The sequence below is a fragment of the Falco biarmicus genome, chromosome 1, assembly GCF_023638135.1.
Source record: "Falco biarmicus isolate bFalBia1 chromosome 1, bFalBia1.pri, whole genome shotgun sequence".
In the NCBI taxonomy this organism is placed as follows: domain Eukaryota; kingdom Metazoa; phylum Chordata; class Aves; order Falconiformes; family Falconidae; genus Falco; species Falco biarmicus.
The window spans coordinates 33,238,431-33,372,391 of record NC_079288.1 but is presented as its reverse complement, the minus strand read 5'-3'; the positions used below and the strand labels follow the sequence as shown (position 1 = coordinate 33,372,391).

The following is a 133,961-nucleotide window of genomic DNA, read 5'->3' as shown; positions in this document are numbered from 1 at the left end:
ATCCTCCCCCAGCCCAGGAAGAGTCCTGGGGGGTGGACTGGTTTTGTGGTCAGACCCTTTCCAGCATAGCCAGGATTGGACCCTGGGGCTTAAGAGCTGTGGCCTCTGGGCAAAGAGTCCACCCGTGGCAGGTTTCTTGGGGTGCTGGGACACAAATGTGGGGAGACACGGGGGCTGGCAGTGGGGTGCAGGGCTCTGATCCCAGCTTTCTAACCCCCCTGCCAAGGGGCTGCCATCCCTGGCAGCATTTGGGCTCTCCATGCAGCCCCTGACATGGTGCAGGCAGGTGGCCGGGCTGGGACAAGCCCAGGGGCCAGCTGAGATGGGCTTTCTCCTGCACAGCTTCTGCCCTAGGTTCCTGAACAGTCTGCCTGCGATTTGCCTGCACCCTGCCTGCACCCTACCTGCATGCTTCCATCGCTTTGCCTGTCCACTGCCTGCATGCTGCCTAGTCTCCGTGTGCATTTTGCAAGCGCTCTCTGCCTGCTACCTGCGCTCTGCCTGTTCTCTGCCTGCGCTCTGCTCGCACTCTGCGCGCTGCCTGCGCTTGGTTCCCTGCCTGGGTCTGCGGTTCTGCAGCCTCCCCTGTGGGACTGAGGGCAGCAAAGCCCTGCCTGTCCTGCTGCTCCTGGCGTTTGCCCAGGGCCCGCTGCCTGCTGCTGGGTCCTTTGGGGCAGTGGAGCCCCTGCCAGGCTCCTTCAGCCTCAGCCAGAGCCTCTGCCAGCCCATGGGGCCCTGGAGGAGCTGGAGCCGCTGGTTGCAGGGGACCCTCCCTGCTGTGAGAAGTGGCCAGTGCCCACTGCTGAGCCACCCTGAGCTCTGCCCACGGTGGGGGACGATGGCCCAGAAGACCACCAGACCGAAAGGCCAACTGCAAGGCAGCCTCAGAGGTGATGGAGGCAGCTGCTGGGTACCAGGATGGGATGAGATCACCTGCAACCAGGAGTGCAGCCAGCCCAGCATGGCACTGGGGAGGGGATGGGGCTCAGGCACACTCCCTGGCATCCCTCAGCATCATGGAGCTGGAGCCAGCACAGTACCTGACACTGGCTGGAGAAGCACCATCTCAGAGCAAAAAGCTGAAGAAAAAAGGAATGGGACATCACATGACTTGTCGGCATTGCTTGCCAGACTCCTGGCCACCTTGCAGAGTTCCTTCACTCTCCATTCCCTTTGCTTCAGGTTTTACTTGGGAAGATGGACAATGGCTAAAACTACTCCCGGGACATCACACCATGCAGAAATAGGAGGTGGTGAATCTGCTCAATTTTGTCACCAGAGACAAAACAGACAAGATCAACAGAAAAATAGGCACACCGAGCCTGTGAGACCTGGGATGGCATCAGAGGCCCTCTCCCTCCACCACGGAGGCCACTGGAGGAAGAAGCTTCCAGGAGGCTCTATGGCTAATAAATACCTGTAGGTTAAGAGAAGAGAAGGATCCACCGAGAAGGATTCAACTCATCTTAGTTCTTGGCTGTTCTCAGACCCCCTTCACCTCCTCATGGTCAGGCTAACCCAGCTTAACCCCCTCCACCTCTTGTGGTGCAATGTGTGCCAGCTCCATCACCGTGTTGGTAGCCCTTCTCTGGGCCTCTCCAGTTTATTCACATCCCTCTTGAACTGGGAGGCCCACATCTGAACCCTACTGGGTGGAGAGGCAGCAGCTTCCTTCAGGTGGCTGCCCATTCTCTTCCTAGCATCCTCACCTGTGGGCTTTGCCATTTACTCTGGAGAAGAACAGTGACAAGCTGATGTTCAACCTGAGGTCCACTGTAGCGTCCAAGTTTTTTTCAGCAAGGTCCTTCCAGCTTGGATAGGTCAGATGCTTCTTCAACAAACATCCTGTGATGCCACAGACCATGAAGGGCATCACCCTCATGGTGGATGAGGCACTGTCACACCTCAGCATCGCAAAGGGCTGGTTTCTCCACATAATGTGACTGTGAACCTGTTTTCCAAGCATCCTGCCAGGGCCTGCAGGCTTTCCTCCTGCCGCTGTACTTTGGTTCTCTCTGACTGACAGCATCCTGCGACAGGCACCATCAGGGGACTTTGTTTAGGGGTCCACAAAGCAGCAGAGGCTGAAAACCATAAAACAATTTCCCCTGCAGCTGTGTGTGCCACCAGAAAGACCATACATAGCATAAATACACTTGCCTTTCTGAGCCACTTTCCACCGCTCTCTTGGTTGTGCAGGAAGCTTTGACCTCAAGGAAAAACCAGCCGAACCCAATCACAGGAGGAAATCATCATGTGGAGCAAACCCAGGTCTTCTGTGTCCCCGAGATGGAGCAGAAGCCACCTTCCCTGACAGACAGGTCAGGCTTTGGGTGACAACATGATGGCTTGACTAAGGATATGGAGGAGCAGTGGATGAGGCTGGCAGGAGATGCTGTGGTGGAGCAGGACCTGCCCAGCGGCCACCAGTCCTCCTCTCCACCAGCACCTCATCCAGGGGAAGCAGAGGAGCGCAGTGGCACTTGTGGTCCATCCTCTTCTCCACCAACACTGTAACACTGATCTTCTTCCCATTTCATCCCAATTTCCCAAACTGGAGAACAAGCCGTTGGGTTGGACAACGGCACATTTGTTTTGGCTGGGCCGGCGAGCAGTGATAAAAGCGAGCCTGTTGCCAACAATTCATTTCCTATTTCAGGCCCTACCAAAAATAAACTCGGAAGGGAAACTCCAATGAGAACAAAACATGCATGAGGCAACAGGCTCCCGAAATTACATAGGAAATTTCTCTCTCAGTGCTCGCTAGGGAGAGGGGATGGCAGCACCAGGGGTGTTTCATGCTGGAGGGGGGATTGCAAGGGGCTTGGGGAGCTCCATCAGCTCCACCAGCACAAGCCAGGATTATAGGGATATAAATATATATTCAGCTGACATTTCATGTAGCGGCTTCATGTGGGTACGTTACACGTGGGGAAATGGCTCTTTCCTTCTTTGCTCCCCAAAGTGGATTCAATGGTCTTTGGTTGCCTTCCCCAGGACCCTTGGCTCCAGGAATGGCCAGGCTGGGGGCACTGGAATGTCATCTGGCTGAGTGGGTGACATCCAGCATCCAGCTGGCACGGGGCTCCCTGCAGCTGTGCTGAGTAATCACCCCACAAACTGGGACCCCCAAAGAGAAGCAGCCACTGCCACACCACCAAAACCATCTCACATTCCTCACCGCAGCCACTGGCAGCACCATCAGCATCCCTGGAGGACTCTGGTGGCATCTGAGTCACAATAAATAGCAGCCTTTTTGCAAGCCACCATCTCCTGCTTGCACATGTACCCTCTGCCCACCAGCTCTGCTCCAGCGTGCCAGCCCCCCGGCAGGGAGGAGAAAGCTGTGCCAGCGGTCCCCATGAGCAGGGGTGGTGGCTCTGGGACCCTGTGCCACTAGCCCTGGGGTGGCACGAACACCTTGAACCGACACCTACAGCTTTCCCTGGGGGTGACGGAGCCTTTCTGTGGCTGTTCGCAGCCTTTTCCCCCATGGAGGGCTGCGGGGGCGGCAGCTTTGTCACTGCAGCCTTTCCCTGTGCCCGAGATGCCACACAAGACACAGGACATCAATATAAACATATACTCCAGGAGTATATGCATTTTAATATATATACACACATACGGAAATACATATATAGATTTATATGTATAAAATATACATACACATATATATGTATATATAAAAATATATATATACACACACACTCCTATACACTCTGGGGGTAAATTTTTTAAATGTATATATACTCATTTTCTTATACATGCACACACACTCTCCTATATACTCCTGGAGTACATAATATATACTTATAAATGTATTTTTATATATATATATATATAAAAGAATATATAAGTACATGAAGTATAGCTATATACACACACATATATTTTTATGTATTTATTTTTATATATGCATATATATGTGTATATCCACACGCACATCTATACTTAGATATTTATTGAAGCTCCAGGAGTTGAAGGTGAGGATGGACAGGCTGGGCTGAGGTTGCCCCCAGCCTGCAGCATCCGCGTGCCAGCCCCATCACCGCTGGCCCCATGGCAGTGCCACCCGGGCACCCCCCAACACGGTGCCCACAGAGTGGGTCTTTGTGACCCTGAATCCAACAGGCACGAGGCTGGGCATCTCCTGGAGGATGTGGGGTTCAGGGAGCCACAGGTGCGGGGGTGTCTCAGCATGGACCTGTTGGGGGAGCAAGGCAGCGGGGTGTCCAGCGAGGGGTTTACCTCCCTGCACCGTTCAGAGCCCAGCAGCAGCCCCAGGCTCTGCAGCTGGGACCTGGCACCTCTCTAAAGCCATTTTGTCCCCACTGACAGGCACCCAGGGCTGGACAAAAGGCCACGGTCACGCTTCTCTGCCCTGTCCTCTGCACGGACCAAGCTGAAGCTCCTGGGCTTTAAACTGGGGACATGCCCCCAGCTCATCGGGGTCTCCAGGAGACCCTCCGCAGCACCTCAATCCTCCAGCCTAAAGGCTAGGGTGCATGTGAATGTGCCATTTGGGGAGGAGATGGTGCTGTGCCCTGAGGAGCCCCAGGGCACCGTGGGGGGCTGCAGCTGGAGCCCCCCACTTGGCAGGCATCGGGCATGCGTGCAACACCTCCCTGGGCAGCCCGCCGAGCAAACCCACTTTGGCTCCATTTTAAGACTCTCCCTCACCCAGTGGAGTAGCAGGAGCATTTGCATGTGATCCAGGGCACCAATTAATCCCTGGTCATAACGAACTGCACAGACCAAAGGGACGAAGCTCGGCAGCTGCAGCGCTTTGGGGCTGCAAATGCATTTCTAGCACACCGAGCCATCTCTGAGCAGATCCAAGAGCCTGAGCTTTTATTCCAACCTCTGGAAGCTCTGTCCGGCATCATTTGGGAAAAATCCCTATTTTTGCATGGAAAGCCTGTGTGCGCTCACATCCAAGTGCTCTAAGCAGGAGAGGAAGAATAATTAGGCAGAAGATAGGCAGAGGCATCCGCACCGCCGCTACCTGATTTATCCCCGCGCCTGTGCTGGCCCGGCCACACGCTGTAACACGCCTGGCCTTGTTTAGTCTGTGTGGGAGCACAAATCACGGCGCAATGTCATCGCTCTGCCAGGGTCTGGATTTCATTAGGAGCCACATGATCGGCCTTGGCTGCTGCTGGGGGCTGGCCGTGCTCCCCCCGCAGCGCTGCACAGGATGCAGGGGCGACGGGTTGGGGCGCAGGGCTGAATAGGCGCCTTGTCTGCAGGTGAGGAGCAGCAGCCGCCTTGGTGGGACAGGGGTTTGGTCCCCCTGGGGTGTTTGAAGACCCTGACAATAGTTTTAGGGGAAGGGAGCGTGGCCTGAAGCTGTCCCCTGCTAGCATGGTGACTGTGGGGGTACGGCAAGAGGGAGCCCCTGCAGCAGCCCTTAGCCCAGAAGATGGGACCCACAAGTTTGGGTCGCTGCCCTTCCCCAAAAGTCAGGCTGCTGAAATAGAGGGGCACAGCTGGCAAGTGGGCAGCCCCAGGCCCAGGGATGGAAGGGGCTGGCTGCAGTCTGCCACAGCCCATCGCATTCTTTGCAGCCCACTGCACCTCTTGCATCCCTTATATCCCATGGCACCCTTTGCACCCCTTGCAGCCCACTGCACCCCTTAGATCTCACTGCATCCTTTGCAGCCCACTGCACCCCTTAGTTCTCACTGCACCCTTTGCACCCCTTGCAGCCCACTGCACCCCTTAGATCTCACTGCATCCTTTGCAGCCCACTGCACCCCTTAGATCTCACTGCATCCTTTGCAGCCCACTGCACCCCTTAGTTCTCACTGCACCCTTTGCACCCCTTGCAGCCCACTGCACCCCTTAGATCTCACTGCATCCTTTGCACCCCTTGCAGCCCACTGCAACCCTTGCATCCCTTGCAGCCTGCTGTATCCCTTGTGTCCCTTACACCCTCTGCACTGCTTCACCCCTTGGAGCCTGTGGCCCCCACACATAACTCACAGCCAAGCCCATACACTTCTCCTCTCTTGCCCTGTCTCCCTCCCAGGTATAAAGCGTCATGCAGTGGCCCCAGAGCATCCGTGCCAGCCAGCTGGGAGACCCTCCAGCAGCGTGCAGGGGATGCAGCTCCCATCTCTCGCCCAGAGCAAACCCAGGCTCACCAGGCAGGGCCACGCAGGCAGGACCAGGGTGTCCACAGGGTGGTCTAGACCTGTCACCCCACACCACACAGACCTTCTGACAACCCCTCTACTCTGCAGGGAGTGGAGACATGAGGAGCTCCTGGGCTGCAGAGCCACAACTAACATGAGTTCACCCTGGCTGACCATCCGCATCTCCTCCTGGGGAAGGATGTGCAGTCAGCATGTGTGTGCAGCATTTCCTCTAAGTCCCCATGGATGCTCAGCCCAGACAACTGAAGCCCGGCAATGTTTTCTGACACATTTCTGATGATGTATGCTCCTCCTAGCAGGGCAAACCCAGCTTTTCCAGCTTGGTAGCCCTTGCTCCACTGGCCGTGTCAGCAGCCGGTCAGGAAGGGAGCATGGAGGTTTCACCCGGCACCACCAAGAGCCAGCGACCACCTCGATCCAGATCTTATTTTAGCTGCAGCTCAGGGGTGAAATTCCCGTTCAGATATTCAGCTCCAGAGGCCAGAGCAGGGGAAACACTTTTACTCCGCAGTGTTTAAATTAGAATAAATCCAGTGAGCCCAAGGCTGTGAGGCTCCGGTGGTCCCAGCCATGCGTTTCCCTCGCCCAGGGGACAAGCTTGCATGACACTTAGGTCAGGCACAAGGTTAAAGTGGCTCAAAAAAGGAAGAGAGGAGGCTGGGGGCAAGCAGCAAAGCCACCATGGTGGGTGACCACGCACCCAGTGCAGGATGGAGTTGGGAGGCTGGTGTCGGGAGCCCCTTCCCCATGGGTGCAGGGAGCTGGTGCAGCTCTTGGAGGTTCCAAGGAGGAGCTGGAGGAGACTCTGGGAAACCATCCAAACCAAGCTGGGTGAGGAGAGTAGGATCGAGCCCCGAGGAGAGGAGCCACCTTGAGACCTGGCCCTGCAGGGGGTTTGCTAATCTGGAAGCGACCTGGCTCTATCCCTAGCTTGGGTACCAGCCAGGGACTAACCGAGTGCACCGGGGCTTGGGCTGAGCCACTGCCAAACCACCGGCTCTGGCACAGCCGACTCAATCCATAGCCATGCCACAGAGAGCAGAGCTGCTGGTGGGATGCTCGCCTGCTCCCAGTCCAAGCCCCAGACGATGCTGCCTTTTCCCCAGCCCCACAGTAAAAGCAATAAAGCCACGTTTGGTGCAAAAGCCGCAGTGCATCAGCCTCTTTCAGTGACAGCTGGCTGCCTGGTGAAACCACGCTCTCCAAAGGCTGAGCGGCTGTCAGGGGAGCTCCCAGCTCCAGAGCGGTGACTCAGAGCCATGGTGACGTGGCGGCTCTCCCGTAGGGATACCAGGGTTGGGCAGATGTCTCCTGTGGCTGGGTTTGCACTCGGGTTTCTCTGGAGAAAGATTCTTAATTGCCATGTGCTCCAGTTGAGAAAACAAGCTGTCCTGCTCCATGCACGTGGGTGCCCAGCTCCTGCTGCCGTCTCTGTTTGAGTCAGGGTGCAGCAAGACCATAAAAATGCTGTTTTCCAGCATTTCTGAACATGTAGAAGTGCCGTTTGGGGGAAGGTAATATCCAGGCATCCCTTCCCTAAATGGGCAGTGGACACCTCTGCAAGTCTCTCCATCCTGGAAGATATTCTCCCTGCAGGTGAGTGCAAGAAGCTTGAACCCCACGGGGACCCTTCACTCAGGGCTGAGATGAGTGGCTCCAGTGGGAAACAGAGTCCTTTGGCCCTCTGGATGTCCCTGCACATCCCATGCCAGGGCATGGGCTCCATCCTATGACATGTGCTTGTCCCTCTGCTTCTACTACCCACCTCTGCATCTGCACCAGCAGCATGAGGAAAGCCCTACGGTTGGTTTGGGGGCTTGAGAAGAAGCAGCAGGCCAGGATTACGACTCCCTCTGTGCTGAGGCAAGGAGCATCCCACTCTCCTGGTGCTCCTCATGGCCATGAGCACCCAGATGCAGCCTCATCCTGCCCAGTGGGACACATTGCTTTGTGCACATGAGCCAGCAGCAGCTGCAGCAGCGATGTGGCTGGAGCATGTGCAGGTCCCATTGGGCTCTTCCCCAGCCCCACTTGCCCAGGTAAGCTCCGTGGTGGGGACGGCAGGGCGAGGAAGGACAGAAGGAGCTTTCTCGCTCTGTTTGTCCCTCCATAGTTCAGTCCAAGCCAGGTTAAGGCTCTTCCTGGACATCACGAGCCAACTGCAGGGTTGTTTCTGACCCTCACCTGGTCAGGGACTCCCCTACCCCAACCTGAGCCCACAACTCAGGAGCCTCATGCACATTCCACACCATGATGTGCTCCCTTGCCTGGACCACCTGGGGCATATGGAGCACGGGACACCCCTGGGTCACCTGTGCTGTCCAGCCTCAGTCCCCATGCATGCCACCCACCCACCTCCCCCATGCTCCTAGACCCCACCTGGAGCTGCAGATTGTCCCCAGTGGGTGACCCAGCTGCAGTTCAGCTCACTGAGCTTCTTCTGCCATCTCAAAGCCCCTTGTCCCTCTGTCCCCATGGCACTCATGCTAGTCCCAGCAAAGCACCCTGGTCCCCCAGCTCCGGCTGCATCCACCACAGTGAGTTTGCCCTGCATCACTGCCAGCATCCTGGTCCAGCAATAAAGGCAGTGTGAGCACCACATGAAACAGGGCCAGCTACCTCGTGGTGTGCACACGGGCTTGGAGATCTGCACCAGGTCCCCCAAAAGCCCAGCCTTTGCAGACCCCAGCCCGCCAGCCTGCAGAAGGCAGCGCCTGGAGCCTGCCAGGCTAATGAGAAGCGCATGGGACCCACATCTGGTAGCAATTGAGCGGGGAGCAGCGCTGGGAAGGGAGGAAGCGCAGATTTCCTGCAGCACAAAGGAAGGGAGAGGAATGTCCGTGGCGGAGCGGAGGTCCCAGCGTCTGCCCTCCCTCTGCCGGCTTTGCCACAATGCCTTCAGTAGGGGTGCAAAGGCACCGGATTGTGCCTTGCTCCTTCGCTGGCACTGCTGGAGCTTGTCCCTGGAAACGTGCTGCCCTCTTCCCTGGGCTGAGTCCCTTGTCTGCCTGGCTGCCCCCCTTTCTGCTCACAGCTGTGCGCAGGCACCCCACGGCTGCTGTGCACAGCTCATGGCCGTGCTGGCCCTCCAAGCCTCACGCATGGTCTCTTCCCTCCAGTCTGGTGCTGCTCAGTGTCAAGGTCAAGACCCTGCTGCTCAAGGTCTGGGGTCAAGACAACCTTCCCCATGCCCAGGCACCACTGGGCTTCAGCTCCCCTGCAAAACAGCCTTGGGAAGAGAGCAGAAGCCCCAGCGAGGCAGTGAAGGCAGCAAGACCAAGGCAGGGTCTGCTCGATGCCACGACGATGGGGCTGTGACACTTGGAGGGGGCGAGGCAGGTTGCATTTAGGTTGTCACCGGTGCAGGCAGTCGCGTCGGAGGCAGGCAGCTTGCCTGGTCCTGTGCTGGTACCAGCTGAAGTCTTGGCCACCATACGCAAGTATCCACAGCTGCTGAAGGGATTTTGGTTTTCCTGCTGGGGAAATACCCTGGGACAGCAAAACCCTGGCTTCAGGTGACACCCAGAGCAGGATATTCAGCAAAAGGTGCTGTCAAATCTTCGTCACGGAGGATGGCAAGCATCGGGGATGCTTTTATCCTGGTCGTTTCGTATTGCCCCAGTTGGAGCTGAGCAGCACAGCTAATAGCTTTTAATTAAAAGACCCTTTTTTCCCCTTCCCCAGCAGCTGAGCAGGCTGCAGCCACCTGGGCTCTGAGCCACGGCTCTGCCTCCAGCCGCTCCGGCACGGCAGAAACCTCTTGGTGGTTCCCAAGGCTGGGGCTGGGGTGATTTGTCTGTTCAAAATACAGGGCAGCCATTTCATGGGGACATCGCAGCCAAGCTGGGGGAGGAGCAGGCAGGACAGACAGACGCTGCAGGGTTAACTCTACAAGGCAGTGGTCTAAGCAGCTGAGAGGTGCAGGGACCTGCAATCAGCCCACCCAAAGCCTCTCCAGCACTTGGGATCTGCAGATGCTTAGGTGGAAATCTGAGGTGACCAACCTGGGGAGGGGGGGAAAGGGACGGTTTATATCCAAGAATATTTTAGGGATATCCCATTTGCCTGGGGATGCCCCGTGTTCTTCTCCAACACGGCCATTTCTACTCCCCTCCAGCAGGCAGAACAGCTTTTGTCGGCTTTGAAGTCATATTAAAACCAATACTTTTAAGGCATTTTTAATACATTTCAGGGGATCTTTCATTTTGCTAATTCAAGCCAGGAACCTTTTCTATCCGTGTGACTGAAATGAATTTGCGACTCGAGTTGATCTCATTACCTGCACTTGAGTGCTCACCAGCAGCAAAGCCAGTGCCATCTTGAGCGGGTAAGCCATTGCCATCCCAAGTGGGTAAACCATTACCAACCTAAGCAGATAAACCGTTGCCATCCTGAGCGGATAAGCCATTGCCATGCCGGAGACACGTCTGAAGTCAAAATGCACTTAAACCCCGGGGTGTGTTAAGTAATCAGGAGGGACCCTGGCAGCCCAGGGGTCTCGCCCTTCTCAGGGCTCCCCAGAGAACCCCTGGACGTTGCCTGGCTTGGCTCCAGCAGGGTGTCCGTGGGGAATGGTCCCCAGCTCGTGGGCTGGAATGAGACCGTGAAGCCAAGGGCCTGGAGAGTGAAACCCCTCCGATGGCGGTGACACCGGGGGTCACTGTGTTTTTGGCCACAGCAGTCACCCTGTAGGGTCACTCAAACCCCATTGGACACGCTTTGGATAAAGTCAGTTAAAACATTTTCAGATGGGGTGGGGACGTGCTCCCGGCGCACCCAGTGCGATGGGCTGGAGGGAAACCAGGAGACCTCCCGCCGGTGCCTGGTGACCAGTGCCTGGTGTGCAGCGAGCAGTGCCCAGTGCCAGGTGCCCAGTGCCCGGTGCGCAGTGCCCTGTGAGCGGTGCCCGGTGCGCGGTGCCCAGTGCCTGGTGTGCAGTGCCCGGTGTGCGGTGCCCGGTGAGCAGTGTGCGGTGCCCAGTGCCGGGTGCCCAGTGCCCGGTGAGCAGTGCCTGGTGCCCGGTGCGCAGTGCCCGGTGCACGGTGCCCAGTGAGCAGTGCGCAGTGCCCAGTGCCGGGTGTGTGGTGCCCGGTGAGCAGTGCCCGGTGCCCCGTGCCCGGTGCGCGGTGCCCAGTGAGCAGTGTGCAGTGCCCAGTGCCCGGTGCGCGGTGCCCGGTGCGCGGTGCCCGGTGTGCGGTGCCCGCTGCACGGTGCGCGGTGCCCGGTGAGCAGTGCCCGGTGGCCGGTGCGCGGTGCGCGGTGCCCGGTGCGCGGTGCCCAGTGAGCAGTGCGCAGTGCCCAGTGCCCGGTGCGCGGTGCCCGGTGCGCGGTGCGCGGTGCCCGGTCGGCCCCGCCAGCCGCAGGGCGCCACCGCGACCCGGCACAAGGGCCCGGGGGAAGGCGGCGCTCGGGCCCGGGCGCGCTCCCGGCGCCGAGGGGCGGGGCCGCGCACATGCGCAGGGCGGGGTGTGGCGGGGGCGCGCACATGCGCAGGGCGCGGCGGGTGGCGGCGGGGACGCGCACGGCGGGGCCATGGAGCGGTTCGGCGGCGGCGGCGGCGGGCCCGGGGGGTACGAGGCGGCGGCGGCGGAGCAGTTGTCCCGGCAGCAGGAGCGGCACTACCGGCTGCTGTCGGAGCTGCAGGCGCTGGTGAAGGCGCTGCCCAGGTGAGCGCAGGGCTGCGGGGGGGCGGCACCGAGCCGGTACCGAGCCGGTACCGTGCTGACCCGGTGCCCGTAGCCCCTGCCAGCAGCGGCTGTCCTACACGACGCTGAGCGACCTGGCGCTGGCGCTGCTGGACGGGACCGTGTTCGAGATCGTGCAGGGCCTGCTGGAGATCCAGCACCTCACCGAGAAGAACCTCTACAGCCAGCGGCTGCAGCTGCACAGCGAGCACCGCGGTGCGGGCCGGCGGCGGGGGGCGGGGGGAGATGGGGAGCACCGCGGGGGGCAGGGGGTGAGGAGGCTGCAGGGAGCGGGGGAGGGGGGCATGGGGGGGGACAGGCCCAGGGCATGGCGGGGACGTGGGGGGGGGACAGGCCCAGGGCATGGGGGGGACGTGGGGGGGACAGGCCCAGGGCATGGGGGGTACGTGGGGGGGACAGGCCCAAGACTTGGAGGGACGTGGGGGGCACATTGAGGGGGGCAGGCCCTGGGCATGGAGAGGGGCAGGCCCAGGGTTTGGGGGAGACATGGAGGGGGGCAGGCCCAGGATATGGGGGGGGCAGGCCCAAGGGGGTGGCATGCTCTGGGCATGGGGGGGATTGGGGGGGGCAGGCCCAGGGCTTGGGGGGCTGGGGGGTGGGGCATGACGGGGCATACCCGAAACCGTGGGGATGGGCCCTGAGGGGCACAGCCCAGGGACGCTGGGGGGATGCCCAGCACACTGAGGGATGGTGATGGGGACACTGGGAGTAGCCTTGGGATGCTGGGGGGGAGCAGGTGGTGGTGGCACTGGGGTGGGGGGCAGTGAGGGCACTGCGGAGGCGAGGCAGGCCTGGGGCATCTGGGGGGCAGGGGGTGACACTGGGGGGCAGGTTGTGGGGGCACAAAGGGGGGTGGGACACTGGGCTGGCCACACATAGCGAGGAGGGAGGGGACATGGTGGCAGTGTGCCTTGACCCGCTGCCCATCCCTGTCTCCCTGTCGCAGGACTGAAGCAGGAGCTCTTCCACCGGCACAAAGAAGCCCAGCAGTGCTGCAGGCCCCACAACCTGCCGCTCCTGCGTGCAGCCCAGCAGCGGGAGATGGAGGTGAGGGGGGGGCAGGCCGGGTACAGCCCTCCCCTGGTGCAGGGGCTGTGTCCCTTCCCCAGGGGGCTCACAGCCCCTTTGCTGTAGGACCACTCCTGCATCGCAGCAACATCAAGGCATCTCCAGAGGGTTTAACTCGTTGCCACCCTGCAACCTTGGGAGCTGCCAGCCATCCAGTCTGGTCTTGCTAGCACCACCCTAGGCTCCCCACCCTGACCTGGGGGTCCCCTTCTTTTGCTATGCCCCCTCTCCCCCCAAGCATTGGGGCCCAGGCTCTTGCCATCTGGGATAGCTGCAGTCCACGTGTGATCCAAGAATTCTGGAGGTTCAGGAGCTCACTCCGAAAGACCGATGCTCTCCACAACGCTTTAACAATTCTTTGTTATTTGACGGGTTGAAGCCCGCGTACGGGTAGAGAGCAAGGTATGTGAAGTCTGCCATTACGTCACAGCAAGTAGAAAGCAGAGAATACTAAAAAAATGAATGTATTTTACTTGGTGGCACTGATAAGGAGGAACTACTTTGAGGTACAGTAAGCACAGAAATAGTTTCTGTGAGCGTCCTGAGGCATTTGGGAAAGGCACTTCAGCACAGGCAGTAGGTTCAGTCCCAAAGGACTTACCTTACGTTGGCGATAAGATAGAAGCAGTTTTATAAGGTAAAAGAAACTACAAGTAGCTAGTTATCTTAATTGATGGAGTTTAAATGTAGGGGTGAAGTTATTTTACTCCACATAGGACAAATATAACTGTTTAAATACAGCCTCTTTCCTGACCTTTGCCCGTGACAAGAACTCACTGCTGGATCTCTTGACTTGGTGTTGCCAGATCCCTCATTTCCTATCAAGGTGACTAAAGCCAGGCTGGACCTCTTCTAGCTGTCCCTGTTACTTCTGTCTCTAAATACCGTAGACTTACAGCAAGTAATAATCTATATGCCTGTTTTAAAGCATTTTCAATATAGTCTTCATTCATTAAGTAGACCATTCATTATGCATTGTTTCTCCATGTCTTACATGATGTGCAATATCTTCCTTCTGCCTTCACTCTGCTTTCCTCTTCCATTTTCCTCTGCCAGGTACTAGAGTTACTTCTTCCCCTTTTTTATCCTCTGATATTTCTGCTGTAGAGCATTTTGGGAGAAATAGATCGATCATCTCGGTAACAATTGGTATGTGTCTAATCGGAGCTGCCCTCTGTGTTTAAAGGTTTCGAAGACCAGCTCCCACAAGATAGCTTGAGATTGACCTTCCAGGAGAGGTAACACAAGATGTAGTTTCTAGATGTCTGGCTTCTTAGTGGAACCTATAGCATTTAGAAAGGCTTTGTCTATCATGCAGGGTTGCCAGCCACCAGAGCTGAAGCTGAAGCAAAAGCTTGTGTTTAAGCCTTAGTTTTTTCCAAGATTTTGGCACTTTTCTGTAGCCCAGTATCAGGTGCCAACCCTAAACAGTGTGTAGGCACTTAAATCTATTTTTCTTCAAACCCTTGGTAAGTCACTCCTCCAGCACAGTAAGTGGAGGAGATGGTGTGGTGCCTCCTTCCCCCAGGGTGGCTGGAAGGAAGGAAAGTCTTTAGGGAATGAGGGATTTGCATCCTTTTGTATCTTCCACAGAGAGCCTCTAGACTGAAGAAAGTGTAAGGACAGAGCTTTCTTAGGTTCATTAGCATCCCATACTGAAGGAGGCAATTAGCCCCTCTACCTCACCTTTTATTGAGGCTTAAGTTGTCTTGAATCTATTCACGTATATTCTAATAAGATCCTGTCCCAGGTGTTTTCTGTGGAGTAGCTGATGTATGGTAATCTGCTGGTAGATCAAAGTCCTGCATCCTCCTTAACAGCAAGTTCTGCAAAGCTTTCTCAAACCTATGGACATAATTAGAAATGTAAGATGCTAATTGACTGCCGTACATCCAAGAAAGGTTATATGAGGCAGCTCCTGCTCCATTTAAGTAATAACTGCTCTTCATTTAGGTGGGGCCTTTTGCAGACAGCCGCTGATATGTCCATGCTGTAGACAAACCTCCGTGCTTTTCCCAGACTGTTCAGGGCTGAGACCTCTGTCATTCGAATTTGGGATTTTCCCCAGGACTTGTAGCAGTGCACGGGCTTTCTGCTCCCCTGTCGGATGGCTTTGCCCAGCCACGGCTGTAGGAAATCCCACGCATTGTTGATTTCTCCCTTTCTGCGCAGCGAGGATAGCTTACCCTTGTGAATATTTCCAGCTAAACGCATGCCTGTTTACTGTGTTGCAAAGGGTAAAATGTCGAAACTCGTGCCATTTATTTCCTGCAAGAGAATGAGCCTTCCTTTGCATTTAGATGGGATTTGATGCTTCCTGACTTTCGCTGTGGCTAGCAAAAGAAGTCTGTCACTCAGTGCAGCCTGGTAAGGTTGTATTGCCTAGCCTCCACACACACGGGGCTTTTTATTTGAGCTGGGCTCTGTCCTTGTTCTTTGCAATCCTTCTGCTCTCCCCTCTCCAGCAGAGTTTCTGGTAGGTTGAGATTTCCTCCAGAACTGTCGAGCAGTGCCCCTTTCTGCAGCTAGCTGAGCATGTAAGTGCTCCTAGAGCGTGCCCACTGCTCCTGATGTCCAACGTGCCTTTGACGTAGCACACAGTTGCTGTGCTCCACTTCTTCAGAGGCAATGTAGACGTTTCTCTGCTGAGGTTTAGGCACATGTCGGCAAGGCAGGAGGAGCTGGGGGCTGTGTTCTGCTGGTTGGAGCTATTTTGCAAAGTCCCTACAATATTCTCAGTCTGCCAAAACCAGAGCCCCAGTGTGCTGTAGTCCCAAGCGGGACTTCAGCTTGCTGTTGTCAATACAAAATAAACCGTCTTTCCAGTTGCAAAGTTACTTTTTTGAGGAGTTCAGCTCCTTTAGTGAATACATGGGCTCTGGTTGTGGTTTTACAGCTCCAGGTCTGTGTGTTAGTGTCCAGGGAACAGGGAGGCATTCGAGCTGGCACCTTGATGAGCTTTGGTGGCCTATGTTACTCCTCCAATTCTTTCTTCAGCCTCGCCAGTCCTGTGAGGGGTATACAATTTTTAGACTGCTGACTTCTTTTGAGCCCCTGCTGCTGGAGTGCTCAGCTGTAGCCTGCTGCTCAGACGTTGGCTCATGAAGAAAAGTCATTCAGATACCGATCTGTTGCTTGTGGTCTTTCAGGGCCCCAAACATACATAAAGCAGGCTGGTCCCGATGCCCTGCATTTTCTGGAGTGATAGCTTTGCTGTAAGTCATGGCAAGTGGAGGAGGGAAGATCTGGGACTGTGCTTGCTGCCCTCTGCTGTCCTTGGGACTCTTGAGAGCAGGCATGCTTCAAGATTCAGTTGCTCTTTGGTTTCAGTAAAAGACCCGAGATGAGAAAAAGATAGGAGGGAAGCAGATATGCCACCTTTTCCCCCTTGTCTACTGTTATCTTTTTTTCAGGCCGTGGAGCAACGAATTCGAGAGGAACAGCGAATGATGGATGAGAAGATAGTCTTGGAACTGGACCAAAAAGTGATAGACCAACAGAGCACTCTGGAGAAGGCTGGGGTGTCTGGCTTCTACATCACCACCAACCCACAGGTTGGTGTTTAGGCAGGAGTGTAAGATCTGACAGTACTCTTGTATTAATATTTTCGTTATTCTGAAAAACCTTGCTCTTAATGAATCCTGAATGGCTGGGTCAGAAAGAATGATCTGTCCTTTGCCTCATCAGCTGGTGGGCAATGTGCCCTGGGCCGACCTAGTACCAGGTTCATAATGAAGAAGCAGAAACCCATTAGACGGGGCAGGATCCCCAGCTTTCTGCAATGTTTTTCCCAGTGTGGAGGGAAGAAACGCTGTGCCAACAGCCTGCAGTCCTGTGACTCTTGAATGGGCCTGAATAATACTAAAATAAATGGCTGCGTAGGTTTATCACTTTTGTACCTAGCTTAGCTGTACAAATTGCCTTGAAGAAGTCTTTATTAGGCATCTTGTTAATTCTTGCACGTGACTTGCTGGAGGTGATGATCACAGACTGTGATTAGAAAATTGTTCTTGGTTTCCCCAGTGCATCTGCTCTTAAAACTTGTGAGCAATCGCCTGGGTTTTTCTCTGTTGTCTCAACACCACCGCAGGAATGAAAAAATAAAACTTTGAAGGTCTCATTGTAAGGCCACAAAAGTTTGCAGGGAATGCAGAAACAGGCTGTTCTTAACTCTGTTTTTTCAGCTGATTAAATTTCACTTTGATAAAGACCTACTAGTGAGAAAAGATGGCTTAAACTTAGTTAAACAGGCATTTTCTAAAACCCACATGATTCCTGGTTGTGTAGCCTTGAACAAGCCTCTTATTTTTCCCGTGCTGCTATTCCTCATCTGTATAATGAAAGCAGCTCTTTCTCTCCCCTCCTGCCCCTGCCTCTTGTGTTATTTTTGTAAGTAATAACTCTTAACAGGGTTCCTATTTGGTGGGTTTTGTTTATGTTTGCCTTTACAATAGCTGGCAAAGCAGACACAGACCTTGGCTTGTACATGTGAATGCCACCATCGTGTAAGAAATCACTGCTGGAATCTGTTCTCCATGCATTTCCCATCAGCTGATGTGTTTCCTCCCAGTCTGTTGTATAAAATGCCCACTTAGGCAGTTGATACATTTTTACAAAAATAGATTTTTATTTCCATCACGTAATGTCTGCAAGCCTGAGTCACGGAACGGGGTTCACTGAATTAGCTACTCCACCACATAGTCTCTGCTAAATGGCTTGTGAGCTAAATGTAACTAAAGAACAAGCAGATGGTAAGGAAACCATAAGCTGATGTTGGTGACTACAGGAGACTGTGGTCTTCACTTAATTACAGTCATGAAAAAGGAGTTTTTGATGAGGAATGAAATACCTAGAGGGGGTTTGACGCTCCAGCACAGCAGTGTGTGGCACATGGCTTAGGCTCTACCCAGAGAGTACCCAAAGCAATCCCTCCTGCTTCCTGCCCTTCTGTGCTGGAGAATGATCAGGGCATTGAAGGTGCTGCTGAAGGATGAGGGGAGGGAGCTGTGCTGACCTGGAGAGCCTCGTCTGGGGTGTGTGGTTGTGTGTGTGTGCAAGGGCATACTGCTGCCCCTCTCTTGGAGGCCGCTCCAGAAGCGGAAACCTGCAGAACTGGCCAGCCCTCACTGCATTTATTGCTAAATCATGGTCGAGAAGCAAGAGCCGTTCTGAATCCTTAATGAAGTATAAAGCCCTGGGATTCCTAAGACAGCTGCAGTTTGCAGCAGATCTCTTAAGATATTATTACTGGGTATTTTATAGAAATGCTTAAACAGGATGAAGGCTTTGCTTTGTATTTGTGTGTTTTTTCTTTTGTTCCCCAAAGATTAGTAGCTCTTGAGTGGGTGGTACAAACCAGTCCTTTCTGCTTCCTGCAGCAGGGAATGGGATCGTCTTGTTCTTGCAGAAATGTCTGTCTTCTTTTGCAGGAGCTGACTTTACAGATGAATTTACTGGAGCTGATTCGGAAGTTACAACAGAAGGAATCCGAGTCGGAGAAGGCTTTTTCCTGAATGAGCAAATCTGCTGTTTACTTCCCAGAGTTTTCTTCAGACTTCTCTCTAAAGAATAGACTGTTAATGCATTTGCTTTGTGTTGTGTCAGGAAGAGGTTCCTGGCTGTAGAAGAAATAGCTGAGGCCCTTAGATAACCTTAGAGCCTAGGGCAGGCAGACCCCCAGAGCAGGGGGGTGGTTGGGGGGCATCATACTGCCTCTCTCCAGTCCTTAGAGCAAGATGAGTGCTGCACAGCTTGCTGGGACGAGAGAGGTGACGGAGGAGGGTGTTAATCTGCCACATACAGCCTGCAGTGTCGGTGAGGGCTGTTTACTAAGCTGGGGGAGGCTGGGCCAGGCACGGAGGCAGCAAACCCAGCCCAGCCGCACGTGGGTGACCCCTGTGTTGAGGTGTATCAGGCTGAATGGGTGAGCAATGTGAGCTCCAAATTGCAGTCTTCTCTTCTGATTCGAGGAGGAGGAGCAAGTGTTGCTGGTAGGGAATGGGAGAGGGGAGTAGCTGCCCTATCAGACAGGGAAGAAAAGTGGGCTCACCATCGGTATTGCTTCACCATAGCAGATGGTTGGCAGCTGGGGGAAAAAAAGTCCAAGGTTTATCTACGAGATACTTCTTTGTGTGTTGAGGCAGAAAGAGCCTCAAACAGGCAGACCCTTCCCAGAGAGCCCTCTAGGCAGGTATCGACATCGGCTTTATTAAATAAGGATTTCAGGCTTTTGGCCAGCATTGCTGAGCTGTGATGTTCGCAGCATTCCCACCCGGCTCGGATAGCAGAGAAGGCTTGAGAGCTTTTGCTTTGTTAATTTAAACCAGTTTCCAAATGGAGAGAAATAAAAGTATTTGCCCTGCCTTCTGGGGCTGCAAGTGTCGATGATTGTGATTACATTTGTCCCATACCCACTTGATGAACGTAAAGCCAGAAGGGAACCTGCAGCGTTTCTGAGACCTTTCAGGGCTGAGCTGATAACCCCAAGAGCCTGACGCATCCCTGGGATTTGGTGTGCTTGCTGAAGAATTGGTAAAAGAACGCTTCAAGTATGTGAGAAGCTGCCACCCAGAAGGACACACGCACACACACCCCTTGGACACAGCCCCTCCTGGATGGCTGGAGCAGCAGCAGAGCTGATGGTGTGGCTGGAGAAGCTCAGGCACAGCTAACACAGCAGGTCAGGGTTGCTGCTGGTGGGTTCGGCTCTGCTTTGCTGCCCGATGCCGCGAAGGGTGCAGCCCACCTTGGTCCAAAGCTCCCCACAAGCCAGGAGAGTGGTCCCTACCACCTCTGCTGCCATCTCTTCCCAGGGGACAGCTGGTGCTGGGGACCACAGCGGGCTGCTCTGACACTGCCATGACAATGGCAATTCTCAGGCTTCCCGTTCCCACCATCTGGTTGCGGACAGCTCTGCCAGGCATCTGATCCAAGATGAAATTTTCCATGCCTGTGGTCAGGTTGGGTTTCAGAAAGGCTTTTCCATGTGAGAGGGAGAGCAGCAGGGTGGTCAGACGTGGTTAATTGGTGGAAAGGGTTATCCTTGGGGAATAAAGCGCCTGGGATAGCTCGTGATCAGGGAGCATTCGGTCAGGATGATTTCAGTGGAGGAAAACTTGCTCAGCCCCGCCACAAAGCATTCCTGGGCAATACAATGCTGAGGGTTCACAGATACTTTCCCAAGCAAAGTGCCTTTGTGTCACTAGAGGGTGATGCCTTCCTACAGCGCTGGCCGTGCCTGTGCTGCTGCACTTGTCCTATTGCCAGTGATGGCCGGAATGGGGTTGCACCTGGGGAGAGTCACCCGAAGGAGCTGGCAGTGCTGGGAAGGATTACCGGATTCCGGCTGTCTCAGCTCCTTGGTTCAGCCACCTGCACGGCCCCCGAGCTCTTGAGGGGTGCCCTGGTGCAACATGTGGTTGGGCACCCCTTTGGTGGCAGCTCAGGTGGCTTCAGCCACCCATGGAGCTGGGCCTTGCGTTCCTGCCCAGGTCCCCTTTTGTGCCAGAAGCAACATGGAGAGGGGATGCACAGGATGGTCGAGTTCCCCATTCCAGTGCAAGGTGACCGATGGGAGAGCTATGGCTCTGCCAGCCCCGTGCTCACCCGTCACCTGGGCGGAGGAAGGTGAACGATGAGTGGTAGAAAGGGACAAGTCCTGTTTCCCGCTTCCTTTTTCTATACTTGGGGCTGAAGGGGAGGATAGCAGGGTCCCCTCCACCCAAGGAGGTTGATTTAGCGTGGATAAGGGTGAATTGATGTAGGTGGGAGCCCTTCGTGTCGCATGGTGGGCTCTGAGTTGATCATTACCACTCGGGAGTGACGTTTGGGCTGATGACTGATGGGTCCATGGAAACACCAGCTTTAGTGCTCAGTAGCCATCAGAAAATCAAATGAAATGTTAGGAAGGAAGCAGGGAAGAAAATGAAAACCATTTTGCTGCTGGGAAGTTGCTGATGCACCAGCACCCAAACACAGGTCCCTTCGTCCTGGGAAGGGTGCAGTAGAGCTGGAACAGGCTCTGCTAAGCTCTGGGGACATCGGGGGACCCCCTCCCAGCCAAGCTGCTCTCCTCTATCTGAAAACAAGGCGCTCAAGAGGGAACAGGGTAGAAATAAAGCTACAGGTGACATGGGGAGGGACTTTGCTCCCTTCAAGTGTGACAGCTGGGGTGTTGTGTGGAGCCTGTAAAAGGCAAGTTCAGGTGGGACAGGTGACTGCTTGGAAAGCTCCTCACTGGGGGGGCTGGAAAAAAGGTTTCTTGGTTCAAGAAGAGGTGAGGCACTTCTGGAAAAGAAATGCCTTTTGCTATAGAGATGGAGAGCGGCGATTCCCTGAGCTGCAGACGCTTGGAGCCAGGTGGAAGCACCACATCCACACTTTTGCTCGCGTTTTGTGCTCTCACCAGCTTTCCTCGCTCCTGGGCGGCAGGACCATGAGCTGGATGGGCCTGGCGAGGAGCCTCCTGCTGCTGCTGCCCCTCCGCCGCTTTCCCCCGCACCTCCGCTGCTACGTGGCGGATCTGGGCACGGAGGTCCCCGTCCCCAGGCGGCAGCTCCGGCGCACAGCGGGTAGGGGCCGATTCCCCTTGGAACAGCCCAGGAGGAGCGGAGCAGGGTCCCAGCCCTTGGCTCCAGCCAGAGCCGTATCCCGGATCTGGGATAACCCCTCCGCTGTCCCCTTGACGGTGGCTCCGGCTGCACACCCCGTGGGGGTGACGTCCCCCCCGCGGGTCTCGGTGCGCTGCCAAAACCGCGCCAGCCCCTCCGCGGGGGCCGGGGCTGCCCCCCCTGCTCCCCAGCCCCCACCCCGGGGGGGGTCGGAGCCGCCCGGCCCCCGCCCGCCGCGCCCCGGGGGGGGTCCCCGCAGCCGGTGCCCGCCCTTCCGCCGGGCCGGGGAGGCGGAGCCGGGGCGGGCGGCGGCGGCGGCGGCGCGGAGCAGGTGGGGGCCGGGGCCGCTGGCGGAGCCCCCGGCCGCGCCCGCGCAGGTGAGCGGGGCCTCCCGGGAGCGGTACCGGTACCGGGGCGTGGGGCAGGCGCTGCGGCTCGGGGGAGCGGGGCCGGGGCTGGGCGCGGGGCGGGGGCGCGGTGGGGCTGAGCAGGGGCGAAACTTTCCCCTCCCCACCCGGGGGTGAATGCAGAGGCTGAACCGGCCCCGGTTCAGCTGTGTGTCCCCATCCCCCCGCCCCGCGACCACCCCCTGCCAGCCCGGGAGGGATGCTCCCTGCCCCAGCGGGCGTCGAGCTCCGCGTCCTGCCCGGCTGCGGCTGTTCGGGCATATTGGGGTCGGGTACCCTGACACTGCCAGCCCCTCCCTTCTTGGGGACCCCAATGCTGGGGGAGGGGTTCAGCCAGCACAGTTGGGGACAACAGGCCTGTTGTCCCCACGGGCCAGCGTCATGCTGTCGGCTCGCGGTGGCCTTTCCGCAGGACCTTTTGGCCTCCCAGGCGGATGGACCCAGGGAGCAGGGCTGCACCGAGTGGCACCGGCCCCCCGAGCGGGACCGGTGGTTTGGGGGTGCAGGGAGACACCTATCTTGGCATGGGAAGGAGGGCGGCTGGAAGGGGAGAGCATCACCAGAACCACAGACCACCCCATGGAGCAGCTGTGAAGCGGCACCTGAAGGTCCCCAGAGCTGCGTTGTCCCGCTTTCCCATTGTCCCGCTTTCCCGTTGTCCTGCTTTCCGGGCAGCAGCTGCCAGCTGGGGCCGATCCTGACACTGGATGTGTTTCCTGGTCTGGCCGGGGACTCCCACGTCCTCACGGAGCTGCTCTGGGCTTCCTGATGCACGCCTCTGCACCATGCCTGGGCTTTCCCTGGGGATGCAGTGGGATGTTGGGAGCTGGGAGATGCTCTGTACCCCCTCAGTGGGCTCCAGGCACGCCAGGGCGATGGTCCGGTAGATGTTAAATAAGGTGGAGGGGAAGCAGCACAGAAACCTTCAGCAGGGCTGGAGATAAATTTGGGCTTTAATGCAGCTTTGCTTTAAAAAGAAAAGCCTGCGAGGTGCTGCCCTGCGGGTGCTGTGGTTTCCCTCCCAGCTGGCGTGAAGCACGGGTCCCTGCACAGAGTGGCTGGCTGTCCTCTGCCACCACCCTGGAGGGGGACACGCTCTGCGGCTAAGCCCTGTGGTGGCTGAGGAGCAAGGGAACACCCTGAATGTGCCCCGGTAGCTTTTCCACCCAGTCCCCACCACCCAATAGCTCTCTGCAGGGGGGGATGCTCACACCTTCCTGCTCCTCTGTCAGGTCTCCAGGCAGGGTCTCGCTGCTGCGGACCCCTCGCCCTGCCGGAGGGCAGGGCCCCCTGCCTCCACCATGGCCAGATGGCTGCCTCGCTCCACCGACCTGACTCGCTTCTGCCAGAAACTCAACCGAGTGAAGACCTTGGAGGACGACATGATGGAGACGTCCTTCAACAGATGCCTTTCCACCATTGACTTGACGCTGCTGGGCATTGGGGGCATGGTGGGCTCCGGGCTGTATGTCCTCACAGGTACTGTGGCCAAGGAGATCGCTGGCCCCGCCGTCATCATCTCCTTCATCATTGCTGGCTTTGCCTCGCTCCTGGCTGCTCTCTGCTATGCTGAGTTTGGAGCCCGGGTACCCAAGACAGGCTCTGCCTACATGTTCACCTACGTGTCTGTGGGTGAGATCTGGGCCTTCCTCATCGGCTGGAACGTGCTGCTGGAGTACATGATTGGGGGAGCCGCAGTGGCCAGGGCCTGGAGCGGTTACCTGGACTCCATCTTCAACCACAAGATCAAGAACTTCACGGAGACCCACGTGGGCACCTGGCAGGTGCCATTCCTGGCCCACTACCCTGACTTTCTGGCGGCTGCCATCTTGCTGGTAGCCACCGCTTTCATCTCCTTTGGGGCCAAAGTGTCCTCCTGGCTCAACCATGTCTTCTCAGCCATCAGTATGGGTGTCATCCTCTTTATTCTCATCATGGGCTTCGTCCTGGCCCAGCCCAAGAACTGGAGTGCCCAGGAGGGTGGTTTTGCCCCATACGGGCTGTCGGGCATCATGGCTGGCACAGCCACCTGCTTCTACGCATTCGTGGGCTTCGACGTCATCGCGGCCTCCAGCGAAGAGGCCAGGAACCCGCAGAAGGCTGTCCCCAGGGCCATTGCTTTCTCCTTGGGGCTGGCCACCGGGGCCTACATCCTGGTGTCGGTGGTGCTGACGCTGATGGTGCCCTGGCACACGCTGGACCCCGACTCTGCCCTGGCAGATGCATTTTACAGGAGGGGCTACGCCTGGGCAGGGTTCCTGGTGGCCGCTGGCTCCATCTGTGGTGAGTACAGGCAGCAGCGTCGGAAGCTGCCCACCTCGCTTGCAATGGGGGCTGGGCACCAGGGTGGTTTGGGTCTGACGGGGTCCTTCTTCTGCCCATCCCTCAGCAATGAACACGGTCCTGTTGAGCAACCTCTTCTCCCTGCCACGCATTGTCTACGCCATGGCTGAGGATGGGCTCTTCTTTCGGGTCTTCTCCCGTGTGCATCCCCGCACACAGGTGCCCGTCATCGGCATTGTGGTCTTCGGGCTGCTCATGGCCCTGCTGGCCCTCATCTTTGACTTGGAAGCCCTGGTGCAGTTCCTGTCCATTGGCACGCTGCTGGCGTACACCTTTGTGGCTGCTAGCATCATCGTCTTGCGCTTCCAGCAGCAGAAGGTGGATGTCCCTGCACCAGCAGCTGGTGACCGGCCCACCCCTGAGCCCCATGAGGGTCCATCCACCGGCGAGCTGAAGGAGTATGAGTCCTTCTCCGACAAGCTCCAGCTGGTGGACAGGGACAAGAGCAAAGAGCACCGGGAGCCAGGACAGCTGAAGGCAGCTTTCGAGCCCTACCTGGAGTTCCTCAGCGACTTCTACCCAGGCGAGGTGGTCACGGTGGCCGTGGTGACCCTGATGGTGTCTGCCATCTGCCTTTGCTCCGTCTTGGTGTTCGGCAACACCCACCTCCACCTGCCCACCTGGAGCTACTCCCTGCTGCTGGTCCTCTTCAGCCTGGGCTTCCTGCTCAGCCTCCTCCTCATCTGGGCGCATGAACAACAGCGCAGCACGCAGACCTTCCAGGTACACCCGGGGCCGCAGGTGGGATCAGTCCCTCTGCCAGGGTCGCTGGGGTGGGAGCAGCTCTGGTGGACCCACAGGAGGCCTGGTGAAAGCACCACAGCTGCTGGGGGAGGAGGGTGGTGGCAAGCTCTGGGCGCGGGGAGGTGGTGTTGCCCGTGGTGGCAGTCTGCATGGTCACTGGTCCCCAGGAGAGGACATCCCCAGCAGCTCTGTGTCCATCCCATGGGACTGCTCCTACCCACCCCAGGCTCCTTTCTTCTCATCCCCACAGCCCCCCTACTCCATGCATGTCCCAACTCCTGCCTTTGGCCTGCCCTTGAGCTACATGGTGGAGCTCTTCAGCCTCCAAACCACTTTTGTTGCCTTTTGTGCTCCTCACTCTCCGGTTCCCAGCCTTTCTGGGCCCCGGCCCAGTGTGACATGTGGATGGTAACACCACGTCCCTGCCGTGCCCATGCACCAGCTGCTCCAGCAAGGACCATGTTGGCTCTGGATTGCACTGGAAGCTTGTTTGGTCCTTGCGATGATGCCTCTGGGCTGTTCCCAGCGCCCATGCCCACCCTGCCAGCCTGGCTCCCAGCTCCTGGATCCTCATTGTTCCTTTTGGCTGCCTTTTTCTCCGGGGAAAAAAAAGTCATTTTCAGAAAGCCCAGGAGGATGGTCACTTTGTCCCCCACATTTACCAGTGCTGGCTTTTGTCTCTATGGTTTTAAGGATGGGGAACGTGATCCTGCAGGTCTCACGCCCCCCAGCTCCTTTCCTCCCACAGATCCCCCTGGTACCCCTCTCCCCGGCGCTGAGCATCGTCCTCAATATCTATCTGATGCTGAAGCTCAGCTACATGACGTGGCTCCGCTTTGCCATCTGGCTGCTCTTAGGTGAGTGCTCCTGCGGCAACGTGAGCCCCGGGAGGGCGGTGGATGCTTCAGGGGAGAAGGGAGCCGGGCTTGCCCCAGCACTGGCCAGCTGCGTCTGCAGCTTTTCTCCCCTGGCCATGGGTTTATAAAGCACATCGTGCCCCTTTCTGCCTCCGGTTCCCCTTTGAGACAGAAGCCAAGGTCTCCCAGACCCTTTCTGGTTCCCAGTGTGTTATGACTTGTTCCTGTGAAGGTTTGGATCCTCCTTCGAGCTCTGGACCAGAATGACAAGGCTCCCAAGGCAGCTCCCCGGGGCTTCAGAAGCCCTTCCCAGCGAGGGGCTTCCCCCTCCCAGGCTCTGGGGGTGCTCCCCTTGCTCTCAACACGCAGTGGGCTCCTTTTCCTCCTGCAAGCAGCTCAGCCAAGCGCCCCGGCGCCGTGTTTTGTGCTGCTTCGCCAGGATGCCGGCCACATCCCTGCCAGCTGCCGGCCTGTGCTCGAGCCACTGCCCTTGCTGTCCCCGCTGCAGGCCTGCTGGTGTACTTCGGTTACGGCATCTGGCACAGCAAGGAGAACCTGCGGGAGCCCAGGCCACAGCGTGTCAGCGCCCGTTATGTGGTGTTCCCCAGCGGCAGCCTGGAGGAGAGGGTGCAGGCAGTCCAGCCCAGCTCCCAGCCCACTGCCGGGCTGCCGGACACCGACGACTGTAAGAGATGACGCTTCAGGGGATGGGGACACCTGGCTATGGGAGCATCTGACCCCCTCCCCACAGCAAGGCCAGAGACCCCCCCACTTCCTCTTCCTGCTCCCTTTGACAGAGAAGCCACTGGGGCAGCCCTGGGCATGTGGCTCCATCTGGAGATGATGAGGATGCTCGCCCTTCCCCACCCGGTCCCTGCAGAGCATGGCTGGGGCCTGGCTCCCTCCCTCTCCGTTGCCAGCACTCAGGAACTGGGTCTCAGCCCAGCGCCTGCCCTGCTCCTGAGGAGCTGTGTCCTTGCCACCTTCCCCCAGGTGCACCCAGGCACCATGCAGCAAATCTATCCGCAGCTGGGGATGCAGAGGGACCCTGGGGACCTGCGCAGGCAGCCCAGTGCCGCCAGTCCTAGGTCTCATCCTGGCTGCAGCCCTGCAGAGCCCCCCTGCCTCCTGCTCAGCCCACCTGCAGAAGGAGGCAGGGGCCAAACATGCTTCCCCGCTGGCACCCCTGCTGTCCGCACCCCCAGGGCCACGCTCCGTAAAGGCTGGGGCTGAGGAGCTGCTGGGAACAGGAGATGGGAGAAGGGACACGGCTGGTGTGGGCTGTCACAGCAGAAGCCCCACTGCATCGTCCCAGCCGCTGGCATCGGCTGTTTGGGGGGGGCTGGGGGCTGTGCCTGGCTGCAAGGTCACAGCAGGGCCAGGCTTTTGCCCCAGCCCTGAGCTGGGTGTGGGCACTCAGGACCCCAGATTTCTTGCCTTGTCCCCAGAGGTCCCCTGCAGCATCCCTGGGCTGGGCTGCCTGGAGCCAGCTCCCGCCTTCCCCTGCGCCCCAGCAGCACAGTCTGCACTGCCGCCTGCCCCAGCATGGGGGGCTCAGCCCCTCAGGATACCCCTCCCAGGCTTGCTCGGGCTTGAGACGGGCTCTGCAGGTGCTTTTCAGTATTGCCCTCTCCCCGGCGAGCACCCCCACGCTCTGGGGTTCACCCTGGCTGCTGTGGTGTCATGGGGTTGCTCCCCAGCGGCACTGCTGCAGCCACCCTTTGCTGGTTTGCCCATGAGCAGCCTAAAGTGGAAGGGAGGTGGGGGTTTAGCGCGTTTTGGAAGAAAACATGGAGGAGACAATCTGTTGAGCACGAGGTTGCTGAACTGCCAGGCCTTGCAGCGTGGACACCCTGCTCCCTGCAGCCATGCTGGACGTGCAACGTCATCTGCATCCTGTGAGGAGCCGGGGACCGTGGGCAAGCTGGTCCCATTGCTTCTTGCTGGCCAGTCCCTGGGGGGGCCTAGAGGGGCCATGGGTGGTCTCGGTACAATACGCCGGCTCCCTGGGTGAACCCCTCCGTCTGCCAGCGCTGCTCCGCATCCCGCCTCTCCCCTGTGCTGCCGCTGCTGCCGACGGAGCAGCGTGTCCCCGCCGTGCTGTGGCCCTGCTTGGCACCTCTGTGTAGTGGCTTGTGAGCAATGGGCTGACACGGTCACCCTCATAAATACTGGTTCTGTGATGGCTCTGGTCGTTTGTGCTGAGTGTGTCCCCAACAGTCCACGTGGGGAGGGTCACGCTACCCACTGCCACCTTCCTCCCAAGCCCTGCAAGGGCAGCAGTGGGCCGGTGCGTGCAGACCCTGCCCACGGCATGCAGACCCTGCCCAGGGCTGCTCTCGGCCATCGTGGGGCCAGGACAGGTCACAGGGAGTCACTGTGACGTGCTCCCAGAGCTGGGCTGGCACGTGTGAGCTGCACACCACCTGGCAGGGTCCACAAGGCACTCCGAGAGCAGCTTTGCTCTTCTGACATGGGTGTTCTGTTCACGAGGAGGGGCTCCGGTGGGACCCACGGAAACTGGGACCTCCAAGGGGCTGGGACAGCTGTGCAAAGGTAGCCTGGAAGGTGAGCTTTAGAGATACACAAATATAACTATACCCGATGGGCCTGAACCCCTTTGCCAGCCCCAAGGACAATGCTGAGCAGCACCAGGGCAGGTTCGCTACAGCTGCCCAGGGTTACGAGCTGAACGGATGGGAGAACTTGTGAACCGGAGCAAATAATGGGAATTAAAGCGTGAGTCACTTGAGATAACCCACAGGCACCCCCATCCTCACCATTGTTTCCTTCCTGTGATAAAGTCATTCTTTATTAAAAAAATATTCAACAAGTATCTGGGGAGGCAGACAGACTGAACTCTCCTTATCAATTGTTGGCTTTTAATGCCTGCTAGAAATCCATTGTCAGCAGGATAAAAGTGAGGAGAAAGAACCGTAGTGATGTATCAGGAGCAAGGGAGCCTGGCGGGTGGCTGAGGAAGAGCAGTAGAAGTCCTAGTAGAGCAGGACAGGCTGAGGTTCAAAACATTTTTGTGTTCTCTTTTGGAGGAAAGTCAATAGAAATCACACTGCAAAATATTCTCAGCTGTTGCTGGGGCTGGGCTCACTCAGCGTGAGCTCCTGATCAGCCTTAATTTGACAAAGATCTAAGAGTTGTTGAACGAGCCTCATAGCAATTGATATTTAATCTATTTTAAAATGTTCATCTGTAAAAATGCAGAGGAATTACTGCTTAGGCTGTGCCATGAAAAGCAAACGTGGATACAGGGTAGCCCCCAGCACAGCCAGGGAGAGGCAGGGAATGATGGGGATGCAGCTGGCAGGGAATTAAAGGATTGAAACATAATTAACGGCAGCCTGGGAGGTGAGCATGCCCTCTTGAGCACACTTGCGTGTTTTTTTTTTTAAATAGGATTACAAAATTGGTCAGTTCGTCTGTGTCATACACCATCCCGTTGCAATAACATGCCCTGCACAGGCACAGAACATGTATTAATTGATTTTAAATTGCCTACCCATTAATGCACACACAAAAAAAGGGGGCTGTCAGCAGCCACTGCCACCAAGGGAGCCCTGCTACAATGATTTGTTCCTGAAAATTGTAGCAGCAGAAAGAAAAAAAAAAAAATCCAAACTAAAAAGTGTCAGCAGTGCCTCAAGATGGCAGCTCGTAATTGTAGGGAGAACATCAGTTCCCTCATCTGTATCCCCCCAAGTGTGATCCAGCCGGATTTAAAAGCAAACCATCCCCGTACGCAGCTCACCAAACCTTGTTTCATAGAGGATGGGGAGACAACCTCTTGCTGTTTCACTCCGGCTGATAGTACACAGATTTCCATAGGAGTATCTTTATCCAAATTACCTTTAAAAAAAAAATAAAAATAAAAATCATTTTTTCTGGGATTCATGGAAATGGTCTATCAGCCTATCTGGACTGTATGGAAATCAATCTAATCACAATGCATCAGTGAAGTATTTAGGTCAGTGGCGTAATGGCCGGCGCTGGGGGCTCCGGGAACCTGGAAGGGCTTTAGGGGCCACGGGGCAGGAGCAGCTCCAGCACATGTGCGCCTGGGCTGGGCTAAGAGGGTTAATGTGATCCCTGGATGATAATCCCCCACAAACAGCGTGTGAGTGGGCAGGCAGTGGCCAGGGACAGCCAGAGCCTCACCAGCCCCACTGCTGGACTGGGAGGTCAGGGTAGAGGAGCTACCAGGGCAGTGCTGGTTTGCCGTGCCCTGGGAGGAGAGTTCCCACAAAGCAGGCGTAAGGAGACAAGTTGAAACGCAAATTCAGAGGGGGAATAACATGGGATTTGTACTAGAGAGAAAAATCAACGCCAGGAATACTACCCACCATCGTTTAAATGGTAAAGACACCAAATTAGCCTGGCGTCCCTCCACGCCCAGCCCCGAGATGCGGCTTGGTGGAGGGGTAGCCAGCCCAGCTCCAGGGATAAGCCAAACGGCACTGAGCTGATGATGATCTTGGAGGCTTCAGGAAACAGGCTCGCTGCTTTCGCCCACGCAGCCTCAGCGATGCAAGCTGGGGGAGCTCCTGCAGGGATGGCTGGGCTCTTGCATGGTGAAGTGCAGCAAGGGATGGGAGTCATAGGTGCATCCCAACACTGCTTCAGAGACAGTTTAATCACAGAAGTTACACTGAAATAAGCAGGAACTGACCCATTTGCATACTTGAGCCCTGACCATGCTCAAGGGAGGAAAAAGGGAGCCCCAAGCACTAGAAGAGGGTGGTGGGCTTCTGCCAAGGAGAGAGCAGCCCAACGTCCTAATTAAATCTCTTCCCAGCCTCCTGTTTCTAAATTATCCCTCCTTATCCCTCCCACCCCTCCACCCCAGCTCTGAAAGCAGCAAAGACAAGCTGCAGGGCTCGTTTAAGGCTGGCTCTAAGTAATCCTCTCATTATCCCCTGCGATCCTCCCCTCCTCCTCCTGCAGCTACAGCCAGAGGATGAGGTAAGCACAGTTCTTCATCCTGAGACGCCAGCAGCGGTGTATCTGCTCCTCCCACTGCCTGGAAAACGGCAGGGCATTAAAAGATGGCACAAACCCTGGGCTGGGTGGTCCCTTCATCCCTCCGTGAAGTGCCAGTGGCCAGGCCAGCAGCTGGAGCGCTGAGCACAGGGGTACCCGAAGCACGGTAGGAATGCCTGCGGTCATGCTTCAGCAGCCTGCATCTCTGCAGTCCCTGCAGCAAGCTGCTTTGGGGCCACAGCTCTTGGTGAAAACATCTTCTAACCAGTTGTACAAGCACATGCAGGGACAAAGTGGTCCCATCCCAGCAGCAGAGGCTCCTTTCTGACAGCAGACAGGCCAGTCTCCAACCACACAGCCACAAAAGGAGGATAAATCTTCACCACGTGCACAGGAGACAAGGCAAGAAGCAATGTACTTAAACTGTCATGGGGGAGATTTAGGCAACAGACTAGAAACACTTGCTTCTGGCAATGATAACTTTGCCTGAGAGGTTACGAAATGTCCATCAGATGCTGTCAGGAATGGGCTGCAGTGAGCTGTTCCTCTTCTGGAGCAAGGACAGCTGAATTTTCATGATCCCACCTGCCTGGGCTTCCCTTGCTACACTGGAAGCCCTTTAGGACAGCACCAAACCCCATGGGCCCTGATCTTTGCTGGGACAAGAGCTAAGGCACCTTTCTGCACGGCAGCACACTCAATATTGTAAAGGAGATGAAAGCGTTCCTGAAAAACTCTGCTGTGCTGGAGGAGAAGCTAGGAGTCATGTACAGGCTCCTCTGCCCCAGCCCTGCCTTCAGATGATGCTTATTAGTAGTACTACAGCTAAAACTTTAGTGATCACCTACGTAACTTACACCAGAAGAGTTTCATGTGGGGTTAGGCAGTGAGCTTCCCTGGAGCATTAATGCACTTTTTCCAGAAATAATCGGCAGCTGGAGGAAGGCCCAGAGCACTGCAGGAAAACAAGCTGGCTGATCCTTCAAAAAGGTGAAGGGGTGCAAGGAAATCCAAGGCCTCAAAAGGACACTGATCAACATGAGAGCTGCTCAAGAACTGAGGAAAAAAATACCATTTGTGACAATTAATATGGATTTGTGTAACCTCTGTGCTCTGATGGGGACAGCAGCTTGGAAAGAGGCAGCAGTGCTGTTGTACTATAGAACCTTCCATAAGGCATCCAACTGGCTACCTGGAAGTTTGGTGAAGAAACCAAAAAGGAACAATATTGAAATAACACTCAGGAAAAAAAAAAAACACAACCCAAAAACAAAACAAAAAAACCCCAACAAACAAGCTCAGTACTGGAAATTACAAGGTGAACAGGGACTCAAATCTTCTGGTGAGTTATTCCAAGATTAGTTCCCAACTTGAAAAAGAACACAACAGAGTCTGGAGGAAAGAGGAATGGGGAAACCAGCTGGGGAGACTAGACTGCCAGGTAAATTACGAGTAACTGCTATTTCAGTACAACAGAAATACGGCTCTCAGTATAACTTTCCACGTTAATTCCTCATAACCTTTCACAGCAGCTGCCAAAGCACAACACATCCCTGCAACTTCACACACAAAACCTCCCGCAGGGCAGCTCCGGCTGCCTGTTCCTTCTTCTCCCTCCAGCCCTCCCAGAGAGCAAATCCTGCCTCCACAATCTTGCCTGTGCCATCCTGCCTGCACACAGAGCAGGCAAACGCTCAGTTTGCCACAGCCACCTCCTTCTCTCATCAAACCCACAGGACAACTGAACATTCAACATACATATCCCAGTTACATTACCCCATAAAACACTGCTGGTTCACCTGGTATTTTTAGGTTCCCAAATGGTACACCGATAGATTTATTGAACTTAAAAACACCCAGGTCCAACTGCAGTGCCTAATGAATCGATGTGTCAAGGCAGGGGTAAGTGGATCTTCTCTAGCTACACCAGCTGGGGAATAAGGATGGACTTCGTATGTATTAACTTTTTAATACAATTTTAATTTGCATCTCCTCTTTGGAGAGCACAGGAAGGGCTAGCAGCAAGGGACGTAACAGAAACAATAAATAGTAACTAAATATCTTAAAATATAAGTACTTATACTGATTTAAATCAAGCCTCATAACATCTTCTGTGTTCGATACATGCAGTTTTCATCTAGAGGTCAAGGGGGTGTCAGGATGGTTCTGCAATTTCTAGAAGCAATCCAGATTTACAGACCTTAACAACATGCAAGAGACCTCTCCAAATGGTGTAAACAGACAGGTGTGAATCCAAGGCACAGACATTATTTTTTAGATACGTAACTGTAAAATAATTTGCACATTTATAGGACAGGCTCCATTAGGTAAATCATAACTGCATAGAGTTATTTTCAAATAAAGAGGCTAAACCTCATCTTCTGCTGAGAACTAAGTGCAATTTCACTGGTAGGCACGTTTATTAGGTAAATTAAATACCAAAGTGAGCAAGGGGATAATAATGCTGTTGTTCCAGGGAAAAAAGCGTAAGGCAAAACACAGGGCACCAGCCAACTGCTGTGGTAGCCTGTACTCTTGGTACTCTACAAAGACTGACAGAAGCTGACTTGAATTTTGGCCCCTGCTTTTCACAAGCTGCCATCTCAGAGAGGTGTCACTACTGCCTTACAGGACAGAACTGCCTGGATGTCCCCAGACCTGCCAGCTGGTGTGTTGGTGAAACAGGCAATCAAACCCAGCGCACACTTGCCATGCCTGGGGACAGAGCAGGCTTGCCTAGCTGCGGCCGTGGGTACACCGAGACTGTTGCACACTCTTTACAAACGATGTCTGGCAACCTTCAGGGAATGAAAGACAATTATTTGTGTATAGCCACAGCTAGGTTAAGGCAGCACGGCAACACCACTGGGGTTTGCTGCCCTCTGACTGCAAAGCAGAGCTCCCTGCACTTCCAGCCCAAGCCAGACAGAGCTGTTTGTGTGAGCATCCTCAGCCCCTTCCCAAACCGCAAAGAAACAACTACTTCACAGAGAGCAGGAGAGGGAGAGTTAAGCCAGGCTTCTTAGAACACAGACATGATTTCCTTCCCAGTGCTCCTTAAGAAGCTCACAATTCCACCCCTCTCCCTGAATCACAGTGCCCAGGTGTCCCAGAGAGTGTAGCGAGGGATCCACCGGATTATACCAGAATCACAGAAAACATCTCAGGGAGGGGAAAAGTCACAGCCCACATGCTGTTGTCATTGCTGAGCAACCACTGAGTGCCTGTCCTATTTCCAGGCAACTTGTCGCATCCACCATGTGTAACAGTGACAAAAGCAAGAGCATGCATCCAGGAAATAATGCCAGTCATGACCCAGGGCAGGGGCTCTACTCTGGGGAATGTGGGCTCCATGTAAGGCTAAAGAACTGTCGTAGGAAGCAGATGAAAATGAGTCACCAGTGCATCTGACAGCAAATTCGGCAAAGGCAATCCTGGCTGTTTAACAGGAGAACAAATCTAAGACAGAAAGCGTTTGTTCACAGCACATCTCTGAATATGACTTTGCTTTCAACATAGTAAGTGCACTCTCAGGCTGCACAGACCCCACTGTGGCGGGCTATGGATCCAAGCACCAGCAGCACCTACAGCACGTGATGTTCCACCAGACAAATGTCCTACACACAAAGATGATGATTAAAAAGGAGCCCCTGGACTCTCATCCATGAGGATGCTCTTGCATGTGCTGGAAGAGACTCAGAGCTGGTCGTAGCAGAAATCTGAAAGTGAAAAGACAGAACTTCCAAGTGTCAGCAACGATGATGTAGCCAATATTTGCACAGATCCTGCCTTAGCATTGCCCTGACACATCCTTGTGTCACGGGCTTGGTGAGTGGCACTGGGGTGTTAGGCAGAAGTGCCGAAGAACCAGCCCCAAAAAGACTCACGTGAAGCCACTGCATTCTGGGAATTACCCACCACTTCAGGTTGTAATAAGCCTTTGAAAATAAGCCTTTGACTGATTTTTCTTCTGCAACTTCATGCTTCCACCGTATCTGAGAAGATGATTTTGGAAAAGTATTCTCACAGCATCACACAGCTTTGCAAGCTCTCTGTTCACAGAGGTATCCTAGAGGGGAAAATCACTACAGGTAAGCAAGTGTGCGGTAGGATCCAGCCTCCCTCAGAAAACAGATACTGAAATATATTCTGTGCTCTCTTAACCCAAACTGAGAATTCTGACACAAGGTTGTAAAAGCCAGGGCTGTTAGTCACTACCACCATGTTACGGGTAGGTATGAGACTCTACAGCAGCATTCTGCTCCCAGGGCAAGAGGTGTAAGTGCTAAAATGATGATGAAGTAGCACAGAAATCAAAGGAAGATAGGGGTTTTCACACAAGCTCCTCACTGCACTGCCAAAAGACAGTGAGCTAAACTGAATAAAGGTGGAAAACAAGCAAACAAAAAAGACCTGGAGAGAAAGTGAGGACAATGGCAGGATGGATACTAAGCTCAGAAGGATGGTCTACAGGAAGAGAAGTTAAAACAGCTGGAGAGGAGGAGGTACAAAAGGCAGGCACCAGCTGCCAGAGGAAGGCTCAACATTTCAGGGATCATCAGGTGGTGGGTGGACATCTGGATTGTTCACAGCTAAGGGCCAGGAAGGACAAGATCCAGCTGATCAAATGCAGGTGACTGCCGGGCAACTCCTTCCTCTGAGCTCACCATCACAGTCTCCGTATGTAGTCCATGGTGATACAGTCAATACAGTCAGCAGAGCTGAGGTGCAAGTCCCATCCTACAGCAGACCTCCGCACTTTGGTGTGTTAATTTTGCCTGAAATACCATTGATTAAACCTCCATCTATGAACAGATCTTGTATAATCACCTCAGATGTAGCGACCTACGTTGCGTATGAGTTAGGGACACAAATTTCTCCTCAATGAACAACTAACTGACTTCTTTTTTTAGAAATCAAAAGTAGTTGCTAACTAAATGATTCTAAGGGCATTAGTGGCTACTAGCCTGAGACAGAGCCTCTGTTCCAGAAGTGATGCTCTTTTCCTAAGGTGTATGAGAGACCTTGTGCTGAGACCTGCCTGGTGAGAGAGAGCTGCCTTCTCTGCAGAACGGCTGCTGCAGGCTTTGCCCACCAACTACAAAATGGGAGAAAATGTGCAGCAGGACCAAATCTGACTCACCTGATGCTGAGCTCTTCCAGCACATTGTTGGCTTTAAAAACCTCCCTCAAGGCAGCTGCTCTACTGTTGCCAAAGCCATTGTAGGACACATCCAGCGCTTTGAGGAACATGTTTGCCTGTGGTGTGACATAAACACACAAGTGAAAATTTCCCTGTCACTTGATTCAACCTTGGAGAAATATCCTGCCTGTGCACTACCATCCCTTCTACTGTCTGAAAAGCGACTGGGGGTCACTCCCCTAGTCCTTGAATGGGACATGTGATTTGCATTAGACAAGAGATGGAATTAAATTACTGTAGTGGCCCCTTTCAGCCTAAGAGGTTAGAAGAACTGTTTCTTATTTTAATGAGAGACTACTTCCTTTTAGTAGGGTAAAACCTGTATATAAACTACAGAACAATTTCTGTATTGATTTAGGAATCAGAAGTGAAATGAAACAATTCAAAATATTATTTATAGTAATTTTGACTCTAAAAAGGGAAGGAAATAGAAATGGAGAAATAAAAACACATGCAGTATGTCAATAGACAATGGATGAATTTACACTCTTAATTCCAAGGTCTATATAATCCCAGACCATAGATGGCTGTCAGACAGGCAAGGGCATAAGGCAAACAGCACATGATGGCGTTCACGCTTGTTTAAACAGATAAAAGTTTCATGTGACTTCTCACAATTTAAAAACAGGAGTGACAACATTTCCTACCCCCAAGCCCTTGGCCAAGGCAGCTGCCCCTTGGCTATGGAAATGGTTCCAGCTGATTTTAAGTTTCTTTAATCCAATGTTTTCTGCTATTGCTGTTCCAAGAATTTCACCTCAGAAAAAAGATGAAGCCAAACAATTTAAGCATTAAAAGGATTATGTTTAAGAGTTAAAACAGAGCTCAGGTTAGTTTAGATATTTCTCTGCAACTGTCTATATTACGTCTGGGAAGGCAATTAAATTTAAAACTATTTCCTTTTGTACCTTGTTTACCATAAACACAAAGCAGAAGCTGCTGGACAATAAAGCATATGAGTGCTCTGACCACAGGCTGCAAACATAGCAAAGAGGGAGAGAAGATCCATTCCCTGTATCACAAAGCCAGGGTATGCTGCTCATGTGTGCAGATGTGACTGCACAGGCTCATTCTCCAGCCTGACAAGAGTCTGAAAGCTGAGAACAAGCAAGCAGGTAGGTAGCCTCCCACAGTCCCTCACCCTTCCCCAGCTCTGGCCTCCAGCCAACTGAAGCCTGCTGGTCTGCTCTGATGGCAGAGAAGCCAGCTCCACTCTCTCTTTAACCCCTCTCAAAGCTCCACTGTCATAAAATCTGAATAGATTTCCCCAGCAAGTGTTCTGTGAGTTTCCACTGGGACAGTAAAGAAATGAGGTCGTCAGCCAGCACAGAAAAGGAAGCCATTGACATGCTTGAAGACCAGAAGACTTAGGAAAGCTGTTTGATTGTGAAGGCAGCAGAACCTGAGCAGGATAGGGGTGGAGAGAAAAGCAGCCACTGCAGCCTTCAAAAGTAAAAATGAGGAAAAAAGTAGGGCAGAACTGGGAAGGAACAAAGCCAATGGCTAGTGTGTTCCTGGTGGCCAGAAGAGAAGAGGATTATGGTTGTTTCCTCTCTTGTGAGCCAGAGAAGCCCACTGAAGACAGGGAGGATCTTCAAGAAGGAGGCTATAGCAAGTGAGATGTGTGATGATTAAGAGTCATAAAGCAGTGGATGGAGAGAAGATTGTGAATTTTTCATGAACGACAAAACACAGGGAATATGTAGATTTGACAGATGGCATGGGATGTGGCATGGGAGAGAAAAATTCAGGACCTCCCTTTTTGATTATGTACCCATCACAGACAGTGTTGGAAGTAGAGAGATTTGGTGCATGGTTGTAGAGTGAGACCTGGAGCACAAGAAGATTTGTGAGTCTTCATCCTGGAGATAGTAGCAGAACATGTGGCTGGGGTTGCCTAGAGAGCCACAGATGGAGAAGATGAAGCATGTGCCAGTAAGGTGCAAAAAGGAGATGAGCATAAAGGTTTAAAAGTCAGGGATTAGCAATGGTATTATGAGGAGTGTACTACAGAAGCGGACAGTCAGAAAGACGGAGGAGTTCAGCCCAGCACAAGTAAGCCTGGTGAAACCAGAACAGACTAAAGCCCAGAGCGCAATAACTGGGTTTCATTATATCGCACATCATCACAGGAGCACTGTGAATGCAAGGATGTAACAATTAAGTAACAGCATGCTTAAAAATCAGGAGCCAAAGAAAAAGACCAACACGTATTAGCAAGGTCAAGACCAACAATAAAAGAAATAGACAAAGTCACTAGCAAAGGAAGTCCCCAAACCACAACTTGTCAAGGGTGGCAGAGTATCAGGGACATACAACTGCCTGTTCCACTCCCACACCTCCCCTTGGCACTTGGAATGACCTCTCAGTGATGAGGAGCTAGACAGAAGGACTGTTGGCAAACTTCGTTCTGCTGGATGTTTTCTGCTGTTATTAAGCATTTTACACACCTGTGAAAGCTGAAATAATGATGGAAAAAATAAGCAAGGAAGACCATCAGAACTTGTGAACTAGGAAGAACGGGGAAAGAAACAGAAGAGGTAAAGCTTGCAATGATGTAAGAAGAGGGTAAGAATGAAGATGGGTGAATGATGATAGCTTGACACTGGTTTTGCCTACAAAGAGTCAAAAATACTTCTCAGGAAACTGAAAATATTAACCGACCCGGCCCCCCAAAGGTCTGAGGCAGGCAAGCAACTCATTAAGCCGCATTGCTAACTGCCCCAGCACTCCTCTCTGTGCCAGCTGCACAGACAGTACTTTACCTGCTTTGTCACCAAACATGTTGTAACTTAGATCCAGAATTTCCACTTTGCTGTTTGCTGTGATGGCATCTGCTAAATACTTGGCTGCATGATCAACATATTCATTTCCTGAGAGCTGGAGGGACACAATTGTAGTATTTTCTAGAAGCATAGCGGAAAAGGTCTAAGCTCCTTCAACACCTGATTCGTTGTCAGATAAATTGACAACTGGCGAAAGAAAAAACACTATCAGATTATCAAATCTTATCCTGTCAGATGGCAGGGAGGCGCCTGACCTCTATGCTGCAATGGCAGAAGCAGTGCCAGACTTGCAAAATAACAATGCTGAACCTGGTCTAACATAATATTTTAGCAGGAACAACATAACTTCATTTTTGAATTTACAGCCTGTCCCTAAGTTAGGCTCATTCAAGTTTTGCCACACAAATATGGGACATGAGACAAAAGTGCTCCTTGTACATGTGTGCTTCCCAGTCCAGGCACAACCTACACTCAGCAAAGTGAAAGCGGGTTTCCTGGTTCCTCATTGTGGCTTGAAGAAAAGAGCATAGGCTGGGAGCGACCGCAATGCTGAATGTAACAACACGAATGGATGTGAAGGCAGACAGAGACCCAAATATGAAAGCATGAACTTCACCGCCCACCTACATACAGAATGAATTTTCCTAGCACAGAAGAGAACCTTTAATACTGAATCCAACCACTAGAAAACAAAAATAAGGAAATCCCATGTTAACAAGCAGTTCAGAGCACAGAACCTGTCCCCTTCATCCATGATGAGTTCCTAACCAAACAGATTAGGGTTGCCTTAGTTATATGAGAGTTGTGTTTTCAGCTGTCTAAACTGGCCGTGTTCTTTGTGAATAAACTACAACCTTCAGTGTAGCGACCAGCATGACTTAGAGAAAGTTCTGCCTGTATTGTAGCAAAGGCCTGGAGATTCAGACACTGAAAGAGCAGGTTAATGCAAGTGCTGGAAAATGTAATGCAGAGACATGACAGGGGCTCCACACAGACCCATCCTGGGCCCTGCTCTGCGTTCTTCACACAGAAGCATCGCACAGGGACTCCTAGACTGTCTCTGCACATAACAACCTCAGGTATGACAGGGCTTGTTAGTGCCTCTGGGTATGTGCTGGCACAACCAGATGTATCCCACCAAACTCAGCTCTGCAGAGCCAGCACAGGACCCTGCCACGTGTAACCCACAACCCAGACAACCTGTCCACATATGACCAGGAGATGCTACTTTAATTATCAAAGGCAGGCATATCGACCCTAGAAAAGCAGGGACTAAAACCATCATCTCTAGACAGAACACTGCCCGACTGAGACTTAAATTCAGGAAGTGCGACTCTGCTTCTGCTCCCTTTATCTGCACTATCTGTAGTCTAACACCACAGAGGTATTAAGACACATGAAATGTCCCTAGGAAGAGCAGATGTGTGTGGCTAGAACAGAGGCTTGGAGATTCACTCTAGATGGGCTTCTCTTCCACTTGTCCCTATTGAGAAGCCCCTTTTCCTAGATGCCAGTTGTGCAAATTCAACTTACAAAGCCTTAACTGTTATTAACTGCATCCTCTCAATAGTCTTTTAAGTTTCAGGAGGATGTTTCTGATCCTCAATCAAAGCCAAAACTTGCTCTTTCTCCTGGCTTTCCAGAAGCTTCACAGGAGTAACAGGACTGAACTCACTCCAGTAAGTGGCATCCTAACTTCACAAAAGTAAATGCTATGAAAACAAGTGCAAAAAGGTGACAAAGCAGCAGTTTTAAACACTCACTGTTCAAACAGTACTCCAGTTCCGGTACCGTTTTCACACACAGTCACTGTGACAGCAGGACTGGTTAAATCCACAAAACCAGCACAATTTCCTCCTCTACACCAATGCATCCACCAGAGAACAGCAGATGGGAGAATACAAACCTGAAATGTAGCAGTTTTCTTTCAGCATCTCTGTAATTGCAGCTGCCCCTTTTCCCTACAGCCAGTTGTCACCCAGGTCTAATGTGACCATAGAGGTATTAACCATTAAGGAAAGAGCTAAAGCTCTGGCACCCTGCAACAACAAAAGAAAAAAACAACAAACAACCCAGGTCATTTACAGTTTCACTGTGTTTACAAACCTCCTGTGAATCTTTCTGTTCCAGCTCCCATTAGTTTGGCAGGGCGCAGGGGAATTTCACAAAGCCATCAGCAGAATCATGCAAAAAGATTCCTCTTCCAAAATCATTTAAAGCTAGACTGGAAAAGCAAACACTGAATATGATTTAAGATATTTCATTTATGTTATTAAATAATTAATTTCTCCTTCTGTAAAAATGATGAAAAACACTTCTGCTGTCAATATTCATGACACAGAGGAAAAGGTTCTGGCCCACCGTGTGATGTACCTTTCTGGACATCACTTCTACCTGGCAGTCTGAGTACAGCCATAGTAAGTTCCCCTTTAATTTACTTATGGCTGCTCTGAATCCTGACCTCGACATTTAAGAAGCCTGTATTGCACCAATATCCTGATGTCTGCCAGCAGGAATTCTTAATTTCAAAAATATTTACAGTTAAAACAGAAGTATAGCAATGACCTTGTGATTACTCAACAGATACTGCAAAATCGAATTACTTTCTCCAGCCTTGGATATCAGACACAGGAAAATGAACTGGAAGGTAATTCAGAGAACTATTCCAGATAAAACAAACTTAACACAAAGGCTGATCACCAAAAACTAGTATGAAAGGCTGCACCCTTTTCATGGTCCAAACTATGCATCTCCAAAATGCCATGCCCACTGAAGGCAGCTTTCATGGGTGGGACTACCCGACACGAACCAATGCAGGAATGTACAAAAGGTTTATAATTTCTTCCTAAAAACATTAATTTAAAAGATGTGCAAGTACCCCAGGGGAGACAACGCACTCTCTGGAAAAAATCTTGACCCAAGGGGGAAGAGAGGTAATGACACACCCGCACATCCCATCCTCACACCTCCCCTCCTGCATCCAGGGGAGGCGATCCCCATTTCCAGGCCCTGCAAAACCATCTGTGGGCAGATCGCTACTGCTCGCCCAACAGCAAACCTCGTGTGGGGTAGTGCTGGCTCCTAACTGGTACCTAATCTGCCAGCATGGTGGGCAGAAAAGGGTCCTTGACACGTTTTTGACATAAAACCTGGGCTGCTCAGATACTCGGAGGAGTTACGAAAACATTCTGCTTAGTGGGAAAGACAAAGCTGACGGTCCCTTGGATGGGGCATCTGCGCTGGTTTCTGGTTCTGGTGAGGGACCATAGCGGCGCATGAGGGCAGGGTGACGGAGGGGACATCCCCAGCTGCCTGACAGGCTCTGCAGCCCCTCCAAGACCCGAGCCCAGCGCAAGTGTCCCTCACACAAGGTGACAGTGCTGCCACCCCTCACCCGTGGGCCAAGGCCCCATGCTTGGCCTGCGGCCTGGTGCACGCCACAGGAGGCCAGGGTCACGCCACAGGCCCTGCACACAGCCCGGTACCGGCTCTGTCCCACGGGGCCACTGCCACCCTCCTCGCCTGTGGGGGAAGAGTGATGGAGTCAGTTTCACCCAGCAGCTCCCACGACACCCCGGTGCCTGCCGCGTTGTGGCTGCTCCTACAGCGCCTCGGCGGGGTCTCGGCCGGGCCTCGGCCCGTGCCAGGCCGCTGCCTGCCAGGACCTGCAGGGGACGAGCCCGGCGTCCCCGTGGGCCCCCCCCCCGGGGACACCAACCGCGGAAGCCGGGCCGGGCCGAGCCTCAGCCGGCGGGGCCGCCTCACGCCACCCCCGGCACGCTGCCGACCTGCGCCGTTGCCGCGGCCATGGCTGCGGGCCGGGGCGGGGCCGGGGCGGGGCCGGGGCGGGGCCGGGGCGGGGCCGCGGCGGGAAGCGCCCGCAGTGCCTCGCAGGCCGCCATGAGGAGCCAGGCGCCGTTGCGGGCGTGCGGGGCCCTCCTCGATTACAAGACGGTGAAATTCGCGCTGACGCGGAACCGGCGGGTCGGGCTGCTGCACCGCTTGCTCCAGCTCGGCGTGCTGGGCTACGTGCTCGGGTAGGGCGGTCCCCTCCCGCCGCGGTCAGCCGGTCGCGGGCCCGGCCCGGCTCCTGCCTGAGGTGCTGGGGCGGCCGAGGGTCTCCTCAGCGCGCCTCGCCCCCCCGCAGGTGGGTGCTGCTGGCACGGAAGGGCTACCAGGATACCGACCGTGCCCCCCGCGCCGCCGTGGTCACCAAGATGAAGGGGGCGGCTGTCGCCGAGGCGGTGGGCAAGGGCCGGCGGCTGTGGGACGCGGCGGACTACGCCCGGCCCCCCCAGGTACGGCCCGGCCCGGCCCGGCGCCTCCCCCCGCCCCCCCCGTCCCGGTACGGCCCATGTCCCGTCCCGTCCCCCCCCCAGGTACGGCCATGCCCCAACCCCCTAGGGTACGGCCCTGCCCTCCACACACCCGCACACCCCCCGCCCAGGTACGACCCAGTCCCGACCCCCACACAGGTACGACCCTGCCCTGACCCCCTCCCCACCAGGGTACAACCCTGACCCCCCACACCCCCAGTACGGCCCGACCCCACCCCCCCACACTCCCCCCTGGTACGTCCGTGCCCCCCTCCCATGTACAGCCCAGCTCCCCCATGTCCAGCTGAGGGGAGCGGGGCGGTTGGCAGAAGTTGTGCCAGCCCTTTGGGAAAGGCAAAGGCGAAATTAAGGTTGTAAATTGCAAAACCAAAAAAAAAAAAAAGAAAAAATATATTGTTTGCTCTGCTGCTGGGGGGTGTGGTGGTGTAAATGTCTTGTTGAAGGTCCCTGCTTGCTTCCTAGGGAGAGAACGTGCTTTTTCTGGTGACCAATTTCATTGCTACGGCACAGCAGTCCCAAGGCACCTGCCCCGAGGTAAGTGACCTGTGCTGGCCCCAGCCCAGCCCCGGGGGGGGGTCCAGCTATAAAACGGGTCAGTGCCGCAATGCAAGACCACACAGAAGGGGGGAGATGGATTTTCATTCCAAACAAAACTGGTTTTCCTCGTTCTCATTGCCCCATAGGTCTTACTTGCTCGTTTGCACTTCCTCTGTCATATCTGCATGAACCAAGACGTGTCCAAGTGATCTGACTAGAATCATTTGTGGTGACCAGAAGGACAAGGGACACTGGTGGGGCTTCACCTGCTCTCTGGGCTTCTTTGGGGGGTGGTGACACCATATGATCTTCACAGGCTTTCTGCAGCCTTTGGACAGGAGCTGCTCTGGGGAGGCAGAGCTGTGTTGCCCTGATGCTGTTCCATCTCCGCAGTGCGGCTGACATCAGCACTGCCTGTCACCAGGAACCTGAAGTCTCACATATATTCTTGATCTCTTGACCTGCTGCTCCATGCTTTTACCTGTGCTCTGCCATTTTTCCTGATGCTTTTGCACGCACTCTGTGGATGCCTGAGTCGTGTGTTCCTTTACAACTCTCAGTTGCAGGACTGGTATCCTTTCTGGTTTGGTGACCTAATTTTAGGAGGAATGGAGTGCAAGGTCTAGGTGTTTTCCCAGTCAGCTAGCACTTAGTGGTATATGTCCTGTGGAAGAAATTGTCCCTTTAAGGCTGGATTCAGGCCAGCTCTTCAACTGAACTCTCCCAAAGCTGGACCCTGCTTGGCAGACAGGAGCAAATGTCTTAAAAGCTTAAAAGCTAAGGCACTGCTGGCACCTTGTGTCTGAGCCAAGCACTGTTTGTTCTAATGGTCTCTTCAGCTTTTGCTGTGGTCGGCTGTGCTGTTCCTAGCCTGACCCTGCTTCCCAGCTTGCCCTGAGCTGCAGGCTGCCAGGATGAGCTGCTCTTCAAACGCAGCCCATGGGCTGGAGAGGAGGGGCAATCCTGGTTTTGGTTCAGGGGGAAAAAATAGTACTAGTGATCCTTCTTTAAAACATCGAGAGCTCTTCAAGTACTGATAGCTGCAGGAATGTCCCCAGGGAAGACGTGAAATGCCACAGAGCATTTCAGGGCGCTCTCACAGGCAGTTATGGGCATCTCTGGATCTTATTTTTGCAGTGGGTAGGCAAGGATACAGAGAGAGCAGAGCCTTTCATCCCATTACAGTGCTGTGGTGTGTCTGGGTGTCTGTCACAGCCTTCACTCTGTGCTGCTATATCCAGTAGTTTCTCAGTTTGCAGCTTTGGGGCTGCAGCTGACATTGAAGATTTAGCAGAGACAGCTTTTGACTTTGCAGGAAATTCTGCATATTCTTGATCACCAAAGTATCCTGTGGTGGTGGACCAGGGAAAAGGCTGGCTGGGGCCAGAGGCAGCACCCAAACGCAGGACAGTTTGTTTTAGCAGCTGACATCTGTGTTGAGCTCAGATCTGTGGCTGATCTGTGACTTACCTCTTGGGGAGACCTTTCAATGTTGATCTCAAATACTTTGAGTAGTTGGAAACTCTCTGCCTCTATTTGCAAGGCGCTCTGAAAGTTAAGGAAGATGATCCACAGAGACTTAGAGCCAGAAGGTATTAGACAGTCAGTACATCCACTCTGTCTGGATGGAAGCTCTGGGACTAAGGGATCATTTCACTTCAATCATGGTTCCTTCTCAGATGACCTAGATCCTTCTTTTTCCATGCCTTTTCTTCCTCCCCTAAACATCCCATCCCCTAAATGTCCTGTGCAATCCCAAAATGCTGCTCTTCTGCTTCCAGTAATGATTTCCATACCCCTAGGCATACCCAGCCCTAAGGCACTTCTCTGCTCATTGTGGTGGGTTTCACACCTGGAACAAGAGGCTGAGGCTATCCTGGGAGAGCCTGGACAGACTCTCCCGTTCTTCTGACTCCATAACTGGGGTTTCGTCACCTGCCTTTGGGCCTCTGTGCCCTTCTGGGCCTAGGGAAGTGGGTTTCTGACAGGCTGGTGACTCCTGTGGTGGCCTGGGAGTAGCTGCGTCAAGGTGTTTCTCACATTTCACCACCTGCCATCATCTCTCTGTGTTTGAATAGGAACTTTTTGCTGCTACTGGCAATCAGGTGGGTCGAGAGTGAAGGTGAAGCTTTCAGTGTCTCTTGTAAAACTTGTGTTATGCTGTATTTCGGGTTTCTTCAGCTCTTCCCTGCGAGAATTGGGGTGGCATTTTGCAAGGTGCTTGATGGGTTCTGCTATTAAGGCCATCTTGAACCCAGCTGTGCTTGTTCCCAGTCCCAACCGAAAGGTCCAAGCTAGGTCCTGAGGCTTCCTCCACCTCTGAGGCGAGTGCCCCAGAGTGTGGAGGCAGGCTGGAAGGATTGCTCCTCAGAGATGCCTCTCTCCTCACTGGCTGGAGACTGCCCAGGTTCTGGACATGGGAGATGTCTTCTGTAAGCATTTGGGACATCCTTGGAGAAACAGGAGCCGTAGCGTGGAAATGTGTGACCACGTGGCCTCAGGCAGCTGCGCAGCCCAGTAACAGTGCTTCTCTCTGCCTCTCTCAGAGCCCCTCGGTTCTTGATGCGGTGTGCACAGAAGACGCAGACTGTCCCGTGGGAAACCCGGTGGTTCATGGTAACGGTACTAAGTGCTTTGCTAAAAAAAAACCCCAATCATTTCATTACTCATGTTTGGTAGGAAACAGAACCACAGACCCACAAAGGTGCCTGACTGCCCGAGTTCAGTGCTTCTTGTAAGTGTGCACGGAAGAGCTCTCCGGCCTTTTATTCTTCCCAAAATCTTACAGTGACCTGTCACGGCTGGACAAGCAGGTGCTGTGGGCACAAGGTGTTGTGACAGCAAATACAGGGGTGCTTTGTTTCTGATGTTGGCTGCTGGAATTGAAACCAGTGTGCCATGTGATTGATATGTTTTCTTGTAATAAAACCTGGCTTTTATTTCATGCTGATTAATGTTAGCAGCCCCTGTGAGTTCAGCTGGGAAAGGGTGTTTCAGCTCCAGGAAGTCAGTTGCCAAAGCTTTGTGTGCTGCATCACCACAGCTCATTGTGTTCCCATCCCAGGAGCGGGTGGCATCAGCAGCTGCGGGGCAGGAGAGGCTGTGATAGACAGACAGGTGCTGACAGCAGCAGGTAGCTGCTTGTCTTTGTACACCAGCTTCTGTCATTCAGCCTGAAGGGAAGGTTTCGTAGGGAAGTTGTTGGGTGGAGAAAACACTGGAGATTATCCCAGGGTTGCCTTTGTTGTTCAAGTTTTGAGAAGGCCAGGACAAGCCTGTGGCCAGGGCACTGTCCCAGGAGAGGAGCTGCAGAGAAGACATTTTGAAAAGGAATCGTGAATGATATACGTTGTCTCAATTTTAGGGATAAAAACTGGGAAATGTGTGATGTTCAACACCACCCATTCCACCTGTGAGATCTATGGCTGGTGTCCTGTGGAGAACAACACTGTGCCCAGGTAAGGCACAGGGTGAAGGGACAGCAGGCGTTGAGAGCTTTGGTTCCTTCCCTCTGTGTAAGCAGGAGCCTGATCATACTTGCCCAAGGGGCAGCCAGGCTCAGGGAGATATGTGACATTGATGTACTGGTCAGTTAAACCCCGAGAACTTTACGCAGGAGCATTTCTTGCAACTGTCCATTGTAGCAGAACTGGCATTGTGGAAGAGACTGCAGAGCAAGGGGAATGGGGACATGCCTTGGCCACTGTGCAAAATTTGAGTTCGTTGGTGGTTGTTTTCCAGGAAACCTCTTCTGGCTGAGGCGGAGAATTTCACTCTTTTTATAAAAAATACTGTCCACTTCACCAAATTTAACTTCTCCAAGTAAGTATGCCACTCCTCTGGCCGGACTGTGCGTGCAGCCTTAGTCCAGCCTCTGTGCTGAGCGTGTCTGCCTAGGGGCTGAGCAGCCGAGGCATCCAGGAAGCTGTGTGCCATCCAGGATACGTGGTGGCTCGGGCAGTTATGGGTCAGGATGGTGTGGTCAGGAGAGTGCCAGTTGCTTCACTGACACCTGTGTTTACACATGTAAGAGCAATGGGATGGGGAGCCCTCAGCAAAGGGGACGGTTGTCTGTCTGCCTCTGTAGAGCACCACAGAGCCAGACAAGGCCAGTCATTCTCATTTTACCTCATATATTTTTGCGGTTTAGTACCTGCAAAGTGGTTTCACAGAGGTCCAGTAAAGGGCTGCACTGGCTGTGCTGCCTTGCTTTGGCAGGAGGCATGGCTTGGGGCGGCTGAACTGCCCCTGCTATCGCCCCTGGAGTGCTAGCTCAGGCTAGTGTTACATCTCACGGCGGTGGGAGCTAGGTGCTGGGCAAGAAAGGAGATGTGCAAAGGCAGAGGTGGAGGAGAGCTGCTGGGAGGGGAAGGACCATGGCAGGTCCTGTAAAGGATGGTACCTCCGTGTGTGATTCCTCTGGGCTGGCTTCCCTCCACCCTTTCTCCAACAGAGGCTTTAGGAGAGGCAATGACTATCTCCCCCCAGAGCAGGAGCATTAGTGGTCCCACTCGAGCAGGAGGGTCTCCTTTTCAGTTGTGCAGCACGGCTCCCTGACCTCCCACTTCCCACTCAACCCGTGACAGCTCCCCCTCTCTCCTGTCTCAGGTGCAATGCTTTGCAGACCAATGACCCCACCTATTTCAAGAGCTGCACGTATGATCCATTCTTCAACCGCTCCTGTCCTGTCTTCCGTGTCCGTGACATGGTGGAGGCAGCTGGAGAGACCTTTGGAGACCTTGCGCTGCTGGTACTTTGTGGTTTTTGTTTGGTTTTGTTTCTAAAGTATGGAGGATGACTTCAAATTCCCCAAGGATGTAGGCAAGGGGCAGGGGACAGGGCTGACCCCTGAAATGCTTAGGGAATGTGTGATCTGTGAATGTCTGAACAGTAAAGAACTCAGCAAATCTGTGTTCCCGTGCTGCTCCTGGAATAAAATGTGTTTTGCAGGGGGGGAGCATCGGAGTTCGCATTGAGTGGGACTGTGACCTGGATCACCCTGCTGCCCAGTGCCAGCCACAGTACTCCTTCAGCCTGCAGGACAGGAGGTACAATTTTAGGTGAGGATGCTGGGCAATTGGAATCTCATTTTTCCTGATTGATGCTCTTCAGAGCAGCAGAGACAGTGAGATGTGGAGACTCAGTGCAGGGTCTGTCAGTACTTAGGTGCCATGGTAGTTTCCCCCATCTTGTAGCTCTGCTTTGTTTGGAGCCTGAGAGCAGGGACATGTGGCTGTCCACACTCATGTTGACCCTGAACGGGATGCACTGGGAGCTGCATGCTTCCAGTGACCCCAGGCTTGGTGCTGAGCAGACAGTGATGTCCCCCTGCTGATGCCAAGCTAGTGAGTCGTGGCAGTACCTGCGTCGTCCGTGTCGCAGCCTGCTGGAGGTCACAAGCGGTGTACAGGCACACAGTGGCCCCAGCAATCGCACAGCGCTGGCAGCCCTCTTCCCTCACTGCCTGCGCAGAGCTGCCATAGCTTTCTGAGCCACATCCAATGTCTCCTGCAGAACTGCCTCCTACTACTGGGATTCCCAGCGGCGGCTCTACCGGAATCTGCTGAAGCTCTACGGGATCCGCTTTGACATCTCTGTGCATGGCCAGGTACCGTCTCCTCTGCAGACCCTGCATGCGCAGTCCTGGCAGTCTCGTCACCGGGGCTGACTGCACACCACTTGCTGCTGCCCTCTCCTGCAGCTGGCGGGCTGCATGGCTTCCTGCTGGCATCGCTTCTCCCCACCCTGGTGAGCTCTTCACCTCTTTCCAGAGTTTTGCAAGCAGAGCAGGAAAAAATGGTCCCTCCCGTGTGAAGAGAAACTTCTTGGTAATGCCCTGAGCAGGGAGGCTTCTGTTGCTGAGGATCTGACATGGGTGTTGTGAAGTGCTGGGCCCTGCAGGCAAGGTGAGCTTGTCTGGGCAGAGGGCCTGTGGGCATCTGTGAGGGTCCTGTGGTGGGAGCACCCTGGCAAAGATTAACCTGAACTTTTCTGAATCTGGACAATTAAGTCCTTATTATTTAATTGTACCCTCGGAGAGAAAAGGCATGGGCATGATTGTGGCTGATGCTAGTCTGCGCAGCATCACCAACAGACTCAGAACTCGGCTGCAAGGTGGAGGCTGCGCTGAGAAGACTGAGAGATGTCCCACAGATGGTGTGTCGTGCTTAGCAGTGGCCTTTTCACCTGAAGAGGGCAAAGCATGCAGTGCAGGATGGGGTGCACCGCTTCTGGGTAGTGAGACCAGGTCTGGGAGGTGTGGAGCAGGAGAGAATAGCCAGGAGAGAGGCAGGAACCCCAAAATCTCTTTCCTCAGAGATACCGGACGCGTTCACGCAGAGAGGGGCACATCACATCAGGGCTGTGTTTGCTGTTCACCGGGATGTAGTTCCATGGGTGGCAGCTGGTGGGGCTCTGCAGCAAGAGGGAGGCTCACGCTGTGCCGGCAGGAGTAGGTGGGCCACGGTAACCTCTGCTGCCACCGAGTCACAAGCTGCCTCAGTCCCTTCTTTGACAGCCAGAGGGGTTTTGAGTCACGGCAATAGCAGTCAGGTTTCTACAGCTGGGCACGGAGAAATGACCCTGGTTTCCTCCAGCACCTTCCTGGCTTTAAGCACGCTGCACAGTGGGGCTTGTCCCACAGCCCTCTCACCACTCTCTACCCACTGTCTTCCCCCTCCACCTCCCGTTTCTCACCAGGCTGGGAAGTTCAGCATAATTCCTGCTGCTGTGAGTTTTGGCACTGGCATCGCGTTCTTTGGTGCCGTGAGTACTCCAGATACGCTCTTTTCCTCTGATCTGTGGGTTGGGTTTTGCCACTTACCTGTTTGTTCCCCTGCCTGCCTGGGTACAAGGCTTCCTGGGTGCCTGCCAGCCTGGGAGGGGAGATTGTCTGGCAGGGTGTTAGCTCCCCGTTTTCCTGTTTGTGATCGTTAGCAGTAATGACACTGCCAGATCAAGGATACTGAGTGCCGTCAGGGGCACATCTCGTGGAGGCTGGGTGTTTGGGTTGACCCTGGGAAGGTGCATTGCTGAGGTGTTGCTGGTTAGTCTGTTCCAGCGGTCTTGGCCAGCAGGAGAGCACAACTCCTGTGTTTCTCCCCCAACTCTAAAGGGAGGCAGTGTCTGGCTCCAGCACGGACATGGCATTGCATTCCTAGAGACAGGGCAGCCCCTTCTGTGGCTCATCCCTTTCAGCAGAGTAACGGGGAGCCTGGGCTCCCCAACCTGCCCCCTCTTCTGTCCCAGTCCCTTATGTGGCTGTGACAGCAGCTCTCCTCTGGACCAGCCACCCTGTGCTGCAGCCCAGATGATCATGGCTAACCTCCTGTACAGCGAAGGGGAGCAGGTTAGGTCCAGGAGGACCTGGTGGAGCCACCTGAGTAGCCTGGGCTGGGGGCAGCGAGCCCAACCTGCAGGGCTTGGTGGGGGCCAGGGTGGGGACTTTCCCTGCTGACTGCCCTGCTGCATTTGTCTGTCTTCAGGCCACGGTGGTCTGTGACCTGGTTCTGCTCTACCTGGATGCGAAGGCTGACTTCTACTGGAAGGAGAAGTTCGAGGAGGTAAGGATGGGGCCGCTTTGGAGGGGTGAGGTTGGAGTGAAGTTTTGCAAGCGGTTTTAAATATTTTCTGTCCCTTGGTTAAAATTCAGTTCACAAGATCTCAGAAAACCCTGGTGGAGTAGTTTTTAGACTTTGATTCTTGGGCTTGGCTGGTCTGAACTGAATGTGATGGAGATTAAACCCTTACAAGTTTAACAGCAAGTGGCAGCAGGGTGGAAGAGAGGGACCCAGCTGGCACCCGGACTGCAGGGAAGGCTGCACCGTGACCTCAACTGCTGTTAGACAGCAAGGAGTCCTCCAGGGGACCTTACTGTAGAAACCCTGACCCAGCTCCATGTTTGTTTACCCTCTTCTGAACCAAATCTGGCCGAGCTCCACATGGAGAGAGGGCAGCTCTTCAGGGTGTGCCCCGGCGCTGTGTCAGCGCTGTCGCTGCCATTCAGTGACAGATTTTCTTGCCGTGTGTGGTTCAGGCTTCGGCACTGCCCAGCTCTGGTGAATCGGGGAGCTGCAGGATGCGGGCTGGGAGGCCCTTGCAGAGCAGAACTGCCAGCCCTAGCTCGGGTCATCTTCAGCTTTATCTGGCCAAGGCTTACTGAGGACAGAGGTTCACTAGCTCAGTGACCTGCCCAAGGGCTGTGCCATCCTACTGGAGGGAGAAAAAAATCTGTTATTAAGGCCTGATCTCAAATGGCTGGTGGAGTTGGGGTCTCAAACAATGAATCTGGTTGTGTGGGACTGAGCAGAGCAGCGCAGGACCGTCTGCCTGGGCTGTCCCCTGTCTCTAGTATAGTAAGATGCCCCTGTTCATTTTGCAGGCAAAACCCCCTAAAGGTAAGACTGAGGCTGCAGCTTAGGGACATCAGGAATGCTCCGCCACAAGCACCCTTCACTCAGGAGCAACCTCCAGGTAGATGCAATGGGGGCACGGCTGCGGCCCAGGTGGAGGTGGCCCAGTTCTCCTGCAGGGGTTAGGGTCTCCCTTTCCTGCAGAAACGTTTGCTTCAGCAGTTGTTCTTGGCTCCTGGAGCGCAAAGCCATCCCATGGGCAGCTTCCAGCACTGAGTGGCCGGTGACCAGGCAGAGCCACGCTGCGGAGCTGCTGTGGGAGCTAGAGCTTGTTGGGGAGCGGCCAGCCTGTACTCAGCACAAAGCACTTTGCACTTCTTCGTGTTCCAGATGGCCATGGGACTTGATTTCCTGGGAAAAACAGGGATGCAACAAAATAAAGCTGTTTGGAAAGCAGGAGGTGGCTCTTCTCTGTCTCCAGCCCTGGTTTCATGGGGCTGTGCTTGCACCCCTGTGTGCTTCCATCTGGGGTGGCATTAACCCAGCCAGATCCTTGGGGTCTCCGCAGGGAGTAGGAGGGCTGCCTCACCCCCACCTTGGCTATCCTCAGGGGGGGTGGAAGAGCTGAGTTTAAGGCAGCAGCCCTGGGTGGGTGTTTGCTTGCTGGGGGTCTACATGGGGGGGCCTGGGGGGTACACACAGGTACAGGGGCCGCAAGACTGGGGGGCACACAGGTGCAGGGACACGCAGGGGTGCAGGGACGCATGGGACTGGGGGCCACACAGAGGTGCAGGGACCCATGGGATGGGGGGACCCATGGGGGTGGGGGCACATAGGGGTGCAGGGACACACAGGGGTGCAGGGACCCATGGGGCTGGAGGGACAGGGAAGTGTGGGGGCAAACAAGGGTCCAGGGACCAGTGGGGGACATACGGGGGTGTGGGGACACATGGGGTTGGGGGGACACGGGGGTGCAGGGACATGAGGCTGGGGGACACACACAAGGGTGCAGGGACCCATGGGGCTGGGGGGACACGGGGGTGCAGGGGCACATGGGGGTGCAGGGAACACACGGGGGTGCAGGGACACGGGGGTGCAGGGACACGAGGCCGAAGGACACACACGGGGGTGCAGGGACCCATGGGGCTGGGGGGACACGGGGGTGCAGGGGCACATGGGGGTGCAGGGAACACACGGGGGTGCAGGGACACGGGGGTGCAGGGACACGAGGCCGAAGGACACACACGGGGGTGCAGGGACCCATGGGGCTGGGGGGACACGGGGGTGCAGGGGCACATGGGTGTGCAGGGACACGGGGGTGCAGGGACACGAGGCCGAAGGACACACACGGGGGTGCAGGGACCCATGGGGCTGGGGGGACACGGGGGTGCAGGGGCACATGGGGGTGCAGGGAACACACGGGGGTGCAGGGACACGGGGGTGCAGGGACACGAGGCCGAAGGACACACACGGGGGTGCAGGGACCCATGGGGCTGGGGGGACACGGGGGTGCAGGGGCACATGGGGGTGCAGGGAACACACGGGGGTGCAGGGACACGGGGGTGCAGGGACACGAGGCCGAAGGACACACACGGGGGTGCAGGGACCCATGGGATGGGGGGACACGGGGGTGCAGGGGCACATGGGGGTGCAGGGACACGGGGGTGCAGGGACACGAGGCCGAAGGACACACACGGGGGTGCAGGGACCCATGGGGCTGGGGGGACACGGGGGTGCAGGGGCACACAAGGGTGCAGCGGCTGGGGGGCTGCAATGCCACCGCGGGCCGAGCCCGGCGGCCCCCACGCGGTGGCGGAAGGGCTGGGGGGGGGTCGGCAGGAAGGGGGGGGGGCGGGGGGGGGCAGGAAGGGGCGGGCCGGCCCGGGCGCGGCACCCTGGGCCATGGCGCTGGCGGCGGCGCGGCGCTGGGCACTGGCGGCACTGGCGCTGCTGGCCCCGGGCCCGGCCGAGCGCAGCCGGCCCTACGCCGTGCTGCAGAAGCAGAACCTGGGTAAGCAGCGGCGTGCTGGGCGTTCCTGAATTCATATTTTATTTTAAAAGCTGATTTGGGGCGGGGGGAGGGGCGGGGGGGATTCACATCCTAACGTGCCTCCCCCCGCAGTGCTGCTGGGCAGCATCCTCAGCGCCCTGCTGCTCACCATCATCCTCATGGCCGTCTGCGTCTACAAGCCAGTCCGGCGGCGGTAGCGGAGCGGGATGGCTCCATCGAGGGATCGGTCCCACCTGGTTCTCCCGCTTGGCACCCATCCATCCCACCTGCCAGCCACGGGGGATGCCCTGGCGATGGGTGCGCAGCTCTTCGCCCGCTCAGCATCGCCTGGCTCCATCGCGACACTACTGGAAAGCCTGGCAGGCTGCCTCCCCGCAGCGAAGCCGCTGGGCATCGAGTGGGGTCTGTAGCATCGCGCCTTCTCCCCCAGCAAAACGGGAGCTGACACGACGCCCTGGGAGCATCCCGGGTGCCTGGGTGCACCCAGAGCCTGGCAGGCTGCGGGGAGCACTGGGGACCCTGGGTCAGCACGAGGATGCGGCCAGGCTGCTGACACTGCTGTCTGACCCTAGGCCCGTGTGCTCCGTGCCACCACGTCTTGTTTTGCTTTCTGATTAATTCAGCTCCCTGCTTGAATGCCGAGTCTGGAGGGTTTGTAGTGCAGCCTTTAAAAATAGTCTGAAGGCAGAAGGCTCAGCGACTTGCTGCAGGGGTCTGGTACGTGCTTGCCTCTTGAGCAGAAATGCTGGAGCTCGAGCAGGTGCTGGTGTAGCTGTTCAGGGACAGGCTCCTCATTCCTGACATTACGTCCTTTAACTCTTCGCTAAATAGCCCCAGACAGCCGTGCTGAACTGTTACAAACCGGGGTGCGGGCAAGGGTTTCCAGCTTGTGCCAAAGGCTCCTCTCCTTGCCAGTGGATTTGTGCTCCTGAGCAGGTCACTGTCCTGCTGGAGATGGCAGCCTGCAAGCAGGGAGATGCTCGAGACTGCAGGGCTCAGGCTCCCCAGTTGCATTTAAGCTCCAGACAGACCCCATTCTATGCATTTTCAGTAATAAATCCAAGTGTTTACACTGAAATCACACTTGCATACAAATGCTGCTATTTTGTTTTGCACTGCTATTAGTAACTGGATTTTGCTTACTAAGTATTACTTTGGTATTTAACATAGGGGTGTTTTGGCTAGTAATTTATTCAGAGTTTTAAAACTTAACTTTTCCAGAACAATTGTGTTGACCTGTTCTCTAAAACCTTGTGCTGCATCTGGTGCGTTTTCTGTTCAGTTTGTTTTAAAGGACACTGACCACTGTCATTGCAACGGGGTATTTTCTTCACTGCTGGTCTGTTAGTGAAAGGACAGTAGGAGGCTGGCCTAGAACAGATCTAGTTATTAACCTAAGCGAAACATGAGTGAGGAGGCAAGGTAACACTGCTCTGTTGCTTTCTGATCCTTTGTTTTTTTGACTGGAGTCCTGTATCGCTGATTTTTCTTGGTCCTTTATTGGATGTAAAACTTGGCCTGTAGCTGTGTGCTGTTCATGGGGTGGCTAGCGGAGCTCGCAGCTACGGCTCCCCATTCCCCGGAGCAGCGTTCTTGTTTGCATTCATTTTTCACTCCCCGCTATGTCTCTTTGTACAAATAAAAAGCTAAGGAAACAATCCAGGACTCTCTTATTTATTCATGGATGTTCTGTTTGTTATTAACTCAGCTGTAGCTGCAGCAACGGATGAGGCAGTCCCATTTCACACCTCGGATAATCTTACAGTGGTGAGGGAACAGGAAGCAGTGCTGGGTGAAGCCCCCGATTTCATGGATGTTTGTTAGCAGAGAAACTGTTAACAGTAAACTGGAAACAAAAGTTCATCCTGCAAGCATAGTGCAGTTACCAGCAGACAGTAACAGGTGATGTTCAGTTATGAAAACTATCTCTTTTGAATCAAAAGTCAGCCAAAGCAGTGGAAGAAGGATTTCCAAATTAAGCATGGCATGAGTTGTTACTGTACATAGCCTATCTGCTTCAAAAAAACATCCAAAAAGCACAAAAAGTGCATACTTAGTCTCATTTTCTGGAACAGATACGAACAGCGCTGGCACTGTTAGAAACGGCCTCAATTGAAAGAACTTTAAAAGCTGCTTCATAGTTTCAGAGCAAACTCCAGGTATTTTTAATTGAGCTTCTGCTTTCCTACATGTGCCTCAGGCTTCCTCGGAAAGAGAAGCTGGACTCCGCTTTTATGCGGCGGTCTCAGCACTAACATTAAACACGCTGTGCAACCCTCTGCCGATCTCCTGTCCCCGTTACTCACAAAAAGGTACGTGCAGAAATGAGTGAAGAGCACTGCAGCCCCGCTGCCTTCCGCTGCCTCAGCGCTGGCTGCGTGCCACTGATCCCTGTCCTCAAAACGGGGAGACTCAAAAGGTTGGCTGAAAATGTCAGGGAAGTCCTTCCAGGGATTATATGTCTGTTTCCAATTAAACCAGAATGATCTTTGATAGTTTCACAGACAATAAGGTTCACCTTCAAGGTACAAAAAGGCAGATGAGGATAATTATTAAAAAACTCCTCCAGTTACCATGTTAAAAAAAAATAAATATATATTTATATATATACTTGTGCGCATTGAGCTCCACCTTGAGCCCTGTGAGGCCCGGGAGTTAGGCTCAATCATCTTTATGGGTCCCTTCCAACTCAAGATAATTCTACGACTGCGCAGGATCTTTGGTTTTTCTTCCAGCACACACAGAGGTTCAGAGGATGCTTTTTACCCATTTAGTGAAGATGTAAACTAGAGCTTAAGAAAATCAGCACCTTTCAGGGCAGCAGAGCCTTCTACTTTAGATGGAATGATGCAAATGTCACAGAAAGCAAAATTAGAAGAAAAAAACCGCCACCCAAATTCTTCTAACAATCTCAGATGAAGAAGCAGGAACATAACAAAACTTGAAGTGATACCGCTCAACATTCTTTAGTTTACAATATAAAAAAAAAAAGGAACAAGTCAGCTTGACAAAAGATATTCCCCCCTCCTCGTAACCTTTGAAATGCTTAATAGAACAAAAGCAACGTCGGACAGATGGTTTTATAAAGGCAACAGCACTCTTTTATTTCCACTGGAGATAAAACCAGAGTTTCATCTCCTACCTCACAACTTTGTCAGAAGCTAAATGCAAGGCTTATTCCCTTTTTTGCAACTGTGACAGTCACAGTAATCCCCTTTTCAAAGATGCAATTCCCAACACAGACCACTGCACAAGAAAGTCAACATTCCTGCAAACACCAAATAAGCTCTTTAGGGATGCAAGCTGTATCATTAAACAAAAATGGTGCAGATACACCAGTTCTAGCGTACACTGAAAGAATTTTAATCATTTGCTATGTAAAACAATGGATTATTGGTTTAAAAGAGGGTTCCAAATTACCAACCATCTCACTGGTTATGATCAAGTCCATTTGATAGTGATTTTATACTGGTTAATAGTTGGTCACACAGAACTGCCCTGTTTTGCCCAAGGAACAAGTGCAGGATTAGGCAGCAAAATCAGACCATATGTACCATAGGTTCTCCACACTTCTGCCAGCCAGGACAGAGGAATATTACTCACATTTAACTACTGTAAGGCTTTCCTGTGGATGTACATCGTGTACTTGTCGAGTGCACTTGAGAGTCACAGTGTAAGTACTGTAAACACTGACAGAAGTGCCGATAAAATAGCTACAAATATATTGTATGACGAAAGACCTGAGGAAAGCTGGTTAAAACATACTTGTGAATTGTTACAATACCGTTTTTATGAATGTAGTCATATTGGCTTGTTTTAAAATCAATAAAAATACTCAGATAAAAAAATATATGTATTCACATGAAGGATGAGCATTTGAATTTTAAAAAGCAACACACGTTTCCCTTTCAGATGAGAGAATTAAAACTTACCTTCCAATAAGTATACATTAAAATTTCACCTGATTTTTTGTTTTTTTTCCTATTTGAATTTAGCACCCACACACAGGCACGCACTTATGCACACACACCAAGTGATCGCAAAGAAGCACCTGTATCTATCGCTTATTTTCTTCCTGCCCTCTGACTACGGGAACTAGCTGGTTTTGAATCACTATAGAAACTGCTACTTTACTAGATAGATGGTCCCATTTTAGGATCTAAAATTTTACTGGCTACTTGTTTTGTCCTTTTTCAGAAAGCACTAGTTTAATCTTGAGCTTGGATTAGCTATTCAAGTATAAAATTATCCCTCTTAAGCAGGAGCACATGATAAAATCTCAGTAATTAGAGAAGAGAATCGCATATAAACAAAACTAACAGAAAATCTCTTGTCACCATGGTACACTGTCAGCATGAAGAACTACTGTAGGTGTGTATATGCATATAGATACTCTTCCATGTAACAAACTGGAAGAAACAGACAATGGCTTTGAATTATTCAGAAGTGACTAAGCAGATGAGTATTTCTTTGGTAAGTAATGAAGTTTCCCTCTTGAACTCCCCCAAAATCAGATTTTGCAAGCTTTACTGCAATCCTATGTCCTGACGTTAAGCAAAATTCCCATCTGCTCCTCAATAAATAAGTTTAGATAAAAACTTTTCCTTCGAAGCTGAGACTGCATGGTTGGCAAGACAAATGCAGAGTCCCATGATCTGAAACTCCCTCAAAGAAAAATAAATCAGCTTTTGGTAGCTGATGATGCCAGCTTAGAAAGCAGGTGAAATGTTTACTTAAGCAATCCAGGAGTGGTCTTCAGAGTGAGAGCTCTGAAAGCCTTCACTTTTATGCAGATTTGGTCATCCTTATTGCAGGAGATCGCTAGCTAAGGAGTTATTATTTTTCAACAAGAGAAAGCTGTAAAACTTGCTGGAGCTCTGCATCTTCCTCTTCACGACGTTGTTTCTCCCGTTCCTCCTGCTCTCGGACAGACAACTCCATGGCAAGCTGTAAGTCTTTTTCAAAACTGGAAGGTTCGCTAGGGGTGCTGCAGTGCGAGTTACCTGAGCTTGTTAGATAGCTCTCCTGCAGTGCCCTGAAGGAGAAAAAGGACTTTAAGAAGTAACAGAGACAGAGCCTATCTCACATTTCCTGCAATGATCCTCCCTAGCAACTTTTTCTAACGGCAAACCTGAAAATCTCTCCCTAGAGGGCAGTTTTCAGGATAAGGAGACCAGTTGTTCTAACATCTGTGAAATTCCCAACATAAAATATGTTCTTTGAAGGGTCCTTTTGAATCTTTCATACACCCTAACATTTAAAATTTCAACAGGCTTCTAAAAGCATTCTCACCTAGTTTAAAGGTAACACGATTGTCCATAGACAAAAGAACCAAGAGGATGCAGTTCCTGGTGTGCACAAAGATTTCTTTGCACTTAACTGCAGGAAGACCCAACAGATACCACAGCATGTTCTCAAGGGTCTGTTAAATACACATTGCTAAGTTTTTAAGGATGACATCACGATTTTGAAAAGAAAGAAGAGCTACCCTGACCTGTGCAGCATCTCAAACAGAAATATTCCACAGGTTTAAGAGCAGAACAGAAAGAACCATGTTTCTTTGTTGAATCTGTTACGTGTACAGACCAGTCCCACAGCTGAGCTATACTACGTAAGCCAGGGAGGCCCAGTTTAGAGTCCTTGCTTCTCGGAAAAGGAGAAGTTAGAAGCAGCACAAAAAAAAAAAAAAAAAGAAAAAAAAAAAAGAGAGCTTGAGTTCTGTGCATCTTCTACCTACACACACAAAAATATTGCAAGATTTCTTCATGCTACTGTCAGAAGTATTTTTGCTCTGTTGCTGCATGGCTTGCCACAAAAAACCATCAGTTACCTCTGATACTGTATATTGAAGTCCTGTGAATATGCGACTGCTCCATTGGAATGCACTCCCACTTCCTAGAAACAGGGAAAGACAGACAATTCCACATCTACAGAGCAACTCACTGAAAAGTAACCCTTAAATCACTCATTTCTTCTTCAAAATACATTACTATAGTTTTCTTTTCTGAGGTTCTTAGAAAAATAGGTCCTACACCGGTTTACTTCAGAGATGCAGCTATCGCTGCATAGTCCTTGTCAAAACTGTCAGATCTGCACTGCACAGATTACAGCACACTTACTTTATTCCCACCGGATTCCAACAAACTCTGCTGAATAGCAAACTGCATGATCTCGTTATCTTCATCCTGCACATGTATGTTCCTGCCGTCATCTTGGATGTGGTAAGATTTGGGGATCTCAAACACTGACTGGTCAACCTCGAAATCAGCACCTAAACCAGCCAAATATAGTTATAAACATGGCATAGTGTATTTTTTACAAGTTGTGACTTAAAAAATTCTGCTGATTATTTATGCGTGATTAAGTTAACTCCAAAAATTCAGGTAGACCACCTGGCTAAATATACCAACAGGCTTTGAAAGACTTCTGTGGCAAACAAGCCCAGCGGTAAGACAGAACACAGGGTCTTTCTTTAGGATGCTAGCAAGTGATAAAAGTAAAACCAGTGTGCAGCCGAGTGCTAAGGTGGCTGAAGTCTGACAAAACCAGATAGGGTGGTGGGGGTGGTGGAAAGGCTGCAAAAGATAAACACTACAGTGGCTCTTTTGAGGTTATTGCTATTGAATGGGGTCTGCAACAGTTCATAAGACAGAGTATGACTGGATAACTGCAGTCATGAGCATCCTATTCAAACATAATCCATTCTTTTCTGAAAAAGCATGCAGTCTTAGCTGTCACTTACAGCAATTTTGTATTTCACTTCCTACAGCATTAGTTTGCACCAGAATTCAGACCTCAGAATACTGGGGAAAGCTTGCCTGAGCTCAGTTTAGTTTGTTTGGCAAGTGCTGAAGGGTCAGAATGGGTCAGTATGATCACAGTCATCAGCTGTAATGCACTGCAGGTTCCTCCCACCTGTGAGATGATGTTTCATTCCCGGCAGTTAACCCACATCTCTTATGTGCATTCCATTGACAGAAACGTTACAAGATGTGATCACTGCATCTTTCCACTCCTTACCTGAATCACACTGTGCTCCTCCAACCATTTGTGATGATGTTTTGTCAGCAGTCCTGCAGCCATTGACATTTTCAAATGTAATTCGGGCATTCAGCACATGAAATAGGGGAATTTCTGTAAAAAGTACAAGATTTCTGTCAAAAAGAGAACTCTCTCATTCATTTCCATACCCACAGCCAAATCAAACCCCTTACAGGTTTACTGAATATATTCCACAAGCAACACCCCATAATGACAAAGTATATAATAACTCACTTCACCAGAAAGTTGCCCTTAGTCATTCTCACTCTCTCTCCAAATCTCTTCTTTTATAGTAAGATTTACCAAATGCAAGGCATTGCAGCTAAGAGGAAATGGCTAGCAATAGCCCATCTTTACTGAAATGACACTCTCTTTAAAATTATACTTCTGCACTGGTCATTTGGAATTTGGATTCAATGGCACTGGCTGTACAAGACAATGTACGACTGGGTTCTCAGTTCTACACATCAGTGAGACAACTGGTAGAAAATGAACATGGTTTTTGTAAATACATGCTGCAAAAGCAATAGAAAGAATGGAAATTAAGAAGATGCTACAATACAAATTGCTAAATATTACCAATTTTGACAGGAAATCCTGGTGGAAATTCCAGAGTGATGAAATCCCTAAGTCTGGCAAAATGAGCACTAGTTCTGGCCATCAGATCGATGATCGGAGTAACTTGTTCCATAAGAGACAAGGGGAACTCTTCACTCATCCACAAGGTTGCTTTAAATCTTAAAGAGAAAGTAGCATAAAACCATCCTAAATTTACAGTTTAGGAACAGATGCAAAACAAAATACATAGCACCATCACCTGCTTCATACATTTCAAAGTCAGAACTGTTACTGCTCTGAGAAACCGAATGACGTTCCTGGTCAGACCAAAGGCAAAGCACAGGTTACTAGTCCAAATGTTCTCTTTGACTTAGCAGAAGAAGAATTAGACTACAGCTAAGATCCTTCAAGATCTCTCTCTTGATTAATTTTCAAAGTTGGGATAAAACCACACTGGATATTTGTAAAAATGATTTCCAGAGATTAGATGACTGGGAAGAGACAAACTAGAAATAGTTAAAATATTATTTCTTACTTTTGCGTTCGAATGGTGACTTCTTTCGGTCTTCCTATGTCTCGACCTTTCAAATCAAATTCTGGGTCAAAGTATTCCTCCAGAGTAATAGCAGTAGGATTGTTAGTTGCAGCATACTCTGTTGTCTTGGTCGTACTCTATAAGGAAAGGGGGGAAAAAAACCAAATCACCCCAAAAGTATGGAACAAATACAAGAAACTTTTAATTTCCCTCTTGTGAATTAACTTATGCTCTGTTTCAGACACCAGTGACACACATCCATAAAAATAAGCACACACATTTTGGCTGCTTTCTACCAAGATTAAAAATCTTCAGGCGTTTCAGAGACAGGAAAAATCTACTTAAATATTTTAAAGCTAGAAACCAACCAGAAACATACACACAAGCTACAGCATTTCTAGGCTCCAAATCCTTTAATAAAAAGCAAAACTTTGCCGGACTATTTACAACAAAAATATCTAGATCCATGTACCATCACAACGTCACTCTGATACACAACCAGCAGCTGGCATATCTATTATCTACTGTATTTAAATAAGTACAGATGCAAGAGAGTTTCTAAAGCTATATCAAAATTATTATCAACACGTTTCAGAACAGCAGAGGATATATGGTTTTCCTCCGAGTTGCTCAAGAGCAGTGTGCTAATGTGTCACTTCATCCTTTCATATCCTTGGCTGATGATCACCATAGTAGCACTGTCTCCCACCTGAAGGTCGGGACAAGTCTTCCCAGATTACTGGTGGGCAGCCACTAAAATTTGTGCTCACTGAGATTTACTGCCACTGTACACACCCCAGCTCTTGCTGAGCTAATGGATTCTATGGCTTTTTCACAAAAGCGTTCAGGAGGAAGTATCTGCTATTCATACAGAACATTTGAGGGTTTAAAACAAATAAAAATATCCTTAGGGAAAATTTAAACCTCAAAATCAAAATTTCTGCCAAACTAAGGAAACCAGAGGCAATTCCACTCGCACAGAATTCCTGTTGGCACAGATCTCTGCTCTGCAGTGACCTGGTTCGATGTCAAAGACACTCACCTGAGCTCCATACTCATGCTCCACTGTGCCCAAAAAGGATTCCAGGGGGCTCCTGTCAGCTTCAGATAACAGGAGAAAAAAAAACAAAAACAAAAAAATCTGTTACTATTAATAAGCAGTAAAATTTGTGTACACACCAGGCTAAAAAGCAAGGCTTCTAACCCAAAGCGAAGCAGGCAGTTTGTATTTCCTGTAAGCTTTACCAGGCAAGCCTGGGACCTAAAACTGATGGTATAAACCTGGTGCAATACACAGAAGAGAGGCAAAGATCTTCAGTGCTTTCTATCATTAGCGGACAGCTTTATTATTCACAGTGCCTCTCCTCCTGGGCTCCAGGTTAGGCAACAAAGGGCAGTGTTTCCATACAAAGTTACTGGCTGGTCACCCTTTAATTTAAATACTAAAAGAAATCAGCAGACCAAGACAAGACAAAAAGTGCAAACAAACAAAGCCTGTATGAATCTTGTAATCATGGCCAAAGCAAAGTAAAGGCACGAATACATTCTAAGGCAGAAAAAAGCATGGAAAAGTGCAGCCTTTTAAAACTTCCAATAAAATTTCAAGAGTTTTGAAAGGCTCTCCTTTCCTCTAAATACAGCTAGGATAAATACTGGTTCATTCGTAGGTTAGGAGTCAAGTAATGAGCTACCTCAGACACACAACATGTGAAAGTAAAACAGGGCAAAATCAGCAAGAGAAGTATTTTCCTTGTCTATCTGCCCAGCTCTTCTGTAGTCGCACAGAGAAGGTATCAGAGAGCCAAAAGGTTCTACTTAATTCCAGTTATCCTACAGGAAAACTACCTTTGTATCTTTTCTTCTCCTCTTCTGTTAAATGTTCTGTTCGGATTTTTGTGACCACATTCACATTGTTTGCAATGTATACCTTTAAAAAGAAATATAAAAGGACAAGGACAAAACCCAAAAAGCATCACAGGTTAAAGAAGAGAGCTCCCTCTAGTAAAACACAAATCTAGAGACAGAATAAAGCAGTATGGATCTGCCCCTCATTGACAAAAGTCTTAATCTTTAACATACTGGTGATCAACAGGAAATGCTGCACTTTGATTTTTCTATTTGCTTTGGTACAATGGAAATCTGACATAATATATTCTCAACAGAGTGTTGCTAAGGCTGGAACTACATGCCACCTGCTGGGCAAGTTGATGAAATAAGAAACCCTGCAAATCATACACCATAATATCTCCAGACAGCGTTAATCTCGAGAGCATCCTGCGCCAAAAGGTTGGCAAAGGAGGCTGGTCATTGACTTTGATGGCAACAGAAGTCAGCCTTTCAACCAAGTTCCTGGAAAGCAGATTTACAGTTTTAAATATGCTTTTTAACTAACTAAACCAACCTCAAAACTAGGCAGGCATTTCCAAGCTTGCTGGAAAGAACCCCCACCTAGGCAGAGATTTTAGAAGAGAATGGGGAAGGAAAGTCGGATAATGCTGTTTCTAGCAGAGGTCATTCGTAAGAACTTCCAAATGAAATTTAGCGGTAGTTTCATTCTGCGGGAACACTAATGAACCCCATGTCCAACCCAACAGTCCTGCAGTCTTATCAGGAAATGCCTTTGTATAAATGCACAAAGCTATTCAGCATTTGTTCTTCTGTTAAATGAAATTGCAAAGTGTAATTCATTGCACACATTCCAAAACCTGGAGTAAACACAGACTTACGAATCAGGAAAGTTAACTGATTGGTTCTTAACTTGAATTCCTGACACAGTAAGGCCATAAAGCCATCTTCAAAAAAATTTCACTAAGTGAAAAGGAAGATAGAATCCCAGTGTCACATGGAATAAAACTAAAAGCAACTGTATGACTCACGAGCATGGTCAGGGTCTTTAATTTACAAGCAGTCTTTTATTACTTGAATTGAAGACGCAACCCATGGCAGCAGGAGGCTTTTGTTTCCTTGCAATACTGTTACTAGAGAGTGCTCAAGGCACTTCAACAGGTTCCTCGTATTTTAAATGGTGAAAGAATGCCAATATACAAGAATGAGTTAAATTGCAGTTTTTGGATGGAAGAGAGTTTTAGCAGTTATGCTGAATCTTTTGCCTCTCTTCTCCTGAGATGCTTTGATCCTCCCTCTCCCCTAAAGCCCTGCTGACGTTCCCACACACAGGCACCATCCCTCCCACAAGCCTGGTGGCCTTGAAGTTCCTCGCTCCTGCCCAATTCTGCTGGCAATGCAATAAAGCTCTCAATGGGAAGCTGAAGATCTGAAATATTCAGGAAATAAAGGCAAAACACAATCACTTCAGTTAGCTATAAGGCCTCTTAATAGAATAGGATGGGCTTTACCTTTGCTTCATAACCATTTACACCTTCTGCTTTTTCTGTCCTCCATACCCAAAATCCAGATGTGGTTCTGACAAAAAGCAAACGCCACAAGTGTCTGTACAGTTGTATTTCTACACAATCCCCAGCCCGTTTTTCTAAAACTTTTTTTAAACAACATTTGATTATCAACCCCAGACAAAAGCACACATCAATCTGTCCTCACACACACCTATCACAAGAAAGCAGAGGAAGTCACGCTGTTTCTGTTCTCATTCAGTGCATGGCCAAAGGGCAAAGGCTCAGAGATTTTAGATGGAGATGTGGATACCCGAGCCACAGAGGAAGACAGCCTGAAACAAATTGTTTTGTCTCACAGCCTGGGCATGACAGCTTTTAACACACAGTTTAACTTCAAAAGTAACCTGTCACTGCAATTTGGGGAACTGGATAGTAGGAATACTTCTGTCTAAGAAATCTTAGTTTCCGGATGTGTAGATGCTGCAATTACTAAGGCTCAGTGAACATCACAGGAACTAATTCTGGGCAGCTTTGAAAGCGTACTAAATATTCAGGAGAAAGATGCTGGAATTCCACATCTCGCCTTGAAAACACTTGCTTTGTATGATCATGGGGGTGGTTTACTGCATCACAGAGCACTCCAAAAGTAGCTTTATAAAAAGGACTGTTTGAACTAAGCTGACAGATACCTGGATAAACACGTGTAGTAAACAAGGAAGACAAATGTGTGTCTGTGGAAAGACACTCTATACATGTATTTTTATTTAAAGTACCAGTGTGAGATTTGACTGACCTAAGAGATGCAAGCTCTTGCCCATTAGTTTCAGCACTATACAGAGGGTTTGGGTGAAATGCAAGCTTGCAGTGAGACATTAACACTATCTCACTACTATGATAAACTGGAATTTTTCTTTAGATCAGTTCTTTCAAGTGGAAACTCTTTGCCAAGCAATAAAGGCAAGCTGACCAAGCCAAATTTCATTACCTAACGGTACGTGAAGTTTAAAGTAATTTCAGATCTAGCCCTAAAAGTTCTCATTATCAGGGCTTTTGAGAGTTTGTTTTTAAAGCTTTATTCCAAGTATGACCATCCATAATCTTGAAGTGTTTATTTGTTAAGAGAAACTTTGCATCTTACCTTTCAAAAGCAATATTTTTTGTATCAAGGCACGTATTAATTATTGGAGATGTAAGGCGTCTTTCCACATCTTTTCTTTTTGGTGTCATAGATCCCAATGTCAAACGCTTCATGTGTTGGGAAATCTCAAAACGCTCCGTTGTAACAAACTTATGATCATGATTGATCTCAATTAGTTCTGCCCAGCCTCCAGTATCTGTTGGAAATGGTACATCTCAATCTAAAAGACTTAGCAACAGTATTCCAGAATTAAAAACTGAGAATACACTGTGTATCAAATCAGGATGGACACTAATTCACTATTTTGCATTCAGGTGAGATCAAATTTGCAGCTGTAAGTAAAATTATTTTTTATTTGGGGGGCAGGAGAACAGAAAGGGGAAATTAAGTAAAAGACTGAAGTTAAATTTTAGCCATATTACCGAATTTTGACCTCAGATGTACTCAAAGGAAAGAAATTAAGCCATTACATTAAACCACAAAATAATATCTGAGACATCCATAGAATATATGTATAGAACTTTTATAACGTTCAGTACTCAGCCTCAACAGGTCTTTTTGTGCCAAACTGGGATTTCTCACTGTGGCTCATAGCATTTGGTGATCAATGATGCAGACACACTAAAATATTTACCTTCTCCCTTGAAAATTAAACTACGCTTTCCTCTTTCCCAGCTCCTGTTTTCAAAGCCCAGTAAAGTGATATCAACACGCAGCTTGGCACCACTTTTCCAGATGCGGCAGACATCACTTGGACAAACTCTAGAAACCAGTGGGACTATAAAAGAAAAATGAGAGAAATGTAAATAGAAAATATTCAAGAGGCTAAGCACGCAGGCAGTCTGAACTCAAGCAGAAGCTACATCCCTGATACAGCATCGCTCAGTACTATGATCATTATTGCAGAGGAGGCAAGATACTGGTTGTCTTTAGCTTTAAGAACAATCAGCTTAGGGACAAAATCCACCAACTTTAAAGATGAACATGAAAAGGAAGACAACACTAGTTCAGACTAAAAAGATGTGGAATGGCATAAACCCCATCTCCTAGCAGTTTAATAGTTAGCTGTTTGGAAAATTAAGTCAACCGTAAGGCCTAGCATTCATTCCTTTAAAAGAAAAGCATGTACTTCCCAAGTAGTCTATGCACCTATATATGAGATATGTATCACTGACTTAGGCATCAATAGCCACAGATCGGTAAACAAACCCCCAAGAAAAGTCTTCAGCAATTCTAGCAATAGCTGAACTCCCCATTAAAAACCAACCAAATCAAAGGAACCAATCAAACATCAAATAAATCAGGAAACAAAGAATAATTGTGTAGCAAAAATACAAGAGGTTATTTTGAGAAGTGAAGAGAGAAGTATTCAGGGGAGCAGATGCTTCTCTGCATATCTTCTGTGACATCTGTCCATAAGCAAGCCCCTTTGTCTACAGCTTAGGAGAGGTAATGATGACCAAGGTTCTTACCCCAGCTAGTGAACTCCCATTTCATTTCCACATAAAAATCAGGAGTCTGGAGAAGGAAAACACTTTATAAGTACTTCATGAAATAGTTTCAACCTAACACTCAGTACAGCATTTCTCGCGACCATTTTAGATCAAGGAAAACAAAAAAGAACAGAACTCAAGACATGATAAATGAACGTTAAAAGAATGAAATTGAAACTAGCAAACATAAAAGATACTGGCCTACCACTACTGCTTTCTGATGAGCTGTTCCTCCTTACTTTACTATAGGAGCAGTAACACCTTTAAGATTCAGCCCCCAATGCTGGAGTTCATGACTAAGGATTTCAGAGTAAAATCAAGGAGAAAGTCTCCATCTCCCCACAGCACTATGGAATATGCAAGTTGAAAAAAAGAACACAACTGCTCACCTGATTTCAGTCAAGTAAACTGAACTACCTGAATAAGAACTGCAGTCTGGAGTGAGAGGTTTAAACTGAATAATTACCTCATTAATCTTTTGGAGTAATTCAGGAACTCCTCCAAGTGTCATAGAGGTCTGCTGGTAGTCCCGATGCTGCAGAATCATTTGTACCATCTCTGGGTCTCCTGTACTGACAGCCTCATGTAAAACTGAAAGAAATCCAGCCACAAAGTAGTTTCAGTTTGCTTTCTAAGCAAAATACATCATGTAAAATCAGCCAAAATACATCATCTGCAACTGAAAATATTCACACATGACTTCTGTTTTCCAAATTATCTTTACCTGTCCATCCCTGTGCATTCTCTTTAGTTACGTCTGCCTTGTGTTGAAGGAGGACTTTGGCAGATTCTATATAACCCAAGGAAACAGCAAGGTGCAACAAGGTCCTGCCTCGTGGGTCACGTTGATCAACATCCTGTTGAGTATCCGAGAGAGAAATAATGCTTAAGCTGTCCTATCAAATGCAACTCACTAGAGCACACTCAGAAGAGTTTATATAAACAAAGCTTGTCAGCAGTCATCACGAGTCAGTATTCCCTAGGTATGCCCACGTATTGGTCTGTGGTGCACAGCCGCCTCAGTCGCCAAACACTACGGTACTGCTCTGCACTCCGTACAGTGCAATCTTACTTCTCCACTGAAATAAAAAGAGAAGCAGAACAGGGCCTGTAATATTGACCGGGCAAGAACTGATATCACTGTAAGACATGACTGAGTTCTTGTTGATGTTTCTCATTTCTTTTTCTGTAATTATTTCCTCTCCTGTCTCCCTTCAGAAGGGCTCTCTTTCAGGAGAAGACAGGAGTTCTGGTCTGTGTGCACTGCATCGTGGACAGTCAACAGCCTGAGAGACCAAGAGAGGGTTTACCATCATACAACATAAGGGGGTGGGGAGGAAAAAGAAAATCTAACAGGGCACACAACACTGATTTTGTATAGCACTTTTTGAAAGCATAGAAGCAAATGGTATTTAACAAAGCATCCATTTGACTGACACACACAGCACAATGAAGAGTGAGTGCATTTTGTACAAGTCACTAAAAAACAAAACAAAACAAACAAACTACACAGGCATAAATATCCAAAACATGCAAGCACAACATACTCATACCTTACATATTTTTCACTATTAGCTTAGAGATTTGAAACAGAAGAGCATCTATAACTAAAGGAAAAGGGGAAAGTCAATAGCAGAATAAGAAAGGAAAGTTATTATGCAAGTTAACACGGTTATCTGACAGCATTAAGTTGGAAAGGTCACACACAGAGTAGGGAAAGCTTCATTTTAAAGCATTCTCTTTTCACTTCTGTGGTGGAATACTAATTAATTTGCTTCCCCACTTCCTGCAGCTCCAATGCCTACTGCACCAACAGGTAAAGGACTCTAAGGTGTCCCTCCCAGTCATCTTTGCTGCTGTTAACCGGTAACCACACACACTACCCATCATTTGCCATACCAAGTGCAGCTGGCAAGTGTCTTTTGATTCCCTCACGCACCCCTCCGACAGCAAGAAGCTTATCCCAGGGAAGCAGGAGGAAACATATCTTTGGAATACTTAAAAAAAAAAAAAGAAGTTATTTGAAAGAAGATAAAGGAAGTAAGAGACAGACATATTCCATCTTAACACGTTGCTCATTTCCTTACAGTATAAAATGTTTGAGGTAGGAAGCAGCACTTGACAGCTGTGAACTGCAGTCTCAGGCTAATGAGAAGCAGAACGATCTTTATTTAATGACAAACTTTCACAAGTGAGAATAGTATTGAAACAGAACTAAACACACAGAAGCAACGTGCCAATAAGGTTAAAGATTTTGTTAAGGAATAAGATCACATGAATTAGATAAAAAGTAACTGCATTCCAAAGATTCTACTAAAAAGTGGACAGGAGCATGCTCTAAGCAAGCATTAGTAAATAGTGGTGTACCGTTAGAATTGCAGATGACAGTCACTAGTCAGGAGGTGGCACAGCTGATCTTTGGCTCATATACTTGTGGTGTCAGGTATAATGTAATTAATATGCTCTGCTTCTGCAAACTGTATGCCACACTAGCAAATGTCAAAGCTTTCACATAGCGTCTCAGCAAGAAGGATGTTTGCTGCTCAAGCTCTGCTTTAGCTTTTCAGAGCATTTCCTTACGTCATTACCATTTCTCGCTCAGCCATCCCAGAGAGGGAACAGCTTTCTATTTTTCTACTCTACAGCATGAAACAATGATCTTTTTTTTTTTTTTTTTTTTTAATACCAGAGATGCTGAAAACATTCCAGCCAGTATAAAAAATGCTGTCCCCACAGTCTTGGGCAGCAAAAAATCTGTAAGAACTGCTGGTCCTCAGCAAGATAGAGGCTTGCTTGATCTTCGGCAGCAGCAGCTACCTTTTCTGCATGTTGACTTCCCATTAAGGTAAGCAGCATTGATTGCTTTTCTGGCACAGAAAAAAAAATTTAACATCCATTGTAACTGCTCCTCTTGATGAATTTCAATGATTCCCAATACTTTCTAAAGAGCTATTCTGCAACCTACACTCAAATGCTTTGAGTCCAGCTTTACAGATACAAAGTCAACATTTAATATCTTACAAAATAAAAAGCATATTCCTACACCTTCTTACATCACTCCCGCAACCACAAATAAACAGGTAAACAGAAAGATGTGCAGCAATCCCAGAAGCCCAGCAAACAGACCTGGCAGTACCATAAAGTTATTTCTTCCTAGAAAGGCAGTCAGCGAGGGGCACCAAGCCCTGTATTAGGGCACAAGCTCTTCTGGGGCCACCAGTCCTACAACAGCCCTTCGATTGCCCAGGTGTCCCAGTTACCTTGTCCTGCAGCTCCTCGTCCAGCCGCCTGTAGTCATTATTCCAGACCAGGACGTGCAGGGGAAACGTGCTGCTGGCCCTGCCGGGGTAACTCATCATGCCAGGCACCTGCAGGAGCAGGGGAAGCAGGGTGCCTACCCTCACTGTTCCCCCCCCCCCCCCTTTATTTGGGAGACCCCCCGATTACCCCTTAAGCTCCTCCTCTCTCCTAGCACCCACCTGCCCCAGGTGGTGGTGGTGGCACTGGACCACAACCCCCTACAAACCCTTCACCACACTCCAAAGGGTGCCCCATGCACAACCCCACTCTTGTGGGTCCCCTGCACCACCCCCCAGCCCCCACACTCTTGGGGAGGGCTCCACTGCTCCTGGTGCCCCCCCCCCCCCCCCTCAGCCCCACACTCCTGGGGGTCCCTGCTCCTGGACACAGCTGCCCCCCCCAGCCCCACACTTTTGAGGGCTGCTCCTGGTGTCCCCCTCAGTCCCACACTCCTGGGGGTCCTCTGGTCCTGGGCACCCACACACAGCCCCACACTCCTGGGCACAGGTCCACACTCCTGGGCACAGCCTCCCCCCTTCCCAGCCCCCACACTCCTGAGGGTCTCCCCTGTTCCTGATGCCCCCCACACTCCTGGGAGTTCCCTGTTACTGAATCCAACTGCCCCCCACTCCACTCCCCGGCCCCACGCTCTTGAGGATCTCCCTTGCTCCTGGTGCCACTCACAGTCCCTCACTCTTGGGGTTCCCCCCTTCTCCTGATGCTCCCCCCAGCCCCACACTCCTAGCGACCCCCTCACTCCGAGCCTCCCCTCAGCCCCGGCCGCCTGCACCTCACCCCCGCCCCCGCGTCCCTCCTTCCAGTCTCTCCAGGGCAGCGGCCGGGACAGACCACAACGCGGCAGGTGCAGGGGGGGGGGCGGGGGGGGCTCCCCCTCGGTTCCCCTCAGCCTGCCGCCACCGGCGAGCTCACGGAAAGAGGAAGTTCCTGTTCCCCGCCCATCCTACCCCCCGCGGGCGGGCAGATGGAGCGTCCCGCCCGCAAGCTGACCCATCGCCCTCCGCGCGGGGAGGGGGCAGGGCCGGCTGCGCGGCGCTAGGCCGGGCGCGGCGCTTAGCGCCAGCTGCTCTCCCCCCACCCCTCCACAGGGCGTTGGTTTCGTCCGCCCGCTCTGCCGTGCGGCGGGAGCGCCCGCCCTGGCACCGATATAGTGGGTGAGGGCAGGGCTAGGTGGCGAGTAGGCTCTTCCGCCAGACTTCCGACACCTCATTTCTCCCGGCTCCCCCCTCCCCCAGTCGGGAAGGGGCAGTGAGCAGGCCGGTGCAGCCACTCACGGGAGCCTCTATGTTTCCCCACAGAAGCGCAACGCTTCTGCGAAGCGGTGCGCATCCTGAGGCAGCTGTCTGCCAGGAGCAAACATGGCCGACCGCGCCGCAGTCTCGCCCAGGCTGACGCCAGCCCTTTTGCCAGGAGCGAAGATGGCGGCCGGGCCCTCCCCGTTTGCGTACGGAAGGCGTCCCGGCGCTGGCGCAGGCCGCTCGGTGAATAGCGGCGGCGGCGGGGCGGGCGGTGCTGCCGTACGCCTGCGCGCTGCCGCCTCGCCTCGGCCGCCTGGCGGGGTCTGGCGGCGGGGACCCGTTGGCGCGGCAGGAAGCGCCCGGTCCCGCCGCCGCGCACCATGTCGAAGCGCCTGAGGAGCAGCGAGGTCTGCGCCGACTGCAGCGCCCAGGGTAGGCGGCGGTGGCCGGGGCCGCGGTGAAGGCGCTCCGACGGCCGGGCGAGCCCATCCCCCTCTCCCCAGCCCGGGTTTCCCCGCTGAGGGGGCTCCGCCATGGCGGCGGCGGGGGGCTCCCGGCAGCCGTTCCGGGGGTGTCACCGCCTTGTGGCGGCCCCTTGCTGGCGGGGAGCCGAGTTTGGAGGCGCTTCCAGCCGCTTTATCCCGACCGGCTTCTTTGTGGAGGAGCCGTTCCTCCGCGGGTCGGCCGGTACCGCCGGGCCCCGGCCCTGAGGGGGCCCGGCCCCGCTCGGCCCCCGCGCTCCGGCTGTCGGTAAATCGGGAACTTGTCCGCTCAAAACTGAGGGAACCTTAAAGAAATCGCCCGGTCGTGGAGCATGAAGGCGGGAGGGAGGTGGGAAATGTGTCCCCGGGGGGGGGCCGGTGGCCACCGCGGGGGGAGCTGTGACAGGCGGAGCTGGCTCTGGAGACACCCCTTACTCTGAGGGTCGGGGGCGGGTGTGTGTATGTAACTTAGATTTGTGCATGGCTTGTCCCACGGCCTGGGCTGCGGTGGGTGTCCCAGCCTGGCAAGGAAAGGCTGTGGGGAAGCGTTGGGGAGCAGCCAGTGGTCGGGGTTGACCTGCTCATTGTCTTACACCGCAGATAAATTTGGGAGCTTATTGAAACAAATCTTGTTTTTAGAAAGCCGGTTGCATCTCCTTTCCAGACCATCTATAGTTCAGCTGTTCTAATACTTAAAACTGTCCTGTTTACTCCCCGGTGCCGCCCCCCCCAGCAACCGTGTATACTTGTTTTTCCTTCTCAGAGTTACACAGCTTTTGTTGTGTTCTCTGCTGGTTCTTCCCATACAATTACTTATGTATGTACTCAAATGAATTAAAACACTGATATAGATAACATATGAATGGCTGGAAGATATGATGTGGGAAGAGGGGGTAACGACTTTTGTAAAATGAGACTCTTGTTTTAAAAAAAAAAAAAATAAATATCCCAAGCTAAATCCGAGGGAGTTACTTTTATCTTTGTAGGATTTTGTTTTCACAATAGAGCTTGTATATCTTACGTAGGCACTTGTCCCTATCTCGTATGAGGCAGTGTATCTATGCTTTTAAACATCATTGGTGTTACAACTCTGAGATAAAGTTGTGTTACTGTGTTTGTATTTGTTACACTGCATAGTCCTAACAAGCTTATCAGAGTCGCTATTAGGGTAATCTCGTAAACTGGCCTTTTTATGTGTCCTGTCGTGACATTATAGCAATGTTAGTTACTTACTTGATCCTGGTGAGGAAATCTGCTGGCTTATCCATATATATAAAGAAATACTGATTTATTCCTTTCTCAAAATAATAAAACAAATTAAATCTTTCTTTTACTTAAACTAGAGAATTTGTCAAGAGGGGTGTTTGGGAGCTGCCACGTGAGCAGCTGTGTCGGGAGACCTGAGGCAACTGCAGCCTTTTCCCCCGATCAGGTGTAGCAAATGCAGAATGCCTGGCTGCTGAAATAATCAGGGCTCACCCCTTGAACTTTATCAGGACACGCTTTGTTTCTGTGGAGAAGTATGAGTAGTTTTCTTTTACGTGAGGTGACTTTACGTGTACTTTTCTGGTACACTTCCTATTCTCAGGCAGGAGTTCACTTTTCAGACACACAGTGCAGGCTTGTCTTCGTCGCAGGCTTCCTGTTTTGAATCGCTCTGCCATGTTCCTGAAAGCAGATTTGGCCAATCTTTCTAGCTTCTCCCCTGTTGTATTTTGGTATCGGCTTAAGCATGTTTTGAGTGTATGCATAATTGGATTGCTTTTAAAAATTATTTAAGTTCCAGCACAGACACTTCATTAAATTAAATTTAAACCTGAAATACAAATTTTCCCATAACCTGGCAGCACTTTCTCTGTTTCATCAGACTGTCTAACACTGTGTTCCTTCTCCCTTTCCCATCCCCATCTGTTACTTGGAAACCAGTCAATGGTACTAAGCTAGGTGTGAGTTGAATTGAGGGGCTACAAATTGTGCAGCTTCAGTAGAAAAACCTCTTTCAGTTCAACCAGCGTGACTCAGAAAACAGGTTGTGGTGCTTAGCTTCCCACTGCTTTTTTGATCGGTCCACTCTCCACCGTGCACACTGTCAAATCAGTTCTGTTTCATATCATTTAGACTGCTGAACTGGGGCCTGAGCTGCTGTCGGTCCTCTCTATAGCCTCTCCAGTGCCTGGCAGGAGCAAAGAGCATTCTCTTGGCCCATTCTGCTGAACTTTACGGTCCCTTGCTGAATCTGTCTGTTGTCTTTGGGTTTTCTTTTATTGTCATCTCTTTTTGCATCACACCATCTACATTGCCAATGGTGCTGGTTTTTGACAGATTCTACATAAATACTGATGAAAGATTCCATGTTTAAGTAGAATGTACAAGCTGAAACTACAAGCAAGGCCTGAGCTTTTTCTTTGGAAGAATTTTAAAGCCCCGTTTCTGTTATGAAATGACAAAATAAACAGCAGCAGAGTTTATCATGGCTAAATGGCTGCTGTTTGGAGCCAGTTGAGTTAGGTATTGAGATGGATGTAAAGGAAAAAAAGCTAATGGTGACTGTTAGTCAAAACAGAGTGAGGCTCACAAGCAGCCTGTAACTAGTGATTGAAATGAGAAACATAATGGCTTTCAGAAGAATCCTATTAGTTTGTGAATGAGTGTGTGATAAGGTTGTCTGTAATGAAAAGGGACTAGACTCATTAATCTGGAAGGCTGCCTCCAGTCTTGGGTTGTTTGGTTAGCGCGAATGCATCTCATTTCATTGTTACTTTTTCCTTCTTAGAAGGGAAAGTTGTTAAAATAATGGAATGATTTAATAAGGAGGTTGTGTGCTTGTTATTAATTTGTTTTTTAAATTAGGTTAGGTGTTTTTTTTTCTGAAACATATGCTTTAGTTTGGCTCTGGGCTGTGATAGTTATCATCTGTGAAAAGATGCTCCCACCCCTTATGGCCTGTGGTTCAAACAGGTTTGCCTACATTGCCTTCAGCACACACACAATGTCAACTCTCCTTAAAAACCACAACTATGATCAGATCTCATGTTTCAGGGATTCAGTAAATTTACTGCATAGGTCAGAGAAGACTTTTTTTTTTTACGATGCACAGTTGCTTAGATGTATTCTGACAGGATGCTGAAGTTCCCTCATCGGGTGCCAGGCTTGTATTGTGCTTACTTACTTAGCCTCAAACTCATCTCTGGATTTGAAATTAAGAAGAATTTTCCAAAATAGAAGGGATCTTGAATTCCTTTTTCTTTCTCCAGTGATGTGCTTGATCTGAAGATCTGTCTTGCTGCTCAGTTGCCTATTACTGCAGGGTTCTTGGCACATTGGGTTTCTTGTGTCACTGACAGAAAACTGGAGTTTCTTCTGAAGACTGGGCTGAGAGCGGCAGAGACACCTCCGTTTAATGTCCCGTTGTGCATGTGTGCAGTTTCAACCTGATGTAATATTCCTACTTGATTTTATACTTTTTGATGTTTGAAGCTGCATAATAGCTATTATATATTATTTACTACTTCACCTTCTATCAGTTGTCTTTCTGGTTTGCTTATGAGATGGCTTCAGTTTGGATCCGTTCAGAGTTGAAGTTAATTTGCTTGACAGTTTTGGATTTTACTGAGCCTTTAACTTGACACATCTGTATCTTGCTTTTTTTTTTTACTGTGACACTCTAGTGTTTTTATTATTTAATGTGGAGATTGAAAAACATGGTAATAATATAGATCTGCAGACTGAATAAGTGACAAGTAAGCACTTCAAGAAGGTTATAACTTCAGTGTCCTGTTAATGCTTACAAAGGAAAGTATTTTCATAGGAAAATCTGCAAACAGCAGGGCTTTTTTTTTCAGAGTTTCCATGGCAGGTCTCCTTGCTGTCCTAGGGCTCCCACGTCCCCAGTAAATACAAGGACTGTTATTTCGCCAGCATCCAGAGGCCCAGCAAGTTTGTAACATTTACAAGCTCATACAATGGCTAAGCAGTGAAGTAAAGTTAGAAGGCAGAGCTCCACATTCTAGACTCTGTATTTGAAATACAAAGTCACATTGCCTTCTGTGTTGTAATTAACATATTATTTTTCAGATCCTTGCTGGGCATCTATAAACAGGGGGATTCTGATCTGTGATGAGTGCTGTAGTGTTCATCGAAGTCTGGGTCGTCATATCTCTCAAGTGAGACATCTCAAGCATACACCATGGCCTCCAACACTGCTGCAGGTAAAATGTAAAACTGTGTCTTCCTTCATTAAAACTAGATGTATTAATTTTTTAAACATTTTAAATGGAATTTAAATTGCTGAGCTTTTGTTGGAGAGGGGCTTGTCCTTTTAAGCTTTCTTTTTCTAAGCTAGTCTTTTATTTATCTTCTTTTGCTGTGTTGGACCACTAAAATCAGAATTGTCTGTGCCTTTTTAATTTGATACCTTTGTTTTGGAAGGTCACCTTAAACTTTTCTTTCAGACTTCTGCAATGCATCTGCTTCAGCCTAAATTCTCAATATATGGCAAAGCTTTCTCTTCAATAGAGCAGCTGTTGGGAAGGGTAGAGAATTTTAAGGGGGTTCTTATTACATTCCACATAATAACCTCCTAAGCATGTGCCTGGTTCTGATATCCTACTAGGTTATGGATGTTAGCACACAGAATATGAATCTGTTGGCTTGCTGTCTGCTTGAAAATAATTGCATATATTTGATTTCTTTACTGTCTATTTGTATACATTTTTGGATTTCAGATGGTTGAAACCCTGTACAATAACGGTGCTAACTCCATATGGGAACATTCATTGCTGGACCCTGCCTCTGTTATGAGTGGAAGGCGCAAAGCTAGCCCACAGGATAAAGTGCAGTAAGTGGAAAATTACAGAATTTTTATTTTTGTAGAAATGTGATTATTTTGTTCAGCTGTGACAGTCAGCAAGGTATCCATAGGAGCCTGTGTATATTTTGTTGCTGGCAGAGAACAAGAGTAAGCTAGTTATTATTTTCACTCTTTTTTTTTATTTCCAATGATTAATTTAAAAAATATATTGTAAAAATGGAAATACATTCCTTGAATTCTCTGAACTATTGATACCTGACCTCTAGCTTTGAATACTTGTACTTGAATCAAAAGACTTAATTCTCATGCGATGTGTTTCAGTTAACTGCTGGCTGCTAATGAGTTTGAGTTTGTTGATGAATTGAACAAAAACTGAGAGAAGATTTCTGTCACTGAATATGGTGCTTCATTTTAAAATGTAAATAACTGCATATAGTAAGCATAGCTTAAGTTGGCATAATTTTAAATTCAGTGTTTACCTCTAAGAAATAGACTCTACATCCTAGAGTCTGCAGATATTTTGATGTTTGTAACAAAAGTGTGCTCTGTATAGTTAGACCATTGGCACTGGGTTGTTTTATTAGTGAAAATATTTTTCTGTGTTTAACATTGCTACTTGCAGCATGCAAAGATGTAATAGAATCTTCACTGGTGAATTTTCCTTTTTCTAGAGCATCTGTATTGTTGTGAAAGCACTAATGCTTATTTTCTTTCCCTTCTGTTGCTTGGATTTCTCTTTACAGTCCCAATAAAGCAGAATTCATTAGAGCGAAATATCAAATGTTAGCATTTGTTCATCGCTTGCCATGCCGTGAAGATGACAGTGTTACTGCCAAAGATCTTAGTAAGGTTAGTATGCTTTTTCTGGCAGTCTGCAGAAGCTACAACTTGTGTGTAATGGAACAGTGAAATCTGACTGAATTGAATTAGTTGCTTTTGACTTGAGATAACTTGCTGTTCTTCAGCACTAGTATGTAAACAAATACAGCTTGGCTTCCACTTTTTTTTTTGGTAATACATATGGATACTGAAGAGGTAGATGGTTGAGAGGCATCAATTTAGGTGAGCTTGGAGAAGAAGAGCTGTAACAAGAATTCTTGCATAGCTGAAAAAACAAATGCTGAATCACAGTTATTGCTGCTGTATTAATTAAGCACAATCCTGCTTCTTTTTCAGCAACTCCATTCCAGTGTAAGGACCGGGAATCTGGAGACATGTTTGCGATTACTCTCCTTAGGAGCTCAAGCCAACTTCTTTCATCCTGTATGAACACTTTTTTCATTATTTTGATATACATTCACAGTTTGTAACACACTGATTTCAGCTGGTACGTGTTATATTTCAATCTTTTACTTAGACCTGTTGATTAAGTAGATATTTTTCATAATAACTTGTAGGAGAAAGGAAACACCCCTCTCCATGTTGCTGCTAAGGCAGGACAGACTTTACAAGCAGAATTATTAGCGGTTTATGGTGCTGATCCTGGCACTCAAGATTCCAATGGAAAAACTCCAGTTGACTATGCAAGGTAAAAGGCTCTGACATATGTGATACTCATGTATGTTAACCAGTGTTCATAAATCACATGATGAACCTCCTTAGATATTTCTGTCCTGAAAATTATTTGACTATTAAATACTAACAAGTACTTTCTCTAGAAAGAGTGAATGTGTGAAGAATAGAAATAAGCATTTTCATCATTTCATGGCCTGTATTCTCCTGGATGCTCGAGACAACCCAGTGAAATAGGCTGAGCCAATCTAGCAGCTCACAGCAAAGTAATCTGAGAAGATTTTCTGCAAGTTCAGCAAGCCGAGTAGACTCCAGGAGTGTGGATTAACTAGGGAATTGCTGTAGGAAAGGGCTGGGACTGCACAGATGGGTCAGGGAGCAGGGAGCGGAAGCAGATGTTTTTTAGTGGCAGCGAACTGTTAGGTGCATCCAGTTGCGGAACTGCACCCTCAGGAAAGCCTACTTTTAGGAAGACTATAGGCTTCCCAAGGGCAGGCAACGTTCCTGTCAAGAAAGATGGAGCATGATTGTCTCTGCTGATCATTTGGCCAGTAATGAGGCACTGCAAGATTTGCAGCACAGCATTGAAGATTTCTTGTGTTTATATGCAAAATTGGACATTACTGATCAACTCTAAGCAGAACATTTGTGTAAATAAAACATTCTCATTGCTCTGATCGCTTTTCATTTGAGGCCATACATGGAATCTGAAGATTGAATAAGTTTGTGGTTGCAGAACACTATGCCAGAATATTTATATTTCTCAATGCTGTTAATCAAATGTGAAGTTGGGTGAATTGGCTGCATGAGCTCAGGAACTGTCTAGAAGATTGTAAATAACATATTCAAAATAGTCTATGTAATCTGTTTGGGTTTTTTTCTACAGAAAAGCAGTAGGCAAAGGTTTTCAGAGTTTTCACTAACTCACGTTGGGAAGTTCATAAAAGTTGTATCTATAGTTTTTTTGCTTGCTGGAACATACTGTTGTAAATCCTGCTGTAAGTCTGTGCCATGTTGATACGGTTAGATACGCAGTGTTCAACAATGGCTTGTGCTAAATCTGTTTCTCTGACCATTTTTTAATTTTTTGTATGTCTCAAAATGAATAACTAATGTAACTTGTGTGTGTGTAAACCAGACAAGGTGGGCACCATGAACTGGCAGAGCGCCTGGTGGAAATTCAGTATGAACTCACAGACAGGTTAGCTTTCTATCTCTGTGGCAGAAAACCAGGTAAGTAGAAAAAAACCTATAAGATCTTTCAGTGTTATTGTAGGACAGTTGAAACTATGGTATATATTGTTTGTGCCAGTGGTACTCCACTTTTTATATGCATTTCAAATATTCTAGCATTTTCTAGATTATACAAGAAGAACTACAGAAAGTATAAGTTGTAAGTTTAGTGATAATGCATTTAAAATACAGATAAAACTGCAGGATTTTAAGTATCCCTATAAGTTCCTTTCTGGTTTTCCACAAATGTGTGTTCTATACAGCCCTGAAAGTGTGGGGAAGCCTACATGTAAGGTCATATGAGTACTGTTTAACGTTGAGTGAACTGCAGGGAAAATACAGATTTTGTGAATGCTGAATAGTCTGCAGGAGATATTGTAGAAACTCTTCCAAGCAGTTTCTTCTCATTGAAATGCAAAAGCAGGGGAGTATTCAGTTGAGTGGGTACCTTTTGAACACAAGCACCTTTAAAAATTTTTAGCCATTAGGTGCCATAATGGCACCTATGTTAGAACTTAATTTTTTTTAATGGAATTTGAATACAGTTGATAAGCCTTAATTGGAATCCTTGATAACACCAGGAAATTGTGGTAGGAGCCTTCTTGTAAGACTTGCTGGCTTTCTGTAATTGGAAATTGAGTAATTACATGCAAGATAAATTATTCTGTGTTTGCCTGTTGCATATATTCTTGGGTTGCTCATTAGTAAATTACTGGACTTCTAGTAAAACTGAATACCAGCTGCATATCCTGACAACGCTGAAAACTAGTCCAGTAGCAACCTATTAAAGTGCAATTTGTTTTCAATTCTAGAGCATAAAAATGGACAGCACTTTGTTATACCTCAGATGGCAGATAGGTAAGTTGTTGATTCCATGGCATGTATGTAAACATCAAAACAAAAAACCCCCTAATAATCAAATTTCCTTTCCTTTCTGAAACAACTTTTAAGCTTGTTGTCATTCTAACTTCTTAATGTGTGTCTTTATCGATCTTAGAAGCTTTTTCTATATAGAAAGAACACTGTCATTTAAACAAACCCAGAAAATGATAGTTTACTGTATTTGTTAAAATGGAGGGGGAAGGTGATACAATTATATTAAGGGAACACACAGGAATTTCTGGGAAAGAGATTTTGTAACTAATGTAAGGACCAATTGAGTTAGTTTCTTGATACAGCATTTTGAAAATAGTATTTGCAAGAAAGCTGCATTTTTCTCTGAAAGTATTTATACTTTTGATCATCTGAGTGCTTTTAACTTTTGGTTACAATCAGTGAGATCATATTTGTATAAAACATTTCAAGTATTAATCGTAAGTCCCTCTTTTTCTTCTGTTGCTATGCAATTGGAAATAAGACGGCTGTAAGTAAACCACTGTTCAACTTATTGCTTGCAAATTTTCTATGAAAAACTGTAATAATTGTAGAAACTGTGATAGTTGGTAAAATACTTAGTGTTAACATCTGTAACTTTTTAGATGTTTTGTTTAGCTATTGGATAAAGTACTGTGTATTTTCAGTGCAAAGTATTTTGCAGAGCAGAGTGAGTATCACTTGCCTCATTACGCAGAGAAGGAAGTTGACAGGCAGAGAAAATTACTTGTTCCAAGATGCTGCTGAGATTGCAGAGCCTGTGGTACAACGTGCCTAATGTCCTCTGCTGGTCTTTTTCTTTTTTCCTTGTCTAGGTGACTGCGTACACAATCAGTTAATTGTACAGAAACTTTTATTTGAGCCCTTCCATCCTTGTAAGCCAGAGGGGGTCTTCCCCTGGGTGATACAAATACGGACTGAAAACTTGTCAGCTTCCTGATCTGTGGCTCTTATAAATTCTGTTGACCTGCACAATTTTCATCTTGTGCCTCATGTTCAAGGCTGGAAACTAGTAGAAGAGATTATTTACTAATCAGTACAGGATTTTTAGCGCGGCCCTATTGTTGTAGCTCTTTGCCAGCCTGTTGGTCACCTCCCTCCTGCACAGTCCAGTGGAACAAATCTTGTGTGTTTTATGTGGATGTGAGTTTTGGTCAGAATGATCATACTTTTCAGATGCCTTACAGAAAACATTTTGTTGCGCTACAGCTTGACTGCTTCTAGAGCTATGCAAATGTTGGGTATTCATATTCCAAAGGATTTGGGGGATTCTTTTGGTTTTATGTTTAAGATTGTTGTTCAGAAAAGCCTAAGAATGTGCTAGTTGTTATATTAGCAATATTAGGAAGATCAATGTGTTAAAAACTGTATTAAAAATACTGAAATATTAAGGCGTTTCAAGTAAAAGTGACATTTTAATCGTTGAATTATCAAAACAGAATTTGTGTTTAAGCAGGCTATTAAATGCTGTAGATGTAATGATCACTTTCTTTTTTCATAGCAGTCTAGATTTATCAGAACTTGCAAAAGCAGCTAAGAAGAAACTTCAGTCTGTAAGTAAAACTTTTGTCTAGACGTGGCAAACTCTGCACTTCATCTTTCAAGCTGGCTTCAGCTGTTATTAATTCCTACATAAATAAATGTCAACTCTGTAGCAAATTGAAAGTCTGGAGAAAAACATGAAAGTAGTCAGAAGTGGAGGAGCAGAGGTGATGACATATCCATGACGGAGAATAAATACTTGTTGGTCTTGTTTGGCGTAGTATTTCTAGCTCTGTCTCCCCAGTTCAGAACCTTTTAAGGTTGTTTGTCTTGCTCTCATGTATTTTATATAAATCTGTATGTTAAATGTTACTATTTGCCTTTAACTTTCTGGAAAGCCAGAATAATGCATTACTGTCTGCTAATTAGTTGACAATAATGCCGGCTCACTACTTTTACTAAAGTGCTGGTGACCAAATCATTGTACAAGTTAGAGTGAGGATATGTTTTCCTTCTACTGAAAGCTTTTAGCTGCAGTAAAATGTATCAAAGGATAAAAATTTTGCAGCTGGGGGAAGAACAATGCTGGTGATATTCTTCTTTTCAACCATGTCCATTTTTCTCTAAAGCTAATGCTAGTGGTCATAATTCCAGCTAAGCAAGCCAGTATTTTTAGAACTGGTATTCAAACAGTAATCAATACAAACCAGATATGACTCCTATTTCAGAACTGGCTTTTTGCTGCTGACATGCCATTAGTGGCTACTTTAAGTGCATTGCTAGCTAGAAGTAGATAGATTCTTGCATTTGTATTTTTGCAAGTTGTGGTGGGTTAACCCTGGTGAGCAGCCCAGCACCGACACAGTCCTGTTAGCAGGGTTGGGGAGACCATGGGAAGAGCAAAAGCAATAAAACTTACAGGTTGAGATAAAGGCAGTTTAATAGGTGAAGGAAAGAGAAGAAAAACAAGTGAAGCAAAAAAAATCACTCGGTCACCTCCCACAGGCAGAGTCTCTGAACAGCCATCTTGGAAGCCAAAAACCATGCTGCTACTTCCTCCACCCGTTTTTATGGCTGAGCATACCATGCCATGGTATGGAATGTTCCTTTGGTAAATTCACATCAGCTGGCCTGGCTGTGTCTCGTCCCAGCTTCATGCCCACCCTGAGCCTACTTGCTGCAGGGTGGTGGGGTGGACAGAGTCAGGGGAAAAAACCAGAATGCCGTGATGTCATGCAAGCACTGTTAAATGGTAGTTGAAACAAGGTAGTGTTATCAACACTGGTTTAGGCACAAATCCAAAACACAGCAAGCATCATGTGATACTTGTGTAGATATGATCTACATCACATGTAGATCATACTTCACATGATACTGTGAAGAAAGTTAATTTCATCCCAACCAGACCCAGCACACAAGTAAACATACTGGGTTTATCTGGGTTCAAGAATGATGGCAGTTGCTCTTTGGTTAAGAATTTAGGACTCAAACTCTGGAAAGAGTGAGACTGGTTTTCCTGTAAATAAAGTTAAAGCCTAGAAAAAGCGTTAGGTTTTTCACCCTTTTTAATACAGCTTGCCCCAGATAAGGAAGATCCGCCATCTATTCAGGCTTTCTTATCCCGTCAGCTATCAAGTCTAGTACCCGTTGCTGATGTTAATGCACTGTATGTCAGTAAGTGAAGCATCCACAAAGGTCTGTGATACCTTAATTTCATGTCTGGTCTTCCAGCAGTTCACTTCATAACACAAATATCTCTCTTGAAGCATCCAGGTGTAGGAACAGAGTTTGAAACACTCAAGTGTTTTGTGTCTTCATTGTTCAGTTCAGCCCACATCTACAGTGGCACTTGAACACCTAATTCCCACAGTAGGTCTGCTTCACTGCAAATACACAAGGTCTTTTTGTGATCAGATGAAAGAGAAAAAAATAATCGATTAACCAGTGAAGGAAAAGTGTGTAACAGTATTGTTGTCTCTGTATCTAGCAATTGGGTGGTCATATATGTCTGTTTAATCAACTACTTTACTATGTAGGCTGAGAAACAAGCAATTATATAGGCTGAAAAGCACCCAAGCAAGAGCCGAGTTGTGCTCTTATATATTCTATGTTATAGATGTTTTCTAGGTTTCATTTATTTTCAAGCTGTGATTTTTCTCTTCTACCCTTAGCTAAGCAACCACTTATTTGAAGAACTTGCCATGGATGTGTATGATGAAGTTGACAGAAGGGAAACAGATGCAGGTAAATGAGGCTTTCTGGAATGTGTATAAAATAAATTTGAATTGTTACATTACATGCAAGACGCTAGTGCAGGCATATGTTCCATTTAAAGTAATTACCCATAACGGTAGTTTCTTTGTCTTGCATTGTCTGAAGGTGATGTTAATTGAAAAAATCTTGTGTGTTTTACAAAGTAGAGAACCCTCAGGGGAAAAAAGCCTTCCTTTGAATTGATTGTTTGTGTTTGAAATAGTGGTCTTTTATTCTTTGATGAGAAACACTGTCAAATAGTACAGGAAGGTTATTTCCTCTTTTTTTTTTTCTTGAGCAGTTTGGCTTGCTACTCAGAATCATAGTACGCTTGTGACAGAGACTACAGTGGTCCCTTTTCTTCCCGTAAATCCTGAATATTCCTCAACCAGGAATCAGGTATGCAATCTTCTTACTACTGTAAAACAATTTTTATTTAATAGGCCAAGTATTCTAAGTAATAATTCCGTTAATGTACTTCGTTACTGTAGAAGAGTTCATCTGCTTGTAAAGAGGTTAAAATAGTTTCATATTTCCCCAGCCCTGGAATGTGCAGCTGGATAATGTAAATCACAATTTTTGCAATAAATATAACTGAACAAGGAGCTCACTGTAGGTGCTATAGTTTTGGTTTTACCTGGGAACTCTGCTGTTCATCTAATACACAATGTACTTCCCCCCCCCCCCGCCCCCCCCCCCTTGCATTATTCTGTAATTTAGGGAAGACAAAAACTGGCTCGATTTAATGCCCATGAATTTGCTACGCTGGTTATAGATATTTTAAGTGATGCCAAACGAAGACAACAGGGGAATCCTCTCACTGGTTCAAAAGGTGAGTATGCTTTTGGTTGTCAGCTCTTCTGTATGTAATTCTTCAGTAGTTTGATACCACAGCCTTATTCAAAAGTACTATATAAATGAAGAAATAGATGTGTACTGTTTTTATAAATGATAAGAACTAAATCATGTGGACAGCAGGCTATCGACAACATGCATTAGGCTCCCAAAACAGTGCCCAAATACAGAAGATTTGTCTGTTAATGTTAGTATTTGTAATAGAACTAAATCAAGTGGGATATGTGCAGTTCAGGAATGTCTTTTTGTGATGATTGGGATTTTTATGATAACTTGGTGAAATTTTCCAGAATACTCCGGTGCAGTTTTAGAGTGATACTTGTTTTAATTGGCAGCTAAGATAGTGTCAGTGTTTTAGATGCTGACATTCCTGCCTGCTGTGTATGTGCAGGGCTTTGCTGTAATTTAGAAGCTCTTGAGCTTATTGCCAGTTCACCTAAAAATGTTTACTTTCTGTATTTCTTGAACATGATGGGTATCAAAGAATACAAATACTTAGGTCAACAGCCAGACAGAGCTGTAGTTGTAGCCATGATGGTGTGAAATAACATTTGAACACTAGTTCTCCCTCTGCAGAGAAAATGCAAAGAATCTTTTCTAATTTTTAATTTTTCCCTATATTTTTCATTTGAATGTTGACATCATTTTCATCCAGTGTTGTCTGGTTTTGCACTTTTTTTGTTGTGGTTTTTTTTTCCTTTATATGAATTTTTACTAAGCTGTTAAAGCGTGATTCTCACCATTTTAACTTGCCTAAACACTTACAAGAAGTGAAAAGGCAAAACCATAAATCTTTGAGGCTTTGGACAGTAATAATTCATACCTATTAAGTGGATCTAAATTATTTTTTGTGAACTAGGCTAGTCAAACAAGACATTATTATGGCATGTCTTGTCTCTCCGGATGAAAATATTTTCTTGGGTTTTTTTTCCAATTACTTTAAAATATGTGCTCCTATTTCTTTTCCAAACTTACTAGTCTGTTATTAAATGGTGTGTGTTGATCTACAGAAAATGTGGAACTGATTCTTAAATCAATCAGCAATCAGCATAGCAGTGAAAGTCAGGATAATGACCAGCCTGATTATGACAGTGTTGCTTCAGATGAAGATACAGATCTGGAAACAAATGCACCTAAATCAAACAGACAGAAGGTAGGTTTGAGATATTTATACACACTAGATTTTATTCATAAATGTAATCTGAAGTCAGTTTTCCTCCTTGTGAGGGGATTTAACATGCATAAATAATCAGAAAATGAATATTCTAATTAATTTTCAAATTAATTTCAGAACCACGCCTCAGTCTATGAACTTTCTGACAAAGTTTGTGACTTAAGGAGTTTTTATTGTAAATAAAATGCTCCTCTAGAAAAGTAATGTGCACTGCTGTGCATGTCTGGAGATAAGATACAGATCTAATTGCACAGATGAAGTAATTGGATCTACCAGAACACTTGATGATTCCGTGCTATTTCACAAATGTTTGCTGCTTCCTACAGAAGAAATATTTACAGCAGACCAATAGTGGCTGAGTGTTTTAAACCATTCCTGAAAATAATGCAGCACTGTGAAAATGGGGCAGTAAACCTGGTAGTTCTGGTTTAATCTTCCCTGGTAATATGCACACTGGATATTTAGTAGTCGGTCTTTCATGACTTTCCAGTTCTTGATTGTGTATTTTTAAAAAAAAACCTTATGAAACAGTATTGTGTCACTGAAATAGACGCAAATGTTTTTGTACGTAGAGGAGTTGAGAGTTGATTGACATCAGATTTCTTTTATCTTGGACAAAAATTATTTTAATGAATAGATCTTACTAATTCACACTGATTCCTTTAAAATTAAGTACATGAAAAGCCACTGAAATCTCATTGTCTTTTTTTCTTTCAATCATTTGTTTCTCAATGGTGTTGTAAATATTTTTCTCTTACTGTTTATAGAGCCTATTTTTCTCTTACTGTTTATAGAGCCTGGATTCAGACTTGTCAGACGGACCAGTGACAGCTCAAGAATATATGCAAGTTAAAAATGCATTGGTGGCTTCTGAGGTAAAGATTCAGCAGTTAATGAAAGTAAACATCAACTTGAGTGATGAGCTGAGAATCATGCAGAAGAAGGTAACAGGCACAATAGTGTAACTCCTTCATCTCTTGATGTGTTTTAAGTTGATCAGAATAAAACTGCTGAAACTGAAGATGCAATAACCCAATATTAAGATAGTGAGAAAAATAGTTTGAAAATGGAGCTGCTTTGGAATCGGATGTGAGACTATAAATGTGTATGTGCAGCACATGCTTTGAAAGTTTTGTGGCGATGCTGATGATCTGCTTAGTGCACTTGGACATGTTTTCCAAGTGACAAGACAGTTGTTGCAAGTCTTGTATGTTTTTGCTGTCTTGCTTCAAGATAAGTAGTTTTCAACAATGAGGAAGTAAGAGCTAGCACACATCTTACGTGTGTGCAGATATCTATATAATGTACTTCCAGCTCTTCCAGTAGTTACGTTGGGTTCTTTACCATTAATAAGCCTAGCTGGAATGAAGGGAAGTTAAAATCCCAATCCAGTTTGGCAGTAGAAAATAATCTGAAATCTGGCAATACAATACAGAATACCTGTCTACCAGGAGGCCAAGATTTATTTGTTTGCTGGTGTTTGAATCCATGGGAAATAGCATGTAAAGGATAGTGTGGTAAACTCAATTATGGCTTTAAGCCTTCAGTGTGGGTTTTGGCTAGAGGAGGAGGAGGTATCTCATTTACAATGTGATTTACTATGTATAGTTGTACAGAAAACTGAATGTTTTTGCTAAAATCCTGAATTTAAAGCTTCAAAACCCAGTCTGGAAGCCAGACTCTCTAATCCGTACATAAACAAATCAACAATTTGTTGCATGCTTTGCCAGTGTCCTGGTAAATACAAATTTTTGTGGGGTAAAGGAGAATTTATATTTGAGTTCACTATCCTGTCTGCCACACTAGCCTAGAAAGGGCTGGCTGCTTCCTTAAAGTAATTCTTTTACCTAGTGTTAAAAATCCTATTTTCCAAGTAATTACAATACTGGAAGACTTGCAGTATGTGCTGCAGAAAGCTCTATCCCTGTAGAGAAAGTTGTTCAAGCAGTGCTCCTGCAGAGGTAAGCCTGTGTTGAGGGCTTGTTTCCCCCTTGTTTTAGGGTAAAGAGGCTGATGCTTTGGAGAGTGGTGGGAACTGCTGAGCTCTTGGCATGTGAGGCCAAGCTAATTCAGCAGATTCAGATCGTCTTGTCTGTTCAGTGCCATCCTTCTCTTACAGTTGTGTGCAGCCTTTCAGATCTATTGGAGTGATGAATACAGAGGGGAACCTAAGAGATGTTTCCTTGGTCTTTTGACAGCTTGTACTGGTTAAGCATTTCTCTGCATCAATTGAATTAACTTTTCACTTACATTGAGTTTCTTTAAACAGATATAGTCTATCTAGGGTTAAAAAAATATCTTCAGGGCCTAAGAATTAATGAGAATTTAGTATATTCACGTGGTGATTTACAGCAGAAGAGAGATCATTGCTATGCAAGTTGAACTTGTTTTGAAAGATGGCATAGCCAGGGCACTCTCACCTTGGGGGTGTTGCGCTGATTTTGGGTTCTGATGATGCTGTGGGGCTTTAACTGAATGTTTAGTGGCTCTGGCTTGGTGAAGAAGCGATGTAGCTGTACGCCATTGCGGAGGGCAGGATGGGAGGAAGGGTCTTATCTCTAAGCTACTGGGAACTTCAGTGCAATATGGGAATTCTCTGCTGGATTATTTGTGGCAAGACACAGATATATTTGTACTGTTTCTGCAGTTCTAATGCAAGAGATGTCATTCAAGAGTCTTTTTCTTTTTTTTTTTTTCTTCACTAAGCAAGAGCTTAGAAGGTCATAAATGAAAAAAAAATCCACTTTATTTATTAGCCAACTGTGTATCTCACATTTTGCATGGAGATGACAAAGCAAAAGTACCAATTAAAGAAATAGTAAAGCTATACTCAATGAATGCCACTTTTAGATTCTTCCTAAATAAAAATGAAAATCATTCTGGTACTCTAATGGGCATTCTAATGGAAAAAGTTTTTGTGGGTTTTTTTTAGGTGCTTGTAGGTGGGTAAGAGTTTGGTCTGAGTTTGTATTAGCTGTTGGCTAAAACTGCTCCAAAAGCACGCTTATAAAACGCGGAAGAAGTTTGGAAGAACATGACTATAAAGTTGACCTATTAATTGCCTCTAATATCAGACTTTAAAGGGGTACTTTGGCTCCTGGCTGATCCTCAGATATAAAATTTGATGCATCTTACTACAGAGCACACAGAAGGTGGAGAGAAAAAGCATAAACTATCTTGACAGAAGTCTTGATAGAAGACTGCATATTTGATTCAGAGTTCTGGGAAGTGCTGTAGGCAAAATAGGATTTCTTGATAATGTTCTTGAAGGTTCATATGATGCAAAGCAAATGCAAGTAGTAATACACAATTTCCTGTTTAAAAGGCCATCAGCTGTTTGAAATACTATACTCAATTATTGTTAGAGAATTGCTGATACTGACTTTTTTTACATCTTTTCTTTGTGATGTGTTAATATAGCAAACTAACTCCACAAAAAAAAAATTGTTGCATTTTTACTATCCATCAAATACATAATAATAAAAAGCTTTAAAAATATTTCTCATTGGCTTCTTAGAAAGCAGTAGCTGATACTTAATTTTCATAAGCTAAACTCTCTTATTGCTTTGCAGAGCAAGCTCTAGTTTTCTTTGCCTCTGATGTCTGTGCTGTAGTTCTGGCATTTTCAGATTTCATGGGCCCTATGTTAAAGTCCTCTTTTAAGTTCTTGTATCAACTGCTGAAATGGATCACTTTGCTTGAATAACTGTTTTGTTGATGATCCTCCCCCCCATTATATTACACAATTCGTTTGTAATACAGTACTGCCAGGCTGCAAGAAATGGATTGTGTGTTTAACAGCAACAGTCAATTTTAAGATCTAATTTAGCTTGCATCCCAGCTAAGAGTGCTGGAAATGAGCATGTAAATATTTCCAGATCTGGAAAACAGATGTTTCTATGCTTATACTAAGCAAGTCAAGTAGATTTTGAAAAAGGAATTAAACCCCAGCTACTAGTAACTGGATTTACTACTAAAGCTGACAAGCGTGTATTGTATAGTCAGTTTGCTTTTGACGCTTGCTATTAGAAAAACAAAGTCCCACTGCTAAACATTTCTTTCAGCTTCAAACGCTACAGAGTGAAAATACCAACCTCAGAAGACAGGCCACAACCAATATATATCAGGTCCAAACTGGTTCTGAGTACACAGACCCTACCAACAATTCTTCTTTAAAGCGGCGACCATCTGCACGGGGTAGCAGACCCATGTCCATGTATGAGACTGGATCAGGTCAGAAACCCTACCTCCCTATGGGAGAGGTCACATATCCAGAAGAAAGCATAACGAGACTGCAGCCTTTCCCTCCACATGTAAGTAAAACTGCTGATGCTTCTGCATTTCTTCTTGTGTTCAACTTTTCTGTCTATTCCAACTATGCTCACTTACCAGAGCTGCTCAACTTCAGAGTGAATTTGAACTGTAAGAACTGTTAATGTTTGCTGTATTAACATGTCTGCAGGAGCTTGATGTTTTGAAAAGTAAAAGCTGTAACAATTCTGGGATATGTAAACTGGAGCTTTTGGCTTCTGCTCAGCGTTTCCTTTTAACCAAAATATATATATGCCAAACATCAATGTGTGGCTGTTTGAAAACCAGGAGCGGGGGAAAAAATTTAGTATTCTAAGAAGGTAGGTAAAGCTCATGGATTTCTTTCTTGAGACATACAGGTATGTGCCAATTTGTGGAACTTCAGAACCACCTTTCCAAAATAAAATAAAATCAAAGCTAAATTTTCACTAGGCCACCAGTGTTTTCATTTGAAACTGGGGGCTGAAGATGGTTCAGATCGGTTAGTTGAACAAATTCTGGTTTAGCGTTTTCCTGAAGGATACACTAATAGCGGAGAGGGATTTCTGTATTAGCTGCAAGGATTTTGCACTGACGTGTTCACACTTCAGTTAAGCAGCCCAACACACACTAGTGCTTATTAAAGTTAATGTTTTGTTGCATCTTGTTAGATTGCCCTCTAGGCAGGAATATGGGACAGTGGTTTTTAGGCACGTATTTAACGTTTGTGGATTTGTTTCAATATGTTTCCCTGTTGGTAGCACTATCTTGTATTTCCTTCTGGATAAACAGTTAAGCCCTTTAAAACACATTTGGAAGTTAATGTATTTTTTTTGCCTGGCATGAGGCAGGGCAGATATTCCATGCACATTCCAAAGATGACAGTTGAGTGCCCCAGGGAATCAGTGCAGAAATTTGTATGCTGCATTTTTCTCTGCCTTCAATTAAATTAATAACAACTTTTAACTATGAAATCTGGATTGCTTTAAATTATATTGGTATGTTGATATAAAGGCAATTCTGGCAGCAAGAAATGTCAGAATTCTTTTGTATATGGCAACATTTGAAAAATATGACAGTGCTTTCTATGGGTCCTTTGGTTATTTGGTTTGAAATTTGGATAGAAGTAGCAGTTCTGAAGCATTGATTTGTTATGTGGAGTTAATTTGGTATTGTGGTGAATGTATTTTATTCTCTGTAGAATTTAGCACCTCTGGAATGTCACTGTTAGAATTAATGTGAAGTCAATTGTATTGTTGAAAGAATTAAGTCCACTCAGGCTTAGCCAGATTCTCAAAATCATTCTTGCTTTATGTCATCTCCATGGGTTTAAGAATGTTCCTTTATTTCAGTTAAGAATTCATTTGTGTTTTGTTTTTGGTTTTCCCGAGTGTTTTTCTCTTTCCCATTTTTAGATCGGGAGGAGTGCGTTTGTGACCTCCTCTTCATCTCTACCTTCCTTCCCCTCCACGCTTTCCTGGTCAAGGGATGAAAGCACACGAAGGGTTAAGTACCTTCCCAATTAGTCTTTTACCTGGAGGAGGTGGCAATCTCCCTGGAAGTCATTATGCCTCTGTCTTCTCTTTTATGCTGACTAGCCTTCAGGGTTGCATGAAGCAGTATTTCATCACTTTCTGTTTCTTCTGCCACATGCTGTGGATCCTTGCCTCTCTCTAACTTCACGATGGCTAAAAACTTTAGCATTTAACACCATGCAGTGTCACTCCAGATCACTTGTCTTCTGGCTGTTTTCAGCATTATGCAGTTGATCAAGTTGGTTGCTGTTTGGAAAGTAATCTGGCAGGCACTCACTGATATTTCATACGCCAATATATAACTCTTCCTGCTGACTAAAGTGCACTGCATGAGGCATATGAAGCTCACTGGGTTCTAGCTTTAAAGCCTGCTTTCTTGGGGGGCTGTCAGTTTGCACCAATCCAGATCGGTACTGATTGACCGTTTATCTTGCAGGTGTTCTTTAGTTTGTTTGAAATGAGTTCTTTAAGCATCCAGACAGATAGCCAGTCATACTGTACGTTGATACAATTACTATCAGCTAGCCTGCTTTCTGCTGACCTTGACAGACGGAAGACTGAATGGGCATGGGAATTGTTTTTTTGCAAGACTCCTTTCAGAGCAAGATTAAAGACACTGAGAGTGTATAAAGGAAGCTTATATTGGTGTTCCATCAGGATCTACAATACTTTGTTCTTAGAGTTTTTGTTAGCTACAGTACTGACTCTAGGAAGAAAAATTGCGGTGTTAACAAGAAATACTAAATGCATTCTGTAAGCTTATGTTATTCCAAAGACACTGTCTTTGCTGTACCCTCAAGTGTGAGTTATTAGCTATTTGAAGAAGCCTTGTCAGTCATCTTAATCTTTTTTTTAAACACTGTTCTCTTTTTGTAGTGGGACACTTAAATCTAGTCTTACTCAAATTCATTTGCTGGAAGGGAGCATAAAATGCCACCTTGCAAAAGGACACGTTTAGCAAGGCAAACGGTTTGATAGACTAGTCTGTCCATGACAGCTTCTTTTTAGACTATGTTTTATTTGAGAACCTTGAACTAATTGCAAGTTCCATGATCAAAAGGAAGGAAAAGCGCATTGCATTTGCAGCTCCAGAATAACATCCATTTTTGGTTGTGAAAGGGCTGTGACTGAAGCTAATGGATCATGAGGGTGAAACTTAACGTGTCACAGACTAATGAATGCTGAAGATGAACAACCCATAGTTTTTACACTGCTGTTTGACCAGCCTGAGCTACCATCTTGCACTGCTTGCAGAAAGTATCCTCCATCATCAGCAGAATGAGTTGATTACATTTTGAGGTCTCACTGTGATTAAACCTCTTATACTTTGAAGCAGATATCAATACAAGGTCCTTTGGGCTGTTTTTAGATGGTTGTCTCATTTCTTAGAAAACAATGAGTAACTTATACCCATTTTGTTGTATCGTGTTCAGGATCTAGGCTTATTTCTGTGTTAAAACAAGACTTTCTGAGAGTAAACTTGAGAGGAGAAGTACTTGTATCTATTTGTAAGACTTAAAGACCTTTAAAGAAAAGTTCTCCCTTTTTGCTCTGCTTTTTCTGTTGTTAATATCATGAAATCAGCACCATCTCATTCCATTTCTTGGGAAAGTCTGTAATCAAATTTTACTACATAATGCTAGATTTTTCAAAACACAGGTTTGTGGGTTTAGATGTTGAATGGTCATACTCCAGCCTCTTCCTGCCAGGCTACAGAACCTGCTTTTTAAATTCTTGTGTCTCCATTTTATTTTGACTGTACAGTGTTTGAACTATCAGTTGAGAAACTATTAGATTTGTGAGTAGGGCTAGATGATAAAACTTCCGAGGGAGTGTTCTGCTTGGTCAAATGCAAATCTGGGTTTGACTGCAGCTGGTATCAGTGCAGTGTAGTACTAGAAACTCACAGAGACTTCATTTGGTTTTTTTATTGTGCACTGATTCTATACTGTATTATTGATTCCATAATATCCTATTCTTGTAATTCATGGTTGTCATTTGTACTTCTTACTGTAGCTTAGAGCTTTGCCACTAATTGTATCTTTCTTCTATATGTCTGGGAGAGGGGAAGGGTCAGACCCTAAATATAATAGGTTTATATATTCAAAATATGTCACTTTTACAATTCATCTTTATTAGCTATCCTGAGAGGTGAGAATTCAAAAAATGTTTGTTTTTTCCTTCTGTGCAGAGTAACTTTAAAATCGACAGAAAGTGTTCATACTCCATGTGCTTCAGAGTTAAGAATTCTTGGGTTTTAACGTTAGATGAGTGCTTAACAAACATACTGGATCTTAATCAATGAAAACCATTTCCTAGTCATATTTTTGGTCTTCCCTGGAGGTGGAAGTATTATTTTCCAGTTGTAGGGATCCGGGCTGCAAGTGGAAGGTGTGCCTTACAGTCTTACCGCTTGAGGTTCCTTCATCTTGACTTCAGAGTTTCTGTAAAGCTCCAAGGCTGGTTCTTCCAGGGGGATAGTAAAGGACCCTATTACGTGAGCAGTGCCTGAGACTAAGGCAAGAGGTGATGCAGAGGCTGAGCTCTGTGTGTAGAGTGACGCTGATGTGGCATACTTGCAAACAGATGAGCTCTAGTAGGCGCTTCTTTACGAGCTTTGCAATTTTTAAGGCTAGAGTAGGTGGATGTGTGGTGATCCTGGGGCCTGGCTGAGGATGGGACTGTGCCTCAGGGGCTTCAAACTGCAGAGATCAGCCTGACAGCAGGTATTCATAGCATAAACCTCCAGGATGTTGTACTGCCTCAACATAAACTATCCAAGAAGTCTAAACCAGGTCAGAAAAGGGAGTCTGGCTCTGTCTGAAAGTCTGCTTTGAACCTCTTGCTGACAGAGGGGGCTGTTAGGATCTGCAGGGAGAGCACTCTTCAGCTGTCACAGCGCAAGTATGCTTACTTGCATTAGCAGCCCTCTGAGAGGGTAAAAAAAAGTAATGTTGAAAAGGAGTTCAGGAAAAAAACCCTGAGCATCATCCTTGCCCATGGATTGAATGCTTTACTGGGAGGTGCAGAACTGGCCTGTATGGGAGTAGGAGGTGATGAGTGTTCTGCCATCGCCCCTGGGAGGAAGGGGATGTGTTCAGGGGCAGGGCAGCGCTCTGGATCCTGGTGTGGACACAGTCACTCTGTCTGCCCAGGGAATGCCACGTGAAGGGGAGAGCAGGAAAATACTGGGCTTCTGACTTTGTTTATGGCCTCCACCCTCTGGAGCAGCACTCTGCAGCTGGGCCTTCCCTTGCTCGGTCTAGCCTCTGCTCTACAGTGGGCCCCCCACACTCAGTCTGCCTTCCCATGCTTGGTTCAACCTCCAGCTGTCTTTGGCCTTCCCTCTGCCACGGTTCTCCTGCCCTGCTAGGCTTGACCTGACCTTCCTTGTGTACCTCCCATACTTGGTTTGGCCTCACACTCAGCTGTGGGCCTTCACTCTGGGTTTGGCCTTTGCTGTGGATTTGGGCTCCAAGCTCATTTTTGGCGTGGGCATCCAGGCTCCAAGAGTTATCCCACTCTTCATTCAGCGTTCCCTCTGGATTAGCCTCCCAGGTGGACCAGCCTCCTGCTTTGCAGTGGGCCCACAATTCTGGGTCAAGCCTTCGCTTCTTGTGTGCCTCCAGCCCTCATTTTGGCTTCCACTTTGGAATTGTCCTCGCACCCTCCTTCTGACACCCCTTCTTCAGTGGCCCTCTACTCCTGATGGTTAGGACTCCCACCCTTCTTTCATCCTATCCTCTGCTGTGGGCCACAACTCTCACATACTTGGCTTCCCAACCTTGTGTCAGTCTCAAATGCTTGGTGGGCCTCAACCTTCCCTGTTTTGGCCTCAAATCTGCAGTGGGCCTCAACTCTCCTCATTTCAGCCTTCTACCCCTATTGCAGCCTCCCACCGTTTTGGCCTCCAGTCTGCAATGGGCTCCAAGTCTCATCCATACATGCCCTTTGGGTCTTCCACCTGCAATTTGGCCTTTGCTGTGCAATGGGCCTCCCACCATCACTTCAGCCTCCTGTCTTTATTTTTGTTTTCCCGTTGCAAGAGCCCTCAGCTCTCGGTTTTGGTCTCCCGTTTTGCGGTGGGCTTCCTGGGGTCAGCCTCTGCTCTGTGGCCAGACCTCCGTGCTTGATTTGGCTTCTGCTCTCTCACGAGCCTCCCTTACTTGGTTCAGCCTCTCACCTTGTGCCAGGCCTCAATCCTCACGTCAGCCTCCCATGCTCGGTTTGGTTTCCACTCTGTGTTCAGCCTCTGGTTCGCTGTGGGCCTCCTGCTCTTGGTCTAGCCTTTTCCTCCGTGGTGGGCCTCCTGTTCCATGGTGGCCCTGCCCTCTCCGTTTGAGCTCCGCTCCCCTGAGTGCCTGTGCGGCTGTTTCGGTGGCAGGGGACGGATGCAGTGCTGTGGCTGTCTGTCCTAGCCCTGCTGGGGGGCTGTGCTGTGCACCCAGGGCCTGGGGTACAAGCTGGCAGCAGGAGCCTGGCGTGGGGCGGGGGGAGCGCATCAGGCTCCAGGGTAGCGGCTGGTGCACTAAAAAGTGAGCCTGCGGATGCAGGATGTGGCGCTGGCACAGCTCGGGGCGCTGCTTTCCTGAAAGACACTTAAATCTGTACTCGTTGCAGGCCTCAAAGCTGGAGAAGCAGAGCAGTGTGTCCGAGAGTGACTACGATAACCCCACCGTGCCCCTGGAGCTGGAGGAGACGGGGTAGGTGCAGTGACGCAGAGCTAACAGCACAGCTCCACACTGTCCGAGGGTGGGGAGTTGTGGGAGCAGCCAGTTCTGTCCCGCAGGGCTGACCTCTGCTTTGTCCCTTCGCAGGTCAGGCAGGAAGGGCCGGCAGAGGAGTGTCATTTGGCAGGGGGAAGGATCCATCCCTGAGGACACAGACACAGCCCCCAGCTCCAGTTTGCCCAGTACAGAAGATGTGATTCGGAAGACTGAGCAGATCACTAAGAATATTCAGGAGCTGCTGCGAGCGGCACAAGAGAACAAGCATGACAGGTAAGGGGTGAGTGCTGGAAAAGGTCCAGAGTTGGTGAGAAAACGGAAAAAAAAAAAAAATCCTTCGGGCCACCACCACCTGCATTAACACTAGAGGTGCTGACTTCACACCTACAAAACTTGTAGTTCCGTGGTGTTTCCTGGTGTACTGGAGCTAGTGCCATGGGGTGAGTAGGGATGAGTGACCAGCCCCAGTGGTGGTGGGAATGTGCATGCTCCTGTCCAAAAAGCCGGTGCAGCCCTCTGCGAGTGGGCTCTGGCTGCAGCACTGCCTGCCCTGCCCACAGCTGGCACAGGGACAGGGAGCACTCAGAACAAAGTGCTTGTGAAGTCCTGCTGCAGAATGAATGTTGGTTTAGATATAAATCAAATGTGTTGCTAGAGAACTTGGCGTAAGTTCTTGGATCTTCAGATCTCTGCGTCCTTAGATGAGGATGCCCCACAGAGGTGTGGTAGTAACACCAAGTCTTGTTTCAGGAAGAAGTTACAAAGGCAGAGAGAATTCAGCTTTCCTACTGAAATCTTAGTACAGATAATGAACCACCAAAATCTGTTTTTAACTACTGAGTTTAGACACAGACATAGCTGAGTAAGCAGGAGACTGTTCATCAGTGTGTCAGGTAGCACATAGCTTCAGCTCCCTCCTGGAGCTTCTGGCCCAGCTGAACAATTAATTTTCAGAATAGCTGTGAGTAAAAGTGACACTGCCCTTGACTGATCATCAGGTGGTGCTCCTGCAAAGCTCTTCTAGAAGACTAAATAAGAGTTACGTCTTCCCAGGTACGAACACGTTTTGGCTCTGGGACACCTTTGGTCTCCAGAAAATCTGAACTTGTAGACCGGCAAGTCTTTCGTTCTGCCTCCCACCCCAAGTTCTGTGCCTGTCCTCGCCTGTGAGAAGTGGCTGGCGATTTATGTTAAACCCTCGCTTCCTGCCTTGCTGAGCAAAGTGCACAACAATGAGGCCAATTCTCTTCTGTGTTTTTTCCTTCTTGTACTTTTCTATTTTTAGAAGGACAGTGCACAGCCTCTCCTCATGCCAAATGGCGAGTTCTAACGTGTTTGTGCTGAGCTGGTTGCCCTTGTCCATAACCTTTTCCACTGCAATCTCTCATTGCTGGTTTCTCATGGAGAAGTCTTAAATGAGTTTAGGTTTTATGTCTATCATAGTTTTTAGTATTTGAATTATACTTTTTTTAAAAAAATCATTGAAAGAAACAATGCAGTGTACCTAGCTTTCACTGTTAAATTGAATATAATTTTAAACAACCTGTTACATTCTTTTTTATTTTCTTTTCTGTACCATGTGTGGAGTGGGGTGTTTGCCAGTACTTCAATGAGTATAGTCTTGCAAAACACTGAACTATGAAGCCGCTGTTCCTCATTTTCCTTTTCCCTGGCTTTGTCTCAGTGGGCTGAGAGCTGCACAGCCTAGGACACGCAGGAGACAGAGTAGGCTTCTTCCACCATCCCCTTCTTGCAATAGGGGAACACTTCCTTAACAAAATGAGATACTTAGGGCTGTAATAATACATCTTCCAAGCTAGTGTTAGGAACGCTGTAGATAAAAATCATGCGCTGCATAGATAATTGGAGAATAGTAAAACGATGCAAGAATATCATCTATTAATGAAACACCTTCTTCCTTTTTTTTTTTTTCCCCCCTCGCTTTCTTCCGTTCCTATTCCTGTGCTCAACTGGCCGAGTAGACCATTAGAGCGTGTGGGCACGCTCAAGCTCAGACATAGCCTTGGCTGCTTCAGCACACTGGTTCCCTGGGCTGAGAGAGCTCCCCTGCAGCCTCTGACCATCCAGCAGCCCGGTCCTGCCTCCTGGTACTCTGGCCTCTGTCCCTGCCTCCCAGGCACAGTGTCCTTTCTCTTTCTCTCTGCTGCCTCTTTCCCTCACACACCATCTGCACAGGGGTCGTGGAAGGCTATGCATGAAATGCTTTGGGGGACGATGGAATCACAGATAGCTAGTACAGCGCGTTATGAACCTGTGGGATTACCCGTTCAGTCAAAGCTCCCAGTATTGATTTAATGGGGAACGGAATCACAGCCTGGAACTGGCTCTAATGTAAATGATTCTCCTGTCTCTATTCTGTTTGTTGTCCACTGAGATAAATGAAATTATGACAACTAACAGCACAACATGTGGTTGCTGCTTCTGTGCTCTGTTGCAAAAGGAGCAGAAGTTTCACGGTTCCCAACATACAACACTCCCACCTGACAGCTTTGGCCCTCCACTGTTTATACAGCTGGCGTGTCAAATGAGATCATTTGTATCTTGAATCAATGAAAAAAGATGTGTGTTTATATAGTATCTTCCAACCTGACCAAAATATTTACTGTCTAAAATAAAAATGAAATATAAGTGAGGTGTTCTTTGAAATGGAACTTCCCAAGTTCTAACCCCAGGAGTTATTGCCAGTGACGAATATCAGGACTGGATGAAGAGGTTACCACAAGTTACTGCTAATGATGGAATATTATTTTTTTTCCCCAAGATGTCACTACTTGAATGTCTTCCTGATGTCTTACTGGAATGTGTGTAAACTCAAACTCAACAGCTTATTTCACAAGCTTACAGTGAGTGTTTAGACTATAAAATAAAGCCATTCCTCCAAGACACGCTGTAAACTTTGCAGCTAACCTAGAGAACATATTATGAAATACCTGTCATTAATCTTGGTCTCTTTCATTCAAGTTATTCTTAGGGCTCTTTCTCTGCCTTGTTAGTGAAGGGTTTAATCAGCAAACTGGCTTTTTAATGAGGTAAAGTACTGTTCAGTGTGGCTTTCAGGGAGCAAATTAATTGTTAACTCAGTAGCAGAATGGGAATGACAGTGAACTTGGAAGACTTGACTTCTAGTTTATTTGGAAGAACTTGTGATTTGAGACAAAGGGAAATACTCCTTTTTAAAGCAATTTTCCTGCATTGCCAAAATGACCCCAGTGTGTTGTGTCTTTCTCAGTGAATTTGCAAGTGACCTACTTTTGCACCTTTGGTGTTGCAAGATGACTGCATAAATAATAACCAGGGTTGGGGTTTCTTTTTGCTTGAAAGGGCAATGATCTAGCATAATCTACAGATGCTGAATACTTTTCTCGAATGCTGTTGCTTTGTGATTTTTGAGATTTTCTTGCTTAAGATTGAATCATGTTAACTAACTTATGCTAAAATTGAGCCTTTGAAGCATAAAAAGGAGTCTTTTGAAAACAGATTTTTGACAGACCACACTAACACAGCACTTCACAGCAGCTTATGGTAAATAGCTTCAAGGTCTATTTTGAACAGACCCATTTTCATTTGGTATAAATCAGGAGTGAAATCTATGAGGACCAAATCTGCCAATTAGCTAACTCAGCAGAATTACTGAATATTCCACCTAAAACTCACACACTGAAAGTAGTTTGGAGATGCATGTATCTGTAAGCTGCTGTATAAGAATTGTGCATTGTCTGTTTACTGCATATAAATTAATCCAAGAAGGCATCTTGGTGTTAAGTTACCTTCATGTGATGTTTTACCTTTAGTTAAACTTAACCAAAACAGCGAGGTATGAATTATGTACTGAAAGTTTGGCATGCCCCATTCTCAGTAGGTGTCTAGCCTTCCAGTTTGTGAAATGAGAAAAAGGAAATATATGCATGATGCTGCATTCCTGGCTTCAACTGATAATGAACTGATACAAAGATGTAAATAAATCTCCTTGGAACCAAGGTGTGTCCTCAGCATGCATCTCTGCAGCAAACAAAAGCTTCCAGCCTGGCTGCTGACCCAGAGAGGCATGTTTGTTACAGGGATTGCTCAGAGTGGCTGAGAACTGATGGGTGAAAAGCTTACAGAGGTCAGACTTCAGGTCTTGCTAAGTGTTTTGAACATAGGTTTTTTTGGTAACTTAGGTACAAAGTGTTTTATTTAAAGGTTTCTACTTCAACTTGCACATGGAAAAGTAGTGCAGAAAAATTGCGTTACTTTAGAGGTGTAGACAAGACAGTCCTATAAATACCAACCCTTGACTGTCAAATTACTTTTAAGTTTGGATGGACAGAATTCAACTCTGAAACATAAAATCCATTGAAACACCCTTGGTTTTTTTCAGCTGTGCTTCTGAGATCACTAGATATCTTCAGCTGCTTAGATCCTTAGCAGTTTAAAAACTTTTCTTTTAGTAGTCTGATTTTATAGCCTTGCTGTACAGAGAAAGCTCTTTCAAAACAAATGCATAGCGATTGTCCCAAAATGGCAGCAAGTTAATCTACTTATTTAGAATCCCACATACAAAGTGGGGTTTTTTAATCTGCTTTTGATCATCAACACTGCACTGAGGGGAAAGAAAAAAAGTTGCTTTTTTTCCCCAAAGCACCTCTGTATCACTAGATTCTGTTTAAATATTTGCAAGCTGCAGAATCTTACTTTGTGCCTGACTTACATGAACCAGTGTGCTTGAGCATGCTGTCCCACACATAATAATATGTCATCGTGCATACACCAAACAGAACAAGCTGAGCAGTTTTCTGTACAACTTGGAGATGAATTCTAGCATTTGAGTAGTTGGGCGGGGGGGGAGGCTAGGGAATGCGTGTGTATGAATTAATGTGTGATTAATATTCACAGACGTGTTTCCATAATTGCATTAAAAAATTACGTTTTCTGACAATGTTTGGTATTATAGGTGTGGACAGTTATTCCTTTAAACAAACTTTGAAGAATAATGAAAACTTAACCAATAATGCAAAATTATTTCTTAAGTTCTTGCTTTTTCTGAAGTTGCATAGTTGTATACACGTTGTGCCTGCAGTATGCTGGGGAATGCTGAGGAGACTCTATTCAGTCACCATATTGTGGGTTGCACTAGCTACTTCAGATGCCTTCAGTGCAGCCTACAATGACATTTTTAGAATACATATGGGGGGGTTGTTACTCAGTTATTTTTAGGATAATAGCCACCGACTAGTAAAATGAAAGAGGAAAGGGAGTCTTTACATCATGAATAATACCTTTTGTCTTTTTGCAGCTATATACCATGCTCCGAGAGAATACACGTGGCAGTAACAGAAATGGCAGCCTTGTTCCCAAAAGTAAGTACCTTCCAGCATTAAGATGTTTTTGGCCTCATTCCTTATTAGTAGATTTCCCTTTGGTAAATGAAAACCAAAAGCCAAAGGTAGGGAGAAATGACTAGGTGTTTTTGTCACATCTTGCATCTTTGTATTTATTAGCATGCTAATGTGTGAATCCAGGCCTTTAACGTTACTCTTGAACTTGACAGTCTTCAGAATTGCACGCAGTTCCTCCAAAACTGGAGGCTACTTGCATCTAGCCTGAGGAGTCACGTGGTTATATGGAAATTTTGCTAGGCTCATCACCCCCTAGTCTCCCTTTTGAGTGCTGTTGCCTGGATTTCTTACTTGCAGGTATGTTTAGATTTGTTACCCATCTACCAAAGCGACCGGTTTCTTCACAGCAAGTTTAGGGAGTGAAATGTCCACGAGTTTAAGTTTTTATAAAGTCTTATCTACCTCTACAAAACTGCGAGGAAAATCTAGTGCTGTTGTGTCTGCCTGAACAGATTGCTTTGTGCATGCCTTACCCTGATGTCAGCCAGGACATGGGCTGGGTAGCAGTAAACGGGCACTAGAAAATCTGTATGACAACTTCCTAAATGAGAGAGCACGAAGCAGTATTCCCTGTGTACTGCCTGGCAGCGGTTTGAAATGTCCCTGAGAATGAGGGAGGAGAAATTCCGTGAACATGTTTCATCCGCCCCTACCCCACGTCTCTGCAGCAGCGATGGCTTGTAACGTCTCCTACAGCACAGGGAAGTCTGTGCAGAAAGCTGGGCTCTAGCAGCAGATGTCCCGTATTAAAGAACATCAGTACCAGCTAATTAAAAACGACCCTGAAATGATTTTGTTGTTCTGTCTAGTTCAACTTCTCCTTCCCTTTCCCAGAAACCCAAATCTGAACTGGTAAGGACTTCTTTGCGTCTGCTGACATCTAGTGCCTACAGACTCCAATCCGAGTGCAAAAAAACCCTTCCCGTGGAGACGTGCCCTACGACAGACATCCAGCTGGTCACGCAGCAAGTTATCCAGTGCGCTTACGACATCGCCAAGGCTGCTAAACAGCTGGTTACCATCACAACCAAAGAGAACAACAACTGAGTCGCACTTGGCTTTTTAGTCTTGTTTTTTAAAGGTTGGATTTCAAATACAGGTTGGAACTATTCAAATTTTTATTAGAAAAAGTAAAGGGGCAAGAAACTTTTTTTTTAAAAAAACACCTCAGTATTATTTTTGCATGTTTTCTAACAATTTTATGATTAATTTAACCCACTGCCTTATTTTGTGCCTGTGTTGCCAGTTTAGTTACAGATAATAGCATGTTGCAATTAGCTATTGAGCCCATATCACGTACCAGCGTTGTATCAAGCTCTTGCTAGATGTTTCCTTGGGGCCACGTTCTGCTTTCAGATATTGCTTGCAAAACTCCTGCTGAAGTCAGCTGCAGGTATCAGAGGGCAGAATCTCACTTCTGGTTTGTCTGTCCTGGAGCCTCCTGTGCTGTGATGCTGCTGTCCGAGAAACCTGCAGCGAAACAGGCTCTGAAGGCTCTGGCATTATAACTGCTAACCACCAGGAAGAAGGTTGTAGTCCTGATAATGGAGTACAAGCCGAATATTATCTGTTCCCATATCAACTGTTGTGCAATAATATGTTTTTAGTCTGCTAAAACAGTGGTAGTTGTGGGCATCGAAGCTTATTACATGTAACTGTACACGGTCTTTGTCACTTTACCTGTTTTGGAAGGAATTTGAAGCTTAGTAGTTATTTCTTTTAGTTGTCACTATGCCATTAATATATGTTTGATGTTACTTTAGGGCATTAGTGGTTAAAATATTATCTTTTGTTTCCAATTTAATAATTCATTCTTAAGTTTCCTACGGAATTTTTTGTCATCTTCAAGGCACAGTCTTGTTTGTAGCAGCATTGTTCAGTAATTCAAGATGCAATTTCGCTAAATTCTGTGATGATTAAAAATACAAAAAAGGAATTTAGAAGAGTGCCAGTGCAAAAGCAGCTACGTCTGCCATATCATATAACCTCTGTACCTCAACATATCCAAATGTGAAAAGATTTCTTCTACCTAGTAAGTTTTACGCAAATCTTTCAAAATTTTACAAGCTACGTATGGAGTAACCCACACAAGGCTGCCTGTCAGAAAGGTAGATGGGTAAAAAACATCAGTGTTTCAGGTTTTTTCATGTGCATAACAGTGCAAAAAACTTCCAAAAAATGTGTCAGTCCGTAATTTCAAAAATGAGAGGGTTTGGGGGAGTCTTAAATTCCATGGGGGTGGGGGGAAATCGCTATTTTTTTGCCTCTGCCTGTGTTGCATTTGGAAGAGTGTTGTCATTTTCAAGGAGCTGGCCACAGCAAGACTTTAGAGCGGTCTTGTAGTCAAGAGCGAAGTTAGGAAACTGCAGGAGCTGTGACATGGCAGCAGTTGATTAAGCAGGTTTATTTGACAGGAATGTTTGTGTCAGAAATGGCTATCTGCTCTTCCCCAAACAGGGCTGTAGTCTGCCAAACCCATAAACTCTTCTTCCAGGTTTGCTGGTGAAAAACCTTAGGTGAACAAACGAACTAAAGTTCAGTGGTTAGTTCCTTCTCAAATCAGTGTGTGTTTATATATACATAGAAACACACACAGAGTCCCATAACACTGTTGGATTCTTCTATGTTGTCATTAGCTCCCTTTCAGAAAAGTAGTGCAAGTTTAAGGGAGTAAAGGAATGGAGAGAGCAGATGACAACCCAGTAAATTAATGTTCTTCCTTGTGGGGTTTCTTATTTCCTTTCTGCATTTCTGAATTCCAGAACTGTCTCTCAACTCACAGGAACACAGGCAGGCTGGGATTAAAACTACAGAAGACACTTGTAAAACCTGCTTCAAAATTATGCTACTGGCAATTAAATACATTGATCACCTTCTAGCAACTCTTCCTTAAATTGGCATCATTGAAAGGCAGAACATGGTATTTGTAAACGGGACACCACTGTATGCTTTTCTTTAATACACTTTGGAAACCAGGTAAAGTAGGGTAACACTGAGTTATGTTTTATCAGTTGTTTAAACTTGCCTCTGTACCAAAACAAACGGACACTTTGGTAACAGCAAGCCCTTGTTCCAGCTATGCTAGCTCCAGATTTTGTGAAATCAACCATTTAGCTATAAAAGCAAGGCCAACCCACAATTGATTTCCCACTCTGTTACTTTAAACAGCATTCCTGCATCACCACTCCAGAACCACAGTGACTGTGGCACAAGATAAGTGATTTTTCTGATGTTCTTAGTGAAACAGGACACGGTCCGAGCACATGCTGATGTGCTGCATCAGCTCTTTTTGTAAATGGGCAGAGTGGTTCAAAACCAAGAGTGGAAGTGAACAGTAGTAAATAGACTAGCTCTCAGATCATACAGCAGTGCTGGTCAGTAGCTTTATAACACCTGAAATAACAAAGGTGGGGTTTTCCTTTTATGCCTAGATCTCATCTTTTTTCCCCCTGTAAACAAACTTGCTCTTTCTTTACAAAATGCTGCATAGGAAAGTAAACATTTTTTTGCCTTTTTCCAAAACTTGTATTTATCAGTGTCATTCTGTCTGTACAATATTTTGACTTAATCTTTTGTTTACAGTATTACTATAAAATGCTAAAACCCTTTTGGTATGGGAAGTTACTTGGGCTTATTTGACTGCTGGTACTCTGGAAACTTTTTCCTAGATCTTTTCTTTTATAGTCAAGTAAAGCACGCGGTGCTGAGATGGGACCTGTCCGACACACCAGCTAAAGCACATGGACTGACTTTAAGCTGCAGTTGCTGATGATAATAGCAAGGAATCAAGTGCAGTCATCAACTAAAACTCCCCCTCCCTCCTCTTGTTGCACACTGCTTATGTAAAGAAACAAATGGTTGTGCAGGTTGCAATTATTATTTATGAAACAAGTGAAAAACAACATTTAATGAAGTCTTCAGCACCTTATGGAGAGGAACTGGACATGTTAATTACTGCTGCAGCACGTCACCTATCCAGTGCAGTGTGCATTATGGATTGACTCCTAAAAGCCACCTTCTCAGAGGTGGGAGGCTGACATTTAAGTAGCAAATGCAGCACAGAGCAGTTTATAGTTTGTGTTCCACAGGAGGCACAGATTCTTTCCTGATTTAGATCCAAAGGTCTCATGTATTTGCTGTGTTGCCCCAGCGTAGCATGTACTGAAATACATCACAACTCCTGAACATGGAGAAAGTGAAGCAATGCAGTCCTCCAAGGATGCTCATACCTCCACGGTCTTGCAGCCAGTAGAAATTTGCTCTTGCGTTCAGCTGGGCCACAGCTAAATATTTTCAGAAATGCACTGTTGCGTCTTGGCATCGTTGTAGACTATTCCAAAGCCACCATTAATTTCAAGAGTTCCTTGACTCTTCAAAAGTTTTCTTTCTGTAGTCTGCAACTGCATTTAGTACTCCTTCCTCAGGTGCAAAGGACAAGAATCCTCAGGTCCATGCTGCCTTTGGGTAACTGTAGAGCTAACAGGGTCAAAACAAAGACAGTAACAGCGTTACGGGCTCTAGAATTAAACTTCTCTAGACCTGCTATTCAGCATGCAAAGGGGGTACTTTGCCAAGGTCAGAGTATCTTCCAAGAAAAGGCATCAGTAATGTTTAAGAGTTGATACTTTAAGGCAGTAACAACCTCCTTCCAGCCTTCCCTGACTTTAGTAGCTACTGTCTAATAAATGACAGATGTGCGAGCGACTCTGTAGAGTAGCCTGTATTTTAGTATGCAAAATACAATCGGCTGGGCAGGTGGTTTAGGTAGGGTTACCCAAATTAATCTTCATTTTTAGAGCTAGACAAAGCACAACAGAAGATGGAAAGACATTGGGCAGCTGAGATGCACTGTACCAACTGCATGAATGCAGCTGATCATGCTGAAAATTATTGGAATAACATCTGAGGCAGTAGCAACATGTCTGCCTCAAAAATTATTTAGAAATTCGGACCTAAAGCATCCATATCGGCAAAAGAGAAAAGCACTTCGTAAGAACTGCAGACCTCTGTTAGAAATGGCACCGTGGCAGGAAGGCCCAGTGTTCTGCCCAAGTGCTGTGTGGCAACTAAGGTGCAGATTAGAAACACTGAGAATTGTGTTTGGGTGATGCCGCTGCCCTCCTCCTCCCTGAGCTCGCATGTCGGGGTGTGCCAGATGTACAGGCTTCCCCTTACTGCCGGTACCTACCCTGCTGCGATAGCCTTGCTCAGCCATGCGCTTGGCCTCCTGCCGCACTAACTCCTCATAGCGCTGCCTGGCTGATCTCTCCTCTTCTTCCTCCTCCCTCCGGCACCGCTCCTCCTCCTGTTCTTGTAGGTGGCGTTCTGTCATCTGAGCACAGAGAAGACAGGGCTGTTACAGCAAGATCAGACACAGACCACTGTTCAACAGCTGGGTGCACATCTGGAAAGCGTGCCATACCTGCGCCTCCAACTCCTGCCTGCAGGCTGTCTTCAGTTCCTCCTCCTGCTCCTTCTCTCGCCTAATCAGTTCTTTTGCCTCTTCAAGTTCTTTAATCAGCTGCTCTCTATACTTTATAGACTCTTCTTGGGCTCGTCTGTTTAACGCCATCTTCTCTTGGATCTGGCGCTGTCTGCCTGCAAGGACCTTTGTGAAGCGAGAGGATTAAAGGAGACATTAAGTCAAGAAAGGGGCCAGCCTCAGAAGCAAAACTGGGGAAAACTTAGTGCAGATGGTTAAACTGTTCTCAGAAAACGCATCAGACAAGCAGAAAAAATTCTGCCCTGGTTGCTGAAGGCTGTAACCCTCTGGAGGGTGGAGGGTTACAGCTGGAACAATGGCTTCATCGAACCAAGAGAGGCACCTAATCAAAAAAGGTCATCACCTCATTCATCAGGCGGTCTCTGGCTGCCTTCTCTCTTCCCCATTCTTCTTCCCTTTTCTCCCACACTTTTTTAGCTTCTTCTCTAAAGGAGAGAGGAAGAATATAGTTTAAAAACCCCCTGTATACTCCATGGGCATAGGTGAGCTACCCTGCGCTTCAGAGAAGCACTTGCGTTTCTCTTCAGATTTGATGGCCGGCAGCTAGTGTGTCTGCCCCACTGGTGCTTATTTCAGAGAACTGCTCTGATCTCCCCATTACCAAAGAGCAGAAGGTGACTCACTGAAGGAAATGCTGGTTTGCAGCAGCACTTCTTGGATGCACCAATCTGCCACACCCACGGCAGAGCCTTGGGAGGAAGCCTGCCTCTTAACAAGGCTATTACTTCACGCAGGCAATCGGTAGTTTAGGGTTTTGCTGGAAAAGCTGAAAACTTTGCAAATCTTTCCTCTGCAACAAAACCTTTGAACTAAAACTTGATGGTAGCATGCACCGTCCTGTCACCAACCTAGATGCTCTCTGCGCTGGGGAGAGCATAAGTTGAACCTGAATGAGGAACCTGAGGCAGATTTTATCTACATACAGGCCCCAGACACAGAAGGAAACCGCAGGTTTTGGAGTCACTAAACTAAACCCTTCCCCGTCAGTAATGCGGAATCATTGAAAGCTGGTTACAAAGTAGCTGGAACTAAAAGGTCTTTCTTGCCATCTTTGTATTACTACCTTTTTTTTTGTTACTGAAGCTGTTGCATTAGAGCTAATGCAACAAATTATGGACTAGATCTTGGGCTGAGGTAGTTGAAAAACAGCCTCAGATTTTGATTCTGCCCTGGCCGAAAAGCTTCAGGTCTGTCTGTGGTGGCAGGCTGAGCACCTATCATGGTACTCTGCACATGGACTGAAGGGGCAGAGCTCACTTCTACTGCAGCATTTCCAGAACTGCAAGGCCAAGCAGTCAATGCTTCCTAATGCCCACTCAGATTTAACAAACACAAATGGAGCTCTGCCAACCAGGCAGGAACACTCAGCGCATGTGGTCTCTTTAGATGATGTTCAGAAGTGGGCAGACCCACCTGAAGAAAGTCTGTAGCTCTGCTTCCCTCTGTTTTTCTAACTGGAGCTGTTCCTCAATGACCTGTTTCATCCATGCGACATCTGCAATAGCTCGTTCTCGTCGCGCAGACTGGCGGTGCTGATCCTCATCTTCTTTCTCAAGGAGGGCTAACAAGATTTGCCTGTCTATCTCCTTGAGAAAAAACACAAGATTAAGAACTATTCAGCAAGATTAGCAACTATCCAGCCTGAGTGGAGGGCTACTCTACAAATTACTGGTGACAGTGTCGAGTGCGTGCTCAGCAAGACACTCAGTCTGCTGGCTTCCTCATGGTCCCTTTGCTCCAGCCCTGTTCACAAGCTGGCACATGAGGCAGGCACATAAATGAAACACAAAGACCAAGTTTTTTCAGCGCACAGTATCTGTAACATATAAATCAAGGGGTACTTTCTCTTACCAGCTCCTCCTGTATCTGCTGAGCTCGTCTTTTTAACTGGGCATGGCACTGATGCCTCAAAAAGCGACTGAAGGAGAAAAAAGAAAACATCCAAACTGACTCCAAAGCCCTAAGTTATTATACACCAGCAGAAGGTACATCTATGACAATGGAACTTACAGGCAACAGAGGTACTTGCTACCACTAACACGAACAAAAAGAAGTAACAGCACCAATGAGCTTGCTCATTGGCTGTTCTGGGCACTTCCATCAAAACCCAAACATTTACAGCCCAGTGCTGCTATCTGAACTATCTCCTTGTGCCACAAGTACTATGGCAGATACAGGAACAGGTTCTAACCAAGCCCTGTCGAAACAAGCTATACTCGATCTCATACCCAAGCTCTTTCTTCTTCTGGCGCGCTTCCATTTGTTTCCTTTCTTCCTCCAAGTTCTCCAGCTCCCACTGCTGCTTTAATAAATTCTCTTGCTCTTTTTTCAGCTTTTTTGCCTGAAATAAAACAACAACAAAGAAAGAGTCTTGTCAGAGACCTAGGACATCCCAGAAAGCATGTTTGTACCAGAGTTTGCACCCCATTCTGCTCCTCTGCAAGAGTCAAAATCCTCACTGCAGTAAATATTCCACATTAATTTCATTTGTGTCTCGGTGGCTCACAGCACAAGGCACACTGTGAGGAGCTCCAGCTGACAAAGCCTTGGACCTGAACTTGTCACACTCAGAAGTTTCTACAAATCTGTCTCTCATCTGGTGATGCACAAAGGGGTGCTCACGTTTCCAGAGGAGCAACAGAATTCAGTTAATACACCAGTGTTCAGGGGAGGGGTCTACAATACTAACATAAATTATGTCACAGCTAACTTTGTTCCAGGTTTAACCTAGCAGAAATCTAGAGGGAAGAGGTCAGGTCAGGTCAGCGTTGCTGTACTTCCAAGTGAAATAATTAATTTTCTTCTCAAATGAGGAGAAACTAAAGATTACCTCTGTCTCCTGTAATTTCAGTTCTTCTATTTGTTGAAGCAACATCTCCGCTTGCTTCTTCTCTTCCAGCCGACGCTTCTCTTTCTCTTGGCTCATTCTTTCCAGCGCTTCCCTTCGTGCACGTTCATATTGATTTTCATAACGTTTTTTCTCTTCAAGTTCAGTTGCTTCTTGCTTTCCAAACCAAAAGAAAACACAGCATTTAAGGTTAGGCTAATGCAAAGAAAAAGCCTCTGGCTCAGGAAAACCATAAATCAAACGCCTGCCAGCTGACATGAATTGGGAAAACACGGAACAAAACATGCTAGGAAGGAGCACAAGGACAAAACAAAATTGACCATTGCCTGGAAATGGCCATCAGTCTCTACACAGGACCCTGCACAGATGTGATGCTAAGCACAGGTGGTCTCACAAATACAGATTTTCCTATTACAACCTAGATGATTGTTTTAGTTAACTCTGAAATGTGTATTTGAAGGCCTTTATTATTCTTTCACACCAAAATCGCTGTATTCCCATATCTAGTACATGAATATTCAATAGTGAGCTCTTGCAGCTTTGCACTGGCTCTGCGCTGCAGTTCACCATCAGTTAGACGAGCGCCCAGTGCCACACTGAATCCCACAGCCGACAGCACTGGATTTTCTAAGAGGCAAATAGCATGTACCCCGTGGCTTCGTTAAAAAGCATCCTTCCTGTTAGCTCCAGTCATTCTGTGGACACTGGAACTCCCCATCACGTGCATGAGCACGGTGATCTCATTATTTGCTTCAAGACTGATACGAGGAAACGAATAAACAGCCAGTTCCTATTCCTTCCACATTCGAGCTATGCCTGTACAGAAAAGCAGGCTGGCTGCCAGCCAGGTCAAAACAGACTTCTACATATTCGTGCGTTTCAGGAGCTGGCCCTAGTGACCCGTAACACCTGGGCTACGCCAGCATACCTTGGCTTTTTGGATTAGCTGATCACCCCAAGCCTCTGTCACATGCTTCCTGTGCAGGTCCGACTCCACCTGTAGACAACAACAGTCGTGGCACTGCCATTAGTGCTAAAGGCTCTCCTGCCCCCCAGGATTTACTGGACTTTCTGGAGCAGCATCTGGTCCAGCTGTAGCCCCGAAGTCCAAACAGGATCTGCCTCTGCAGGGGCACATTTCTGGGTGCCCTTGGTGCCCACCAGGTCTCCAAGATGAGGGTCAGTGTCACACACCAGTTCTGGGAAGCACTACAGTGACACCAAAATAAGAGCTATGGCGGCTAGGGCACCATGGATGAGCAGGTAGATTTAAAAAGCACCTGAGGTATTTATATCATGGGCACTGAAAACCTGCTCTGCACCAGAACAGCCTTCTGACTGATTTAAAAAAATAGCAGCTTTGGGAGGACTTCTTTCACAGTTAAACCATTTCACTCTTTGCCTTTTGCCTACAAGAACTTGGGACAATTGCCATGATCCAAGATGTATGCCAACAGCAGATATATGATGCTTTTCAAGTTAAAAACTGGTTTAGTAAGTGCGAGGCAAAGGGGACTAAAAAGAAAGTAACGTCACCTCACGGAGCTCAGCGTTGTTTTTCTTCCAGTGCTCGTACAGCAGCTGCTCAGCAACCTGGAAACATGAGAGTTGGGTTCTATCAGACCACAGAAAGCTCCCACACGCCAAACCCTCCCAAAGCAGCCATTAGTTAAGAGCACCAGTGCTGAAAAACGCAGCGTGGGGTCTTCTGCTGAGCCCCCCCCGAGTACAACCGGCACACCTAAAGCAAGGGAGCAGCCGTGGCCAGCTCACTGCTGGGAGATGGGGAGCAAGCCCCGGGCTGTGGGGCCTGTCCCGGCAGAGCTGACGGGCCCCGCCGCTCTCCTCACCGTCCTCCTCCGCTCCTCCCGGCTGGCTCGCAGCTCCTCGCACCGCTGCCGCATCCCCGCGGCCCCCGGGCCGCCGCCCCGCCGCTCCCGCAGCTCCGCTGCCAGCGCCTCCCGCTCCTCGCCGAGCAGCCGCCGCAGCCGCGCCCGCCGCTGCTCCAGCCGCGCCGCCGCCTCCTCCGCCTCCCGCCGCACCGTCGCCGGGCTACGACACACCCGGCGTCTCAGGGGGGGAAGCGCCTGCCGGGGTCCGGCCCCATCATCCAACCTGGGCCCGGCTCCTCCAACCCCGGCCCGCCCCCCCGAAACCCCAGCCTCCCGGGGCCCGGCCTCTCCCTAACCGTGGCCTCCCCCCAACCCCGGCGTCCCGGGACCAGGCCTGGCCTCCCGGGAGCAGCCCCCCCATCCAACCCCGGCCTCCCAGGGTCCGGCTCTCCCAACCCCGGCCCGCCCCCCCCAAACCCCAGCCTCCCGGGGCCAGGCCCCACCATTCAACCCCGGTCTCCCGGGGCCCGGCGCGGCCTCCCCCCAACCGCGGCCTCCCCTCAACCGCAGCCTCCCCTCAACCGCGGCCCCCCGGGGCCCGGCCCGGCCTCCCCCCACGGCCCCCCGGGGCCCGGCCCGTACCTGGGCGGGAGGGCACGCGGCGCGCTCCACCGCGCCTGCCTGGCGCAGCAAATGGCGGCCCGGACGAAGGAGCGGCTGGCCAGCTCCCACTGCTGCCGGCTCCGCGCCTCCAGCTCCCGCCGCCGCTCGGCCGCCCATTGCTCCGGGGCCCGGCCCCGCGCCGCCCACCTCAGCGCCATCGCTGGCCCCCCAGTTCCAACGGCGGCCGCCCGGTGCCATGGCAACGCTACGGGCGCCGCCGAGGGACACGCCGCGACGCGCTTCGCGAGAACGGCGCAGCGGCCGCTCGCAGCGCGGGGGGGGGGGGTGTGCTGCCTCCCGGCGGTACCTCCGCGCCCCGCCGCGCTAACGCTCACGGCAGCCGGGGGATTTATGGCGCTGTAAATATTTCAGGTGGGTCAAAGTTTGGCGCTATCTCTGCCGCCCTTTGCAGCGGCACCGGCCCAGGCTCACCCGGGCCACACCGGGGCCGGGCACCGGCTCGGGGGGGGAGGGGGGGGGCCGGTTCCCACCTGTGCCAGCGCCCAGCCACAGATCGCTATCGCCCCGCCACCGGTTCTTCCAGTCTAACCGGTAAGAACACCGGGTTTAGCGCCCTGTCACCAGTAAATATCCCCCCTACGCGGGCAGCTGGGCCTTCCTCCGCCCCCAGCCCCCCCGGGAGTCGGTGTCAGGTTCCCGCCCGCCCTATTGCCCGGGTGTGTGAAATGAATCGCCTCCGCCTCACTGAGCCCCTGCTCCCCGTGAAAAATTTATCGGCCTTAAATAATTAACGGGAGGCGGCGCCCGGCCAGGGCAGGTAAACAGGTGGCGTAAACAACCCCGGCGGGGGATGCTCTGGGGTGTGAGTGCGTGCGTCCCGGTGCCCCGGCAGGGCCCGCGGGCAGTCCTCACCGGGCCGGGCCCGCAGTGGGGGGCGGGGCTGGGCTGAACTGAACTGAATCGGGCCGGGCCGGGCCGGGCCCGCAGTGGGAGGCTGAACCGGGCCGAGGGGGGAGCAGTGAGCAGCGCGGGGGAGGTCAGCCCGGCCGCCGCCGACAGCGGCCCGGGAGCTCCGAGCACAACATGATCCCGCCCCTCGCGTTGCCCACGCCTATTAGTCCACGCCCCCACTCCCCGATTGGCAGGTGGGTAGGGGGCGGTGCGCGGCTATTGGTTGGAGCGGCGGGGGCGGGGCAGCGCGCTGCCGGGTTGGGCGGCGGGGCCGGTGCGGAGCCGGTGCGGAGCCGGGGCCGGGCCATGGCGCTGCTGCTGGAGCACGAGTTCAAGCCGCTGCCGGCCGACAAGCAGATCGAGACGCTGCCCTTCCTGGAGGCCGTGGCGCACCTGCCGCCATTCTTCGGTGAGCCCGGGCCGGCCGTCTGCGGGAGCGGGAGCTACGGCAGGGCCCGACCGGGGACTGGTCCCGCCGCCGCGCCCAGCTGTGGCCAGGTGCGAGCAGAGGGCCCTCGGGCCCTGCCGGCCCAGGTAGCCTCTCCCCGGGTCCTGAGTGCCCCCCAGGTCCTGGGTGCTTGCTCCTGGGGCTCCCCCCGTTCTGGGCCGCGTGTGACCACCCAACAACCCCCCGGTAGATGCTCACCCCGGGCTCAAGCTGCTCCCGGTGCCTGGTACCCCCCCGGGGAAGCAGCCTGGCGGGGCCGGGGTTGCATCACGGTCCCGTCAAACCCGCCGAGCAGCTCCACTGGGAAACGTCCCACGGTCCCGGGGGCCCCACGCCCTGGCAGAGCCACCACCACAGCTGAGCCTGGCCGCCTTCTCCTGGTACACCCCGGCCGGAGGCACGGCACCGGGCAGGCAGCTCCCGTGGATCCCACCCGTGGCCGTTCAGCCCGTGTCGGGGCCGTGGGTGTGTGCCGGCATGACTGCCCTCATGGCACGCCGGCCGCTGCCCTCCACAATGTTGCCTATTGTGTGACGGCTCCCGGCAGGACTCGCCGGGCAGGACACGGGGCTGCCTGCCGGGCAGAGAGTGTCCTTGTGCCCGGCGTGCTGCTTCAGAGCATGGCACCAGGGTCCTGTCCCGGAGCCAGGGGTCGGAGGGTCACTGGTGAGGCCACAGCGGGAGGCATGGCCGTCCTGGTCATGTGCAATGCCTGAGGAGCTGGCACGTCTTGGCTGGGGTTAAGGTGAAGCTTGTTGGTTATGACACAGCACTTTGGGGTGTCTCCTGAGTCCCCTGATGGTTAATTGTCCTCCCTCTGTGTTTCCACAGATTGCCTGGGGGCTCCCATTGTCTACTCACCCGTCAAAGCAGACCTGACTGGAAATATCAAGGTAGGAAGGGGTGCAGGAGGGCTTGGGGGGGTGAACCCCTGGGCAGAGATGCTGTGGGACTGGAGAGGCAAAACCTTTGGGGTTTTGCTTCCCGTGGGGGCTTTTGGGCTCAGCAGCGGCTCGGCTGGGTCACCTGTGTTTGTTAAAGGGCTCCCTGGCAAAAGCACCCTTTAGCAGCCACGGTGCTCACTGCAGGCACCACGACGTTTCCCCACGCCGCAGTGGTGAGCACCAGCCTGGCTGCTCTCCGGTGCCACCCGCTGCTGCTCTGCCCAGCACCTCCTGGGAGCCAACCTCCCTCCTCTGCCCTCAGAAAATCCGGGCGGTTTATGACTCCAACCCTGCCAAGTTCAAAACTCTGCAGAACATCCTGGAGGTGGAGAAGGAGATGCACGGCTCAGCCTGGCCCAAGACAGGCGCGACGCTGGCACTGATGTGGTTGAAAAGGTGATTCACGGCGTTGGGTGCTGCTCCAGGCTGTGTCCCGGCATGTTGGAATGCTGGCTGGAGTCTGCTGCGGGGACCGTGGGTCTCCCTTCGGGCTGGGGCTGGCTGGAGCAGCGTGAGGTGTTGCGGTTTGGGGAGCACAGCCCGGCACGCTGGCTGCGTGGGGAGGAACATGCAGGGACAGGCATCAGCTCTGCGAGGGGGGGTATGCTGCCAGGGCGGTGAGTTTTTTGGGGGGCTGGATGTGCCAGGACAGGGGATGCCTAGCAGCATCCCCCTTCCCACCCCAACACCTCTGCTCTTCTCACAGGGGCCTGAAGTTCATGCTGGTGTTGCTGCAGAGCATCTCCGATGGTGAGCAGGATGAGGAGCATCCGAACCTCATCCGAGTGAATGCCATGAAGGCTTACGAGATTGCGCTGAAGAAGTACCATGGCTGGATGCTGCAGAAGCTCTTCATGGTGAGAGTTTGCATCCCCACAGAGGAAAGCAGCTTTTCTTTAAGCCCAGCTGCTCCGTTAGCTGCCCCGAGAAGTGATGCGCTTTAGGGGAATAAGGGCTTGGAAACATGGGAAGCTGCTGATTTATTCGGAGCAGTATTCCCAGGGGACCCTCTCTGTGCATCCCTGCTTCTCCAGGGGTCCAGCCACCATACCCAAGATTGTTCCCAGGTGTCTCCGAGCATCCAGAGACCCTGTGGCATTCGTGAATGATGCTGCAGGGTCTCCGAATGCTCGGAGACGTAGGGGAACAACTCAGACTAGGGTCCTGCATGCCACGTGGGGAGAGCTTTGTGTCTGCGGGAGCCTTACAGCTTCTTCCCCTCTTTTATAGGGCTCAGTCTACGCTCTTCCATACAAATCAGATTTGCTGAAGGCATTAGAGAAGGGTAAAGAAGTCAAAGAGGAAGAAAGCATAGAGAAGATTCATCAGTTTCTCTCGAGGGTCACCCCCATTCTGGATGCAATTTATGAGATGTACACGAAGATGAACGCCGAGCTGAGCTACAAAGCCTGAGGCTCACACGGGACTGGCAGGGCTTAAATAAGGTGTGATGGGTGCTACCTGTGTCTTAATCACTGAGGCAGCCCGGGCAACTCCCGGCTGTCAGGTGACTGATTCTTGTCTGGATCTGCAGTGGATAACCTGTTTTCTAAAAAAAAAATATATAATAATATATATATAATTTTCTATTGAGAATATGGCAATAAAACCAATTGTACCCCATGCCGTCGTAGGATTTCCCAAGCTTTTGTACTAAAGAGGAAAAACAAGTGTTTCTAGTCCTTCTGCCGTGGTACGGGGAGTGAAGCGTGACTGGCAGCAGCATCCCACCAATGCTGCCTTGGCTCTGCCCCGGCTCTCAGATGGCACCGGTACCCACTGCGTGCCGACGACGGGCACCCGGGGGAGAAACTTCCCGAATGATGCCAGCGGCACCCGTGACGGAGGAGCTGATGACTTTCCCAGGTGACCCCAGCTCCTCCATGGGAGTGAGCCCCTGCTGCCAGGACCTTCCCAATGTGGGGTTCGGGGGACACACACATGTTGCCTTATTAACCGACTGCCTTACGGTACTGCCAAGCCCCGTGCTGGTGGGGCGGGGAAGCAAAATTTAATAAAAACTCACGTAATCTCAGCTTGGGTGGCTGTTTCGGGGCTGTTCCTTGGACGGGCTACTCTGAGGAGGGTGTTTTGGGGTTGTTCCTGGGGGGTTCTGTTTCAGGGAGGGTTTTTTTTGGGGGGGCTGTGCCTAGGCTGGCTGTTTGCAAAAGTTTTGGGGGCTGTTTCAGGGAGGATGTGCAGGGCTTGTTCCTGAGGGGGGCTGGTTCAGGGAGGGAGGGTGGGGGGCCTTTTCCTGGGGGAGCTGTTTTCAGTAGAGTTTTTGGGGGCTGTTTCAGGGTTGTTGTTCCTGGGGGGCTTGTTTCAGGGAGGGTGTTTTGGGGGGTTGTTCCTGGGGGGCTCTTTTGGGGAGGGTGTTTCAGGGGGCTGTTCTGCTGAGGGTTTTCAGGGCTATTCCTGGAGGGGGCCTGTTTCAGGGAGGGTGTTTTGGGGAGCTGTGCCCAGGGGGGCTGGTTATGGGAGAGGTTTTGGAGCTGTTCCTTGTGAGGGCTGTTTTGGAGGGCTGGTTTAGGGAGGGTACCTTGGGGCTGGTTTCAGGGGGTTGTTTCTGGGGGGGGTCTGTTTTAGGGAGGGTACTTTGGGGCTTGTTTTGGGGGGTTGTTCCTGGGGGGGGGCTGGTTTAGGGAGGGTATTTTGGGGCTTGTTTCAGGGGGTTGTTCCTGGGGGGGAGCTGTTTTAGGGAGGGTATTTTGGGGCTTGTTTTGCAGAGGGTGCTTCAGGGTTGTTCCTTGGACAGGTTGTTCCAGGGAGGGTGTTTTGCAGGGGCTGTGCCTGGGGGGCTGTTTTAGGGAGGGTGTTTGGGGGGCTGTGCCGGGGGGGCTGTTTAGGGGGGGTGTCTGGGGGGCCCGGGCGGTGCCGGGGTCGGGGCCAGGGCCGGGCGGGGGCGGGCGGGGGCCGGTCCCGCAGGCGGGTCCCGGCGCTGGAGCCGGGCCGGGGAGGGGCCGCTCTCCCGGACCGGCCCCGTGGCGACACGGTGGCGCCGGAGCCTGCGGGACCCTTCGCGGGACGGGCCGCGGTACGGGGCGGCAGCGGGGGGGCGCGGGGGTCCCGCTAAACCGGGGGGTCACCGCCGTGGGGGTGGCCGGGCTGCCGGGACCGGGGGGGATAAGGGGGGGGGGTGCGGGGGAGGGAACACGGGGACCGGGGTGGGACACGGGGACCGGGGCAGGATGGAGTCCCCGGGCAGGACACGGGGACCGGAGAGGGACATAGGGACCAGGACAGGACGGAGCCCCCGGGGCAGGACACGGGGGCTGGGGAAGGACACAGGGACCAGGGTAGGACAAGGGACCGGGGAGGGACACGGGGACCGGAGCGGGATGGAGCCCCCGGGGCAGGACACGGGGACCCGGGAGGGACATAGGGACCGGGGCAGGACATGGGGCCTGGGGGGACACATGGTGACGGTGGCAGGACGGAGCCCCCAGGCAGGACATAGGGACCGGGGAGGGGGGGACGTGGAGACCGGGGCAGGACGGAGCCCCGGGCCAGGACACGGGGGCTGGGGGGACACAGAGTGATGGGGGCAGGATGGAGCCCCCAGGCAGGACACAGGGAACGGGACGGGACGTCGGGACTGGGGCAGGACAGAGCCCCGGGGCAGGACACAGGGACTTGGGCAATACATGGGGACGGGGGCAGGGCGGAGCCCCCAGGGCAGGACATGGGGACCAGGGCAGGATAGAGCCCCTGGGCAGAACACGGAGCTTGGGGGGACAGATGGGAATGGGGGCAGGACAGAGCCCCATGGCAGGACATGGGGACTGGAGGGGGACGTGGGGACTGGGGCAGGACGGAGCCCCCAGGCAGGACATGGGGACAGAGGCAGGATGGAGCCCCTGGGCAGAACATGGGAACCCAGGGGGGAATACAGGGACCAGGGCAGGATGGAGCCCCCAGGCAGGACATGGGGATGTGGGCAGGATGGAGCCCCTGGGTTGAGGACAGGATGTGGGCTGAGCTGGGCCAGGCAGGGTGCAGCCCCGTGGGCTCCCCCAGCACCGGGGATGCGTCCTGAGCTGTCTGGCCAATTTAGGGGTGCAGTGCTGGGTGCATTCCCACGTGAGCTTTGAGGAGGGGGTTACCAATGGCTCTGCAACTCACCCATTGGACCGTGCTGAGTTCACGGCTCTGGCCCAGGTGAGCACGGCCCTGGCGGTGCAGTTTATTTTGGAAGGCGGCTGGTTCCCTCCGGATGAGGGTTTCCCGGGGGGCTGAAAATGAACACGATGTGGTTGCAGAGATTTGCTCCTACCCAGAGCCCATCATACTTTAGTTTGAGGAACACCAATGTAGCAAAATCTGGACCACCTGCTAATGGGGCATCCTCCCGGCCACCTACCCAGGGCACGTCCCTGCACATCCAAGTGTTGGTGACAGTGTCCATGCCCCTGTGGTGGGCTGGAGTGGGAGACTAACTAGGGATACTGGTCTGGCTGGGAGGTAGCTTGGGGAAAAGCTGGGGAGAGGTGGGAGCACACGTTGAGGGGGCAGGTGGGAGGGTTTGTGTTGGATGCAAGAGCTGCGGCTGTGCCGGTGAGCCTTGGCACACGGCGAGCTGTGCTTTGCACTCATTTATTCCATGGGGTGAGGAAGTCTGAAAAATAAAACCCCAAATAACTAACAAACCAAATAAAACCCCATTGACGACACCTTTCCTGGCAGTGGCTGTGCCCGTGGGAGTGCCTGGGCTGACGGCACTGGCCAGCGAGGCCGTCATTTCCCACACAAACCAGCTCCCGGCCCCACCTGCCCTTTCCACTTGTCCCCTTGCTTCTGCTCCCTGTCCCCTTGGGCTCTTGCCCCACTGAGACCCCCAGCTGATGTCCTCCGGTGCTTCCTACAGGGAGCCACATCCCGTGCTGGTGGCTCCCTGGCTGTGCCCTGGGCTCCGGCTGCGTGTGACATCCTGCTGGGTGGCTGGGCTTTTCCCTGCAGCTGTGCTTGGCTGGGGCTGGGGTCCCCAGTGCAGCTCCGAGGGGTCGGGCACCCCATCCCCACGCCGCCTACAGGCTCAGCTGCTTGGCAATCCCCTCTGCTCTGTTATCCAGGGCCAAATCGGCCCACGGCTGCCCCAGGGTCGGGGTGTGTGAGCTGTGGGCTTTGGCAGGTGCCTGTGGAATTTCTTGCAGAGAGGGCGATGGCAGGAAAGTCAGCAAAGAGGAGAAACAGTGTCGGCTCTGCAGCTCACCCCACAGCTCCAGGGGCTGCACTGAACCTGCGGAGTGTCCTCTGGGCAGTGGGGAGGAGGGGACCCCTGCCTGAGCCCGGCCACCCGCTGCTGCAGGATTCCCAAGCCGTTTGCAGCCCTCATCCCCTGTGTCTGTGGGAGCATCGTGGGGCTGCCCCGGGCGGTGGTGGGACACGCTGCCTAATTAGAAGCAGGTTATCCAGCAGGGATCCCTGCCCGCCCCGGGAGGGCCCAGCCTGCCATTATGGCTTGTTGTACAAAGCTGCAGCCCAGCAGCAAATGATACGTTTCCCGGCTGCTTTTTCTGTCCTGGGACCCGCAGGGAGAGTTGAGTTCCCCAGAAGCAGAAGCTGGGCTGAGCCTTAATGCTGCTGTGTTTTGTAGGGCTGTTGTTTTGGTGGAAAGCGGGGCTGGGGAGAGCCCAGGGTCACTCACCCACCTGCCTGTGCCTCTGCCCATGCTCCCGGTGGGACCTGGCAGGCAGGGCATGGCGGTGCCAGTGGCACAGTGTGGTGCTTGGCTGGTAGCACGGTTCCTGTAGCCTTGTTTCCCTCTGGGCAATCTGAACCCTTAATTTCTTGTCCTAACCGCTGCTGCTGCCGTCCTGTGGGCTGCAGCCTCCCTGTGCCATGTCTGTCCCGCTCCTGGTGCCCAACGTGGCCACCGCAGGCACCCAGAGCCGGGTCCCGCTGAGCCCCCCGGCTGTGGGAGCAGCAGGACATTGGGGTCCAGCCCCAGCCCTGCTCCCAGCCCCGCTGCAGTGGCAGCTCCCGGCTGCCTCTGGTGCTTCCCAGGGCACAGGGTGTATCCAGGAATGTTTTTTTTCCTTGGGCGGCAGATGAGAGCGCACAGGGTCCGCTCTGTGCCCTGTCCTGGGCTGCACCCAAGCTGACCGCAGCAGGGCTGGGCTTGCCCTTGGACATCACGGCTGCGCTTTGAAGCCAGCAGTGCTGCAGACGTGAGGGGTCCCCACAGCTGGGTAGGTGGGCGCTGAGAAGAGTCAGGGCAGGCAGGACTGGCCAGGAGAAGACCCTGGGCAGCTGCGGTTGGTGTGGGACCTGCTCCCACCGTGGGGCTGGGCAGCACTGGGGCACGGTGCCCGTGGGAGAGGATGGGGAGCATTGTTTGGGGGTGACACTGGGTTTTCCTCTGCCAGGTCTCCTGCTCTTGTGGAAGAAGCTGGGGGTTGCAGCCACCCAGGCAGGCTGCTTGCACCCATCCCTCTGGCCAGGGAGCATGGCAGACGCCGAAGACCCTCCACGTGCTGGTGGCAGTGATGCTGGGGAGGGCCTGGGGGATGACGGGTCCCTCCAGAACGACTCCTTCCCTCTCTCCTCACTGGCCAACCTGTTTGAGAGCGAGGACACACTGTCTCCTGCCGAGGCAGCCCGGGGTCCCCCTGGCACTGGTGATGGAAAGCAAAACCTCCGCATGAAATTCCACGGGGCCTTCCGGAAGGGTGCCCCGAAGCCCATGGAGCTGCTGGAGGCCACCATCTATGAGTCAGCTGTGGTCCCCGCGCCCAAGAAAGCCCCCATGGACTCCCTCTTTGACTACGGCACCTACCGCCACCACCCCAGCGAGAACAAGCGCTGGCGCAGGAGGGTTGTGGAGTGAGTACAGGGATGCCTGTGCACCCCGGTGCTGGTGGGGGGTGACAGGGTGGGGGGCACCCCGGGCGTGCTGGGTGCAGTATGGTGGGGATGGAGGTGCCCGGCAGCTGGGGACAGACCCCTCCCTGGTTCTTCAAGTGGCACTTTTGGGGTGGTTTGGGCAGGGGGTGTCACTGGGGCAGCAGCTCCCAGCCATCCCCAGTGGCAGCGCTGGGCTGTGCCATGCCACGCCGTGCCGTGGTGTGGGGGTCTGCAGCCCCACGGTGCCACGGGGCCAGGAGCACGGCTCCCCTTCCCCCTTGCTGGAGCTGTGAAAGAGGCTCTGTGTGCCCAGCCGCTCCCCTGGCCGGTGCGGCCGTCTGGCTCCCGGCATGAAAGGGCTTTTCAGGAGGCCTCCACCCTCCCCGCGCCAGGAAACCGGAGCCGGGGGGGCAGCCTGTGGCTGGGCACACAATGCCCCTCTGTGCTGGGCACCTGGGGTGGCCACCGTGGCCCCACGCCAATGTTCCCACCCTAGGGATGCAGCCCAGGTTGGTGGAGCTGGGGTGTCCCCGTGCCCCAGCAGGAGCTCAGCCCCCTGGGTGGGCAGGGATGCAGGTGGGTGGAGGGGGCTGGGATGCCCTGTGTGCCCTCAGCCCCTGAAATTCTCGGCTGGGGCAGCCACCATCTGTCCTCCACCCATTCCTGGCTGGCAAGGTGCCCACCAGCCCCCATGGGTGTTACTGGGAGGTGGGATGCTGGGAGCACTTGGCTGTTGTGGCTGTGGGTGCTGCCCCATCCCCATGGGTGCCCCCAGGTACCCGTGTCCTTACCCGGCAGCTGAGCAACCTCAAGTTTATTGCACGAGTGGGAAACTGAGGCAGTGGCTCCGGTTCCCAGTGCTGGCACTTCTCCCGCAGGAAGCAGGCACCGGGTGTGAAGGGACCGGCTCCCAACCCACCCCCCGTCCTCAAGGTCTTCAACAGACCCATCCTCTTCGATATCGTCTCCCGGGGGTCCCCGGCCAGCCTGGATGGGCTGCTTTCCTTCCTCCTCACCCACAAGAAGCGCCTCACAGATGAGGAATTTCGAGGTGAGGACCTGGGGCTGGCCCTGTTCTGGGACACCTGCGATGCTGAGGCTGTGCCATGCCACTGGTGGTCACCATGTCCCCGTGGGGTTGGTGATGCACAGCCCTGGCATGGGGAGCTGCAGCGTGCAGCGCCTGAGAGAAGCCAGGGATTTAGTAAGGGAGTGCAGGGGTGCAGGGCTGGGCACCCCATGGCCTGGGGGGCTTGCCCTGGGCCCCCCTCAGCACCCTCCACTCCCAGAGCCCTCCACTGGGAAGACCTGCCTGCCCAAGGCACTGCTCAACCTGAGTGGGGGCAGGAATGACACCATCCCCGTCCTCCTTGACATCGCTGAGAAGACAGGCAACATGCGGGAGTTCATCAACTCGCCCTTCAGGGATGTCTACTACCGAGGTGTGGGAGCACCGGGCTGCTGCCAGCCCTGCCCGGGCATGGGGGACCATGAGCAGATCAGGGACCAGAGCAGCAGGGGCCTGAGGAGGATGGAGGATGCTGGGGAGGTTGGGGACCGAAGCAGAGGGAACTCTGGGGAGGATGGAGGATGCTGGGGAGGTTGGGGACTGGAGCAGTGGGTACCCTGGGGAGGATGCTGGGGACGTTGGGGACTGGAGCAGTGGGTACCCTGGGGAGTATGGAGGATGGTGGGGAGGTTGGGGACTGGAGCAGTGGGGACCCTGGGGAGGATGAAGGAATATGGGGAGGTTGGGGACCAGAGCAGTGGGGACCCTGGGGAGTATGGAGGACCCTGGAAGGGCTTGGGGACCAGAGCTGTGAGGAACCTGGGGAGCTCCATGGGGGCTTGGGGAGTTGGGGACTGGAGCAGCAGGTACCTCAGGAAGGCTGGGGATGCGGGGGAGGTCACAGGGCAGGGTGGTGGCTGATGGGCGCTGGCGGCACAGGTCAGACAGCCCTGCACATCGCCATTGAGCGCCGTTGCAAGCACTACGTGGAGCTGCTCGTGGAGAAGGGAGCAGACGTGCACGCCCAGGCCCGTGGCCGCTTCTTCCAGCCCAAGGATGAGGGCGGCTACTTCTACTTTGGTGAGCAGGGAAGGAGCCAGCGGGTCACCCAGGGAGCCCTGGCTGCATCCCGGGGATGCTCCCACAGCGGGGTGAGGGTGACCGGTGCCCCGACGGCATGTTGTCCCCGCAGGTGAGCTGCCCCTCTCGCTGGCCGCCTGCACCAACCAGCCCCACATTGTGCACTACCTGACGGAGAATGGGCACAAGCAAGCGGACCTGCGGCGCCAGGACTCCCGCGGCAACACCGTGTTGCACGCCCTGGTCGCCATCGCCGACAACACCCGTGAGAACACCAAGTTTGTCACCAAGATGTACGACCTGCTCCTCGTTAAGTGCGCCAAGCTCTTCCCCGACACCAATCTGGAGGCACTGCTCAACAACGATGGCCTCTCCCCCCTCATGATGGCTGCCAAGACCGGCAAGATCGGGGTACAGCAACCCCCCCCAGAGCTGGGAGCTGCCTGCCCTGCCTTGCCCGGCTGCAAGGGCTGAGCCCCCGCCAGCTCTCGGCTGAGCTCTGTCGCACTCGGTGCACGTCCCTGCCAGCAGCGAGCAGCACGGCTTCTATCTGCAGATGCTGTTGGAATCCTGGATGTGCAGCTTATTAACCTGGCTAATTAACCCCCTGTTGCATTCCATCCCTTTCCTAACTAACCCCAGGCCCTCAGCACATCCCATCCTTTCCCCTGACTTGCCCTGGTCTTTGATGGTGCGGGCAGGGGGTTCATTAAAAATGCTGCAGGTGGTAAGGATGGAGCGAGGGCTCGGCGGTGGCAGTAAAAAAGCTGCAGCATCCTGGGGACTGCCCCCCAAGTGGTGTCCCTGCACCCTGGGACACCCTGGCAGCACCCCAGGACTGCCCTGGACCGACTGGGCTGTAGGGGGTGGATTGGGGTGCTCAGTGGCAGGAGGGGATGCATCTGGGGTGGGGTGGGAGGAGAGCAGGGTGCCCTGAGCAGGTCAGGTGCGGGTCCACCCATGGGTGAGCAGTCTTCCCTCCGGCAGATCTTCCAGCACATCATCCGGCGGGAGATCACTGATGAGGATGCCCGGCACCTCTCACGGAAGTTCAAGGACTGGGCGTACGGCCCCGTCTACTCCTCCCTCTACGACCTCTCCTCACTGGACACCTGCGGGGAGGAGGTGTCTGTGCTGGAGATCCTCGTCTACAACAGCAAGATCGAGGTGCACAGGGGCTGGGGGAGACTGGGGGGGGCGGGCAGGGGGCTGAGTCCTTGCTGATGGCACTTGTGTCCCACCAGAACCGCCACGAGATGTTGGCCGTGGAGCCCATCAATGAGCTGCTGCGTGACAAGTGGCGCAAGTTTGGGGCTGTCTCCTTCTACATCAGCGTGGTCTCCTACCTCTGTGCCATGGTCATCTTCACCCTTGTTGCCTACTACCGTCCCATGGAGGGCCCCGTGAGTCCCACGGCACCGTGGCACGGTCCCGTGTGCCAGCATCTCCTGGCAGGGGGGTTTTCTGGGTCTCCCCATGCCAGCATGGTGGAGCCCCTCAGCTCTGTCCTTTCTGCACAGCCCCCCTACCCATACACCACCACCGTCGACTACCTGCGCCTGGCCGGGGAGATCATCACCCTTCTCACTGGCATCCTCTTCTTCTTCACAAACGTCAGTGTGGTGAGGCAGGGTGTCCTCTTGTGGGGTGGCTGAGCCCTTGTGGTCTCCATGCAAGGAGCAACTTGAGAGTGACAAGCCCCATGTCCCCAGGCATCCGCCCCTGCTACGATGCCCCCCAGACACTGGGACCCTGCCAAGCAGGGGCTCGCTCCCCCAGCCCCGCCAACCTCTCCTTCTCTCCCCCAGATCAAAGATCTGTTCATGAAGAAGTGCCCAGGTGTGAACTCCTTCTTCATAGATGGCTCTTTCCAGCTGCTCTAGTACGTGGGGAACCCCCGGGGCCCCCACAAGCCACTGCACCCCCAGGCTTGCAAGGGGCAGCAGCCGGTGGTGGCTGTGGGTGCAGGGTCTGACCCTGGCTCTCCTCCAGCTTCATCTACTCGGTGCTGGTGATCATCACAGCGGGGCTGTACCTGGGTGGCATCGAGGCATACCTGGCCGTCATGGTCTTTGCGCTGGTCCTGGGCTGGATGAATGCGTTGTACTTCACCCGGGGGCTCAAGCTGACAGGGACCTACAGCATCATGATCCAGAAGGTCTGGTGGGGTTGGAAATTGTTTTCTCTAGCAGGGCTGGTCCTCCTATGGATGTGTGGCCCCAAAGGAAGGTCTGCTGTGCTTTCTTTAGGGTGTCTGGTGGCTTACCGATGCCTTGCTCTCAGCCTGGCTGTCCCTGTGGCATGGCTTGGCAATGGTGCCCTGGCACACGGCCAGGCACCGTGGACCAGCGCATCTCACCCAACTCTCCATCACTTTGCAGATCCTGTTCAAAGACCTTTTCCGCTTCCTTCTGGTCTACTTGCTCTTCATGATCGGCTACGCGTCAGGTAGGTGCCCAGCTGGTGAGCTGGGGCTCAGGGGAAGGATGAGCCCTGTGGTGTGGCACGGCACAGCTGGGCCGGGGGCTGCAGAGCCCTCACTCCATCCTACCCACCCACGGGCTCAGCCTTTGCCTCCTCCTGTGGTAGAGAGGCCTTGGCCACCGTGGAGCTGCGTAGGGGCTCTTTGTGGACCCTGTCCTTGCTGCTGCCCTTGTGGACTCGCCATCCCTGTCCCTTCTCCCCCAGCTCTGGTGTCCCTCCTCAACCCGTGTCCCAGCAGCGAGTCCTGTGGTGAGGAGCAGTCCAACTGCATGGTGCCCACCTACCCCTCCTGCCGGGACAGCCAGACCTTCAGCACCTTCCTGCTTGACCTCTTCAAGCTCACCATCGGCATGGGCGACCTGCAGATGCTCGAGAGTGCCAAGTACCCTGTTGTCTTCATCATCCTCCTCGTCACCTACATCATCCTCACCTTCGTGCTCCTCCTCAACATGCTCATCGCCCTCATGGGTGAGACAGTGGGCCAAGTCTCCAAGGAGAGCAAGCACATCTGGAAGCTGCAGGTACCACCCCGGGCGCAGCTGGGCAGGGGGCTCCAGGGGCTGCCTGTGCCCAGGGGAACCACAGCACCACAGCACCCCAGGCTCCCTCAAAGCAGCACCACCTGGGCGAGGGGCCCCCATGCCTCCATCCTCAAGTGGCTGAGGGGTCCCTGGTGTCGCCTGCAGTGGGCTACCACCATCCTGGACATCGAGCGCTCCTTCCCAGTGTTCCTGCGGAGAGCCTTCCGCTCGGGGGAGATGGTCACTGTGGGGAAGGGCACCGACGGGACACCCGACCGCCGCTGGTGCTTCAGGTAAAAGCAGGCACCGTCAGGAGCTGGTGACTGGGAGCAGCCGAGCCTCTCCCATGGCAGCGAGCAGCAGTTTGGGATGCCAGCACTGTGTGTTTGTTTGCTGGGTAATTTGTACTACTCTGGAAGCAGGTGGCATTGCCAGTGGTGGGATGGCACAGGGATGCAGGAGCTGCCACCCTGGCTCCCAGCCGCTCTGTGTCTGACCTTCCCTGCAGGGTGGATGAGGTGAACTGGTCCCACTGGAACCAGAATCTGGGCATCATCAGCGAGGACCCCGGCAAGAGTGAGACGTACCAGTACTACGGTTTCTCCCACACCGTGGGCCGGCTGCGGAGAGGTGAGCACAGTGCCATGGGCTGGGAGGATCCCCTGGGGGCTGCGGGTAGGTGAGCACGGTGCCATGGGCTGGGAGCATCCCTTGGGATGCTGCTTGCAGCCTCTGGTGAGCCCCAGGAGCAGATTTGCTTTGGGGGCTGGGTGACATGGGGCTGACCAGGGCGTGGGGAGCCGCCACTTGTGGGTTGTCCATGGAGTGGGCATGGGATTGACCAGAGTGGACATGGGTTGACCAGGAGTGAGCTCCCGACATTGACAAACCCCTGCCGTCTCCGCAGATCGCTGGTCGACAGTGGTGCCGCGTGTGGTGGAGCTCAACAAGACCTGCCAGCCGGAGGAGGTGGTGGTGCCACTGGGGACGGTGGGGACGACGGAGATGCGGGAGCGGTGGCACGGCCAGGCCTCGAGCTCCCCGCTCTAGCACAGCGGCACTGGGAGCCGACAGACTCTGCCCGGGCCCCAGCATGGCCCTGGCACGGCCAGCGGAATTGTGGACTGGGCTGGACGGTGCTTGTCTGCTCCTCAGGGATTCGTACAGCCTCCGGCCCTCTGCCAGCCGGTGTCCAGCCCGGACGGAGGGTCCTGGCCCTGCCCCAGCAGTGCTGGGGGTCTCTGGCTTGCACAGATGAGCTCCAGCGCTGCTGCCTTGCTTTGCTACGCTGGGGCCCTTGGCGTGCGGTGCTGGGAACCTCTGCTGCAGGCAGGGTGGGGGGAGCACAGCCCCCTCGGCCCACCGAGGCCAATGGTTTTTGCCACACATTTTTGCACAAGATTTATATGGTTATTTATTTAGTAATAAACATTGAGTTGCCACCACCGCTTCCTCCTGGCATTGACTGATTCCGGCTGGGAGAGCATCGCTGCAGGCAGGTCTCCAGGAGGGAGGCAGGAGCCTGCTGCTCCCTGCGCTGTGCTGTGCCATGCCATGCCGTGCCATGCCATGCCATGCAGCAGGGGATGACCACCCAACACTCATGCTTCACTGCAGACAGCCCCTCTCATGGTGCCCTGTGCAGTCTGGAGCCTGCTGCCAGCCTGGCAGGGCTCTGTGGTGGTACAGAGTGGGCAGAAGCCCACGGGATGCAGGGCAGAGCACCCCGTGCATGCTGAGCCCTGCAGGGCTGCACCACGCAGCAGGTGGGGGTCGTGGCTGGCAGCAGCACCCTGTGTTGCCCTGCTGGCCTTGGCTGCTCTGTCCAGGAGATGGGAGATCCTGTCCCTGGTGGCCCTGTGCTCACCTGGCGGTGCATGGCTGCCATTGCATGGCTTCAGCACACGGGTATGGTGCATGACTGCAGTGCATGGCTGCAGTGTACAGGTGCAGTACATGGTGAGGGTGCATGGCTGTGGTGCAGGACTGCAGTGCACAGCTGTGGTGCACAGCTGCGGTGCATGGCTGGGGTGCAGTGCATGGCTGGGGTGCATGGCTGGGGTGCAGGACTGCAGTGCACAGCTGTGGTGCACAGGTGTGGTGCATGGCTGGGGTGCAGTGCATGGCTGGGGTGCATGGCTGGGGTGCAGGACTGCAGTGCACAGGTGTGGTGCACAGGTGTGGTGCATGGCTGCAGTGCATGACAGTGTACAGCTGCAGTGCATGACTGGGGTGCATGGCTGCGGTGCATGATGGCACAGTGCATGACTGGGGTGCAGGGCTGTGGTGCATCATGGTGGTGCATAGCTGCTGTACATGACTGGGGTGCATGGCTGCGGTGCACGGCTGCGGTCCACGACTGGGGTGCATGACGGCGATGCACGGCTGCAATGTGCACAGCTGCGGTGTGCACAACTGCGGTGCACGGCTGCGGTGCCGGGCGCACAGCGCAGGCCGGGGCCGCTGCTCCACTGGAGGGCACCACACACCACGCAATGCGGGGCCGGCCCCGCAGGCAGCGCGAGCCCCGGGGGTCCTGCCCCACGGCCGGGCAGCTGTGGGGCTGGGGGGGGCGGGCCGGGGTCAAACCCAGGGGCTGCCACTGCGCTGGGCACCCTCCCCCGTGTCCCTGTGCACCCCTCGCCCCATCCTCAGCTGGGGAGCAGCCTGGGGGACATGGGGCCGCAGGATGCTGTGCTTGGCCCGCTCCTGCCTGGATGTCTTTGCGGTGCCCGGCTGTGGGGCAGGGAGTGGGGCTGGGGGTTGGGGCCTGGGTGCTGCCTGGCAGGTGCAGGATGAGCTCCCGGCAAGATGGGCAGCAGGAGAGGCAGCACTGCCTCGGCAGGCTCCTCCCATCCCTCCCCATCTCATCCCATCCCATCCCACCCCATCCTATCATATCCCATCCTCTCCCTATCCCATCCCATTCTCATCCCATTCCACCCCACCATCCCATTCCCATCCCACCCCATTCCCATCCCCATCCCACCCATTCTCACCTTTATGACATCCCATCCCATCCCATCCCATCCCATTTTACCTCTAACCGTGACATTCCTTTTCCGCTCATCTCCCTTCACAGCCACCTCCCATGGTGTAGTCGCCTCTTTGCAGCTAGATGCTGTGTAGGTTTGAGGGACCGATTTGGGTGGCACCGGTGGCACGATGGCACAGTGCTGTGGTGGCAGGGACCCTGCCCAGGGCCCTGCAGGCAGCCCAGCTCACTAAGCAAATGATAGAGCAGAAAAGGAGACACTTCATCTTCAAACTTGATTACTCGCCGTTAGCTTTAACTGCACTGTCTCCGTTTAAATGTGATTTACATATATCTCTCATATTGTGGTTTAAGTATTTCCCCAGGGTGAGGGAATGAATAAGTTTCATTATCACTACTTAGGAGAGGCTGAGGTTTCAGCTCTCAGCTCATGCTGCATAATCGCGTGAGGAGCTGAGCCAGCTCCCTCTTTCACCCCAACTGTTATTTAAAAATAATAAACTTTGCTTTTGGCCAGCCAGGCCCCCTGGGTACAGGGCAGCCAGCCCTGGCTGGGCAGTATTGAGGGCTGGGGGACCCCCAACACAGGGCTCGGCCACCCAGCGTGCCAAAGGTGGGCTCTGGGCTGTGGCTGCCTCCGGCTACAGCGCTGGAGATGCAATTTTCCAGCGTAATTGGAAATAAACCCTATTTTCCCCTTCCTGTGCAAATTCTAGTGTCCCGAAGCTGAGGGGCTGCACGTGAGAGGGGTTTAAAGTGGTTGGGGTGCAGGAACAGTGGGCATCACTGTGCCCCAGCACCCTGCACCGTCAGGCTGGACCCCGTCATGGCTGGGTGGCAACGGGGACACCCAGGGACAGGGTGCCTCTGCTACGTTCAGGGCTGCAGGGCTTGTGTTTGGCCCTTCTATGCCCTGCAAAGCCCGGAGCTATTGCACCCTCTGCCTTCAGGCATGACCACAGAGGTGGGGGGGGCACCCTGGGGGCCGACAGGCTGGGGGTGCTTGGGCACAGCCACCATCCCACCCCTTCCCGTGCTGCCCTGCCAGCGATGACAAACCCAACAAAGGGAAGAGAAAAGCACTTGTCATCCAGAATGCGGAGCGCAGAAGCAAATTTATTTTTAGATAAATCTAAAGCTTAATTTGTGAAGCTAATATCAATCAAAATGAGAAATGGTTTTTTTTAAGTCCTTTTGCAGCCATGCAATTTATACTGCCTGTCTCTTCTCACTCTCAAACAGCAAAGGCGGCCGCTAAGTTTAACATCAGCCTCGTGCACACCTGCCTTATAAATTATTATTATTGTTATTGTAATTGTTGTTGTTGTTGTTGTTATTATTATTATTATTATTATTTGCAGACCAAAAATGGCATCATTGCCCTGGGTGAGTTCCTGCAGCACTGGTGGGTGCTGTGCCCTGTCGGGGTGTGGGAGGGCTATGGGTGGCAGTGACTTTGCCCTAGGTGCTGGGATGCATTTCAGGAGTCCCTGCCCCATCTCCAACCGGTGTCTGCACGCATTTTGGGTCCCCACGGACTCACCTGCGCCCACCGGAGCAGCAGTCCTGGCTGGAGGCAAGCGCCCGCCAAGGAGGGACCCATTTATTTTGCATTAGACATTTGAAGTCTTCCTGTGCGCAGTGCAATCCTCCTCCAAGAAGCAGCTATCCGAGGGGAGAATTAACCTGCTGAATAATAAAACCCCCGCGCACCTCCTAATGAAATGTAATGACTTTGAGACCTGCAAGATGGATCGCGCCGTCGCTCCCAGCCGCTTGCCCTGATTTATGGTGATGTGGGCAATATGATGGAGGCACCGCTAATGACTCCCCGGCTCCGAGGGGCACTGGTAACAGAGCAAAGTTTTTCCTGGGGCCCCCGGCAAGGCTGCTCGCATCAGGTAGCCCTGACCATGGTAGGGTCCTGCCTTTGGTAGCCCCAGTGTAGGGGGAGCCCCATGGAGGGGATGCAGCCAGCACTGCTGCCCCGTGCCCAGCACAGAGGGACGCATCAGCACCGCTGTGCTTTAGCCTCACATTTCTTTTGATGTGGCATCTTTTTAATGACAAAGATCTAAGCAAATGCCTTCCTTCAGCCGGTCTAATTTTAACGTGCAGGCATGCAATGGCACACCCCCCCCTCACACACACAATAACATTAACCTCTGTGAAAATTTCCTTTTGTCCCAATTTCTCTTTGTTCCCTGGATCGGCTGTCACGCCGCTCGCTGTCGGTGACGGAGTGGTCCCCTCCCGGCATGCCATAAATATCAGCAGAACCACGAGCGCCACGGTTATGGTAAGAGAGCAAACAAGACAAATGGAGCCGTGCTCCCCGGCTGCAGCCACGGCCACAGGGCAGCTCGGGGCGCGTGGCTACACGGCTGTGTCCTCATCCCTGTCCCTATACACATCCCTGTCCCCACCCCTGATCCTGTCACCATTCCTGTCCCAAATCCCCATTCCTGT

The 133,961-nt window shown here is 50.5% G+C and overlaps 10 protein-coding genes across 41 annotated transcripts; 7 read left to right on the top strand and 3 right to left on the bottom strand.

The window, feature by feature from the left end:
• The first annotated feature begins 11,652 nt into the window (after nt 1-11,652).
• Nucleotides 11,653-19,313, top strand: LOC130156848 (protein DGCR6). Of its 2 annotated transcripts, none has more exons than XM_056355737.1 (5): nt 11,653-11,824; nt 11,898-12,058; nt 12,810-12,910; nt 16,345-16,485; nt 18,361-19,313. In XM_056355737.1, the coding sequence occupies exons 1-5, from the start codon at nt 11,691-11,693 to the stop codon at nt 18,442-18,444; spliced, it is 621 nt and encodes a 206-aa protein (XP_056211712.1). In that variant the 5' UTR covers nt 11,653-11,690; the 3' UTR covers nt 18,445-19,313. The 2 variants fall into 2 exon arrangements, with proteins under 2 accessions (XP_056211712.1, XP_056211722.1); XM_056355747.1 differs by having other exon boundaries at nt 16,345-16,505.
• Nucleotides 19,314-21,827: 2,514 nt separating this feature from the next.
• Nucleotides 21,828-28,559, top strand: SLC7A4 (solute carrier family 7 member 4). The gene is made up of 5 exons (XM_056347669.1): nt 21,828-21,917; nt 23,180-24,230; nt 24,337-25,013; nt 25,783-25,891; nt 26,400-28,559. Exons 2-5 carry the CDS (start codon nt 23,249-23,251, stop codon nt 26,585-26,587), a joined length of 1,956 nt encoding a protein of 651 aa, XP_056203644.1. The 5' UTR covers nt 21,828-21,917; nt 23,180-23,248; the 3' UTR covers nt 26,588-28,559.
• A 114-nt stretch (nt 28,560-28,673) lies between these two features.
• LOC130153187 (leucine-rich repeat-containing protein 74B-like) lies at nt 28,674-42,702 on the bottom strand. Of its 14 annotated transcripts, none has more exons than XR_008823261.1 (6): nt 40,782-42,697; nt 38,855-38,995; nt 36,737-36,846; nt 36,030-36,145; nt 34,805-34,955; nt 33,288-34,605 (listed from the first exon to the last, which is right to left on the bottom strand). XR_008823261.1 is itself a non-coding variant. In XM_056347689.1 (6 exons), exons 2-6 carry the CDS (start codon nt 40,807-40,809, stop codon nt 34,545-34,547), a joined length of 456 nt encoding a protein of 151 aa, XP_056203664.1. In that variant the 5' UTR covers nt 40,810-40,914; nt 42,270-42,697; the 3' UTR covers nt 33,288-34,544. The 14 variants fall into 14 exon arrangements, 8 of the variants coding, with proteins under 8 accessions (XP_056203724.1, XP_056203664.1, XP_056203679.1 ...); XM_056347689.1 differs by lacking the exon at nt 34,805-34,955 and having other exon boundaries at nt 40,782-40,914; nt 42,270-42,697; XM_056347704.1 differs by lacking the exon at nt 34,805-34,955 and having other exon boundaries at nt 40,782-40,914; nt 42,398-42,697.
• Nucleotides 42,703-42,737: 35 nt separating this feature from the next.
• On the top strand, nt 42,738-52,557 carry P2RX6 (purinergic receptor P2X 6). Of its 9 annotated transcripts, none has more exons than XR_008824952.1 (12): nt 42,738-42,912; nt 43,023-43,173; nt 43,675-43,746; nt 46,296-46,365; nt 47,114-47,207; nt 47,491-47,571; nt 48,358-48,499; nt 48,700-48,809; nt 49,264-49,357; nt 50,449-51,097; nt 51,234-51,311; nt 52,130-52,557. XR_008824952.1 is itself a non-coding variant. In XM_056357495.1 (12 exons), exons 1-12 carry the CDS (start codon nt 42,776-42,778, stop codon nt 52,166-52,168), a joined length of 1,140 nt encoding a protein of 379 aa, XP_056213470.1. In that variant the 5' UTR covers nt 42,738-42,775; the 3' UTR covers nt 52,169-52,557. The 9 variants fall into 9 exon arrangements, 4 of the variants coding, with proteins under 4 accessions (XP_056213470.1, XP_056213466.1, XP_056213478.1 ...); XR_008824951.1 differs by having other exon boundaries at nt 46,296-46,371; XR_008824963.1 differs by lacking the exon at nt 52,130-52,557 and adding an exon at nt 49,521-49,655 and having other exon boundaries at nt 46,296-46,371; nt 50,449-50,514; nt 51,234-51,303.
• A 1,417-nt stretch (nt 52,558-53,974) lies between these two features.
• C1H12orf76 (chromosome 1 C12orf76 homolog) lies at nt 53,975-55,769 on the top strand. Its single transcript, XM_056326600.1, has 2 exons — nt 53,975-54,111; nt 54,223-55,769. Exons 1-2 carry the CDS (start codon nt 54,003-54,005, stop codon nt 54,306-54,308), a joined length of 195 nt encoding a protein of 64 aa, XP_056182575.1. The 5' UTR covers nt 53,975-54,002; the 3' UTR covers nt 54,309-55,769.
• A 1,420-nt stretch (nt 55,770-57,189) lies between these two features.
• On the bottom strand, nt 57,190-72,482 carry ANKRD13A (ankyrin repeat domain 13A). Of its 3 annotated transcripts, XM_056326596.1 has the most exons (17): nt 72,325-72,482; nt 71,490-71,568; nt 70,129-70,226; nt 68,954-69,086; nt 68,696-68,820; nt 68,209-68,254; nt 67,371-67,514; nt 66,737-66,932; nt 65,602-65,668; nt 64,091-64,172; nt 63,288-63,346; nt 62,246-62,382; nt 61,732-61,889; nt 61,132-61,245; nt 60,231-60,382; nt 59,942-60,006; nt 57,190-59,146 (listed from the first exon to the last, which is right to left on the bottom strand). In XM_056326596.1, exons 5-17 carry the CDS (start codon nt 68,783-68,785, stop codon nt 58,948-58,950), a joined length of 1,509 nt encoding a protein of 502 aa, XP_056182571.1. In that variant the 5' UTR covers nt 68,786-68,820; nt 68,954-69,086; nt 70,129-70,226; nt 71,490-71,568; nt 72,325-72,482; the 3' UTR covers nt 57,190-58,947. The 3 variants fall into 3 exon arrangements, with proteins under 3 accessions (XP_056182571.1, XP_056182570.1, XP_056182572.1); XM_056326595.1 differs by lacking the exon at nt 70,129-70,226 and having other exon boundaries at nt 71,490-71,597; nt 72,325-72,478; XM_056326597.1 differs by lacking the exon at nt 72,325-72,482 and having other exon boundaries at nt 71,490-71,597.
• Nucleotides 72,483-73,026: 544 nt separating this feature from the next.
• On the top strand, nt 73,027-107,030 carry GIT2 (GIT ArfGAP 2). 8 transcript variants are annotated; one of them, XM_056326588.1, is made up of 20 exons: nt 73,027-73,217; nt 77,342-77,475; nt 77,992-78,104; nt 78,821-78,926; nt 79,254-79,340; nt 79,475-79,605; nt 80,728-80,822; nt 81,635-81,680; nt 83,197-83,248; nt 85,349-85,421; nt 85,732-85,829; nt 86,151-86,262; nt 87,296-87,438; nt 88,254-88,334; nt 91,524-91,772; nt 93,165-93,254; nt 97,905-97,987; nt 98,102-98,284; nt 103,308-103,371; nt 104,245-107,030. In XM_056326588.1, the coding sequence occupies exons 1-20, from the start codon at nt 73,166-73,168 to the stop codon at nt 104,455-104,457; spliced, it is 2,205 nt and encodes a 734-aa protein (XP_056182563.1). In that variant the 5' UTR covers nt 73,027-73,165; the 3' UTR covers nt 104,458-107,030. The 8 variants fall into 8 exon arrangements, with proteins under 8 accessions (XP_056182563.1, XP_056182562.1, XP_056182561.1 ...); XM_056326587.1 differs by having other exon boundaries at nt 73,028-73,217; nt 83,200-83,248; nt 88,254-88,403; XM_056326586.1 differs by having other exon boundaries at nt 73,028-73,217; nt 88,254-88,403.
• A 238-nt stretch (nt 107,031-107,268) lies between these two features.
• TCHP (trichoplein keratin filament binding) lies at nt 107,269-114,454 on the bottom strand. Its single transcript, XM_056326598.1, has 12 exons — nt 114,236-114,454; nt 113,612-113,813; nt 113,298-113,354; nt 112,690-112,758; nt 111,744-111,917; nt 111,142-111,254; nt 110,765-110,831; nt 110,327-110,499; nt 109,257-109,338; nt 108,833-109,018; nt 108,599-108,742; nt 107,269-107,886 (listed from the first exon to the last, which is right to left on the bottom strand). Exons 1-12 carry the CDS (start codon nt 114,412-114,414, stop codon nt 107,854-107,856), a joined length of 1,479 nt encoding a protein of 492 aa, XP_056182573.1. The 5' UTR covers nt 114,415-114,454; the 3' UTR covers nt 107,269-107,853.
• A 958-nt stretch (nt 114,455-115,412) lies between these two features.
• GLTP (glycolipid transfer protein) lies at nt 115,413-118,600 on the top strand. The gene is made up of 5 exons (XM_056326599.1): nt 115,413-115,577; nt 116,448-116,509; nt 116,823-116,956; nt 117,267-117,417; nt 117,791-118,600. The coding sequence occupies exons 1-5, from the start codon at nt 115,475-115,477 to the stop codon at nt 117,971-117,973; spliced, it is 633 nt and encodes a 210-aa protein (XP_056182574.1). The 5' UTR covers nt 115,413-115,474; the 3' UTR covers nt 117,974-118,600.
• Nucleotides 118,601-119,538: 938 nt separating this feature from the next.
• TRPV4 (transient receptor potential cation channel subfamily V member 4) lies at nt 119,539-129,932 on the top strand. The gene is made up of 16 exons (XM_056345760.1): nt 119,539-119,594; nt 122,926-123,382; nt 124,282-124,454; nt 124,693-124,845; nt 125,352-125,492; nt 125,605-125,903; nt 126,480-126,659; nt 126,737-126,895; nt 127,013-127,105; nt 127,301-127,374; nt 127,485-127,650; nt 127,874-127,940; nt 128,181-128,497; nt 128,663-128,790; nt 129,006-129,127; nt 129,405-129,932. Exons 2-16 carry the CDS (start codon nt 123,006-123,008, stop codon nt 129,545-129,547), a joined length of 2,592 nt encoding a protein of 863 aa, XP_056201735.1. The 5' UTR covers nt 119,539-119,594; nt 122,926-123,005; the 3' UTR covers nt 129,548-129,932.
• The last annotated feature ends 4,029 nt before the right edge of the window (nt 129,933-133,961 follow it).

Excerpts from the sequence above, each read along its gene's own strand:
- LOC130156848 (XM_056355737.1), top strand. The coding sequence starts at position 11,691 with ATGGAGCGGTTCGGCGGCGGCGGCGGCGGGCCCGGGGGGTACGAGGCG. Across the intron at positions 11,825-11,897 it reads CTGGTGAAGGCGCTGCCCAG|CCCCTGCCAGCAGCGGCTGT; the intron begins GTGAGCGCAGGG and ends CGGTGCCCGTAG. Across the intron at positions 12,911-16,344 it reads CCCAGCAGCGGGAGATGGAG|GCCGTGGAGCAACGAATTCG; the intron begins GTGAGGGGGGGG and ends TCTTTTTTTCAG.
- SLC7A4 (XM_056347669.1), top strand. The coding sequence starts at position 23,249 with ATGGCCAGATGGCTGCCTCGCTCCACCGACCTGACTCGCTTCTGCCAG. Across the intron at positions 24,231-24,336 it reads GGCCGCTGGCTCCATCTGTG|CAATGAACACGGTCCTGTTG; the intron begins GTGAGTACAGGC and ends CCCATCCCTCAG. Across the intron at positions 25,014-25,782 it reads GCAGCACGCAGACCTTCCAG|ATCCCCCTGGTACCCCTCTC; the intron begins GTACACCCGGGG and ends TTCCTCCCACAG.
- LOC130153187 (XM_056347680.1), bottom strand. The coding sequence starts at position 40,809 with ATGCTGAAAGAAAACTGCTACATTTCAG. Across the intron at positions 36,146-36,736 it reads CCTTGGCCAAGGGCTTGGGG|GCAAACATGTTCCTCAAAGC; the intron begins GTAGGAAATGTT and ends GTCACACCACAG. Across the intron at positions 34,606-36,029 it reads CTGGAAGAGCTCAGCATCAG|ATTTCTGCTACGACCAGCTC; the intron begins GTGAGTCAGATT and ends TTTCACTTTCAG.
- P2RX6 (XM_056357491.1), top strand. The coding sequence starts at position 42,776 with ATGAGGAGCCAGGCGCCGTTGCGGGCGTGCGGGGCCCTCCTCGATTAC. Across the intron at positions 43,174-43,674 it reads ACTACGCCCGGCCCCCCCAG|GGAGAGAACGTGCTTTTTCT; the intron begins GTACGGCCCGGC and ends CTTGCTTCCTAG. Across the intron at positions 48,500-48,699 it reads TTGGAGACCTTGCGCTGCTG|GGGGGGAGCATCGGAGTTCG; the intron begins GTACTTTGTGGT and ends TGTGTTTTGCAG.
- C1H12orf76 (XM_056326600.1), top strand. The coding sequence starts at position 54,003 with ATGGCGCTGGCGGCGGCGCGGCGCTGGGCACTGGCGGCACTGGCGCTG. Across the intron at positions 54,112-54,222 it reads GCTGCAGAAGCAGAACCTGG|TGCTGCTGGGCAGCATCCTC; the intron begins GTAAGCAGCGGC and ends CTCCCCCCGCAG.
- ANKRD13A (XM_056326595.1), bottom strand. The coding sequence starts at position 71,588 with ATGATGAGTTACCCCGGCAGGGCCAGCAGCACGTTTCCCCTGCACGTC. Across the intron at positions 67,515-68,208 it reads ATGGGAGTTCACTAGCTGGG|TCCCACTGGTTTCTAGAGTT; the intron begins GTAAGAACCTTG and ends TTTCTTTTATAG. Across the intron at positions 63,347-64,090 it reads GGAGAAGAAAAGATACAAAG|CTGACAGGAGCCCCCTGGAA; the intron begins GTAGTTTTCCTG and ends TGTTATCTGAAG.
- GIT2 (XM_056326586.1), top strand. The coding sequence starts at position 73,166 with ATGTCGAAGCGCCTGAGGAGCAGCGAGGTCTGCGCCGACTGCAGCGCC. Across the intron at positions 73,218-77,341 it reads CGCCGACTGCAGCGCCCAGG|ATCCTTGCTGGGCATCTATA; the intron begins GTAGGCGGCGGT and ends ATTATTTTTCAG. Across the intron at positions 85,830-86,150 it reads ATTCCTCAACCAGGAATCAG|GGAAGACAAAAACTGGCTCG; the intron begins GTATGCAATCTT and ends TCTGTAATTTAG.
- TCHP (XM_056326598.1), bottom strand. The coding sequence starts at position 114,414 with ATGGCGCTGAGGTGGGCGGCGCGGGGCCGGGCCCCGGAGCAATGGGCG. Across the intron at positions 113,814-114,235 it reads CCGCGTGCCCTCCCGCCCAG|CCCGGCGACGGTGCGGCGGG; the intron begins GTACGGGCCGGG and ends GGTGTGTCGTAG. Across the intron at positions 111,255-111,743 it reads TGAAATTACAGGAGACAGAG|GCAAAAAAGCTGAAAAAAGA; the intron begins GTAATCTTTAGT and ends GTTTTATTTCAG.
- GLTP (XM_056326599.1), top strand. The coding sequence starts at position 115,475 with ATGGCGCTGCTGCTGGAGCACGAGTTCAAGCCGCTGCCGGCCGACAAG. Across the intron at positions 115,578-116,447 it reads GCACCTGCCGCCATTCTTCG|ATTGCCTGGGGGCTCCCATT; the intron begins GTGAGCCCGGGC and ends GTGTTTCCACAG. Across the intron at positions 116,957-117,266 it reads GCACTGATGTGGTTGAAAAG|GGGCCTGAAGTTCATGCTGG; the intron begins GTGATTCACGGC and ends CTCTTCTCACAG.
- TRPV4 (XM_056345760.1), top strand. The coding sequence starts at position 123,006 with ATGGCAGACGCCGAAGACCCTCCACGTGCTGGTGGCAGTGATGCTGGG. Across the intron at positions 127,106-127,300 it reads TCCTCTTCTTCTTCACAAAC|ATCAAAGATCTGTTCATGAA; the intron begins GTCAGTGTGGTG and ends TCTCTCCCCCAG. Across the intron at positions 128,498-128,662 it reads AGCACATCTGGAAGCTGCAG|TGGGCTACCACCATCCTGGA; the intron begins GTACCACCCCGG and ends TGTCGCCTGCAG.